The 122,067-nt window shown below is 44.7% G+C and overlaps 1 protein-coding gene across 22 annotated transcripts; it reads left to right on the top strand.

The window, feature by feature from the left end:
* The first annotated feature begins 1,760 nt into the window (after positions 1–1,760).
* Positions 1,761–120,866, top strand: LOC144168811 (coiled-coil domain-containing protein CG32809). 22 transcript variants are annotated; one of them, XM_077697781.1, is made up of 25 exons: positions 1,761–1,818; positions 6,264–6,365; positions 13,867–14,065; positions 24,882–25,029; positions 28,128–28,266; positions 30,812–30,901; positions 33,938–34,054; positions 38,646–38,994; positions 40,618–40,763; positions 65,170–65,217; positions 67,277–67,351; positions 68,217–68,270; positions 70,309–70,362; positions 70,922–70,954; positions 74,820–74,918; positions 76,517–76,671; positions 81,189–81,304; positions 83,950–84,080; positions 86,496–86,571; positions 87,014–87,097; positions 89,736–89,844; positions 97,073–97,122; positions 104,606–104,639; positions 110,301–110,804; positions 115,281–120,866. In XM_077697781.1, exons 1-25 carry the CDS (start codon positions 1,770–1,772, stop codon positions 115,518–115,520), a joined length of 3,201 nt encoding a protein of 1,066 aa, XP_077553907.1. In that variant the 5' UTR covers positions 1,761–1,769; the 3' UTR covers positions 115,521–120,866. The 22 variants fall into 22 exon arrangements, with proteins under 22 accessions (XP_077553907.1, XP_077553906.1, XP_077553915.1 ...); XM_077697780.1 differs by lacking the exon at positions 104,606–104,639 and adding an exon at positions 98,787–98,826; XM_077697789.1 differs by lacking the exons at positions 30,812–30,901; positions 104,606–104,639 and adding an exon at positions 98,787–98,826.
* The last annotated feature ends 1,201 nt before the right edge of the window (positions 120,867–122,067 follow it).

Raw genomic sequence — 122,067 nt, 5'->3', positions numbered from 1 at the left:
TGCTACTCTTATCATCTTGGCTTTGTACTCTTTGGCTGATTCTTCTGGCCACATGCTTCAGAACATCAAGGCCCCTTTATAGTTTTTCACTCATATCACAGAAAGGGCGCCTCGCTCCTCATTGCAGGAGCCTTTCGTTGTTATCTTCACGTTCAGATAGCGCACCGGTAACGTGCTTGTTTAAGGACTTTGGATGTGCATGTTTAGATCCCGTTTGCCTGCGGTTTCTTGACGTGATGATGACCTGTGTGCGTCGGTTAATTGCATCTTTCTTCCGTCGAATTCTGTACAAGCTACGTTAAAAATGTGCTTTATCCCGGACCTTCGCTGCAATGCAAAATGCATCAGTGTTTCACAAATCAGTTCGCTACTCACTCCCCCGTCTCGGTAGCGCGAATACGCATTGTGCTGGCTTGACTGCTTTGTGATCGAAGCACGCTACAGGCGGCACACTCGCACGCTTTGTTAAAAGCAAGTCAGCTCGACGGCATTGCAGGCTTGCTCACTTTCCTTTGCCTTCTCTTCTGACGCACTCTTATCAGTAGGCACTCTTCCGCTCTGTGACTTAGCCTCGAATGTATGTACATTCTTCAGCTGATTTTGTGCTACTTTCGGTGTTGCTAAAAACACCAAGATGCGCATGACATTTATCTGGTACAGCAAGAAAAATGTCGCAAACTTGAGTGTCTAAGCCGAACGAATGCCAACCCTTTTTGCCACTGTCGTTTTTGAACTCGCCTCGTCGATCAGGGAATGTGCAGTGCGTACTCATGGCTGCCATTAGCTTGTTTTCATATTGATCCCTGTTGTCATTTTACGGCACCACAACCTGGCTAATGTGCGGCGGCAGAGCTAATAGCATCTCGCGATGCATTTGAACCTAGCGCATGCAGTAAACACAGACCCTTATTACACAGTAAACACAGATGCCACGCAGATAAGTCATTTCAGGCAAGCCTGAACGACGAGTCATCGCATAATTATATTTGTGCTCAATGTCGTGGCTTGGACTAATAGCAGTATGGCCATTTATGACCGCCATAGCGAATTTGCACTGCCGTGAGCTGCTCATTGAGCATTAAGTCTGAACGTCCTGCAGCAACGTCGGCAATTTGAGTGACACCTAACGTGAAAGATCATTTATAAAAGTGGTTTATAAAAGTACCTTGGTGGGTTCAATGACCACGAATGCCGCTTGTGGCAGGGCATACATATTTGTGGTGCCGCCAGTGCGCACCGCAGCAACAAAATACTGATGTCGCAGCATTGCAGCTCTCTCGTAATGCCTTGCTGTTCGAGCTGCACACTGTAGTGCTACGAACGAGGGGTTGATGTGGAGACCTATGTGCAAAAATGTTATGACGCTGCCGGTCATTTGAATGAAATGTGAAGTGCGGTGTATGAAATCTCTGGAAAATATGATTTAATGTGGCATTTTGTAAATTTTTGAAGGCATCCTGAATGCAACGTCCTTAAAAGAATGCAAAAAAAGGTAAACATGTTGTTTCACAAGCTTGCGTACACTTCCCTTCTTATACAACACTCGCAGCAAATTGTAATTGTAGAGATAATGGCGAACAGATGACCCAGTGTACTTAAAAATGAATTCAAACCGATTGCCTCAGCTCGCAGCGGACATGACCTTGCACGTAGGCTTTATCAAAGTCAGACCTTTCATAACCGATTGATGTGATTCTTCTCTTTCTCTCTCTCCCTCTTTTCTGTCGCTTTCCCGCCCTCTCTCCTCACCCTTGGCGCACACAGCAAGGATGACACTCGTCAAGCCTGGCGAGCTTGGCGACTGGCAGGATGGCAAAGGCATGGACAACACTCACTCACTCACTCGCTCGCTTGCTTTCTAACCTCGCTGCAGCGGCACGCATCTCTCTCTCTGCACGCCCGCATGAGCACGATTCTGGTCGCACATATCAAATATTTCACTCGCCGCCACTCTGTTTCACTAATACGCGCAGCGCAGCCAGAAGTGCTAACCTTTGTTTTGTGCCTGGTAGTGTCAATGGGCCTTCAGCAACGAATTGAAAAACAAGTGAGAAGTGGGCAAGTTTAAGGGGGCTCGCCTGATCGCATTCCTACGGGACTCACTGATTCGTGACCCACGGGCTTGAAAAGAATCGTGTACCGATGCGAAAGGTTTTCAAGTTCATAGAAATGTTCCGAACGGCAGAGTTTGCTTTTAGAAATATACCACTCCTTTACTGAGATAAAAAAATAAACAAGAAACACATTTTCGTTGATGTAGTTTTTACTGGATAGCGCTAGCTGTCCAGCAAGCATGAGTTTAATTCTTTTATCTTAGTACACAGGTGACAAATGTCTAAAATAAGCAACCTACGCCGTTGTGAACATTGATATGTATTTGTAAAGTTTTTCGCATTGATGCACGATGGTTTTTACGTCCTTGGCTCATGTAGTAGTGACTCCCATAGAAATATTAACAGGTGATTCCCCCTTAACAGGCGTATGGTGTTCTGCTTGCGCTTCAAGCCAGTAGGCTGTGGCAGCTGTGGACAAAATTTGTGACAGACTATTTTAGCACATGCACCCTGCAAGTCTGTGTCTGTTGACTACAGTGAAACGATGCAAGCTCCTTCTTAGTAACACATTATTGGCTTATCACTGTTTTGCAGCCACACTTCAGTTGCACGAAACGCTGCCAGGTAAAAATCTAAAGGTCGCGGCATGGTTGTCTTGTCTCATACAAGACCTCAAAGTGCACACATATACGTTCGCCTGCACAGCACAACCACTTGTTTGATTCGTAAACGAAGGGCTGCCTATTCACCACCAGCAGCCAGCGAAACTTTTCCCAAACTTTGGTTATTGCCTTGCAATGGAAAGAAACAGCGTACACAAAAATAAAGCGTGTAAAAAGTAAAAAAGAGGGAATAAGAATGCCTTCACAATTTTAAAGCAGCAGACCGTACTCGACAAATTTAGTCCTAAACGAGACAACCGCAGTACGTGAGGTAAGCACACAAGCGCGTGCGCGAATGGGCGTGAAATATTGCAGTGTGAATGGAAAAGTGCCATTTGCACAACGCTCTATTTCAAGTGGTTTACAAAATCACCAGCTCGTCCGGCTGTCCATTCTTCTGTTCTTCGGGCAAGTGGCGCATTCCGTGCTGAGGGAAACTAAAGTAGCGTTTATTTGACGTCCAAACGAAGTTCGGAGCTATATCTTTGGAAACCGCTGTATTGGCTCTCTGGCGTTATCAATATTGGCAGTGAGGCGAAGTCAGTGAATGGCAGTACCCAAAGCACGAAACGCGTCCTGGGCTAGCATCGTATTTCAGGTGGCGAGGACGAACTTCTTCAGGCTTTCCAGCCGACGTGACAGCTGGATTTTCCTTTGGCCGGTTCGACGTTATCCCAAATGTCCGCAAGAATACTCTCGATGGGACACAACTCCATTTGGTAAAGGCAAGCTGAAGAAGAGACCTAACTGTAGATTTTACTGTCAGCCGCTGTGAGCCGAAAACGTCGGTGCCGGAAACAAGGCATCGAATCCAAAATGCGTTGGCGTCGTTGTGCGTGGTAGGTGTTGTGTTCGGCGTGTCGTACCCAGTCGTAAATGCCTTTATTCGCGCCGGTTTCCGGGTTTCCCGCAATATATCAGCGGGTGTCGAATCCTGGCCTTGACGGGTGTCCTATCAAGCAGTAGTAAACGCCTACTAGATGTATGTGATGGGTACAAAGTGGAGTTCTAGCTTGACTGCTTGCTAGCGTCGCCTACAGCGCTATGCTGACAGCTGGTGGGAACGCTGTTAGAGATTCTGGAATAAAACACGCGTGATGTGTACTTTATTCAGTTCGGTAGTCCAGCTTTTTGGTTCGCGCGAATCAGGGGCCCACGGGGCTTGGATAATTCACGCGTTTACAAATGGCAGAAACGGTTGACTGCTGGACAATAACGAACACAACAACACGGGAAGAGGAAATTACACTACAGCGGAAAATCAGTCACGAGGCGTTTTTTTTTTGTTGCTTTCGTAAACTTTTGTTAAGTTTAAGCACATTACGAAGGGCGCTTGGCTGAGGACATTTTCTTCAAGACGCTCATTTATTGTTGTAACATCCTGTAACCGTGTCGAAATGTTTTGCGTCTCAAAAGACGCTACTGCTGCTAAACAATCCGTTCTTGCTTTTGAAGGTAAAGATAAAAAAATAGCTTTATCGGTCGCCCTCTCTAAACATGAAAATCTGAACCCTCTGTCAGTCCTCGAATTTTGAAAAAAATAAAAATAAAGAAACGACGGGAAGTGAAGCATTCTCCACATATAGAAAGTGCTCCCGTAAAAGAAAAGGAAACAGGAAACATCTCTCTAGCGTAAAACCTCAATAAAAACCAACAAAATCAATTCCTAACAGCAGGTTACCTCGCGCATGAGAAAGTAAACGGGGGCAGTATGACCCAGTTTTAAAAGCCCGTTCGTGTAGTATCTCGGCCCGGCGTCACCGTGGTGAGGCCGTTACTCTTGAATGTGGGAGGCGAATCGTAACTCACTCCACATGACGAGACGCCGGCATCCCTTGCAGAAATGCCTCGCCCTTTTTCTACCGCTGGCAGAACAAACATTGATCCCTCTGAAGCTGTCCTGCGGCCCCTTGTTTCGCAGGCGCTAATTCAAGCTGATGTTGAGAACGCAAGCCGTGCGTACCTCTGGCGTTCTCGCGAAGGGTTAACGGCTCTCTTTCGTCTCAATAGAACAAGTTTCTAATGGGTGGTCTCAATTGCGACATTGTGTGGCGGAATGCATACGACTAACACGCGCTGAAGTGTGGCGGTAGCCTCCGGTCTTTGGGAAGAAACAGTTCATATGCGTGAGTTACGTACCCTGATTCTTTTTTTTTTTCGGCAGCCAACACTGGCTTCGAATTGCGCATAGCATCAGTTGACGGTAGTAGTGGCGTGCCTCTTCCTGAGCGCATTTCGATAAAAAATTGCAGAAATTGTGATGTGGAAATTGTCGGATAAATGCGTAAGCCAGTAATCTACACCGAGCCCCTCTGTAATCGTTTTCACTACTGCAAATATGCGTGGCTGGGAAGATATAGTTCAGGCGCTATCAGTGTGATACCAAAACAGGAAGGCCCTGTGTCCTCTTATTAAATACCTTCATACAACCTCATCTATCCATATCAAGAGCTTTGTACCGAGCCACTTTAACGTCGGCCTCACTATACTACTCGCAAGCACTTGGCTGGGGCAACATTTTCTCATAGGCAATCACTATGAGATCTCCTGAAAACACGAAGGACACGGTATCTCATATTGGAGACCTCAATAAAATCGCATTTGTCTTATGCAGTGCTACACATCTAGCCTCTTTTGAGGTGGCGTCACTACTAAACACAGGTGCATCGCTGGTAAGACAGTTTTTTCAGGCGAATAATGAGCAGTCTGTATACAAAGTATCAATTCCTTAGTGCCTTTAATAATAGCCTTTTTGAATGCTGCAGAATTGGGGCACGTAGGGCATTACAGGCAGTCGGATGGGTTTCCCCGCTGAGTCCACATGGGAATACCTATAAATTGAATAATGGCTCACATAGATGTAAAAATTGAACTTTCTCCAGCTAGCGTCGTGTTATTTTCATCGTGGCCAAAGTGTTACGGGCCTACAAAAGCAGCCCGGCCTCCTGAGGCCGGTCAAATGATGGTGCATATTTCACCCACGGCCGCTCGATGGGAACTAGTTCCCATCGAGCGGCCGTGTTTTAGCAGACCTTATTTTACACTTGCGTAGTGTTTAAAACTTTTACAGCGCACACATGTTGCCAATTATGAGTGACTTTTGTTGCGGTATTCTTTACGTCGTGGTGAAAATTTGCTCCTCAATGTATGATCCTTTGTCATGCCTGTCATTTTTGTGCTTTCGCTAGTGAAAGAATACCGGTAACGATTCTCTACATTCCTAGTACTGGGAAAAAAATCTAGTTAAGCGAAAACCACCACGCAGTTTAGTCTTCGTGAAATGTACATTTCCAAATAACGCTGTAAGTGGCATACAGTTAGCTCGCGCCAAGAGTTTCTGGATGGAGCTCGCGAGTTTGCATGCCAGTGAAGACGACCAGAAACAGCATGGCTGAGCGCATGTATGCATGCGAATACGTAGACAATGCAGCTGCTTTCCGATTGACACCTGTGCTCATTAAAGATGGCGGCAGTAGCTCTCGTGCCGCCGTAGTGCTGTTACAACAAAGGAGGGTGCTTACACGTACCTCGCCTATTTGTCTGTCAGGCAATCGGTACAAGGAAGACTACAGGGCTTCGATGTCGCCCTCTGGAGGCGTCTACGTCAACAATGAGCTGGCGTCTCGAGCGGCCTTGATGACATCACTAGGTATACACGGCGCCAACGCCTCTTGCTGAAGTGCCTCTCGAAGCTCTCGTGTTGCGCGAAGGGGAACGCTAATCTCGGGACAAGCGTGGGGGCGAAACGGCAGTGAGTCTGCGTAACTTCCTGTGATGCTAAGAACCAACACTACGAAATTGTGGGGGAATTGTAGCCCCCAAGGTTTCACGACAAATGAGTGCTGGTACATAAAACGAGAAATATATTAACCGAGCTGAGTGGATCTCATTTGTGAAAATGTCGGCAACGTGGCATCTATCACTTGGCGTTAAAGGGGTCGTGTAGGTGCGGCACATCTGGTCGCAGAGGGCACCAAGCCCCTCTAAAAGCGAAGTATGGCTATATGGCTGGACTGTCGGTGAAATCCGGGAAAAGTTGGCCCTACGTGAATGTCCGGAAAGACACCCGAGGCCCTGTCGCACGTATGGGCAGTGCTTGCACTATTCAAATGTTGGTGGCGGTTCGCGAAGTTCTTGTATTCTTCTCCTTGCGGCCGCTAGTTGTTGAACCAGTGTCAGCTGAAAGTGATGATTTCTGCGTAGCCAACAGAACAACAAAACCGAATTACTGGTCCTCAAGAATGTAACTTTCGGCAAATCAACTCTGATAAGCAGTCATTTGTCGTCGCAAAATGTTATGTATGAACACAAAATGAGTACTGCTGCCACGGCGTTTAATCTGAACTATGTTGTAGCGTTAACCTCAGGGTTTCTGCTCAAGAAAGAGGGAACATGTGGGGATTGCTTCAACGTTCTTCTCGGACAGAGTACGGAACAATTTTCAACAAAATACCAAGGAAACGCCAGCTTATATCCCATGCGACGAAACGAAGCGTTACAGCCTAATGGAAACTAACCGTGAGGTAAACTGAGAAAATGAAGCAATGCAACCGCGGGACGTTATTATTCGCTTCGCCATGATAATTGGTCCCCGAACACACCTTGGGTAAATGCAAAAAGGCGGCAGATACTAAATAGGACATACCATATATTCGATGCTATAGTCTCCAGGGCTTTGTGGTCAGAAAGGTGCACATTTTCAACTTTCACTGCTGATAGCACGATGCTGATGCTGACGATGCTGATGCTGATAGCACTACTGATAGCACGAGTAGTTGATAAAATTTTACTTATACACGGAAGACAAAAACGTTTAACGTAGTTCGAGAGGTTCCACTAAACGGCACTGATATAATAAGGCAAGAGAAGTTTGACTCGCCAGGGCAACGCCTGTTATAAATGCGTGCATTCTAAAGAAGCCTAACTCGTCGAGACAGAAGTTTAGAAATAGCACTTCCTGACATAAACCTGTTTTCCTTTATCTCGTAACTTTGCCGAATGGTTGCAGTGCCGGGGTGAGATTTGAAACCCGCTCTTACCCGAATGGGCTATTGGTTGTCGGTGCCACAATTCATTTATATGTTCTCGTGACGGTGCCAAACGCGTTAGGATAGATGTTCGGTAATTTTTGTTCCCATTATCTCAGGGAAGAGCTTCAAAACGTTTTGCGTGTGTCTCATTTTTATTTTATTTGTATTTGACTACCATTTCTATTCTGTTTCTGTTCCATTTCCATTATAACAACCGTATGAAAGTGGTAAAGTGAAGTTCCTAAGATAATTAGCTCATTCTGCTAAAACACAGTACGTATCGATCACGCGAGGCAATCTGTCCGAGTGCGCAGGTATGTATGAGCGAGCGTTCCATAATTTCTGGGACATCATTTATTGAACACTAGTTCCTCATTCCACGCACGTCCGGAGAGCAGGTCGATAGCCCCGGGCGAGCCGGCTAATTGGAGCGTGGAATCGTGTGCATTAGGGCTAGCGGTCCTTACTTGCAAGTATGGCGATTGCGCAGCTCTAACACTTGATATCCCCCTCCCACTGGTTTGGTAAACCTTCTTTGGGAAAACGAACCAGTTACGTTTTTAGTGTTGCAAGGTTGTGTTTAATGTCACCATTTCTGCTCAATGCACGAAAAGCTGCACACAATATTGTCAAAAGAGTTGCTAGCCCTGCGAAAAGGCTGCCATTCTTTGGTGTCGAGCGACTGTTTTGACAGTTTTTGCCTGCATTTTTTGAAAACGCTACAGTATATTATGCAAAAAAATAATCGCAGCCAGTTTGCACAACGGTGCAAGCCTGATCTTCCAGCAGAATACTTGTCAATGCATAAATGTGGGCTAGTTGGTTTGGACTGTGAAACATCGCTAAGTAGCGCGGTAAAGACGGGGCTCACTAAGCTAAACTCGACGACCGCCATATGTCACTGGGAACCATTTACAGTAAATCCAGCTGATATCGAACAGCGCGAGGATTGTAAAATAGTTCGATATAGCAAAAATTTGATATCGAAAGTGAAGCGAAAAAAAGTTACATGAGAGCAATCCTGCCGACGTAGTCACGAGTTAAACGCTGAGCTCTTACCACCCTACAGTTCACTATTGATACGACTCTTTCTCGGAGAGAAAACAATCAGTTATTGGGGCGGAAGAACTGCGTAAGCGTAGCCTACTTCTTGGCGCGCAAAAAATGTTGCTGGTGACGTCTTGCTCCACGGTACCTAAGCAGTCGACAAGCACAAGACCGCTGCCCTCAATGGCACTGCAGCATCGCCGTAGCAGGGCCATGGCAGCGACGGCTTCGCTCGTGCTCGGAAGCGGTACGGAGTCCTCGGCGTCTTCGGCAGAGCGGAGACAAGCATGGATACAAGCGAATAACGGTGAACCCAGCAAACCGAGCAAGTGCGGTCAGCGAGTGGCGTGGACTTGAATATCGGCGACACCTCAGCCCGCAGCGCCCAATGTGGGCGCTTTTGGCGCCAACGGCATGCATGCGAGGAGCTGGTCCACTCTTTCACGGCCGGTGTGGGCGCGTTCCAGGCTCCAGCTCGTTCGGGAGTCACAAGCGACACTCGCGCCACCGCTGCGCGCCGATGTATTGCGGGATGTATATATAACGCCTGCGATCTATATACGATGTATATAACGCCTGCCGCGTGTCCAAGGAGAGCGGAAAATCCGGCGCGGGACAGTTCGATATATCCATTGTGAGCAAAATCGCGTTTGATATAAAAGTTTAATACGCATGTAATTTTTATCGGAATTGTACAAGAGTTTGATATAAGCAATAATTCGATATATCCGTGTTCTATATAAGCGGGCTTTACTGTAACCTGTGTACATGACCAAATCAAAACTGTAAGACCAAATCAAACACAAAGTAATGTATATAACTGTTTTAATTGTACAGTGCCCGCTTCAGTCTTCGTATACTTCATCGTCCGCCGCTGCAAATCTTCGTCGAGTGGTCCCTCGCCTTACAAGACCTGCGCTACTTATTCTTCTTATCCTGCTCAAGAAGCTCATCCTTTTGTTCCAACCTCTACTTCCGAAGTTTTCGCCCAGTCTCGCTTGTGATTATACGCTCCTTCTTCATTCAAATGCATAAGTTTCTAATTTACAGCTCTGTGTAGTGGGTGCATTAGTCCTCCGTACGCCTGATTCCTGTCCAATCTACCACGTGGGTACGTGCGCTCGGGATTTTCTTGATATTTTTTCTGCGTATGGACTGAACAGCGTGTAGCTTAACCAGCGCTGCTGTTAAAATGAAGAAATACAAATTTCGTTGAGGAAGTGAAGTTCTTTCCTGGCAGAATTGGCTGTAATTAATATTTAAAGAGATGATATAATAACAAATAATTTCGTCGTTTTAAATGCTGTGAAAAAATATACGCTAAGGTTTTCTCTGAAATCTGAGTAATTTTTCTGGTGAATTTGTGCGGGAAAATGTGCGACTCGAATCTGCTGAAATAAAGCGAAGGTAAGATACCAGAAACAATTTGCATCGGGTTGGTACTTACGCCAGGCGTCAAGCACACTTGTCCATCAAATCGACGTGCGCTGTTTTGATCTTCTGGGGCATCGCACAACACATCCCTGCCGCGGCGGCCGCTTTTCTAATGGAGGTGAAAAGCAAAAACGCCCGTGTGTACGAGATTTCCGCGCACGTTAAAGATCCCCAGGTGGTCCAAATTAATCCGGAGCCCTCCACTACGGCGCGCTTCATCGCCTGCATTGCGTCGGCGCGTTATACCCTACAATCAATCGTCATACAACACATCGGAATCGCGCACAGATTTCCGCAAATGTTCGGTTGTCTTGGCTTGGCTCAAGCAGTACCAACAACAACTGCAACCGAGTGCAGGGCTAGATCCAGGGGGACAACCAAGCCACTAATTCTGGCTGTCTTTTCCCGCATCACCGTAGTGCCCCATTACAGCAGAGGAGAACTCTCTCGAATTTATTTAAGCTCACACATGTCACTACCGTGCTAACTTTGGAGTAGCAAAAATAGTTTGTTCTGTCCGTATCTGGTGAACGGTTTTCCCGCGGTCGGTCTTTAACTTGACCTTAAAACCAAGGACTCTGGAGGCAGTTGAAGGCTGGTGGAAGATGGGGGATGGGACGATGGGCAGTTCGTGAACACAGCTCTGGTACACAACCTCAGCAATGGTGATAGCGCCACACCGGCCTGCGATATTTATTGTGGTGAAACATCGCACAAAAACCAGGATAGAAAGAAAAGGACAACAACACGAGCGCTCACTATCAACTGAAAAATTTATTACACAGTGAAAAAATATGTAAAATCGTGTGTGACCTTAACAATCTAGTCGTATATCCCACGTGTGCACAGAACAACCACTGATTCAAAATCTGTCCAGATAGGCTACTTGGCAAGCCAGTAGCGGTAAGGACGGGCATGCACTCACACAATCTTCGGAATCATTTTTCATATGAAAGGCTTGAGCTATCTCCCTTTTTCTCCTGTCTTTGTGAGTCATCAAAACTGTGGTACTGTTAAACAACGGAAGCCGCCGCAACTTTTACAATGAGATGATAAATGTGACTTTTTCTTTTTTTTACTGTGTAATAAACTTTTAAGTTGATAGTCAGCGCTCGTGTTGTTGTCCTCTTTTTTCTGTCCTGGTTTTTGCGCGCTGTTTCACCACAATGAATCTGTACCAACTGGCCCAGTTCTCGACACTTTTGGTATTTGTTGCTGCGTTTTGTGCGTAAGTCTCCGCGTTGGTCTAGTGGTAGGCGACAAGTAGCAATTTTGGGCTGGTTTGTACATTTTGTCCCGCTGTGCGTCCCTTCGTGAGTTGTTTGTCCGCAAGTGAGTAATAAGCGATAGCAAGAGAGAGGCCGGTAGCTTTACTGGCTTGAACAGCATGGGGTACGACTAGGGAGCGTAGTCCACAGGGCATGCGCCCATCATTCCTTGGAGTCTGGGAAGCACGGAGTAAACTAGGGTTTGCAAATGGAGGCCCAGATACAAGGAAGACAATGAAACGGCAGAGGTAGCATTGAAGTACCTTTAAAATGAAACCCTGGACACCCACTGGAAAACTAGAAGAGGTAGTAGAAAATTTTAAAAACCTGAAAGTAAAACTTTCAGTGCATGTCAAATGTCAGAGATCGATGAAGGCACCAGGAATATAAAAGATTAATTTTCACAAAATACATTATATTGGTGATTGCCATATATTGTGTAGAAGTCTTTGTTGCCTCGTATTCGTCGCGTGTTTTGCAGACGACCTAACGGAGTGGCTGAATCTAGGCGGTATAAAGTAGACGAACGCAGTTGCTTGCGCCGGGCAAGCAGTATTTATTTGTTTGGTTTTATATTATATTGAATATAGAAGGGCAGTCATGTCGCGCTCGAACGTCACCACTCGCAGCAAAATTTGGACGAAGAATGACTTCCTTAACCCTGGTCATTGAGCAAAAACAATCATGCGACAGGATAAGCACCATAGCCTAACACATCAACAAATATAAGAATTAAAACGTCTTCTTGAGCCTTTTCAAACTCTTGAGAAAAATAAATATTCCTTAGCTGACCCTTCTAAATCGACGTGATATGGCTAAAAAATTCATCTTTCTTCCGCCGGTAGTGGACCGCAAGTAGTTTTTTCGTGTCTACACTGGCCACGGTTGAGCAGTTTCACGTGGCTCCTGGAGAGCCATGCTGCGCATGCGCAAGGAGCAGTGTCACCACACGGTGCACAGAACGTTGCTCGCTGCCCGGCGTCTTCGCCGACCTCCGTTCCGCACGTTGCAGCCCGGTCCATTTGATGATCATGCGAGGGGTGGCCGGGTGTGGAACCGATGGCTCGTGCGCCGCAGCAACAGCGGCGTTCGCCTGTGGAACCAGCTTAGCTCTAGGACGATTGGTGACTATGCGCCGGAGCCGCTTGATAAATGTACATGTGTCACATAATGCGTATACCATGTGTGTGTCATTGAATCAGCAGTAAGCATGATAATCAAGATAATCCTAGAGAAGTAGGAAAGCTAAGAATAACCAGCTGAACCTTAGCTGACGCTACGTATATCCTGGCATAGCCGAGCTAAGCCACTGTTAATTTTTTTATTAATGATAGTTTTGAAAAGGAGCGCTCAACACCAGTTTAATAGTTAGGCATATCCTAAGACCATTGAAGATATTTGGAAGACGCATACAATATTTTTTTTTGCTCTAATGTTTTTAGCAGAGCGCTCGCGCTTCTGTCTTGACAACTGCAACTTTCTAGATAAGGAAAAAAAACGACTGGTTCGGCGAAGGAGCAGAAGGAATAAATGTTTGTGGTTCAGCGGAAAAAATTTAATCGAGATCGCTCTTGTACGTCTCCATTAATCCGCAGTACGCAAGTGCAGAGCGGCCAACTTAAGCCTGCATTTATATGAGAAGGCCGTACAAAAAGTTGTCGTTCTAGGTTTGGCTTTTATTTGTCGAATTAGCTTGAGAACCGTAGCGGTGAGACGAGAAGATTGTGCCAGTGGATACTGGAATAGAAAACTGAGAAACTATAATAGAAAACCGGGACTGAGAAAACCGACAAAATAATTTACGATTGTGTGGTATTGATGCTAAATATGTAGTATGTAATATTGTTGCTAAATATGTATTACAAGTAATACAAGAGAAACACAAGAGAGAGGGTGTTAACATTCACAAGCCTGTAATTATTATCGGCATTACGAATGGCGAAGTCGGTGCTGTATTCACTGTAAGGCGGCGAAAGGGATTAGGATACCACGCGTCCTTGCCAAGGCAACAACGCACTACTTCCCCTCTCCCTGGCACGCGCACTATTCCTAACTCACTGTTCGAACTTCACACTGATTGCACAAAAACAAAACAAAATCTCACTTCACCGCAAACGAGATCACGTGATAGAAACGTTGTTTTTATTGTGGCCACGATGTTATAGAAGCTTAAAAATATGCACACTGCTGCAACATCGCACGTTTCCTTCGTTGCACGCAAGACACTACCGGTGACCGTGTTCTTGTCAGGTTGTTTTCTGAACAGCACGTCTATTCTTAACATCAGTGGTCATTGCAGCTTTAGTAATGTAGGAAGGATGCGTGCGAAGATGCCGATGCCTTCTTCTCGTGCCCACTTCCTTCCCGGCAGGCCTGGTCTTCCTCCAGTACCGGAGCGAGACGAAGCGGGCGCTGCTGCCGAACGAGATCACTTCGATCGACACGGTGAAGGCGCTGTTCGTGCGCTCCTTCCCCAAGCAGCTGAGCATGGAGTACCTCGACTCGCCCCACATCCGCATCTACATCCACGACCCCTCCAAGGACATGTTTTACGAGCTCGAGGACCTCAGGTCAGTGCTCTCTCTCCGGCTGGTCGACTTTTAAGTGGCAGCGTCTGCATGTTCACAGGGTCACCTGCATGTGATTGGCTAAGCACGCCACGTGGAGCATCGGTGGGTCAAATATTCCGCGAAAACCCTTTCTGCCGGCTCCTTCCATTATGCTGTGGTATAGTACCCGCTATGAGGCGGAAAACGTCGGTTCCAATCCAGAACAGGGCAACTTTTATTGCGGTTTTCAGAATTTGACAAGTTTTGGTTCATCGGACTTTTGTTGGCGAATTTTTTGCAGTCTGGTTATTTCTGCAATTACCGCGTCTTTGACACACAGACCGTCTCCTGGTTTTGTTTTGGTATAAGATTCATTGTTGTCGGTGTAGTTTGCTGGGTATGGCTTGATTTCTTTGGGTTGGGTAGGGGTTTGTTTAGGTTGGGTTAGGTTATGTTAGGTTAGGTTTCCACGAAAAGCATGCCCAGCTTTTGTGGAAGCTGCCGTCAGAACTTTCAAACCGTAATTCTCACCGCTACCGTGAAAATAAACACTGCCGGTCAAAATTTCCTGAGTTTGGTTGGCGCTCCCATGTACAGAGGGCAGCACACTTGTCTACAACACAGTTTTCGCACTTTCAGCCTATTCCTGCCTCGCCCGAGATATTTTTGAAGAAAACTACGGCGTCGTTGTGAAGTCATACGCCCACCCATTTTTGTCTCAAACATTTTTGTAAAAGTTTGTTTCTGCAGTGTTCAGATGTAACTCGTCGAAGTTGAACTCGCAGTTATAAACAAGTGTGTTGCGCATTGTACATATCCTTCTCGTCACATAGTGAAAGCAAGATGAAATGTTAATTCGTCAGGAACTTGCAATTCTTAATGAAATAACACGTAGTGCTGTGAGCACATCGGCTAGCTGCGTAGCCACGTCTCACGCACACCCCCACGAATGCAGTAATCGGCAGTTTCGTTTGACAAAAATTATGGCATGTGCGTCTATCTGCCGCCCTGTGTGCTTTCACCCGAGGTATGCTAAAAAAATAAGGCGCGCTGCGGCTTCGTAGCAAGCTCGTTTGTCCACATTATGGCTGTTCGCCGCCCTATACGCACGACACGGACCGACTCTATCGGCGCCTGCGCGAGAGCACACTGACACCCAACTCAGCCCATAGAGAACCCCCCGGCACAGTGGTGTTATGAATCGACTGGTGTGCGTGTGTTGACGCGGCGCTCAGACTCCGACAGCGCACAACGCGTCGAGCCGTCGGACGTTCCCGCAGAGGCTCAGTGATCTTCGGAGAAGCCCCCATAAAACATTCCTCCATTGTCGTTCAGTGGACTTTACGTCCTGCCATTTAATCGGCGCTGCGAACACCAGCTTTCTCCGCTATCCTCGCAATCGGGGCGCACGTCCGTCCTTGCGGGCCGTTGGCGTTTTAGCAGCTGGACAGGTTTGGGTGCGGACCTGTCGACGAGATGGGGCCGCCTGAGCGATTTCAACGATTTGTGAAGAAAAAAATGCGCCCATGTGCTCTGCACAGATGGTCAACCAGCGAAACTGTGTCGTGCGGCCGGTGTATTACGTCTGACGCGCGGCCAACCCATTGCGAAGTTACGTGCGGCCGGTGCTTACTGGTGCCACGTTGACGCTGCTCCGCCTGCGCAACTTGCCATTACCGCTTGAGCTGTGATTCACACAATAGCACGATGCGCGAGCACTCCACTGCGATAAACCGAGCCAGTCTATCTCCCTTCACTTCTGAGTACTCTCCAGCCTTGTTGTTGCATGCATGCTTTATTGCGTAGGAAGAGTTTTGGGCATACACAAGAACGCCGGATTTTCTTTTCGCATAGCCTTATGATGTTAATAAGGCTTGACGTTGGGCTAGTTGGGTACACATTATTCACACTAAAAACAGCGCAGGGACGAGGACGGAAGAAGTGACAAACTATAGAGCGCTCTAGTTTGTCACTTCTTCCGTCCTCGTCCCTGCGCTGTCTTTAGTGTGAGCCTTATAATGCTTCGCTCGAAAACATGCCACAAACATGGAAGCCGCACTCCAGCCCTTTGCGAGCGCATCTCGCTCGTTAGTGCGCGCGCGTGGTGGGGAGGAGTGGACCGTTAAAGGAGTAGTGACACAAAATTTTGAAGGCGAGATAACTTCGGAGATAGATTGGTGTGAACACGCATATATCATCTCCAAAAATGTCATCGGCAAATACAGCCTAGGACATATTTAAGATCAATTTTAAATTGTGCGATACGCAACCGAGCAGATAGTGGAGGACCTCACACCATCGGCATTCCCTGGACGTGAAGTAAATAAAGAACATGCAAACACGTCACGAATTTGTGTTGGCTGCTTCCGCTCTGCCGGCGCTTCTCGCCGGTTCGCCACTCCGATTCTAGGTCAGAACTTTTGCTTTAAAGTTCTACAGCGATTCCAGGCACTCTATTTTTATTGCTTTCTGTTACACTGAACGCGAAAACGCGCCGGGGACACGAAAATCGTACTGAGTGAGCCGCACGGTCGCTCCGCAGGCGGCGGCCACGGCCGCGAAGTGGCGCAGGCGGGCGCAGGTAGCTCGAGCGACAGCTCGTTACCACTGCACGAAATGGGACTCAAGTCCCAAACAACCCAGCACATACGAGAAAGGAGTTAATGATGCGATGGCGAATTGCGTTAAACATCGTCATCAGCACCGCTTACTAGAGTGGCAATCGAGTATCCGCCGCAGTGTCAAGCCTAACACATCTGTAGGCGGAACTCTAAGGCAGACTGGCCGGCCGGCTGCTCCCAGCGCGTCTCCCCAACCACGGTCTCGAGCGTTGCGCGTCGTTCTCTACCTGCGGCAGCAATTTGCACTCGCGGCACCTGCATCACGTCCACGGTCGCTTTTTAATTAAGCGGCTGACGATATCAGTACGTGGGGGTATTAGCAGAAACTGCCGCCGACGCGGAATCGACAATGCTACGGAAGGTCTTCTCTGTGATATCCGTCCGACAGTCACGTGGGAAGCTTTGTTTATACCAAATCCAGCGTTTCGTTGCACCCGCTGAGACTGAAACTGCGACTGGCAGCATTGAAAACTTCTTTAATTAAACATCCGTCGCGCACTGAAGCAAATGAGGTATCTACACGTGATACATAGGTCATTAGCTGCTTATCGCAACAAAAAAGAAAGATACAATATTTTTGTGTCAGTGCCCCTTTAAAGAGTGCTTGAAGGCAAGGAAGATAGACGAGGAGACACGCTACCTTTGAAGTGACTTGTACAAGCTTCCCCTCAGGCCGCGCCACGCTTGCAGACGCGCCTACATTGCTCCGCTGGTTGGGCGGGCCGCTTCTCTCTGGGGTGCAGGTTTGTTGTGCGGAGACTGAACCGCGTTCGTATTTATCGCTTCCTTTTTAAGTTTGTATGTCTAAGTCGGCTATTCTGTTGTACGACGGTTTCTAGCTGATGCAAGCGGCTGCGTCATTTCGAGATCGCAGCCGCTCCATGTGTTATCGGCGGTGGCGCGTTTTCGCGTGCTCAAAACGCATCGTGCGAGGAGATCCAAAATGGCCGAAGACGGGGCATTCTCTTTAAAGGGCTGTACGGTACGAACGCTCCTTGATGCTTATAAAGTGCAGACACGATTAAGCACGGCATTGCTTTCCGATTTCAGGCCTCCAGTACCCACACTAAGCTTCTGCAGTGCCTCCCAGTGAAATTTACAGGCGTAGCACACATGGAGGCACTGCGCAGAAGCCGCTGCGGGCGCAGCTCTGCCGTTGCGAAATGTGCCTGCAGTGCACGCCAGCGCTTCGATTGACGAGCGGCAATTTCTCGGCCGATTATCACGTAATGCCTGACGTTGCCTGCAAACATTTTACGGGGCTGCAACTGAAGCGAAAGGCGCGTAATACACGGCGAAAAAAAAAGTTACAGTGACGGATGCATTGGTATTTTGTTTTCTTTATTTATTCACAGTCTTATTTACCGGCAACCAAATTTCCAACTGGCGCCTCGCGAACTCCTCTACTTTAAACAAAACGTTGTTTTGTCGCGACTTTTCTTTTCACGGATTTACTGTCGTTACCTTGGACATCGGTGACTTGGCTCGCGTAATTGTGGCACTTGAGAACTCAAGCATGGCGCTGACGCTTACGATTGCATTTTACGAACGGAGAAAGCGACAAGCGCGGAAAGCGGTTGTAAAAAAAACTGGCGAAGCCTGCACTAAGTCGCACAAGGCTTGAACAGTAGAGATGATGCAGGATTTCTTGCTACATGAGCACTGAAGAACACATCACCACACATTTGCAGAAGTTTGAAATTGTTTATGTACATGTTCCCTCGCCCTTTCTAGTGGGCGTGTGGTGGTCATTCTTCCGTGGCTACGCTGGATTCCTAAGATGTCGCTCACGCTGCGGCTGCTTGCCGGGGCGCAGTAAAGCCCGATCCGCGGCTGCGGTGCGGCCGTAGAGGGGGCTTCTCTGCGCGGCATCGGATAACCGGGGCGATGTCGTCAAGGCGACGCGGGGAAAACGGTAGCGCAACTCTTGCTCCCTGCGAAAGTTCCTCTCCGTCCCGTCGCTAACGTTTACCTGCCGGTTCCTTTGCGCGAACCGTAGAATTTGCGCGGTGACGGCGCTGCCGTTCTCGGTCGAGCTCCCGTTGACGTTCAAGCAGACACGAGAGAACCACAGCTCCGGTGTTTCTGCAGACTTCACGCTGGCTAGAACTGGGTTTATTTTCTTTCACATTTCAAATATTTGGTGTCTCAATAAAATAGTTGGCAGCGAGCGCTTTTCCCCTGTACTTGCTTTTTTCTTCTATTCATGAACCAACTCACCTAGCAAAGCATATAATTAAAGTGCTATTTTTTTCATCAAGCACTGGGTAGTTTTTAGGGGCATGAGGGTGTAAATGCAGAATTCGGTTAAAAATAAAACAAAAGAGGCGAAGAAAACAGCCCCCCCAGGGCTGCCTGTGATAAGCCCAGACAGAAGGGGGGAAAAAATCGCGCCAATCCACCCCGTGAATGTGGTTGGAAAGCAAAGCTGTAAACGGCACCCATAACGATTACCCATGCGACGTCACTTAAATTCACTCACATCGCTCTACAAATAGCAAAACCCGAATAAAGTGAAATGCACTTAACCACACCATTTATTACTTCAAAGAGATATTCTTGTTAAGGTTAAATCAATGCATCATGCATGGACGGTGTTTGGTTGAGTTGTATTGCTGTAGCACAAGAGCGGAAACTTTTTTTATAAAATTAAAGTAAGCTACAACCCGGTGTTAGACGATCTGACTTCTCCGCCTTTGCGCCTCGGACGGAGGCGACAACATTTGCAGCAGAGAAGGAGAAGGAGGAGGAAAAAATACTTCTGTTCAGATTTCTGAATGGCCCAGACTGCAGCCCTGGGAAGTGATTCCTTCTTCTGTGGGGCCCATATGCAGTCTGCGCGGCCTGTGTTCTATCCACCCGCTGAAGCTGGGTAGGTAGAGAGGGCCTGGTCAGCAGCATCTCCCATTGCTCTTGTTGGGTAGTTGACGGAAAGAGAGGAGGGTGCTCAGGGCTAAAGTCGCACACCCCGATTACGGGGTGGAGTGTTCCTACTTCTGAGCAAAATTTACATTCAGCGTCGTAGCGATTCGGATACATTAAGTGAAGACGCGTAGGCTGTGGGAAGGAGCCCGGATTGTATGACCCGTAGGGTAGTTTGTTGTTCTCTGGAAAGGTCAGGGTAAAGCGAAGGTATGGTCTGTCTCAGATGGCGATAATGCTGGGTTATCTCCCTGAACGTGACAAGCGGGTGACTGTCCTCGTGCAGCTCCTTAGCACGGGAGGTGAAAGCGCGGGCTTGTTGGGTGGGCGTATTTGTTGCCCTCCATTGAAGCGTGTGGGGTGTCCAGATGAGCTGAATGGAACCGTTTGGGTACTGGTTTTTTAGCACGCGCAGTGCAGGTCAGGACACCCAACCCTACTGGTAATTCCAGTAGGCTTGCTGGGAGTCGATGACTACCCTCCGAACCCCTGGTTGAGCGAGGGCCAAGGTGATGGCTGCCTCTTCTACTGCCGTCATTTCTTGGGTCCTAAGTGAGGTACACGCAAGGAGGTTGGTTCTGGAGGTAGCCACGATGATGGCGTATTGCTGCCCTCGATGTTTGGAGGCGTCTGTGTAGATAACTGCATGATCCCCATCGAGGGTGGTATTTAGCGCTTGAGCTTGTGCTTTTCGGTGACCCTCGTCATGTAAGGGGTTCATATTTCTAAGCAAAGGGAGCATCTTTAGTTTTAGTCGCAAAGAGTCTGGGAGTACGTCAAGCGGATTGACATTCTGGGCTGCCCAGCAAATCTGGTGAAGCATGAGGTTACCCACCGCAGTTTGAGTCGGCCCTTCTGGTTAGAAAGATGGCCTTCCATCAGCGGTTCCACCGTGTTGTTGAGCCCCATACTAAGCAGCCTCTGTGTGGACGCATTCATGAGAAGACCAATAGCCTGCTCGACCGCCTTTCTAATCATTATATAAAGCGTCTCGATGTCTTCCTTGTCGTGAAGAAGACAGGGGGTTGACGTAAGTGACTCTCGAGAGGACAAAAGTTTCAATTAATCGAAAGGTACCGGATTCCTTTAGGCCTCGCTTCTTGGTGGCAACTCGCCTGATCATGTGTATGATTTAAATATTGCTGTTTTTGAGGCGCTGCAAGGAGACGTCACTCTTGGTGTTAGCCTCGATATGTAGGCCCAGGATCTTGATGCTGGGGCTTGGAGTGATGGCCTGGCCATCAAGGAGTATTTGAATGTATTCTTTAGTTTGGCGTGAGGGCGGGCGATAAGAGCTGTGATTTTTTTACGTGTACACTGGAGGCCACAGGTTTTAGCACATTGGCGTACTAGAAGTGAGATGCCATGCATTTTTGTGAGTGTTCTTTAATTTTTGTAACTCTTGGCACATGAGCAAGGTGCGCACAGGGCCGCTAGACGGGCATGAGTGGCCGCGTGATGTTTTCACGTTTCATTCAGCGAGAACGCAGGGGGTAAACCCGCAGATGTGCTTGGTGAGTACACCACCTGTCTTCCCCGTCTTCGCGTGGGCTCGTAGCTGAATCGGTAAGACAACGGGCTCTCGCTTTGTTAGTCTATTAGTTCCAGGTTCGATTCCCGGTGGTGCCAGTAAATTCTTTTTTGTTCGCTGGAGTTTTCTGGTGACACCAACGGTCGCAAAGGAACCCATGGGGGTAGAGGTAAAAAGCTTTGCTTTAAAAAGCGGCAAGAGACTGCGGTGGAGGGGACCGGGGTGGCGCGAAAGGGGAAGGGGAACAAACGGCAGGAGTAAAAGGGGAGGGAACTAAACCAACGACTGAGGGAAGAGGCGGCTTAGTGGGCACCGTGATCAGCTTTACAGATATAGAACGGAAATGGGGGGGAGGGGCCTGAAATAAAGTTCTGAAAAGAGATTGCGTCGCGTGAAGAGTATAAGCGTCTACGGTGAGGAGGCGGTTGTATCTGCGCAACGAAAAGCGTTATCGGTGTGGGGCTTTCGCTTTACCCAGGGGTATTGGGACGAGGCGGCAAAGCAGCGGGAAAGATATACAAAAGGCACGCATTTCCGGTTTCGCGTGAGCCGCCGTAGGATGCAAACTGTGGCTACCATTAATCTGTTCCAGCTGGGAGCTGGCCGGGACTGCCTTATTCTATCCCAAGGAGCCGGTCGTTGCATAACCCGGAAGGGGGGGTGAGGAGGGAAGGGGTCCGCTGTAATCGGCTTAGTAATCGGGCGTGGTCGTTGACTACATCCTATAAGCATGTCGGATGTTGAAGAGTTGTCGCAGTGTACGGTTCAGATTTGTCGCATTCGGTGTTTTTTTTCGTGGCCTGCAAGTAAATTGAGCATTGAGCAAGTAAATTGAGCAAGTAAATTGAGCATTGAGAAAGTCCCACACACGTGGGGAATGCTTACGCGGGCACACGCGCACGAGTGACTGGACAAGCAAATGCACTCAGACGTCCACGTGCACAGATTTACAATTGTACAAATGTTGAATGTATACGTCTCAATATTTTATGCAGAGAGTTATAATATATATATAAATCTAGAGAAAGATAAACTCACAAAGCGCGCAGAAATAGTATAAGTAAAGAGTCGGATGCAGAGCAAGAACAATAACAAACAAGGTTTACTTACGTAGCGGCAACGGGACTTGCCTTCATCAGAGTAAAGTTACATGATTTTGCTGTCGCAAACATTTCGAACACATTTCTTATATAGGTTTGCAGAAAACTGTGAGAAGGAGCGGAAAATGTTTCGGAAATGGAGAGTGTGCATACAGTCGGGCTACGCCTATGTTACAACAACAACAAACCGAAAAAAAAGGGGGGGGGAGCGAGAGAGAGAAAAAGGGGTCGTGTTAACAATGCAGCGTTCAAGGTTGCACCATGACGGCTCAACGTATGCCGCGCGGGCTGCAAGTTCAGACAATGCGGGAAACTGGACAACCGCGGTTTGAAAAGAAAGGGAAGAGTATACAGTAAGGTATTCAGTGGCTGGGGAGACTGGTTGGGGGGGAAGCGAAGATGGGTGTGCCCCCGGCGGATGAAGAGAATAGATAGGGGGCACAAAAGAGCATTTCACAGAAGCTAGCAACTGAACAGGAAATAGGTAGGGTCACAAAAGGTTAAACATGAATAGATCACAAAGAGTTAAACATTCTTAAGTGGTGGTGGGAACGAGGCCTCCTTTCCCAGGACAAATGGCATTGTTGAGCAGCATTAGGCTAATAAAGCTGCGGTATTAGGAGAGTTTCTGCGAATTCTGATGGGAAACTCGAGGGTAGGAATAATGAACATAGTTATAAAAATTATGAAGCCGCTAATTTTAATCGAGGGATAAGCACGTTAGTTTTCCGTAACTTTCATTAATTCCAAGTGCGGCTGACCCAAACTTATAAATGAGATAAGATTCCCGAACCTCGCGGTCGTGGTGCGTTTTGAAGGCGGATTCTAAAATCGTTGCTTTAAGATGTTCAAATGCATGCCCGGGACTGTTCACATGTCTTGACAGGGGGAAATGAGGGCAGCTTTTTGCATGAGAGCGGTGATTATTGAACCGTATTCGGAAGGGCGTTTCAGTTTGGCCGATATATTGTTGCCTACAAACAGTGCACTCTAGAAGATATACGACATTAGCGGAGTCACAGTTAAAGTTACCTTTTATATTTACGTAGTAGTCTGAAGCCGTGCTGGTGGCGCGCTGTGTAGTGGTCATGTGTGGGCATACTTTACATCGGGGTTTATTGCAGGGCATGCAGCCAGTAGTTGCCGGTCGGTTGATACGAGAGTTAGTAAGAAAGTCACCTAAATTCTTATTACGCCGGTAGACAACGCGTGGTGGTTCGGGGAATATGCTTTTTAAGCGGTCACTTTGCATTAGGATATTGTGATGTTTTTTAAAACGGTTGACACTCTTGGAGCGGAGGATGAGTGGGCTAAAACTAAGTTAGTTTGCGGGTTCCCGTTCGGGGCTTTTTTCTTACAGATTTCGTTACGGTCTAATTGGTTGGCTCGCACAATAGCGTCGTCGATAACTTTTTCCGGGTATTTTTTATTCAGGAGTGCGGTCTTGAGTTCTCGACAGTTTGAGTCAAAGTCGGCTTGGTTTGAGCAAATTCTCCTAAATCGGTGGGCTTGGCTGTAAGGTATTGCTGTCTTGCAGTGTCTGACATGGCTTTCGGAAGTGCAAATACTGCCGCGTGTCTGTCGGTTTTCTATACAGTTTAGTTTGAAGCCGACCTTGGAAGGTAGTAACGGTGACGTCCAGAAAGTTTACACTGTTCCGAACAGGAATGAGCAAGGGAAATAATAGGATGGGCTAGGTTAAATGCCTCAATGAAGGTGAGGAGCTCCGCCTCACCGGGTTGCCAGATCATGAATATGTCATCAATATACCTTTTATAGTACATTGGCTTTAAATTTTGGGTGTCAAGAAAGTTTGATTCGAGGTAGCCCGACTGTATGCACACTCTCCATTTCGGAAACATTTTCCACTCCTTCTCACAGTTTTCTGCAAACCTATATAAGAAATGTGTTCGAAATGTTTGCGACAGCAAAATCATGTAACTTTGCTCTGATGAAGGCAAGTCCCGTTGCCGCTACGTAAGTAAACCTTGTTTGTTATTGTTCTTGCTGTGTATCCGACTCTTTACTTATACTATACACACACACACACACACACACACACATATATATATATATATATATATATATATATATATATATATATATATATATATATATATATATATATATATATATATATATATATATATATATATATATATATATATATATATCAAGGTTGCAGTCGTCATTGCCAGTGCTATTCGGCTTTTTTCGAAATATTTAATAGGGCCGAATGACGTGTGCTTGTCACGTTTCTTTGATTCATTGATAAATAAGCGAAAATATAAGTCGAGAAAAAATCCGCCGTTTTCCGGGAGCGGGACTCGAACCCACATCTCCGCATAACCGGTGCGGTGCGTTCACCATTACGCTATCCCCACAGCGGCTTCTCTCTCGACTTTACCGAGTCCCTCGTCCCGTATCTCTCTTTCTCTATATTTATATATATTACTTCATTGTATGTGTCGGTGCTTCCTTTCACGGCATGTTCAATGTTTGTGCGGAATAAGAGAATTTATTTTCGGCAATATAATTAACTAGCTAGTCCCGGTCTTGATGTTTCTGAAGGCGACACTATTTGACAAGTACTTATTAGCTAAATGCGGATATTTCTTGTCGGTCAAGTTTTCTCCGTCGTCTCTTGCTTCTCCCCCCCACAGGGACATCCGAGATCGATCTGTTATACGTATCTACGAGCAAGATGTCAACGACGGAGGCGTCTACAGCACGTACGACCAGGACATGAGCTACTTTTCGGAGCCGGAGTTCGATTCGGAGTATCAGAACCAGCACATTCACAGGGCCAAGGTCAGTTTTACGCATTCTTGCCCTCCACTGTTTGCTGTGCACTCCTTCAGCACACTAAAGGGAATTTGCAATGTAAGGGCGGCGTAAGGGTGCATTGCACACAGGCACTGAAAAACAACCAAAAAGTGCACTGAACTGTTTTAATATGGCAGATTGGTTCAGTATTTGAGCAATGACGAGCTTTGAAAAGTGGGGTAAATGTGTACACCCGAGTGGTGTGTAGTTTGCTTGGTTACTATCGTCGTGTTCCTTAGCTGTAATGCTTGGACCAAGTTATGTGAAACAGCGTGTGCAGATGTAAAGCAAGAAGTGTAATCTTTGAATACATACGGGCACAGATTTGTTTTTGCCTAAAAGGTATTGTCACTGCAGGGTGGAACGTTATTACACTGCATATTCGCTTAGGCATCGTGAAGCTGAACGTGGCGCTCTCAGCAGTTGAAAACATAGTCTTATGTACGTATAGACGAGTTGGTCACCCAGGAGATACACACACCCTCTAGTGCTAGTGTAGGAGTGAGACGGTTGCACATATTGCGCGTGTTATGATACAAATCCGTTTCCCCGCACCAAGCTGCTCCACAGGAATGAAAGTGCGGAAAATTGCGCCAAATGCTGCGAAACAGCCGGAAAAGCTAGGATTTTGACGCTCACCTCAGTTTCATTGGGGAAAAATTCCGACCTCACAACATGATTTTCCGAGCAGCCCCAAGGCGACGATGTTTTTAGCGGTTTGATCGATATATCAATCAAAAAACGCGACGATTACACAGCACAAAGTATTCCAACCTTCTTTCTTTCAAGTGATCTACAACAGATTTTTGTCGAGTATATTATCTTTATTTCAAATAAATGGGCTTCACTTAAAACACCTTAATCCGAAACGATTTTGCTGATAGCGCCCTATACAACGTTACAAATACGTGCCCCGCAAGAAGGGATGATGGCAACCATTAATTACAGTGAGCAGTGAGGCAACACTATTTTCACTGCGTGTGACAATAAAAACGGTAATAAAAACTTGTCACGTGTTAAAACAGAAATAATGTGCTACCTTTCCTATTCGTTCATGCGGTTTTTTTCGACCAGAATTAAAATTATTTCCTCCTGTTTATTTAGAAATTTCTTGGGGTTGTCGCAGTATTTATTATGAAACGCTGCCTTTCGTATGAGCTACACGACATGCACCCCACAGAAATCGGTGGTCTGTCCCTTTAAAAGTCGCATTTTCGGACTGCACGCTTTATATTCGGCACGTTTCTATAGTTTGCCCATCGAAAACCATTGTTACGGGAATTGAAAAATGCTTATGTCAACTGAGGTGACAAACTATTCGCGTAAGTTGACAAGACAACGACAATTTTTGGGGCGCTGTATCTCCGGAAAGACGCCACCGGGCGCCGCCATCTTGGTGGGGTTAGTTTGGCTGAGCCCTCATCTTATGCTTTCTGTTGCACATTTTATTCTCTCTCAAAACCACACTAACGGCACCAAAATACAGACGCTGAAATGAAGGAAATCATAGCTCCTAAAGCGCGATTGGCTTTTTGGCCGGGTCCGCTAAAACGGCGTTCCCGATCGCTGGGCGAAGCGCGTGCTGCCGTGCTCAGGGAATTGTGCGTTTCGCCGATTTTTTCATTGGTTAGCTTGCGCGGGTGGCTGAGTCCCGCTTAGCCGTTTTATCTGTTGCGGTACTGCACACTGACGTTTCCGCTGCAATCATGCTGTAGAACGTGGTCCAGATTACGGTAAGTTGAGCTGCTCGAAAGACGGAGTTCGTCGAAAACGGCGTGCGTCCAATGAGCTTTTAGTAAAAAAATTAGCAGTGGCTTAGCTCGGATATGCCAGGATATACATAGCGTGAGCTAAGGTTCAGCAATCCAATCCAATCCAATCCATTCCAATCCAGTCCAGTCCAGTCACTGCACCTCGCGCGTGCGCAGCACGGCTCTCCAGGTGCCACATGAAACGGCTATCAAGCGGCTCCGGCGCAGCGTCAGACTTGGCTACTGCGCAACGGAGGCGCAAAGCTGCGCACGCGCCGGCGCCAGTGCGCCTGCCGTGGCTATGACGTCACTTCTCTGGAATGGGCAGACCGGCAAACGTGCAGACCCAATTCTCTACACATCCGTACTCCAATTGGATTGGATATCCAATCCAATCCAATTCAATCCCATCCAATTCAATCCCATATTCCTCGCGCTTGCGCAGCACGGCCCTTCAGGGTCCACGCGAACTGCTCAACCTCGGCCAGTGTAGCCTGCGCTACAAAGCGGTGCTTGCATCTGAGGATTCGTGGAGCGAATGTTTAGACTTGTCGCGATGTTATAAAGCGTTGAGTTATTGTTTGACAGTGAGCTTGCGATCCGCGGAATGGGACGATCGACACGCAAAAAGTTGCGGTGGAGACTGCATCTTCGCGAAGTGTTCGGGCAGCGCCCGAACTATTGTTACTACATGTCAAACTGGAAACCCAACTAGTAATTATTAATTCATTTAAAGTGAAATTTCATGCCAAAGGCTAGGTATTTCGATAGGGTTGAACGTACGCCTCGCGGATTTAAATGGGACAGGGTGCAACGACCATTGCCTCGCCTCGCGCAACTTTTGTCGTGGCTCTACACTCGTTCGTACAACGCAGCCTCGAATTATAAAAACAATAATTTCAGCATTCAAATGATTATTAGAACACATTACGATAGCAGCGTTTCTTAATTTGGCATTTATAAGGGTATATCCACGCATACAACCTCAATAAAGTATGAGTTGGTAAGAAGGTTTGTCCGCAGTCGGTGCCTTGTAATACTTTGTTAAAAATCTTTCTCCAAAGGCTGCTTTTGTGTGGTCTGTGTTCCAAAATGACTAAAGAATGCACTTTCTTCCCTAGTTGGTACAAATTTGATTTTTTAGGCTCCTAAGACGACGTAATAAATATCGTTAAGTGCTTCAAATCGAGGTTCTCTTGCTCCAAAACCTATATTTTGCAGCTTCAGAAAGTGCTCCCTAATCTGTTTCAGCTGTCTAACCCCTGCTAGTGCTACAGATTCTTTGTGTAAATACCAATTTCTCGTTTTCTCTTGTGGCGCCTCCCCCACCAGGCGGCCAAGTCGCAAGGCGCGGGCTACTATGGCGTGCCTGCCTACCCGCCGAGCCGGACACAGACGCTTCCGCACGGTGCCACTGTCCGGCCCTTTTCGCCCGCGCCGCAGGAGAGGCCCAAGCCAAGCCCCGGAGTTGGTCAGTATGCCGTTTTTATGGTAACGCATACTTGTAACGTTTACGTTAACAGTATTAATAATAACAAATACTTATTACAAATGTTACATACCACGCATGCGGGGGGAACCGCTGAGTTTATTGCGGCGAATCGTGCGGCCCTGGGTTCCGCACAAAGTACGTTTATTGACATCTTGAGCCTATCCATGGATTTGAAAAACAGCATTCAGAAGAAGGTATTCTACTCATGCTCCCACAAGCTTATGAAAAGAATCCGCTGTTAGTAACAGTCAGTGCAGCAATTAAGGACAGTAGGGCTTACTTTTTTGAACTGACACAAACAAGCCTAAAAATAACATTATTTTCAGGCTGTTAATCGCAGTATCAGAAGAAAAGGCAAAGCAGGGATGGGAAAATAGATTATACACAAAGAACATGAAACACCAAACAACCCAAAGCCGTGCATATTAAATTGTACAGTAACATGTAAGCCTGGGCAAGATGTTTCCCATAGAAAATCTAAGCATATTCATTTGTGACAGCTGGTGCTTGATGAGCTAATCAGAAGGCGTGTTCTAGCCCTTTGGAAGCATGCAAATAATAATTAATTGATGATTCTTCTCCTGCCACGTGTTAGGTCTGTTATTCATGCAATTTTCTCCGAATAGAAAGAATGCATGCATTGTGGCACTCAGGTTCTATTTTGAGGAGTACGTACATGGTTTAATGCAGCATGCCTTGTTTGCATTTTGGATGTGCGCCGGCAGTGTCTGGCAAAGCTACCGGTTCAGTTTTCGATGTACAAGGTCTGTGGTTTTGATGGCTGAACTTTCTGATTGTCAGATGCTAGTGGAACAGCATCAGCAGCAGGATAGGAGGCATAGGGTCTCACTAGCACTTTTTTCAAAGGATTCAGCAGAGGTGAAATTTGAACTCAATGTGGGAGCACTAGAATTCATTGAGCCTCCTAGAATTTTTTACATTTGGTGACATATTTTATAAGCTGGTGCAAATATTCTCATTCATTAGACTCATGCTGGTGCTTTATATATATATATATATATATATATATATATATATATATATATATACATTTAAAGTATTGAAATACTTTCAGAATGAGCTCAACTACGAAGCAAAAAGGGTTGCTGTCGTGTTTTTGACGCGAACTGTGCCGCGACTTCGCAGTCTTAATAGGCATCAATGGAAACATGTACAGTAAACCTTCGTTATGATGAAGCGATCAGGACAGGAAACTGGCTTCATTACGAACGATGCTCTGTTAAAAGCAGAGGTGATTTACTTTCAATGCACTCCCGAGGGTACCTTCAGTACCATGAACCACTTGGTACTAACACTTTGAATAAAGTGATTTCGTTATAACGAGTGTTTACGGTATATTGAATCTTAAACAACAGAAAACCGATTTTTATGGAGCGTAGGTCCCTTAGCTCATATTAAATCCAGCATGTTACCTAATGGGGTACAGCAAGGAATTTGTGAATAAATTGGGGAAATTATGTTAATGTGGTGCTTAAATTTCTGAATTCCAAAAGGGTGGTGCGACGTAGTGTTTAAATGTAACACCACCTTACATATACAAATAGCTATGTCAGTTTCAGTATGGATTCGAAATTGCAATAATGAATATGAAAGACGACTGTCACGTGGGGTTAAAATCTCACTGCCACGTGGCTTACTGCCATGGTTCCCAGCATTCCTTTTGGTCGCATACATAAGGTTGGTTGCTCCAAGGATTCAGCTTTCACACATTGTAGGGAAGCTCTTTCCATTCGAGGTGTTTTAACTGAAGTCCTTTCATTTGCGATGAAGAGCATACTCTTCACAAAGATTGGTTGTTTGTCCGATTTAATGGTCTTCCTATACAGTACGAAATAGGCGGTAAACCAACGTTATAATGGCCAAATTTTATTAGATGTCCAGAAGGTTTACTGAAATTCCCTTTTTCTATTTTAATTACGGCTTGAAATAACTAAAACCAGGTTCAGTAGAGTTGACTTTTTTTTAACAGGCTAAGCATTTGTTGTATACATAGCATGCACTATCACAAATATGCAGATTATGAGGCATAAAATATACTTAAAAAGATTTTTAAATTGCCACAGCACAATATTGGCGACTTGTGTATTTTTAATGAACTGTGCAGATAGATACTACTTGGACTGCCTTGGCTAAGTGCAGTAACTTTTTCCCATATTTTGACAGCCACAGCTGTTGAAGTAGCAGTCGTTTTGTGGCATTAGGAACTATCTTGTAATTTATGTCCTGCTCTTTAGATATCTGTTAAAGTATTCAATATTGGGTCTTCTCTTTGATTTGATACTGCATATGCTTAGGCAGGCTGCAGATAGCCTTTTGCACTCAACATAATGCGCGTAATCTGTCTGCTCATTAAAAAAAACACTGCAATCAAGAATGCTAAGGTCGCCAAACACTTTGTACCAATTCCCACCTTATTGAACAGCCAGTCACATACAATCACGCACTTTTTTCTGCACGTGCTGACCTTGTTGCTGCCCCTCTTGCTGGCTCTCCTGGCACACAGGCTACTCGCAAACCCTTCCCCGAGGAATGACCTACTCTTCAGTGGCGCTGAGCCCCGAAAAAAGGCAGCCCGGCCTGCTTGTTCCCGCCGGTCAGTGATCACCTGCTCTTGCTATCTCTTTGATTCCCTTCTTTCCACAAAACCAGCCCACTAGCTGCTGCTTCACTGCAACACAAGCTTCGCCACAGTGTAAAGATTGTGCCCTACTTCTAGCTGCATTTGCTTGCCCCACGCTAATGATCACAGCACTGCTACGCATCACTGCTATGCACCTTTTAACTAATTGTGTGTTGCCCTTCTGTTTACCAAAGGGATTCAGTGGGCGCCCCACTTATTTTTCTGCGGCTCCGTTTCTTGGAAATTTTGTTCAGGTGACAAGAAGCTGACAAGGCAAAAGGGTTATACTACGACGGCTTTGTTATACTACAATTGTCACTGCAGTGAAAATTGCTTTTGCCACAAAACCTGTATGTATATGTAGAATTTTAGAGCTATAGGAATAAAAAACTGCATTAGCCACATTAACCACATTCTAGCTGGGTGGCCAGGAGAAGGTAGGTTGTCTAGGACTGAACTTTCACTGCCTGAAAGGCGTGCATAAGTGTTTGCATATTGGCCCCAACTATGCGCACAAATTGTCGCATGAGTGGCCAAAAAACGTGTGAAAAGGGAAAAGCTGCATTTCATAATCTTTGTAACTCGGTCAAAGTTGTTATAGTGCAAGAAAGAACACTTGAAAGAAGTCTGGACTAAAAAAGAGATGCATGGGCGCTTTCTTCATTTCTTGACATTTTAAATGCTACACAAAGCTATGTTGTCACCAGCAGGAACAACCCTCTGGTTATGGTTGCATGAATTGAATACGAATGCCTATCCTGGCCAGTGTGCTTTTGTCACCCAAAAAAATGTGGATTTCAAAAATGTTGGAACTGGAGTGAAACTGTCTAGGACACGTGCTGAACGTATTGTTTATGCTAGAAAATTTCAGTGAAATTGCGGAGACTTGAAATGGACACAAGAAAGTACAACACCGTCTTGAGTAAGCGTTTCAGGGAACTCTAAAAGGTGTCTAAAGGTGTCTAAATGGTGTCTGAAAGGTGTCTAAAAGTTATTTGTGGTCATTGATGGGCAGAAATGAAGTTTCCTCCTGAAGGTATCAAACAACTTCTATTTTTGTCTTTCTCTTTCTAAATCTAGTTTTAATAAAAACATTTTCAACAAAAGCACCCCAAGGCTGCTGCTCTAATTTACTGATTGTATTGTCACTGGCCATTCATAGATGCTTCATAGTGCAGTTCACTTTGAACTGGTTGTATAGTGCCGTGATGTGTGTTTTCCTTTTTGCTTTCTTGTGCGTCTGCACATTGTATTCATTAATTGAATTCGTTTGGTGGGCTGCAGTTTCTCACTAAATCCGTGACGTCGCATAAATGCCAGACCTGCATTGTCACCGATAATCTGGTGACACTTTGCAGTGAGCAATCTCACAACTTGTCACATCATAACTAACCTGGTGAAGTCCTGAAGCTGCTCTTTTCCCCTATATGAAGATAACCAAGTTCATGCTTTGGGTTCTCTGACAGGCATTACTAAAGGCTTTAATTGGAAGTAATCTAAGAGAATTTAACAAAGAATTAACCTACGTAGGACATCTTTGAAAACACTCATGGTTCACTTGCTCATAAAATTTTCCTTCCAGCTTTAAGAAGTAAAAGATATTCGAACTGAGAATATCAAAATATACTATTAAGAAACCCTCTGCCGGTTAAAGAAGTACAAAAGGTATGCCTTCATTTTAGTGGAAGAGTCCAATATGCACTAAATGTGGGATTTTGTTATCGTCATATGCAAGCAACACGTTAGTAGGCCCTTGCTTCTGTAATTTTTGTGTTGCAAATATTACTATCTTCTTCTGCACATTTCGATGTCTGCGGTTTAGGAGTTATAAGCATTTAGTTTTTCCTTTATTATTGTGGTAGCGAAAATTTTGTATGTATGCCGTAGTGCCCAGGAAAAGTTGTAATCAGGAGATGGTTGTCTGAAAAAAAAAAGATTTTGTTTTGCACTTTCACTAATACAGGCAAGCTAAGTGGGCGGAAAGTGCTGTGTAATGTTGGCTTTGCAAATATTACTATCTTCTTCTGCACATTTCAATCTCTGCAGTTTTGGTTTTTTCTTTATCAATGTGGTAGCGAAAATTTTGTATGTATGCCATAGTGGCCAGGAAGAGTTGTAATCAGGAGATGGTTGTCAGGAAAAAAGAATTTGTTTTGCACTTTCACTTATACAGGCAAGCTAAGTGGACCGAAAGCGCTCTTGAGCCTTCGAATAGCAAAAGCATTGCATGAGGAATGGACATGCTGCATGACGTGCATTGTCATGGGCGTTGATAGTTAGTATTTTGTGTTTGTTGTGACTTGAGATGTAGACTTGTCACCTGTAGGTGTCATGAGTTTGTGCGAAAAAATATTTTATTTGGAGCTCAAGCTGCGAGTCTTGCCTGCCTTTGACATCTCCTCTGTTTGACTGTATACATGTGAAGGTTTCAGGTAGGGGCATTTGTGTCTTCCCATTGTGTGCTTCCAGAATGCGTTATGCCTGCCTAGTTTTTCCTGCTACAAGTACACTTCAAAGCTTTTACCTAATTTTAATCATTGCTCCTGGTGATTGTAAGATCAAGAAAATTGACACCATATGAGCTAATGTAGTGGCTATGGCATTGCGCCATGAGATGCAAGTTTGCAGGTGCCAGTTATTGGCACACAAGCTGTATTTTTAATGTCGGAGAGATATGAGAAATGTCCATGCGTGCAATATTTCAATGGAGGTCAAAAACGCTAGCGAGTTAAAAAATTCTATAAACCTGCACAGTGCACTCGAAATTCGAGGCGAGTTTCATCACAGTAATCCCAGTTTGGAATCCCGTGAAATAATGGGGCACAATACTCACAAGTCACTTCAAGTATCTTCTGTATTATTGTGCCCTTAGTTTGATAAGGAAGTTGCGGAACCTTGCAGCAGGGAACTTTTCATGATACCTTGTGTGGTGGTGGTGGTGGTGTTGTGTGGTGCTCCTGCTAGTGGTGTTGTGGTGAACTGGCGTGTGCATGGGCACGTGCGGCGCAGGCCCGCCCGGAGGGGCACCGGCCAAGCCGCAGCGGTTCTACGGGCAGCCACCACCACCCCTACAGGTCGCCTCCCCTCTTACGTCCCCGAGGTCTCCGCTGCCAAGACCACCCCCAGGTGCGCTAGCCCCTGTCCATGTGTGCATGTGCCCCCACACCCGCACTTAATGTTGTATGCAGTAGCCTGCATGGTCTCATCAATTGATTCCTTGATGCTAAAAGGTGTGATATGGAGTTTAGGAGGTGGTGCCCTATTATTTTACATTCTGTAAGAGCATTTAAGCAGGTGCGTAGGCCTACGTACGCGCTTAAGTACATGCTTGTATATGTACGGGTTTTACATTGACATGATACCATTGCATCTTGCTATATAGCTTGTTGTAGGCGATCAACCCTTAATTACAATAGACATCTTTCAGCTGATCTTGGAGGCATTGTATTCCCTTAATTACAATAGACATCTTTCAGCTAATCTTGGAGGCATTGTATTTTCAGAGTGCATTTCATACAGCCCCTCAGAGGGGAGGCAAGCTTTGAGCGTACGTTCATTCTTCACACGCTACCATCCCCATCACCTGTCCAACCAATCCCCACCATCATTTGGTCATATGCCATGTTGGTGTTTTAAATGAAGTGCTCTACAACCCTCACCTAACACTTTTAAACCCATGCAGCTGTAACACTATTTTACTGGGAACTCTACTCATAAAAAGACTAAACCATTGTGTTGGCGTTCATTGGCCTTCGTTTCACTTGTGCCAAAAAACAAACATGAGATAGAGAGAAGGCTCTTTATTGAAAAAAGCAGGGAGTTTGGCCGGCGTTTGCAATCGCCGACATGCTTCTCTGCTAGGGGTCGGGGATGTAGGGAAAACAGGCCCTAGAAAGAGGTGCGCAGAAACAAACAAAAACAAACAAACAAAAACTGGCGTCGCTTAACGGGCTTGACGGACTCTTCGGTAGATTGTGTTACAATTCACAATTTTGAATTGTGGCCAACGTCCTCTAAATAACAAAACAAACTTTTTTAGAGCCTGACGCTGCTTTGAGGGGCAAGTCCATGGTCCTAGGATGGTCTTTAAAGTTACTGGCCCTTGATCTAGGCGTTCAATATCTTAAAAACGGGATCTTGGTGCCAAGTAGGCCACATATTATAATAAAATAAGTTCAACGGTTTCTATGGAAGAAAAGTTATTGCAGTACGGGTTCAAAATACATTAATACATAAAGGTACGTATATATTAAGCAGATCTGTATACGTATGCCAGGTAAGAATGACATGAACCATCTCCTGCTTCCTAATGTACCAGCCTCTCATTTTTTCTGGTTTCCCTGCCAGTTTTGTGGCTCACACCTTTGTAAGTGAGTTATTTCACAGCGTCAGGTTTAGTAGAACATTGCAAACTTCGTGTCAGCTGTAATAACTTAAATGCCGTCGCCATCCTTGTAAGAGACAAGTTGGCCCAATAGCGAAGTAGGATGTTTTGTCCTTTTTTTATGTAGGATTGGTGAGTAGGTTAGTCAATGTTGTTTTCTATTACTATTATTATTGTTATTAACCCCATCGCACAGACTGTTTCAGGATTTATGAAGGCACTTTTAGATAAGTAGAACGAATAAATTATCGCAAATAGCACCGACTAAGGATCAAATCAAACCCAAGCAAATATTCATTCAAAATCACAGACTGCGAGAGCACAGTGAAAAATTCAGTTGGTTTCATGACGATGACTGTGCCTTCTCCGCAAGACATGGTTAGCCTGCACAATTGGCTAGGTCTGTACTTAGCAATGCTAAAAAGGAGTGCACACAAAACGGTAACGAAATTTGCACACTTCCAGCACAGACATTTCTCTTAACTGCGAACCGATACCAGGCCTCAAATTTGTGTTACCAGACGATGGCATACACAACAAACACCCACAAAGTAAAGTAGTCAAAGACAATGGCAAGTTAAAGTTATGCTCTGTGTTCAAATCTCTGAAATGGGGGGTCAATGCATGGATTCGTACTGTTGTAGTTCATCATTTTGGGAAATCGATGTTGGGGCAGAGCATGATTTCCTTCCTGCAGAGCCACCACATTTGTTCAGACTTTTCAGTGGATAATCTGTCTAGAGGTGTGATGCTGTAAACAAATTTCCAAAAGGTCGTCTTCAGCAAGGAATATTTTAAGTTCAGAGAATTTCTCGCTACTCTAGTGAACTGTGCAGGAAAACAAGCATGCAGAAAAGGGGTAGAGAAGCACTGCATCCAAAATTTCAATCAGAAGTTTTAGTGTGCGAGCACGACGAGGGTTGCCCAAAGAAATCTGTGCACATGTTGAACCCCCAATGGTTCAAGCAATGGTGCATTCTTTGAAGCAAGATCGAAGGAACGGAGGAGAATTAACTAGAGTACAGCCCTAGTGCGAAAGGGCAGATAAATGACAGTACAGTTGAGAACAAAAACAGTTGAGACAGCTGTGCATATTGCGCGGTTTTGATAGAACTTTGTTTTCATGCGCCAGACTGCTCCAAAAGCTAGAAAATTGCGAAAATTGCATCAAACTGCTCCGAAACAGTCTGAGAGCCAAGGATTTTTGCGCTCCCGTCATTTTCAGTGCGGAAAAATGCTCACTGATGGTATAATTTTCCAGCACCCCTAACGTGATGCTGTTTGGAAAGGTAATTGATTCATCATTCAATAAAAAACCCGCATAAAATTGACCCTGAGATAGTTTTTTTCAACGTCGCAATGTCGGGTTGGCATTGTTATATTCTCGAGTTTGTTAAAGTTTTCTCATCGAAAAGCATTCAAAAGTTTTGTAAAAAAATACTTAGGTGTACTGATGCGCAAGGTACTTGCAAGTTGATGAAAAAACGGCGATTTTCGGAGCGCCGTATCTCCGGAACGACATCACTGTGCGCCGCCATCTTGATGTGGTGAAGGTTGGAAAATATGGCCGCCGGGCGAAGCAGTTGTTCGTGGTTCAGGCAGAGGGCCCTTCGCCGATTGCTACCGTGGGTTTGGTTGGGGGGGGTCGTTTGATCTGTCGCGGGAAGTTGCGCGACTCGAAAGACGGGAGTTCATCAAAAAGTTTTGACGAACTCCCGCCACCTGACCGGTTTTGGACCGGCCAGACCGGTTTTATAGACAGCGGGCCGGTTGCCGGTCTGTACCGAAGACCGGCCGACATTGACCGGTTTTTGCCCACTGTGGCGCAGTTTTCTTTTTGGCCTATTGTAAGCGTAAATGTAGCGAGTACGACAATGAATATATGTTGATAAGCGGTGCAAGGACACGCGAGCAGAGGAAATACGCGGCCGAGCACGATTCCTGAGAAGAATGGGGACCAAAGGGAGGAACAGCACAAAGAAATGCCGCCGGCGCAGTCAGCAAGTGCGGTTACTTTTCAGTGCAGCACATTCAGAGCAATAGCCGAAATCTCAATCAACTTTTACTTTCTTCAGTACAATTATGTTGATTTCTCGATGGGAAAACGCTGCAAGAAATGCCATTGTATGTAAATAAAAAAAACGTGCCGTCTTTTGTCAATACAAACTCAACCTTCTACTTTCCCTCCGCCCGCCTCTGCCCCCCCCCCCCCCGCCCCTTAAGGGCCGGTTTTTTCTTCGGGGAAAGGTGGCAACCCTATCAAAAACAAAATGGTGCCGGAGAATACGCCGTGTTTCGGCCTCTAGTGTGAGGCGCTGTGCGTGCTTAAAGTAAAATTTCGGACTCATTGCGCTGTTATAAAACGCTGAGCTATATACGACGGGAATGGGATGATTGACATTGCAGAAGTGGTAGCGCAGGCTACATCGCCGCAAAATGTTGAAGTAATGTCCGAAAGCGGGACGGGCTATTATCGCACGCTAGCAATAATGGTTCATCTATCTGAAGTGACATTTAACGCCAAGAGGAAGGAGGCTAAACGTTACTCAAATTACGTGCGTAGTGAACGTGCGCTTTGGGGATTGAAATGGTAAGGCTGGTGGGGTACGACGACGGTAACCTCGCTTTTCGCAACTTTTGCCGTTGCTCTACATTTGTGCGTAAAGCCCCGCGTGGGAATACAAAAAAATAATTTCAGCATTTACATGACAATAAAAATGGCCGGCAATTGCTTAGTTTTTCAATTCGATATTCTCAACGGCACTACACGCTATCTATACATTGAGCCGAACCATTCAGAGAGGGTTTCTGAAAAGGTAGTGCAGTTCCGGTACTCCCTGGTAGAATAATACTCTGGTAGAATAAATGTTATTGAAAGGCCGTTTCAGTGTTATGTACGTTTAAAACCGATTAAAAAGTGCACTTTTCCCCCATGAGTTGCCAAAAATTAGATTTTTTAGGCTCTTAAGGGGACATAATAAATGTCGTTCTGCTCCAAATCAAGATCCTTCTGCTCTGAAATGGAGATTTCGCTGCTCCAAAAACTGCTCCCAAATCTGATTCAGCTGTTTCACCGCTGAAAGAAGATGTGTGATGTCAGAACATGCCGCATCTGGGCTTTGCAGAACGGGATGGGGCTGTGTTGCGTAGCTCACCATGAAGGTGTTTATGTATGCACAAATGCATCGCTAACACAATGAGTAACTGTGCAAGAGAAGAGGTGCCACAGTGTACTTTCACGAACATAAGTATTTGACGAACCCTCGTACTGATCCGCATCAGAGGGCCTCTCTATACTTGACGAATTCATGGTGCACGGCGACCCTTGCGCAGTGCCCCAGCCACCGCGGGCGCTCTCTCCCGACCGCGGGGGCGGCCTCCTGGCGGAGGCCGGATACCCTCCCTCGGCGGCGGCGTCGCCGTTCCCACCCTCGGTGGGGCCCGGCGGCGGGCCCGGTCCGTATCCGCCGCCCACGTCTCCGCGGCGCTATGAGCTGGGCTACCCGGCGGTACCCGACGACCGACGGGACGTGGCCTACTCGCCTGAGCGTAGGCTGGACCACACCCGCTCCCTGCCGGCCACCTTCAACTCGGCCTACGAAGAGCCTTTCTACGGCGGGGACGCTGGCGGGTACGGCTCACGCTCGGGAAGTGCCACGCCCATTATCGACGAAGAGGCCAGGTACAGAGGCTTTCAGTATTTTTAGGGAGCAAGTGCCCAAGCATTTATGTGGGCGAGTTCGTTGCTCGAGGAGGAAAACATTAAAACAGCACGATAGGTTCGACACGTGCACTTGAGGAAGAGGACAAAGAGAACCAGCACTGGGCCTGTGTGCCCTCTGCTTGAAGTCTCTTTCTTACCGTGTTGTTTTTACGTGTCACCACTCAGGGGATAAGTTTATGAAGAGCATACAAATTATGCGAATATGACTTCGGCTTTTATACGTTTTTTTCTACAATGTCATTTTTTGCATGGACAGGTTGAAGTGCTTGCTTTCACTATGCTTTCAATCATGTTTCCCCCATTTGATATTAGGTCTATGACCATTTTTTATCCAGGTGTAACATAATAAGTGCATAATGTGGCTAGAGTGTTGGTTTTACGCAAAATAAACCTTAAAATGTGAACTTTGTGGAAAATTTCGACGTGAATTTAGGATCCTCACCAAGATATCTGGATTAACACACTAGAAGCTGTTCAGAATTGTGCCACTCGGGTTATGCTCTGAAATTACTCGTACCATTCCACCATGTCAGAACAATGTTTCTACACTTTATTCTCGCCGCAAGATAGCCTGACTCCATTTTTTCAAAGTTCTTTCACACCTTGAACCGAGTACATCTGGCTAGCTCACCGCATTTCCCATATTGGTCACCCCAGTGCAGTCTATCCTGAACATGCCCGTACTAACTTGTTCCAACAGTTATCTTTCATCCGCACCTCAACAGGCTAGAATGACCTACCTGCTGCACTTGCTAGTATCATTTACGAATTAGATTTCAAGCACGCGGTTGAAGAAGCGCCGTCGTAATTACTTTAGTTCATTTGTTGGCGTCAATATTGCTGTAACCATGCTTTCAAGTGCCATGTCATGCCCATCAGTCATGTAATGTTCCGATTGGATCTTTGAGGAATAAATCGCCAAATAAATAAATAAGTAGCTTGCAGAAGATGTTTTTAAGTATCTACACTGATGAGGGAATAACTTCTCAGGTTGTGGTATTGAACTTGCTTATTTTGTAGTTTTTCTGGATTTTACACAAACAAGGTTGTAAATATATCACTAAATGGAACTGCAGGACATATTGCATGCCACTTATGAGAACTAATAGTTGAAAATTAGCCTTGCCCTCAGAGTTCCTGTTAGGTGCCTAGTGTTCATACAAAAAAGCAAACGGATGTTAAACATGATGCAGACGAAGCAATGCAGAGACTTCAACACTGCTTTTGTTGCCGTTTTACTGTTCTAGTAATAGTAGTGTCATTCCACTAAAAACCATCAGCATTGTCTATAAAGTCTCGGGTAAAGCTGGCAGGAGGATAGGGGGTATGTAAGTTTCAGGGTACAGAAAGGGTACACCGCTAGCGCACACCCCATCACATCAGTCAGAGTGATCACCTGTCAATGTTTTTATCTATTTCATGTTAGGCACTGTCAGTTTGTAGTTTTCATAGTCTGCTTAGTGTCTATCGCATTGTCACTTGAATGTGCCTCAAGAACTCACAATAGGCTTTCAGCATTTTCCCCCATCGTCATCATTTCTGTCCTCATTCTCCCGTCTTCCATCCTGCGTGGTGGTGCAGAATGCGTGTCGAGTACATGGAACGCCAGCTTGCAAGTCTGACTGGGCTGGTGCACAAGGCCCTAGCTGCAGGAACATCTCCGCGGCAGCCGAGCCACCTGATCCCCACCAGGGACACAGACGTGGCTCCCGAGAAGGACAGGTCGGGTGAGTGGTAACGGATACTTCCTCCTTTGGTCGCCCCCTCGCCCCCTTTGCCACCCTCCCATTTTGGTATCGTTTTTTTCTGCACAAATCGGCAACAGGATGTGTAATTTTGAGTAATGCTGTGGCTGCAAGTGAGACCCAATCGGTTTAATGTGTGTTTTCATTGGTTAGTTTCAGGATTTTTTTGTGTTGAAACATCATTTTTGCACATGCTACAGATGTCGGACTTTAGGATATTTGTTTGAGTTGGAAATATAATTTGAATATTCGCGACTGCTGTGTCCACCTTTTGGGTTGTTTACTTGCTATATGATAGCAAGGAAACTTGGGGATTTGATGACGTGAATACATGTTGCCAGTGAAAAGGCACAAATCAAGAAAGAAGCAGACTGGACGATCACCATGGAAAATATGTTAGAGGAGCTACATCACTAGTTTGTCTAAAATGGCTTACACATTTCGTTGTTCAGACTGCAGTTACCTTCTTCTGTGCTACAGACAGAGCTCTTGTGATCCAGCCGAAAAAAAAACAATTGGAGGCCGATTTGGGACTGCCTAAAACACAATTGGGTCAAATGGAACTAACTTGAAATGCAAATGGTTCCAGTTGGGCCATTTGGGTTTTCAGCAGGTCCAGTGGGCTCCCACTGCTTTTTTTCGGCTGGCACAAGTTTTTCTTTTACGCTGCACAAAAAGACCAAACATAGAATCTTCATGTAGAATGGTTTTGCATTCACTTACATCCATCTGTATGGGCATATTCCTAATCAGTTGCTCTTTGGATGAACTATTTAAATAGTCCGGACTATTGTAGTGTTGAAAAAGCACATCATTTAAACTGCAGTGGAGTGCAGACCAGGCGATATTTTTGGGTTTTCGGTATAAAATTGCAAAAGTGTAAATGCATAGCCCCTGGCGTGGGTCCAGCTTTTTCTTTGACAAACTTTTGTGAGCTTTGCGCCTCGTTTCAGTCTCGCTTGTGACGGATGCCAGGCATTGTTCATTTTTCTATCGTCTGAGTTCTGAAGCCCAACATTGTCGCCTGGAACAACATAGGCCGCGGGAATTGGGCAGTGTCCTGAAGCTGAGCAGCTTAATTTCCAGAGACAAAGCCCTGCACAATCCAGATGCAATGACTTGCAGAGGTGTTGCTGTGTGGTATAGCCCATACCAGCGATTAGATGTTCTCAAGGTTCCACAAGAAAGGCATCTTGAAAATTGTTTCCGACATGACAAAAAAAAAAATCTCTGGCCATCTCTACTAACGCGAACCCTGGGAAAGGGTGAAGCGCGCCGTGTATAAAGGTATTCTTGTGGCCTTGGCGTTTTTGTCAATGGAGATGAAACCGTTGGGGTAGAGGTGTACAGCTTTGCTGTAGAAGTCTCTTGTCTTTTAAGCACGAAGTTCTGTAGCGCGAGATGTAAACAAGTGTTCCGGTGTTTGTTTAGTAGGTGTTACGTTCTAGCGTGAAGTGTAACGGAGTTCCCCGGTGTTTTAGTACCGTGACTGCATGAGACTACGATTATGATGACGACAACAGGAGATACCAGCAGCTCCAGCACCCTAAAACAACTCTTGCCCCTAAAAGAACTCCTGCGTTTTTTTATAAAGCCTAACTGTCTCCAGTCTTGTAAATTGGAGCCTACTGTAGTATCAGGCACAGGTCACGTGACTTGTGTGATCCCATCTGATGAGTTCCTGAGGGGGTCACGGTTGTCATAAATTCCCTCCCTAACATGAGACCTGAGTATTTAGGAGAATGGGCAGATTACTGCATTTAGAACCTAACGTGAGGAAGCTGTCATTTGGAAGTATTCAGAGTGAAACTGCTCTATCTGGAACTCACCATGGCCTCTAAAGCATCATGGAACTTATTCTATGACATATAGTGGAGTGATGATAAGACGTGTAAAACCCATTTCGTTCTCCCAGTAGTTATTAAGGAAAACTATCCCACTTGGACGCTTTTTTGCGCGTTGTGTTTGCAATTTATTTCTTGTTATATTGCATTCTTGTGAGTCAAATTTCACTAGTTAGTGAAACCAACATGGAAGAGAGGCTGGAAATACGCTTGTAACCACAGCACCTGTAATTTCGAGAACAAACAGCACTCATTTGGTGAATCTAACTCGGAGCTATCTCGAGATGAGCATCACATAGAATTTGGTACATTCCACAGTTGTGCAGTCAACAGTCTGAATTCCACAATAGATGTGGCACATGTGAATAATGTGAATATTTAAGGTACCGTTGAACAGATCGCGTGAATTTATTGTGTTTGCGGCACTAACAAATTTGCTCTCAATCAAAAGCGGTAGTATTTATTGCTACAAGATAAGGCAGCCATCATTGCCCAAGTCAGTGGGCCAAGTGGAAGAAGGGAAGATAGTGCCGACGAGTTTGGAACTGCCTGCAGGTCGCTCTACCATTTTTAAAAGCAAGGACACCACTCTTTCATAATGCCGCACGTGCGCAATACAAAAGAGCGAGGGCTGTGGCCTTTCTGGACGTTAGCAAAGCAGCGCTCACTTAGTTTTGTGGACAGCATTGGAATAACGAGGTGCCACTGTCTGGCAATGTCCAACAGAAGAAACTGGCATTTTTTGCATGCTCGGGCATACTCGGTGCCGAGGAACAGGGGGAAAAAGTGCACGGAAGGCAAACCCGCGGGATGTTACGGATGCATTTCACACAAATCGGTTGTTCTTAAACACGAACGGCTAGCAATGAAGCACTTTTTGTAGTGTGAGAGCTGAGCTGTGAAATTAGTGCAAGGCACGGCTCACAAGTAATATAACCGACTTTCGTAAATAAATTTTTGACTTGCGAAGGATTTTGTCATTTACGTTTTGTTCTCGTGGCAATGCAATTCACACACGAGCAAATTACTTGGCTTCCCCAGAGGATTCGTTATTGTGGGGCTCGACTAATTAATAGCTTAAATGGGTCTTGTAAGTGCCATAGTTAGCTCCATTAACGGCGCTCAAGCAAGGAAGGATAGGTTTAGATTGTGGTAAGATGTGGTAATTTCTTGTTAAGGTAATGCCAATCTGATGCAGATTGTATAATGCCGATACTGAAACAGAGCTAGTGCCTTGCAGCTTTGCTATTTTAAGGGCAACAGGCCACTTAGCCACTTTTACAAGGGCTGAAATGGGGGCAATTTTTATTTGAGGTCAGAAGTGCACCTTTTTACAATTGTTAATTCATTCCCATAAGTGGGATGGCCACTCAACGGTGACACAGTCATGTGCGGTGTGATCTCATTGGGGCTTCAGGTGACGCAGCTGCAGTCTAGACAAAGTGGGGACACTTTGTAAGGTTCAACACAACAGAAAGTTGGGCGAGTTGGTGATACATTCTGAGAAGAAGCGCGAAAACGATGACACGTAGAAGGGCACGTACATGGGCAAAAAAACTGGCTCCAATCCACGCTGGGAAGGTGGTTGGAAGCCAAAGCTTTAAACGACACCCACAACAATTTCCCATGCAACGTCATTTCAATTTACACACGTGGCTCTAGACGGAGTGAAACCAGAGATTCTGCCAGCCGTTACCTAGAATTCGTGGAAGCGGCGTCCCGAACGCAGCAGCAGTGTTGGACACGGCCGGGCTAGAGCTGCGGACGCCGCCGTTGTAGCGCGGCCGTAAGTCGGGAGAAATAAAATGGAGAGGAGCGTCTTTCGAAGGGTGAGACAGCTGAACCTACCCACCCTGACGGGCTAATTTGGGGCTACACCACCACGCGACACAAGCGCAGACACCGAAGCAATTCTGCATGTGAGCTTAGTGATTCCTATTTATACCAATTTAAACTAGTTAGTTTAGTAAGTTTGAGAATTGCACGAAAGCTGAGGGAACTTTTATAATTGCTATTTATCAGAATCAGTTGCTACTTTCGCCTTTTGTAATACCGCTTAAAACACAACGGAATGGGTAATCACCAATTTAGAAAAGGAAGTCCCATTTGGGGCAAGCAGTGCGCAAGAGGTAGCGTTTCTCTAGCAGCCAGATGTCTGTATGTGGTCTCTACATTTTGTTTTCCCACCCAGCAAACCGATGATTAACGTATGTTTTCCGTACGACCACTTAATTCCGTCGCGTGCGGGTTGCCCTAGAGGTGCTGTCGAACAAGTTAATCAAGCCGTGCGAAGGCACCGCGCAATGGATGCGAAGTTGCACCAAAACAGGCCCAAAACAACCGTCGGTAAAGAAGACGACAACGCCGTACTGCTGACGTCGCCGCCGGCGAGCAGAGACGTTCTCAAGGGGATCGCTGTGTAAATTCACCGCGCCGTCTCTCGCGTGCTCCGTGAGTGAAACCCTGTGCCGCCCTCCCGCCTTCCGCCGCCGCCTCTGACGCGTTGGGAGTTTCTTGTCCCGCACGCCACGAAAGAAGCGTTGGCTGGTAGAGATAGAAAGCTTTGCTTTAAAAGAAAAACTGTTGCGTCCGTGGCGTGATTCATGTTGGGTGGGTTTAATTGTTGGGGCTGGGTTTTGGGTACCATCACTGTTACGATCAAATGGTGGTAGCATTGATCCTATATCGGCCCGAAATTCCAGAAGTTTGAACCTTGCAAACGCTTAAAATGTTCAATCACGTATTGGGAAATTCGGTTTCAGAGGGTAATGTATAAAATTACAGAGTTACAGAGAGTTCTGTAAAAATATAGTAGGCCACTGGTAGGTTCATTCTCTCCACTTTCTCTGCATCTACTGCTGACCATCACCCAACACTTTCTCCTTATTTGCGCCTTTTAGTCTGACTTGCTACATCACTCCAGCATCATATCTTCTGACAGCTATTCGTGATTGTTAAATAGGTTAATCAATATTTTTGGAAATGTGTTAATACGCCAGTACAGATATGCAGTAGAAAATACTCATTGTAATTTTTTGGGAAAACGATATTTGCGCGCTTTTAGCAGCCATTTCCCAAGCTCTCACCGCATTTTTTAGCACACTCTTCCGGCACCAGTGCTGTAATATTCAGCTGGGCATATTAATGCAGAGCTAGCTGGGTTGATTCAAGGCTTTAGAGGTATGAAAATTAGTGTGTCACCATCCGCTGCAACTAGGTAAACTAAAATGACATTAGCGAGAGAAGTGGCCATAACCCACCTGGTTGGTTTATTTTCTCGTGAAAGCAACCCCTACAGAATGGCACACATCAAGGAGGAAGTTGATGCAAATGGTTGGGTAAGGCGTTGTTGGCCCCATCACAATTACTGTCCAACTTGTGTGTTTAACTGTAAAAAATAGCCCTGTCAACTAAACTTGCATAACTTTCAAGTTTTTTCCTGCACATTTGTTCTGAATAGAGCAGATGTTATATGGGTAGCTTGCCGGAGAGTTTAACAGATTTGAGTGCAGCAAGTCGGGCGGCTAGCCTGGCTGACCTTGCCTGCCTAATTAAGATGTTTCTATCTCTCTCTCTCTCTCTCTCTCTCTCTCTCTAGTATCTCACGGATAACATTTGATTTAAGTGGCTGTGGTTTAGACAAGCCCCTTTTCATTCTTATAAAAACAGATCGCGTAAAGTTTTATCCTTTGAAACTTTCATGCGTGTTGAATGCAACAAAATGTCTAACTAGGTGGGTGTTTACCAGGTTTTCAATAAAATAAAAATTGCGCCTAAGCATGGCTGCGTGACCTTCCGCAACATCTGGATTTGAAACGTTGCAGGAAGCACGTTAGGTGGGGTAGATTTGAACAACCTAAACAGAGCAGAAAATTTCATCTTGACTTAGAATAGGCCTCGAGGCTAGGATCCGATATTGGTGATGGAAGACAGGAAAAGTGAATCGCACACATAAGAATCAGATACCATCAAGGCCTAGTGAAGCTGACCCTTTTTTATTGCAGTATCATAGTATCCCAATGCTCAGTTTATGAACGGAAGTGGCGATCATCTTCCTTTTCATGAACATCATTTCTGTTCTCCTAAGAGCAGGAATCACAATACTTCTCAGCAGGGGCAAAATAATGTGAGGAAGATATTGAAGAGGAGAATTTTTTGTTTACATAGATTACAATGATTGATTTAAGAAATGTTTAGATGTACCAGTAATGAACAGTTTTGTTGAAAGTAACTTTTGGCTGCTATTGTCGGAAAGAATGCACAGGCTTTTTTGTGTTTAATTGGTTGAATGCCGGGAGGGTCTTATACTAACACCTCTTTTAAGATACATTACCGACTACACCAAGCCGTCATTACCGTTTATGCCGGAGGGTTGCATTTTCTAAAAAAGTGAGTATTGCTACTTCATTTGAAGTGGGTATACATGGAAACAGATGCGCAAATGAATATTTTAAATAACTAATTTTCCTCCCCTACTCATTAGCTACTCTGAACAGTGAAATGGAGGATGCTTCCTTCGGAAGGCATTTAAAAAATGTGCTGACCTAATTGGGTGCTATTTTATAGAAATGGAATGGGGAAGAATGTTCAGGGTCTAATTTCAGCTGCGCACATCATTATCTAGTGTTTATATCCTTGTCATGACCAATCATGATGGCCGTGGCTAGTTTTGCTTTCTCCTGCCCGTGAGGCTGTGGCTCTGCTCGCTATGTTCTCTTGGTTACGTTCATGTGCTGCATACAGATGCTCGCATCCCCCATCATGTGTTGGCAGTCATTGTATGTGGTTTGCTGTTCATGATGCTGTATTAAAAGCCGACCATTTACCTCTCGCGATTAGGCAACGACTTTACACGTGCGTGTAGGTACATTCGAATGTCAACACCATTGTGTCGTATAGGATAACTTTGGAGTTTTTAAGTAGAGGCAGGGTGTCTGGTCGGAACACCTGAACTTCTACTTGGAAGCCAGTGCTATCGAAGAGGGGGCATGAAAGCACATGGCTGTGCTCACATTGTGTAGGCCGTGCACATAAAAGAACATTTGAGTAGTCTGGTGTTGTCTCGTAAGACGAAATCGTCCACCTGCTTCAGAATCTCTTCTACAAGCAGTATCGATCGGCATCTACTTCAAGGCAAGACCATCACTTATTCCATTCCAGCGTAAATAAACTAGGGGCTGACGACAACTTTGGCACCCCAATTCTGACTCTGCCGCAAGGGGGCACATACTTATTAAACAGTAGCCCTTCGGATACTCCTTGCTGAGGAAACAGGCTTGAAAGCTGGGCCTGTTGGTTCATAGTGTTAGGGGGAAACAAACCAGTGGGAGTGGTGCGGCACACAGGGGAGAAACAGAATACACAAAAACAAGACAGCCACTGTACTTTTCAGTTATTTTTTTTTGAGAAACTTACTTCCTGATTTTACTAGAGTTCCACTTGAAGCAGCACAGGTGCAGATGGGACACTCCTTTCCCCTTTCTCCGAAAGAACGTCAGAGTTCCCTCAGCCCACTAAAAAGTGGGCCATGCTCCGCACAAAAAAAGCAATATATTTGCCAATTAAAAATATTGACGGCTTACTGGCATATTTTTTCGCTTCTTTACGAGAAAAGGCTCCAAGAACTCCCGCTCATGCTTTGGTGCACCATTACGTAGAATGGTCGCTCAGAGTGGAATTGAACTGATACACATGCGACACCAAATTGCTGGCTGTGCTTTTGTTGAGGAACATGCCTTACTCGCGGATTTGGATGTTAACATACTGCCCTGCCTGGCGGATGTAAACCCTTTCACATGACGAAGGCTTCTGTAAATCTTTAGACACGGCATGACACTTGCTGCGCATTCATCGAATATCCTGGCGCTGCATGTTGCAGAAACCTTTCTCGGACTCTTGCTGGACCATTTTGTCTGTGCCCTGCAGGACACAGACTCTTATTCATGATAAAACTCGTGTTGCTCTCAATTCTCTGTACCCGCTCTCCTGGTAGACGACCATCTTCACCGCCTGAGCCCTCACTCACCTCACAGGATAAATATATTTCAAAGTGACTGTTCTTCGTGTACTTGGACTTCAAATTCAACAAAAAAGGGCTGGTCACGCAAGTCTCACCCGACTGCAAACCATCGTCATGCAACTATTCGACCTCATTCGACCAATCACTCACCTCCATCATGGCCTTAAGGAATGCGGCACTATACATCTTGTACAGGCTCTCCCAATTAGTCGCATACCATAAAGTACGCCGTATCTCACACTTAAACCTCCGGTTTAAAGCAATAAATTAAATACCCTGAAAAGTTACAAAATAGCACTTGGGCTACCTATCACCACATCACCAATCTGTTTCCAACAACTTGAGGTTCACAACTCCCTTAAGGAGCTCATCGACGTGCACTTTACCAGCCAAAAAGAACGCCTCCTCCTACGAACCACCGGTCGCTCGATATTAAGTCGTCTCAGCTATCTGCTCCCCCCACCGGAACATGCTCTTCAACACATCACAATAGCATCCAGCTCTCACATCAGTCTGCCCTATACTTCATCATATGCACCCAATATATAACCAAGGCCACCTCGAGGTGTGAGCTTCCCGCCTTTACGTCAAGTACAGATCTCGGGACGACACTCGATACGTGGACGCCGACCCATACTACTCTCATGCCACCCACACATCTGCTATTGTTGAACCCTTAGGGCGCCTTGTCAACTCAGCTACCACTCCTACCAACATCACAACAGCAGAAGAAATTGTAACTTCTTTCGCCGCCCACACCGATCTATAGTACGTGACAATCCTGGCAGACTCCCAGACCGCTTGCCGCCACTACTAAGCTGGACGAATCTCGGCCATTGGCTTTCGCATTCTGCCTCAAAGATCGACGCCAACTCCCAATATCTTCTAAGCACTGGGTCACACAGCTGTCCCATAAGATTCCCCATGCCTCTGCCCGTAACCTCATACACCAGGCACCCTCAGAAGCAGACGACCGGCGTTATTCTCCACCCATACTCCTACTCTGTGCTGACATCCTAGCCCGTTTACGCCGACAACGCCACCATTTCTCCCCACCCCATCTGAACCTTCTCAAGACTGCACTGCATTTCATCGGGGCTGCAGACCAACACCTTTCCCCAAGGCACACGCCTTCACGCTATTTATCCTAACCAGTACACTCTCAAATGGAAACACTTGCCATCCCCAGGCACCGTAGACCGCATGGTGTGGAAGTCCCACCTAATCCCAACTCTACTGCCCCTTCTCAACCCAATCCCTGAGCAATGGGAGGGCCAGCTGGCTAGCGGCGACGTGAGTGACCAGGTCGAACTGATTTCTTGGGTGCAACTGGCTGTATGTGCCTACAGCAGAGACATCGAACATTGTACATTGTGTGGGAAATGCTAAGCAACATCAGCCAAGTATCCACGGAGGATAGGCTTGGGTGAACAAGGCATGGACTAAATTTTCCATTCGTACACTGCAGCAGTGCAAGCAAAGTTATGCCACCACCGTGATGAGTAGCACAGACTCATGAATTGGTTGCATCCTGTAGGAAGATACTGGTGCTACCGAAAGGTAGCACACATTGACAAAGGATGCTTCAAGAAGATAAAGAAAAAAGAAAGCGCTGGCTGCAATGCCTGGCAATGCAACACTGGGTGCTGTCGTTCTACCTGACCAATTTCAGCAGCATGTGTTGTATGGTGACGTTATAAGGTGTGGGTATTATATTGGAAGTAAATGCTGAAGGTTTGTTTAAGCTCACCAGTGTGCATCCATACACGTGCTTGGCCAAGAACTCAGAGGACTTGCAGCCACTTGCTACAGATGTTTTGAGGTACACTTCAACAGAACACTGTAATATGTACCACTACTGGTCATGAAAACATCACGATGCAATTTTCTTGTTCCTAAATGGTTTAAGTCCCCCTTGGGAAAGAGCGAACCACCTGACGCTTGAAAAGAGCACACAGGCCATTTTGGACAAACACGTGTGGGTCTCCCATGGGAAACTGGATGGCTACAATGGGCTGTACTAGCTGAGAAGCAACAACCTACTGCACTGCCAAGGTTCGTGCAAGCTCGTCTGCTACCTTTGGTTGTGAAATTTTCCTATTCAACGACAAATTGATCAGCTTCTTTTGCAAGACAAGTTAGAGCCATGCTGAGTGGACCACACGTATAGTCACCACTGTACAGCGAGGCAGTTCCATCTGGGTCTGTGATGGTGGCTGCAGTACTGTGAATGCTGCATCTTCCAAGGCATGGTACCTTCTTCTCTACCCATGTTCTGGAGGGTTCCTTAGAAGATTTAAGGGGGAAAATTTGTCTACTGAATGTAATTCAATATTTATTATGGTTTCGTGATGAAGCTTCCAAGAGCTGTCTTTTAGTTAAAAATGGGAAAGAATGCAACTGAAAGTTCAAGCCAATCCGAGAATGTTAGTCTGTCCAGTTTGCTTGTTCTTAGATAGTGAATGGAACCCAGCAAACCACGTTACGTCGTGCAGATATCCCGGAGACGTCAGCAATCGACATTGCAGATGTCCAGGAGACGTACCGTTGGGGTCGGAGTTACATATACTCAACGTTGCTACAACCGCAAAAAACCCATCCAAATAACGCGAAGGATAACGTCCAGTAGACGTCTCCTGGTACTTTTATACGCTGTTTACGGGATGTTACTTTAGTGGTACGTCTTATGGATGTTGTCGTGGTACGCATGCAAGACGTACATAGATGTCTGTTCTACATTGGTTTTCTGTCTTTGGCACAAGCATTAGTTTTTTATATTCATGACTTGTGTACGTTAGTATGATATTGTTGAGATGAACCTGTATGTCTAAAATTTACATTCTTTATACATTATTTCGAAGTTTGGCCAGCCCCCTTTCCAAGGTTGCCTGCGTGTTGTGGGCATTTATAACTCAAATACATGTCTTACTAGCTATTCAGCACTGTTTGCTGTTACTTGTCACCTGGTTACTAGATTAATGTGTTTCCACTTTTGAAGTGCTGCATACTGCATCAAGTCTCGTATGTGAAGTGCCAAGCTGACCACACACTCTCGCAGAAGCACACGAAGCACAGCTCTAAACAAGAAATGTCGCATCGAAAACAAGAGGCAGTAAGTAACAGCAAACCAGTCCTGATCAGCACAAGCGCCCTGGACACTAAGGCAACCATAGTGGCGTGCGTCATCGAATTGTACCATACAGCACGGCTGTACAGACCTTCTGCAAATAAACTATCACAGAAACAATTCAAAAATTAATCTAATTAAAATGACAGTCTCCCATCCTATCTGTAAGTACCTGCAGCTGGGTAGTAAGAACGCTTTCAAAGCACACATAAAACACAAAAGAGTTCGGGTAAAACAGTTTATATTGACTTCCAAATTATATAACATGCTTTCGCAACACAACCACTTTAATTTTCATTCCTATCTGCCCTGGACCACAGGGTACACATTGTACAATTACAAGAATAGAACAGATATTCATGACAATAAACAAGTCACACACAAAAAGGTTGACAAAAAATAGGGAAAAAAGCAAACATGTAAACCCAGGGTACAAGAACAAGATAGCTATCCAACTTGAAATATCGCACATTAAAATAATTGGGTGAAAAACAACGCAAGAAAAGTGTGAAAACAAAGAAATTATTGAATGGTGGTTATAAAAACACAGCAAATTTACGGAACTAAATAGTTCACATCTAGTGAAAAGTTTGTGGAACAATAAAACAAAAGCACCTAGGAAACACAGAAGTGGTGTTGTTGAGTGGTGGTTGTGAGTGCCATACAAATTTAAGCTACTTTAAACAAACCAACATCTAGGGAAATGGTTATGATCTATAGAAAAGGTGTGTATAAAGAAATGACTGTACGGCGGTTACAAGAGCAGTAGAAATTTACGTGATGAAATGATTCACACTTAGCGAAATGGCAGGACAACAATAAAACAACAAAAAACTTTAAAACAACTTATTCAACCAGAAGGTTAGGAAAACAAAACGTTACACTATTTCAATATTTCACACAAAGTGAAATGATTTGGGAACAAACAAAAAAACCGGGAACACGGAAATGATTGATTATTAGTTACAAGAAGCCAGATTTACTTGACTACGTGATTCACACCAAGTGATACGCTCAAAGAACAATCACACAAAATAAAAACGCACGGAAGCACGGAAATGATACAATAGTGGTTCAATGGTGCATGCCTCCATCATCAGTTATGGTAGGGAGTCTTGAACAGTTTGCGTTCTTCGTTGTGGTGCGCCAGAAACTGCCAAAATAGTTTCAGCAGACCAGATTGCTCGCAAAGTGAGTAAAAATTTAATGTTCCAAAGGCTAAAAGAAATATAATACCGCTTCTAGCAATGAAAACTAAGAAGCCGCAGGTTGTCGACAAAGCTGACATTTGCGCAGGATGGACTGAAAATAAAAATCTGGGCCGTATACATTGTCTGGTGAAAGAATTTGATGTCTGTAACAACACGAAGATATCTAGTTACACACAATACAGGATGCCACTCGCAGGTGGAAAAAAGCGTGTTCCCTGTTTTCCAAACCAGGAGAAGTCCTGCGCCAAGTTGACCGTCAACAGAGCTGGAGCAGGCGCATTGTGCAGACTGTTGCAGTAGCACCTCGCTTGCAAGCCAGTTCATCAATCTAGGCATGGGTACAGGAAAATCTGTGTTGTAATACAGATTTTTAAGACTCGTATTCGTATAATACGGAATGGCCGCTTACATTGTCCCTGAAAAAGAGAGTGCATGACAGCTGCATGCTACCGGTACTCGCCTACGGGGCAGAAACTTCCAGGCTAACTAAAAGGGTCTAACATAAATTAAGGACGACTTAGCAGGCAATGGAACGCTAGAGGATGGGTGTAACATTAAGGGACAGGAAGAAAGTGGAGTGGATATACTTTAATGCCAGCATTGGCACTACTAAGGCAACCTTAACACTATAACAGCTAATGTGAGGTACCATTAAATATAAGAACTACATTTCGTGAATGGGGATTTTGAGGACATTTTAGCCCAGCTACAGGTCCCATCTGAACTTGCAAAATATTTTTCTGTGTCTATCCAAACCGCTTGGTGGATTGAAGTGACAATATATACACGGATGAAGCCATGTCCACAAAATGTGGCAAAAGGAAACATGAACAAAACCGGACAAGTCACTGCCATGGACGTATACTTCGTGCAGCAGAATGGCGAGGTGGGCTAGTTGGTATATATGCATAACTAAACCTTCAAAAACCACATCACTGAAACACTCGTCATGTTGTCCTGTTCGCCTGTCCTGCTAGGCGTACATTTTTAGTTGAAATGCGTTGTACAGCGGGAAGCATCAAAGTAGTGCAAGAAATGTTTACAGCACAATCACATTCACACATAGTCTAAGTTGCACCAGACAGCAGCCTGCAACATCTAAGGTATTAGCAAACGACAGGCCAGACACCAGAATCATACTGTGCCTTAAACCTGCGAAATCTCAAATGCTGTGTAACTCTGATCACCAAGGTGTGTTACACACTAAATTCATTAAGCTGAAAATTCCATAATTGACAAAAATTTAACAGCCATTTTTGAATATTTTTACTAGGTTCTGAAAGGTTAATTTACGTTTGCGATGCTGCAGTAAGAGTACGAAGCACAACCAGCGCTGCTCATACTACTGTACCAGTTACGACATGCGTGTAGTTCTGACGTTACAAATAGATTCGGGTTGCATACACGTTGTTCATTCCGACATTTCACGGCCAAACTGAGCGTTCGAAAACATTGAACACTCAATGGAAACGCGAAAACAGCATCCAGATTGCATTTTAATATTTAATTTAATCTCTCGGAATTCCCTGGATTAATATTTTATTTTAATGCTACACGAACGGCAATCATTCAATGTATTGTGCACGTTTTTTAACCGAAAACTATTATGACGAATAAAACGGCATCTGCAGAAACGAAACAAAAACCTACATCACACTAAAAGTACACGATGTGCGTGTAACGCATTCGCACACGCACTTATATTCGCACTCTCCGGCTTCCCTTATTTCATTTCATATCAAAACGTTCGCCTAGCAAAACAGGACAGAACACAAACACTTCACCAAACGCAGGGCTAGAAACTGCGCGAGAACTGATTCTGTTTACAAACGCAGCAGCCAGGTACAAAGGTGTACCGACAAATCTCCGCAACGCACAAAGCGAGTCCCTCAAATCGTTAGGGCTAACCGCTTACGCGTACCGAAGTTCGAGAGCAACTCTGCTACGTTAAATACATACGACAAGAAAACAAGGTTCACTAGTACTCGCTTACCTCCACTACTTGGCAGTATTTCTTCGTCCGGTAGATAAATCCATAGTAGTCAAGTCACCGAAATAACGAAAGTTGAAGGCGTGCACGCCCGTGCCGTCACCGGCCTGTAGCACGCGTATCGATACGGAGTGCAGTTAATACACTGTCGGACGATCGGAATTTGCGCGCAGCGACTTCCTGTCTGTGTTCGTATGAGGAAAAAACTAGTTCCTGAAAGACACCCACCTTGATAAAAACGCGTTGCGAAATACATGGCCAAGTTATTGGTAAATAAAGATATTAGTTGCCATTTATGTACAAGAAAAGCTTGGGCGTGAGTATTTTTTAAAGAAAATAGTAATTGTACCTACAATCTAGATTACGGCATTTAAGGCAATTTTAGGGTATGCGGTGGAAATGCAGCTGCCGTGTGGTTGTGGGCGCCGTAATTTTACGGTTTGTTCTGAGGCTGCAACCACTTGCAGAGTATTTTCTGCGCTTTCGCGCGTCGACATCGCCCCGCGTTGACGGCGTCAGCAAAATGCACGGCGCCGTGAGCTGACGCGGGAGGAGGAGGAGGGGAAGAAAACTTTGAACGAACAGGTAGATCCAGCTTATAAGTGGGCGGGGTCCTCAGTCCAGCACTCCGTTGGTGCGGCCTGCCGTCTTCGCCCTTTCAGCGAGTTTAAACTGCTTACTTAGGTCCGAGCTGGCAAGTTCACTCTCCGACTGCTCCTATGTAGCTACGCCGATGTCTATGCTGCTCGCCAGATATCAGCGTCGACGCAGCGCCAGAAAGCATCCGAAAGCACGCGACATCGTCCGGATTCCATGTTCATCTCCTGGTTTGGGGTCATTACGTTCGCAGAAAACAACCATTTTTTTTAATGTGCGGTAATTTGGTGCCTTCAGGTAACTTACAAGCTATTTCTGGTCGAAACTGCGCAATCCTCCGTGGCTAGCTTGGCTTTAATCGGGGAGATCGGGGGATTGAGACAGCTTTTTGCCAGTTAAATACGGGAGCTCTCGCTACATCGCTTGTAGTGTTAGCATGGAGGGCTTGTCTGCGAGATCGGTGCGTAACGAACAAAGTTTATCAACGCCAGAAATCTAGCGGTGCATTCAATTTCATTCGCGGCTACCGTAGCCTGCATAGGGGGAACGATGAAGCGCGATAGCTTTTCTTGGCTTAAATAAGGGAGCTTTGGTTACATCACTTGCAGTATTAGCATAATTGACCTCGCCTCCAAGATCGGTGCGGAAGAAACAAGCGTTAGCACTGCCGAAATTTGTCAAATACGACCAAAACGAATCACCCGACAATATTCGTTGGCAGCCTCTGTTTAGGTACCAAATTCTTGGGTACACGCATTGTTTCCTGGCGTGGTCGAGTGGATTGGAGCTTAGGTGCTTGTGTTGTTTTGAAAGTCTATGGTTCGAATCTTAGCGAAGTCTCACGGATTTCTTTAGTTTTTTTTTTTGCAATGAGGGTGCCATCGACTTTTTTTTAAGGCAAAAAAAACGCAGAGTGCCTTGCCGTTTTACCTACAAGTGACGTTTGACGGTAAGCTCAGTATCAAGGCAGCCCCGAAATCTGCTTTGCTCACACTTTGAATGCATGAAGCTCTAGTCGGTATGTAACATCAAGGTTAAATCAAGTAGCAAGTAAAGTTGTGCTAATTGAGTCTTCGTTCATCATCCTATCTTATTTTGTTCATATTTGACGGCAATGACCCCCGCCCCTCCCCCCACCCCCCTTCCACCCATCGAAAAAAACCTTACAAGGCTCGTTGGCAACGTCGCTTCTAAACGAATTCTGCACTAAGTCCCTGCCTCTCTCCGTGAGGTTCGGTATTTGGCAAATGTTTTGAAGGTCAAAGGTTAAAAGCAATTGTGGTGGATTACAATACTTGCACAAAACCCCTCGGTACAAAACCCTTACAAAACACATTCAAAACCCCTCGGTAACTTCAGTACAGTACGGCTGCGGAAAGTTTGAAAATAAAGTGTAGCAGATGTAGCTAAAATAATTTAACCGCGATGGATATGTTCGAAGTAAAAAACGGACATACCAGAAACATCTGAACAACGTCAGCAAAATATGTCTAAATACCGTCCCCAAATGAAGCAGCAGCAACATCGAGAGTACGTCTTTAGCAAAGTTGAAAGAACGTCCGACATTAAGGTACCAACAACGTTATGTCAACATCCAAAAATTTTCATTAAAATATTGCACGTTGTACGGATGTTTAATAGAGATACTGCTGGGACATAGACGTTCGGATCTTTTTGGGACGTCGCAGAGATGTTAGTGGTTTGCTGGGAACTGAAGGAGTTTCTGATCCACAGAATGAAATTGAACTAGGGAAAGCTTGTGTTTCACAACACTAGTTGTTGCACACTCCCTCACTAAGGCAGCATTTCTGTACGTCCTTTCTTGGTGCAGCAGGTGGGGAATGAAATAGGATGAAATCTTGCAGAGTTGCACCTAGCAAAAAATGCACTTGCATGTTGTGGAAATAAAGGGATAAGATAAGCGAGGCATGGGAACAAATGTGACACGAACGATGGCTGAGTAATTTTTTCAAAACATGTTACACGCACTCATGCAGCTGAGTTTATTTCGTAAAGATTTCCACGAATATAAATTGTAAGTGGCAGCAACGCCATCTACACATATGAGGTTAACAGACACTCTGGAGGAGATCCTCAAAGGAAGACCGTTTGGAATTACCTGTGCGTTTATGCACAATAGTGGATGACTGCAAAATTGCCCTTTTGATCTTTGCATTTGTAATGGGCATGACCCTCCCTGTGAGTTTTAGAGAAATGTGCGTGTTTGTGCGTCAAGAACCTTATTTTCGTGTACTTGTACGTAGCTTACATTTTTTGTCATGCCTTCCTGCCACGATGGACCAACACCCCCCTGCCTGAGTGTCCATTGACTATATGTCCCTAACCGTGCATTTGAAATGGAAATACACTTTGTCATACGTCTGTAACTCAGATATCTTTGTGCATCTCTACTTTGCACGTCTTTGTGGCCGTACAGTCGTAATGCAATCTGTATTCGTAGTGGATACCCCTGTCTGAATATAAAGCACATGCTCCTGTCTATGTGCCTCTGACTGGCATGGTCCTTTTATTGGACGGTACCCTAGTGTTGTTTGGGTACATCCATAATCCGCATAGCCCTTCCCATGAACACATAGTCCATACACCCGCCTGTGTCTAAGTAGCTTACGTGTTCACAGCCATGCATTTGTAACTGGCATCACCCTGTCTGTGTACCATAAACCAGCATTCCGGTGTCTGTGCTGTGTGGAGGACAGATATGCTCCTGTTCAAGTTCTGCATACATAATTTGCACACCTGATTCATGGTTTCATAACTTTTTGATCATTCATAACAACATGCGCTCATCCGTGCACTTGTAGCAGACGTGTCCAGCTCTGTGCATCTGGTTACTTAAACAGTCTCGTGCACCTGTATGTAAGTCTAGTGTGAACATGGACCAGTGTATGTGTCTAGAATATATGTCTCTGTGTATGTGTCTGTCATTTACATAACACTGTCCCTGTGTCCACATCTACATAGCCATTTTTGTGCCCATATCCTGTATGGGAATTAGGCCCTGCATGTCTGCGTTTGTGAATTCGTAACTGACATGTGCCTATCCATGTCTGAAGCCTACAGGTTCTGGGCTATGGATATGTGATTAACATTCTGGTCTGTGTGTTTGCAATCAAGATATCCCAGCTAAGACATATTCATATCAGACATATTCAGCTAAGACATATTCAGACATGGAACATGGAACTGCATTTAACTGCTGACATTCATTCTTGCATGTGTGTGCAGTGCACATTCCTGTCCGTGCATGTTTAACCAAAATGTCTGTTTGCATACACCGGAAAATGAGAAGCTTTTCCTTGTACGTCTGTAATGGACAACTGCCTTGTCAAACAGCTGGAACCTAGACGTCCACATCCCCACGCCTATAATTTACTCAGCCTTGTTTATGCATGTGTAACTCGCAAGCTGCATTCATAGTTAACATGTTCGAGTCTACACATTGATCACCGGCATGTACCCCTTCTTTTTACATAACTCAGATGCCCCATTTCACGTGCCACATACTGATTGCATGTCCCTGTTCATGGAAGTGTAATTCACATGTTGCTATCCATTCATCCACAACCAGCCCACTGTGTCAATGCATACATAATGTCATGCCCCTGTCTGTGTGTCAGTAGCCTACTAGGCCTGGCTTGTCCACGTATAGACATCTGTAATGGATCTGGCCGTGTAGCCTACATATTTCTGTCTATGCATCTGTAATGAATGTGCCCTCTCCATGAGTCAGACGCACTTTTTCAAGTGTGTATAGAACCTATAATTTACTATCCATAAATCCATATCTTGAATCTCGCAGTCTGTAAGTTGGTACGTCATATTGCCCTGCATGGGCATCCATAACTGATATTCCACTGTCTATACATCCGTAGCTTCCATGGCCTTGTTCATTAACCTATATGGACTGGTTCTCTACACCATGCCAAGGAGCTGTACAGTCATTCTGAAAGAATAAAACTTGTGGGGTTATAGAGGGGTTACGTAGATTGGTTTACTTTTCCCTGCAATAGCAAAACCGGCGACGAGAGAGACTAATCCGTCTTCGTCTTCTCGTTTCGCCCAGTTAGCAAGCTATCTCCCACCCCGCGGCTGCGCGCTGTGCCGCGCCTGCCGCGGCGGGCCGTGGCTCACCGGAACAAAGGAAGCGACAAGTGTTTTCGCTCATTGACATTTATTACCGAATAATAAACATCCAAAGAGCATGCAGGCTAGCTGGTTGACGGCGAGGATCTAGTTCCTCGCCCGGGCACTTTAAGGGAATCGAGAGGTTCGACTCACCGCGACAACAGTCATCTCCGGGGGCGCCTCAGCGCGCTCGCGTTTGCCTCGCTGGGACGCCGATGGCAGCCATTGTCGCCCTCCTTTTTGCCCGATCCTCGAAGGAAGGATTTCGCTAGGCACGTCCTCTCGCCTCGCTTCCCGAGCTCCAACTCTCCCCTCGCAGCTCGCATCCCGCGCGCGCTCGCCGGCTTGAAGACACTCCTACGGCGAGGAGGTAGATCCCCTTCGTCGACGTCTTGCCGAGCAGGTTCCCGCGAGGAGCAAGCGGTGTGGCGAAGCCGAACCAAAGGGAACGAGCTAAGGTCGCGTTCCCACATCCCTCCAACCTTAAACGTTTCCGTACGGTGGAAAGGATAGTACACGGGGACATGTAAACGCAGTGGTTATCACATTAAACAAAGCATGAAGCGCCCCGCGCAGTACCTGTCCTTGCACTCGCCGTCGTCGAACAGGCATCGTCAGCCGCATGCACAATCTTACGCCCATGCACAATCTAACGCTCAGTTGTCGCAGGTAACACCTCTGAGGTGACGGTGCACACGTTGGCCCGAATAGGCATGCCAAGCACAGATGCAGTTTCGTCGTAGACAGCTGTGCCCAGGGCTGCTTTCGTCAAGACCCGCTGAGAAGGCATCAGCTGGCCCAATGCAACGGGGGCCGCAGAGTTCTCAGCCATAGGTTCGACGTAGCGCAGCACAACTCAGGCCAACACGAATTCACCCCGGACTCCAGAGTTCTCAGCCCAGGGTTCGACGTAGCGCAGCGTAGGCCAGATCGAGCAATTGTCACTCGCACTGGCGCCCTTCTCAGTCGGTGGTAGTGATCAGCAGGTCCCGTCCGGCCCTGGCCGAAGACAGCAGGCCAGGGTTTCGAAGCGTAGGGCTGAAGCCAACTTGAGCAAGTGTAGCGACTGCGCTGACAGATGACCGCCGTACAGCCGCTGCTCTCAGCCAGGAGACGCCGAGGACGTATCAGCAGGCCCAGGAGCCTCCCGACCGCAAAGTATGGCCCAGCACCGAAGTGACGCCAAGTCATGAAGCACATGACGGCGCCGCCCGCACCAACACGCCCTCCCTCATGGAGGTAAACAGCAGCCGCAGGGAGCTCCCACGGAGCCGCTGCCAGGCCGCCTCCGAGTAGCCGCCACGCCAGGACAGCCGGGAATGCTCCCCAGCTCTCGAACGCTCGTAGACCCGGAGCAGCAGGTGGCAGCAAAGACATCGCGTATCAAGCAAGCCTGGGTGACTCAACTCGCATTGCGTATCACATCAAGCATTCCCGCAAGCCCTGAACTCAGGCAAGGAAGAAATGCTATTCCTCAGCATCGGCCGCGTGGCACGACGCTAAACAATTGCGGCTGCCAAAAGACGGTTTCCGACAGCGCACAAAAAACTCTCTTGAGGCGAAGGAGATTTGTTTCCCCGCTACGCGCAGAACCACTCAAAACTAGCATTCCGACGACACGCACCCCGCCATTCAGTGGAGAAGAGGGGCCGTTTCCTGTCCGTCTGCTACCGAGCCACGTCCTCCTCGGTCGTGCCCTCTCCCACGCGGTGCCGGCTCCGAAAAGCCTTCGGGCAACACGCATCTTTGACAACGAACGACAACTCAGAGGCTTGCTCTACTGCCCCATTCGCACAGCCGTGAAGGAGACATCGGCTTTGTCGTCGGCCCTACCCGCTCGCTGCAATACAAACAGCTTAATGAGCGGCGGCGCCCATCGCGTCTTGCGATATCGGAACGCCCGGTGCCGAGCCGCAATACCAGACAGCCCTTACGGCACCCGCGGCCCCTGGCCACACGGCTCCCAGAGCCCGACTCCTGGAGTCGATAAAAGAGACAGCAGAGAAAAGAAAATCGGGCCAAACAACTCAGCTTCCGTGCTCGCTCACTTCGGCCTTGCAATTACAGCGCGGGCCTTATGCCCTAGCGCGTCATGGGTGCTGGACTTCAGAATTTCAGTGCCTCAATTTGCCGCGGCAGAAACGTCCCGCCTAAACGGCGCACTGAGAAAACTCGGCGATCACATGTTCTAGCACAATGTAGCAACGTTCACTCCGCTCTCAAGAAAGTACGCCTGCCTCCGCTAGCGATCTGATTCACGCTAGCAGTAGCACTTGTCAGGTTCGGACAAAGAACTTTTCTCACACCGAACAAAGACATGTTCCATGTTCCGAGAGCCAGCCCCACGTTGATGCGCCAGATGTGGGGTTATTGAGGGGTTAAAGTAGATTGGTTTACTTTTCCCTGCAATAGCAAAACCGGCGACGAGGGATACTTATCAGTCTTTGTCTTCTCGTTTCGCCCCGCTAGCAAGCTATCTCCCACCCCGCGGCTGCGCGCTGTGCCGCGCCAGCCGCGGCGGGCCGTGGCTCACCGGAACAAAGGAAGCGACAAGTGTTTTCGCTCATTGACATTGATTACCGAATAATAAACATCCAAAGAGCATGCAGGCTAGCTGGTTGACGGCGAGGATCTAGTTCCTCACCCGGGCAATTTAAGGGAATCGAGAGGTTCGATTCACCGCGACAACAGTCATCTCCGGGGGCGCCTCAGCGCGCTCGCGTTTGCCTCGCTGGGACGCCGATGGCAGCCATTGTCGCCCTCCTTTTTGCCCGATCCTCGAAGGAAGGAGGTCGCTAGGCGCGTCCTCTCGCCTCGCTTCCCGAACTCAAACTCTCCCCCCGCAGCTCGCATCCCGCGCGCGCTCGCCGGCTTAAAGACACTCCTACGGCGAGGAGGTAGATCCCCCTCGTCGACGTCATGCCGAGCAGGTTCCCGCGAGGAGCAAGTGGTGTGGCGAAGCCGAACCAAAGGGAACGCGCTAAGGTCGCGTTCCCACAAACTTTACTGACAAAATTGATCTCTTGATGCTCTAGGCACATACTATTGCCAACAGTTCATAGTGATGTCCTCACGCAAGAAAAATTCGTTCTGGTCCGGGATTCAATCCTGCCTATTCCTTGTGTGCCTCTGACCAGCTCCTGAAAGAAGTCAATGGTTTGCAATGAGGATGGCCCTTTCAGGACAGATTCAGAAGAAGGGGTCACTGTGCGGAGTTCAAGGGAAAGAACTTTGAACTATTGTAATATTTGGCATAAAGATTACTTCCACAATTAGGGAGTCTTGAAAGTTTTATGGCCGTTGCACAAAGGCTGTTATCTAGAGATCGCTCACTGACATCTGTTCACATGTCTGAACTTGTCCAGGTATACGTGATGTTGGTGCATTCATGGGCTACATATTACTGGTAGTGTCATCGTTACTAATTTTCTCAATTTGGTGCGTGTGCTGCCAACATGTTCTTGTCGATGCATCTCCACCCAATATGTATCTGCCATATGTACTGCATCTACTTGCTTCAGCGTTCATTGTTAATCAGCTTGAGTTATTATACATGGCAAAAAAGCTTTGTGGCTTTTCGCTAGGTTGTTACATCTCTAGAGTCGTGTTTCGATTCGTAAGCCAACCACATTCGAAATAAAGTTTGTTACGAAGTATCCATGCAATAAATTTGCTAATATTTTAGACTTCTTTCAGAGTTTTTAAAAATGTATCCAGATTGATAGCTTCAGCATATGATTTCATGTGCTAGAATTATTGCAATTTATAACAGGTAGGTTATTATGAAGTGTTGGACTGCCCTACACATGAAAGGAAATTGCATTGATCAATATCACTGTCACAAATATATTGTTCAAGATGTTAGAGGCAATGTCAGTGCATAGCTTGACATTACTATGAACTCTTGATTGCTAGTTAGCTATCTATAATGTAAAAAAACCCGATGCTTAAAATATGATACCAGACATTGGATGATGTATGACTTGCAAGAATATTTTTAGCAATTTTATACCTACGTATGGGCAGAGTCAGTGGCAGTTAGGGGTTCAAAACACCTTCATACATCAAACACTTATATTTGGAAATGGGTATTTTATGCTTTGCCCCTTCAAGGAGTCTTGGTAAGCTATTCCTCTGGACATTATATGTTATGAGCTTTCTTGAGGAACAAAAGTTTTTGCCTGTGTACTTTAACTCTGAATGTCAAAAATGCTGTATCTACGGTGCTAATGCCAGGAATGCATGATTTAATAAAATACAGATTCAGTCAACTTGATGGCTCCTGGCAAACAGAGTGGCGATAGTACTAAAAACAACTGTGCAGGCCTAATGGGGATTAGGGATCAATCGTTACGTGCTCTCCTTTGTGTGCTAAGATGTGGCGGATTATTCCGAAATAGCCGTTTCTGCATCAGTAGCGCATATTTTTCAGGAAATGATTTTTGATGGGCCTTCAGTGCCACGAATTAGCACAAGGGCTGTTATCTGCACCGAAAACACCCAGGCATGATTAATTTATCTCGTCTTTTAGGGCACCAAATGACAGCCTTCAAGCAAGTATTGGTTGGAAGTCAAATATGCTTCAGGGGAAATGGAATTGGTGTTGTGTAGGTTGTGAAATTACATGTATTTTGTGAACTTTCTTTTTTTATAAGTGTGCACGTGCTAAAAATTCTGCTTGTACAACTGGCAAGCAAACTGAAGTGGATATATATGAATTTTCCCATGAACTGGACATGAAATACTTTATTTGCCCTTGTAAACTAGTGTACTCATTTGCCGATAGTTTTTGTGCCGCAGTTTTTTCCTCTGTCGTCATTCCCACTGAATGCAGACGTGTATGATGGTGGGGATATCCTTTTGATGGTAGGAATACCCGACTGTATGTATTTGCATTTGCAGCAGTGCTGATCCCTGCAGCCCATAAAGGACTACAGTAATTTATAGCTCATATTAGCTTTGCAAGCAGTGGTGTGGCATTTCCATCGGTTTTTTCAGTCATGTGCCCCCCCCCCGCTGTGGCTAGGTGATCTTATGAGCATTCACAATAATTTTTGTTTTAATATGAAAAAGGCTGGTTGAGTGTCTGTGTCATTATCTGTTTTATGAAAAAGGAGAAACTTGTGTAGAAGAAGTAGTTGGTACATTTGTTTAAGGTTAGTCGTACTTGTGACTAGTACAAAGCAGTCATCAAAGATTGCGTGCTCACTTAACACATTCATGCCAGAAACAAGCATCAACATCCCTTTAACTGGCGTATTGAGTGACTCAGTGTTTTTGTTGACGTGCGATGGGCTAAAGCAGCATTCTAGTATAACCAGAAATTCAATTTTGAGAGGGTTTGAGAGAACTAGTTCTGGTAGCAAACAGCCGTTTCCGTGTTTGCAAGTCGCAAAGCGCAATAATCGGTGAAACAGAAAACAAAAAGGTTCCCGGTTGTGTTCGCTTTTTCAGATGACGTTCGGCTGCCAGAATACGATGTGCAGAAGCACCCCTTCAAAGGTACAGGCTTGCAAAAGCAGCCGCCTTTGTGAGGCCTTTTTTGCCCCCCTTGTCCATGCAAGCCTTTTTGGAATTTTTGAAATGCATGACATGAATGGTTTTTTGTCCCTTGACAAACTTTTTGCATTTGTTGTCCGCAAGACTACTGTTCTTTTTCCCCCCGGAAATAATTCTTTTCTCATTGGCTTACACGACCTGCGCTGATGGTAGAGTAAGCATTTCTAACCCCTGACACGACGCAGCGCAATTCACTTGCGCCTCTCTATCTCCCTCCACTTCTACATGTGAACAGGTCGCATGACAGATGACCCGCATGTCTTGGCTTGAAGCGAGCATCTTGTCTTTTCCAATAGTGCCCAAACATGCTTAGGTGAAAAGTTAGCCACCGTAATGAGCATAAGATAGTGTATTTTTTGTCCTGTACCGCACTCTTCTAGGCAGATCCTGTAGCAAGCATTACCATTACGTTTGGAGCTTTGGTGCAAATGCGTGAAACCTAAATTTTAGGGTGGCCGACGTGCCTTCAGTCTTAAAAATTAGGTGTTAATATATCTGCGAAAATTTTACTGCATGCATAAAAGTCGATTTCCCACATAAGATCACCTGTACCGTCTGACGTGCTACCGCTTTCTTTAAAACACACCCAGAAATTTCCGAAAATATAGCTATTACAGCTATGGGAACAATGACACACGGCCTGCTTGTTGAAGAATTGGGTACTGTGTTCCCAACACAGTTACGTCAGTCTGCAGATCTAGTGATTTTACATTTTTGTAAATGCTGCAAGGCCCCATTTGCACTTAACTTGGTATAGTACCACCATGGCAATAAAAATGTTTTAGAGGTCTATCTTGCTTTTAAACGTTTTGCTCCCTAGCATTTTCTGGGCCCAATAAAATCAATTTTGTATGACTCTTACCAGAAATGTAGCGTCAGGTCATTTTTGTGAAGTATCGCAATGAGATGAAAATTATATTTATATGGTTTTCTCACATTTTGCACCATGCTTGCAACTTTTCGCGCTTTAAAAACAGCAACCTTGCTCACTATGAAGTTACTTAGCAGCAATGGGTTTTAGAAGTATCTGTGGCTAGTTTATTGTTCCACAGTGTTGGAGGCACTTGTTGGTCATATTGGTAGCTTCTATTAGCCTGATAGGTGCTCTTAAGCATTTTGCAAAATGTCATGCACAGAAATGCGATATTTTATGTTGTGTTGAAAGGCCTGCAGAACCTTGAAGAAAGGGACTGGATGCCCAATGCAAGGCTACAAGGTTTATGTAATGCCTGAAATCGTCTGCCTGCTGTACGTAGAGCTGAAGTGAATTATTTTGATTAATTAAGTTTAGTATGCATTTCAGTACCTGGATATATTTAAAAAAATAAGGGGCAATAAATGGACTTTGGCTGAACAAGGCAGGAGTGATTGGAGTACAATTGGGGTAACCTATGTCTTTTTGTCAACTTTATTACGATGATTATGATGTTGGAAATTGCACCTAAAAATTATGATAGCCGCCTTGAGTTTTGGTCAAGAGGCCTTTCTTGTACATGAAATGACAATTTCTGGTGTCTGCTTGCTGGGACGTTGAGTAAAAAAATTGTAGCACTGCTACCTTTGAAAATACGTGTCGGAAATTTGAAGCTGCAATCGTGCCGTGGTATAATGTATACATAGCTTCCCAACCGTAATTGTGGCCAGGCAAGCAAACGAAGGTTGGTGCTGTTTCCACTCCTGTGGCACACTTCGCCATTGCAAAGCGTCTTCCTAAATCCCTAGAAATGTGACTATCAGTAGAAGTGTGCACTTTGGGAGTATCGCTAAGTAAAGGAAATGGACCGGTTGCCCCCTATTTTAGGCTGTGAACAGCAAGTGCGTCTACGTGCGAAAAAACAATTTCTTTTCCTTCTAACTCTGGGTAGAGGTATACAGCTACTGTTAGCGCAAACTCAGATCTCCCACGTGTGCGCGTCTCAGGCCAGGTAGAGCAAGCGACCCGAAGGGAAGCTCACCGTACTGTCTTCTTCCCCCCTTTGCCTCCTGCACTCTCTCTTTCTAGAGGAGAAGTCAGTGTCGTTCTCAGACGAGACCCTGGATTGCCACAAACAAAAGCAGCACTCACCGCAGCCAGCAGGTGATTCCTCTCTGCCCTCTTCGCTCTCCCTCTTCCCACCTTTTACTGGCATTACAAACGGCGCGGAAGGACGTACAGGGCGATGCGTCTCACTTCAGCTGCCCGAGCCCCATAGCTCTTTGCCTTTGGAATCCCCTCCTGAGCAATTCCTTCTTGTGGTCACCCTGCTGTGCTGATGGCAGGTCCTCTTTCCTAGCGTCTTCATATAGCGCATCTTCGCCGCATCAGCCTGCGCCTGTGTTCTGCTTTTTATTCTTCCGAGCCTGTGTTTACCTTTGGTATATATACTGCTGTCAATGACAAGAAACAAGAATACACTGAACGTTGATAACATCTTGTGGATATATGTGCAGTCCAGTGTGCAAGAAACACAAAGCTGGTTCGCTGACATGGCACATGACTTCGACCCAAAACTATCAGACCTTTTTGAAGGCTGTTATTTCTTTGGAATGAATTGAAATGAGCGCTCATTTCAGCTTAGTTCCCAAAAGTGCAATAAGTACTTTATCCTCTTAGGTGATAAGCTTTCACCTATATGCCTCTAGTGCGCTTACTAATTGGTAAAACTAAGCTTGAGCACTCCGTTTTTTTGCATCAGGGTTTTGAAATATGAACTCTTGGCCAAAAGTTGAAAAGATGCAGATATTTTTGTAATTAAATAGCTTATCTAAGATTTGGCTGCAGTTTAAACGTTTTGTTGATAAGAGGGAACATTTAAAATTTTGCGTTAACAAGCTACATGGCAGCATATGCAGTGATATGTTGGTTGTAGTACAGTTGCCTAAAGTGCTAGCGTGTCACTGTTATGTTGCATTACTTAGTCTTTACTCACTCAACATAAACATTTGTGTGATTTTTATTAAAGGGCAACTATTTACCTTTGGTGAAGCAGCTGAGGGGTGTAGCCACTATGCATCAGGTTTGGAATATTTTGACTTGTGTGCCAAACATAATTATTGCTTCACATGTAAAACTCTGCAGGTCCAACTAAAGGACCTGCCTTGATTTACCATTACTCACAAGCATGACAGGAACTTTTTCACTAAACTCTGCTCTTCCTAAAGAAGAGTGCATGTGTCTGCCATAAAATTCACTCACCACTCAACCTAAATAAGAACCAAATGTGGGTGCACCACAGCCTTCACAATATTTTTAAAGACCATGGTATTGCAGTTTATGTTAATTGCGGGATTAATTTCAGTTTCTGGTTCTTTTCTGGACAAAGTATTTAATTGTACTAGAATAAAGGTTCTTCACGAAACAACTAAATGAATTTACTAAGGACATTTTATTTCTCCCTGATACACATTGTCTAGAAATGTTTGAACGGGTAGTTTGGCACAGGCTGTGTACACCTTAGTTGCCATCTGTACAGGTGTGGGCCCTACACAAGCTTTAGCTGTTTTTGTATTCTTATAATATTGTTGTAATATTACATGTGGTAAAAAGTACGGTACATTTTTACGTCGCAGTTTAGTTAAAGGAATTTTTGTGAGCTTAACCATACTTGTTTTTGCATATAGCCTGTATGTTGCATCTCTGAGGTGTTGAGAAATGTTATGCTTTGATTACTCATCGAGTAGCTCCTGCTTCCTTCTATTGAGGTGAGCTTGCTTGTGTGGAGCGAGGCTTGTGCTTGTAATCGAGCAAAGATTTAAGGACCTCTGTGCAGAGTAATTCTTTGATGTCTGAGGATTAGACTTCACGACATATGAAACAGGACCTGTGGTTAGCATGTAAAGAAAAACCAGTGGTGGTTGTGATTTCACACACGTTCCTTGCTTAGTTTTAGTTCAAATATTCGAGCCCTTCAATATCGTGTGTTGAGTAGTAGTTTAGTTGTCATTGGCATAAAAATGTGGTAAAATTCGACCAAGCAAAAACGCCTAGAATTAGTTAATTAATGACATAATTTCATTCTTCTTTCTACAGATTATCATTCTTTAATTTTCAGTGGTGTTCAGTACAGATTGATTTCTGTAATTGTCCACAAACCTTACTTATTTAAATTTGGTCCACTAAAGAATGCAAAAAATTCAGTAATCTGTCAGTGAACATTTGTTTTCATCTATTGTTGGTGGGGGGTTCTTTAAAAAAAGGACAAAAACAGCCGGTATTGATGGCGCAGAAAAAATTTCTAGTAAAAAATTGGCATAGATGAGGCCCAGATGAGCTGTAGGATGCGATTCCTATAAGCAATTCTACTTTAGAATCAAAGGTCTAACTTTTCCAATTATTGGTATTATGATTTCGTAACTTTATTGCCTCTGGTAAGCAAACTGCTGAAACTGATGGTGAGAAGGCTTAAAGTTAAAATTAGCTCAAACGTATGAATGATTTGAATTACAAGTGCTATTTGCATTGCAGAACTCTTGATTAATAAATGTGTAATCAATTGAATGGTTATGTGTCAAGGTCAAACAGGAGGCTTTGCACTTCTGAAAAAATGTTTTCGAGCATCTGTTGATTTGCCTGACATTTTACCCAAGAAACTTGCACTTCTAGGTCAATTCCCAAAGTCCAAGAAAGCTAAGTTGATTCACTAGAATATTTGTCATGGGAAAACCAAGAAGTGATGCCATACACTTTGAGATTTTATGTACATCTTTCCCCATCTTGGGCTTTCTGCTGCGCCCTACAGTAAATTTGGTCCCACAATAAGAATTCGCCCTTGTGTCCACCATATGGTGTTGCACAAACATCCATGCCTTTTGTTTAGAATGGTAATGGATGGCCACATGCATTCTCCAAAATAGAAAAACAGAATCCTAAAAATGTGCACATTCCAACACTTTATTATTTTTCGAGTTTGACATGTTTTGCTTGATGCCTGAAATTTTCCCTTGTTTGCTGTCTGTGTTTGCATGATGGCAACTGAATGCGCAGATCACATAATCAAGTCTCTCAGTTCTGCTGCAGAGATGCACAGGTTAAGTAACTCGTCGTTTTTCTCGCAGCAGAGAAACCGGTGAAGCCTGCAATCAAGGGCCTAAGGTCGCACTCTATATCAGGTAAATCTGACTATGTTTGTACAGTAACTTACAAAGCACACGACTAGGCGCCCACAAAATGGGAGCTAGCTTCTTTAACATTCCTTCTGCTCTTTTTTTAATTCAAACCATCAGGCACACCTGTATTATTGCAAATGCATCAGACAAAATCCAAGCACATCGAGCAGTTTACATCAGTGATAGATTTTAAACAAATATAGGTGTAATTTCTGTTTTCAATTCGCACTTATACAGTTCATTGTATGGTGCTCTGAATACAAAAGACAGGGTTGTGCCATCCAGCTGCTTTCTGTTTCTGCAAGGCACCAAACCCAATATGTTTGCTAAAAAAGGCACTCATAACAAATAGTTCTTTTTTTCACTACAGCACCAACATAACACACGTGTGTCATTCTATTTGACTTTGTAAATTCACTTGTAGGCAACTTTTATGGTTTTGTCACTGTGCTGACAAGCAATTTGCTACACACAGCAGCAAAATAAAGACCAGGTGCTTTTTTCAGGCTTATTGGGCATTGTTATGCTAAGTTTGTGCTTCTGCCTTTCTTTTTCCCCGTAGATGATTACTCTGGAGTGACATCTGCTATACCAGGTACTAAGCTATGCATTGATTTGTTTTCCGGATGTCTTGTTTGCGACTTTTTACTTATGCAAGCCTCTGCTATCATGAGCCGCAACATTTCTTCGTTTGAGAATAATCGCATGTTTTTTTTGTCAGATTCAGGATTAGGCAGAATAACCAGAAGCAGGTAAATAGCTGCTGATACAGTTGGTAAATGTTGCAGGTATTTCTTTCAATGATGTCTGTTCTGGCATTTGAAAGGGCTTTGTCTCTGCAGCATGACGTATTCAAAGCCCATGTATTTTTCTGAACACCAACAGTCGGAGGGGTAATATAAAAGTAGTACAGTGGGTCTGCACTGTTAGGCTCCGTGCTGTTACATTGCCCCTGCAGTTACATAATAAGAACTTAAGTCGCTGTGATTTCTGCCATAGAAAAATTTTCTGGTAATACTTGTCCCTGAATTGGTATTTTCCTGTGCTGCTATGTAAACTTAAGACTGTAATTATTGAGCTTGCTGTACAGTCACAAACAATGAAATGCGAGCACAGGAATATGAACCCGTACATGCAAAATTAAAAATATATTGTTCATGGAGGTCCAATAATGGCCCGCTATTGGTCTATTTGACGATTTATGTTTTCTACATTTGTTACTGGTGTCAAGCTACGCAGCATTTTTTCTTGCATGAAAAGAAACTCTGCTGGTTGTGCAGTCTGGTTAATATATTTGTGATTGCCTTTCATTTGTCTATTACTGTTTATCTATCCTTATCTGTTTATTTATCCTGTTTCTCTATCCTGTTACCTATTTTTCTATCCTTAGTTATTTAGCTTCTTTTTCCAAGTAAAGTTCCCCAAAATAGTGAATATTAAATAATACTGAATAATTTGAGCTGCTAAACACTGGTTACCAGGCAAAACACATAGAGACAGACAATTCCCCAACATAGATTGTTTGTACACTTGAAACAATTTAACAGCATAGTTGTAATGTCACTTTAACAAAGTTCAGAGTTAGCAGAGTTCAGAAGTCACTCACTGACTGAAACTACGAAGACACCAGCTTCTTTTTCATGCGTGACCTTGGGATTCCCAAAGGTTTTGCTGCTGGTCTTTGCCCTTGTGTTACCAATAATACCTGACAAGTATCTTGCCTTACTTGTAATTGAATCAGATGTTGTGTGTGTGCGGATGGGCCATGGATAGTTTCTCCAGTGGGGCGATGAGCTATATTTGCAAACGGGCCTTTAAAATCTTTAAAAGGTACCGAAGCTAGCGGAATTTTTAGGTGTGGGTACTATTTGGGTGTTTCCATAAACGATACACCTAATTCTGCAAGAAGGTCACTAGAAAACATTTGAGGTGGGGGTGTCGTTTCAGTACTTCAAGGTCAGTAGGACTGGTGACGTACATTATTATATGCCCAGTTAACATTTTTGCTGAAATGATCGTGCCAGTTAGCTGTCTTGTGACTTCATAAGAATGAAATGGCAGACCTTGTAAACTATTTCAGATGAGCTGTACATTCATGTTACGTACCAAAAACTGTTGTGAATACCTAAATAAGTGAGGCAATTCCTACACATTTAAAATCTCCATGGCTGTTTGATTGTGGCGTAAGGAATCTGGATGGGACATATCTGCATATAAGTGAGCCATATCAGTTTTGATCTGTTTTGAGCATAGAAACACTGGTATAGTGCACCAAGTGTTGTCTATTATTTAAGAAAAGAGGTAGGTTCTTTCTATATTCTATTCCCAGACATAAAAATCCTTCAATAATGGTCATGAAGCAAGCAGCAACCTTGTTAATGCCTGCAACCTGTCATTGCATGTTAAGCTTGTCACAGACGTCGAAGGGATTACAAAGAGAATAAGCTAGGTTTATAGAATTAATGTTCATAAGTTGGTTACTGTGCGACTGTTGATGGTAAATTATATACGTGACAAGGAACATATATACTTAGACATACTTATTTATACTTATACAGTAATACCTCATTAACTCGAAGTAGTAAAAACCGGGAAATATTTCGAGACAAGCAGATTTTCGAGATAAGCAAAGTAGCGCGAATTGCCATAAAATATCGAGTTCTTTGCGAAAAAGGCGCTACTATTTACTTACCTGTTGCGCTGGCTGCAACAGGAGTTCCCCAGGGAAAGACTTCGCTCTATTCAATTTTTTTATCCCAAAAGCGACCCGCGCTCCCCATTGGGTTTTTCCCCGCACGTCACACCTCTATCTTCTAGTAAACTGTACCTCTGCTGCAGTGCGCATGTCTCTACCATTACATGATGTGCCACAGGGTTGCCTAACCAAGTTGATAAGCCTGTAGGCTCAGATTTCACGTTCGGGGAAAACATCGGCTTTGTGGTACGCATGGCTAAACGAGAAAAAAATTGAGGGTCTTGGGCGCGGCAGCATCGCACGAACCTTGTGAAACGGTCCTCGGTGGCAGAATTTTCGTTCGATTCTCAGTCGAGATTTCGAGATAGCCGCAGTTTGGCCCGAAACTACTTGGAAATAAAGGGCAACAAATACATGGGACTTGTAGGAAATGGTTCAGTGCCGAGGAAAATTTCGACTTAGCCGATTTTTCGAGATATGCGAGTTCGCCTTAAGGAGGTTTTACTGTACATACTTATAATTACTTATACAGTCGAACCTTTTTATGACAAAGTAGTATCGGGGCAGTAAATTAGTTCGCTATATTCGATATTCATTGTAACCAAAGGGGTGAAAATCGGCTCTAATTAATTGGCAATCTGGGTCGTGCAACAATTTTATACAAAAACGCATTGTTCTAGGCTTCACACTCACTATAAACGAGGTAATCCTTATCTGATTTCTTGTGGCATTTCAAGCTAACCAGACCGGAACGTGACATCGTGAAATTACAACAGAAGAAAGTTCGCTCTGCAAAACAGGCCTTCGTTGTTATTTACTTGAAGGAGGATGTGGCCTTCGCCTGGTAACTTTTCACGGTCTGAGCGGAATGAAGTTTTCCACAGTGTCCATGCAATTAAGGGCCTTTTCTACTTGTGCAGTCTTTCAAGCTACTAAAAACTAGCTATTTTGTCCCGCTCCTTAAAACATTTTCCTTTAATATGCTAGCTGTCGAGTTTTGTTTAATGCGGAAACCAAATATTTCTTTGTTATACCTGATTTCCCACAGCTCTCTAGGTTTCGCTTTCGTTATAAAAAGAATAGGTGTCATTGAACAATAGAAGTATGGCCAAACTAACCGCGTATTTGTTCGCTATAGCTGATACTTCGCTGTAGCAATTTTCGCTATTACGAGGTTCGACTGTATATGTAAAAGTCTTATTTGGCATTGTTAAGACCAAAACTTGGGGCTTTTATGAGACCGTCAGAGTTTATTGGTTTGCTTCATCATTGTTCGATGAGCTCAGTTCCTTACACTGTGCTTCTCTCTAGCTTCCTGCTAGGTTTGAATGCTGTGAAATCTACACAGATAAATGGAATTCACCCATATACCTTCTACACCTGCAAAATAATCTGCTTAACTTAGGACTTTGCAGTTCTGTACCTTTCTACTTTTTTTAAAGCAAACTTTGCAGATCGTCTTCAACCCTGTGTGGAGGTATATCGCTTTGTAGGCATCAAAGTTTTTTTACTCTCACTAGACTTCGGGGCCATATCCTATACATTCTACAAAACTACCATCGCACGCCTCAACTATAAGTGTGCATTTCAGCAGAAAGTCATGCAATGACCGTAAAGTTTGCTTGTCTTTTGCATGAGCAAATGTGTGTTTTTCATCTGTCTTGCAGCTTCAAGAGCTTTCAGGTGATGCATCATGTGCAAAGTGCTATTTTCATACAGAAAAACCAAGCTGTGTCGTATCTTCGTCTTATTTTTCTCGTTGCAGACAAGGATGGTCGGCCTTCAAAGCCAGCTCCGCCACCCAAGCCGGCCTCCCTCAGCTGCGCTCTTGAGTCGCGCCAGCATTCCTCGTCTCCGGGAAAAGGTAAGGCCTCTTTCGTCACTCACACGCCGCGGGGGGAAGCGTTCCGAGCACACGGGATGGCTTTTATCCTGTACTACATACAGTAAAGAATGTGTTACGGTACAGGGAAAGTGCTGGCTGAATAGTAAGTGAAAACGGCGGGTCGTTTGCAAGTGATCAGCTGCAACAAACTTTTCTGTATTTCGGCTACTAAGCTTGCCTGAAGAATGGAATGAAATGCACCATATTTTTCAATCAAACTCGCCTGTAATGAATCAATCCTATTGGGATGAACGCTTGCTTGGTCTGGATGGGTAAAAGGTGGGCAACTTTCGTAGTATGAGCTTCATGTTCTAGCAAAAAAGTAAATGCTATGTTTTCACTAATTATGCGTGGGCCAAATTATGTTACTTAGTTTAAAATAATTTTTCTCAACTATCAAATTGCAGTTGCAGTGTGGGTACAGAAAACACCATTAGAACTGTAACCTCACTCACAAAGCAAATAAAAGGTCTCGTGCATCATTCTATGTACATACCACGAATGCTTGCACATGATTGTGCCTACATACATACCATGTGTGTCAATACAACGAATATTCAAGGTTTGAATTAGTGTAATAATGAATGTTCAGGTAATATCGTTAATACTTTGGTTCCCAATGTCCAAATTTATGAGTTGTTTTAAACCTTGTATGTCTCACATTCAATATTTTTACTCTCTCCACCACTGCGGTAGGTATCAATCTGCTAGAATTATTCAAATTCATTAACAAGAAATCCTGCTGTACTAGCTTCCCATTGCACAAGTGTTAACTTCTAAATCTATTTTCAACCCTAGCAGGTGTGGGGCATCCTTGCAAAAGTTCCTGTTACAGATGCTGCCTGTGTACGAATACATAGGCATTACCATTTCATAACTTGATACAACCCTGTAGTGGGCATGTACAAGCAGCCAAAGACGTTGCCATTCCTTCGAACAGTTTAAAAAAAGTGACACATACCCAATTTAATAGGCAAGTTTTTCGTAATTTAGTTTTAAAATACCACTTACAAAATTGGGAACTTAGTATCGTGATACATTGAAATACGAACAATGGAGTGCGTGGCTTTCAATATACATGCCGCGCATTCTGGCAACGTATGTGCAGTAAGAACATTTTAGAAGAGTTCGTGTCCAACCTTGGTATGGAAAGACTCATTTTGTGCGTACACATTTTGGTTTCTCTCGCCGCCGCGTTCGTCGCCCACTCACGTGAGCGTGATCTATCTTTGTCGCTGTGAAAAGTGATAAAGGGCTCATGCAGCCATCTTCCTTTATTTTTTTTTCATTTTGCGCTGAGCGCACAACAGACGATAGAAAGACCATGGTCGTTCTATATCAACGTTGTTCACAAACTCTCTCAACTTGTACCTACTGCACATATGCTGCCCGTCACCAGGATGCACAGCCTGTACCGAAATCCACGAACTGCATTGTTCGTATTTCAATGCATCACAACAGTACATCACGATTTACTTGGGAGGCACTTTTAAACTCGCTTTGAGCTGTGCTGTTTTTTGTGGTAGTACATGTTTTTCTTTGTTATACTTATAATCTGCTCTTTCCCTGCTCTGCAGAGATCCATTTCACCGCGGAAGCGTGCTCCCAGCTGCAGCTGCTGCGCAAGCAGACCAAGGACCTGCGGTTGGAAGTACGCAACCTACGGCGGATGACGCAGACACAGGCCGTCACCGCCCGGGAAATGATCCGAGAGACTTGCCTCAAGATCAAGGTAACGCAGAGAGTTGGCTGAAATGGAGGCTTCCCTCCCGTCTTGTTTCTGGCCATAGAGCATGGATAGACACTGAGTGAACCCCTTTAAAGGGGCCATGCAGACAAAAAACACGTTTAGATCATTCGAAAGATTCCCTCGTTAGAACCACACTGACCCCACTTTTAACATGCATTTCGATCAAATGAGCTATACAATTAGGAAAAAAGGAAATGGCCATGCGACCCACTAGGTCATTTCCCACAAGAGAACCTATGGTGTCATATGCCCAGCTGTGTGATTTGCTGAAGCCGGCAAAGGCAAACGCAAATCGGGCAGGGCTTATAAGCTTTCCGAACAAGTTACTTGCTTTAAATGTGACGCATACACTACAATCTCGTTATAACAAAGTATCGGGACAGCAATTTAGTTCGTTATATCCAATATGCGTTGTAATAGTAGAGCTAAAAATTGGTTCAAACCATTCGGTAATCTGGCTCCCACATTATCCTTGATATAAAAACGCCGTATTTTATTCCTCGAACCTACTACAGTCTAGTCCAGTTATAACAATATCCAAGTGCCAAGGAAATCCCATCGTTAAAACCGATAATTGTTATAAGCGGGTTGCGAAATAAAAAGACGCAACAGAGCTCAAAACATTTTATTCGCATGCCAGCAAGGTCGCACTACTACTAATTTGCGGAAAAGAAGCCTCAGTCGGTCACCTTTGTTTGCCGCGTGTGAAGCTAGCGGAAATCTTTTCCAAGAGCATCTATAGAAGCTTCACCTAACTAAGGTAAGTGCCCTTGGCGGAAGTGGAGCCAAAGTCCCCGAGGGACTGTGTCACGCATTGGCCCTCCTACGAAGACACTATACCTGAGTAGGCTGCGGAACCACGTCATTAGAGTCGCTACTGTTGCACTTTCGGTGCACAATATAATCGAATTCAATCGTTGTAACCAATATCGTGGCACTGGAGCATTGTAATAAGCGGTTTATTTCACCATAGAAGGAATACAAATGTTAACGGTGCCGTAGCTGTTCATTCTTATATCCGATATATTGCTATAAACGGTATTGTTATAAGTGGGCTCGACTGTATAAACAACGTAACCTTTACGTTTCTCCTTGTGACATTTCAAGCTCAATGAACCAGAACGTGAAACGGTAAATTACAAGAGAACAAAGTTCATTTTGCAACACAGACCTTTGTTCCTATTTTTTCGAGGCAGGATGCGATCTTTGTCCACTGGCTATTCACAGCACTGAGCAGGATGCAGTTTTCCAGTGTCCGCCAACAAAGAAGCCTTTTCTACTTCTGCAGTTTCTTGGGCCGGGAGTTTTTCCAAGTAGCTTTTCAGCCTACTGACTAAATATTTCTTCATTATATCCGACAGCGCGTGCAGCATTCACAGTTTCACTTTTGTTATAAAAGAATAATTGAAATGAAGCGGGACCAACCAAAGTTCGTATGTAGTTCGCTATAGCCAATAATTCGCTAGATCAGTATTCCTTGCAACGAGGCTCAACTGTATTCATTTTATAGCCGTAACCATGACCGCTGCTGTTGATACCAGGCGCACTATGCTTGTTTTAGCTGCACAGCTGCCGGTCGCTATGGAGTTGTCTCACATGACATCAACCAATTGGCTCAAGCGACGCTGTCTTACGTGACCCTGTTTGCCGAGCATACGACATGTTTTATGAAAAGATTACTTTCTACCGTAACAAAAACAAGCAAGGTGAAAATATGGTCAAAAACAAAGCAACTGCGGAAAATGGTCCGCGGCTCCGTATGGTAGCGCCATCTGGGGGGTCTCACGGTAAGCAAGGCTGTAGGGCCTAATGATGCAGTGGAAGTTTGTTTGAATACCCGCCGCTGTGTCTTCATGTCAGACGTCATGACAACACACAATTTGCGGAAGATCAAAATTTAACCTGAATCGATTAATTTCTGAGTGAATACGGCATCTTTTGCTGCCGCGCAAGCACTGGGGGCACTATACAATGCGAAATCTCTTGAATCAAACAAACTTGTATTTTGTCTGCGTGTCCCCTTTTAGATTATTTTTATCTCGTTCAAACCGTTGTAGCCTTTAACTGCTCTGAGAAAGAACCGTGTGCATGCCAAAGTAGGCTCGTTTATGTTGGCAGACCTACAAAAATTGTTTGTTCTCCATTGACACCACCAACACCTAACTGTTGTGGTAAAACATGCGTTTATTGCTTTCACTGCAAGCAACGTGCAACTGTTCCTCTCCGTGGCGGAATGCGCTGTTTCTGCGATGGCGTGCGCTTACAGCGTCCCGCCACGCATGTTGAGTTACGAAGCCAGTGGGTATCGGGTAACCTTGTTTTCGCGCCACGCGCTCTCTTTGGGAAACGGCGATAGACATGCCGGCACTCACCCCACACCACCCCCTTATGCAGAAAGAAGCCCTCAAGGGTCAAACAGATGAGCAGAAAAGCACACGTACCCGCGCGCGTCACCGCCCTGAGAACCAGTAAGGCTGCCGGATGATTCGTCGCGTCAGCTACTCCCGCATGCATCCAACCTGCTAGATATTTTGCGGAGCCGCTTCAGAAACCAGATCTCTCGGACGTACATGTGTCTCCGGTTTCAGGATTGAGGAAAATTGGTGAACCGAACCGGGTGTCCAAAGTGGGTGGTGTAGGGCGCAGACGGGCGCATCGAAGGTTGTTGTGGACGCATTACGTGATGCGCGCAGAGGTTTGGTGTCTCCTGGTAGAGGGCGTGTGATGGCTTCAGTCGGTTGATGGAGACGCGGACGTCCTTGCTACTGATTTGTAGGGTGAAGGTTTTTTTTGTTGCGATGAATGACATGGTATAATCCAGTGTAAGGTGGTTGTAAGGCAAAAGGTGAGGCCTCTTCTCAGCACTCGCATCCCGCGGAGTTTCATCGCGACACTGTCGTGGACACGCTGGCACCGACACCACACTGCTACACAGACCTACAGCAATACAGCTGCTTGCACTTCTGACGTGGCAGTAAAAGGGTGTATTTAAGATTGTATTGATCATTAGAGTACTTCAGTTAGCGGACTTTAAGGTGTGAGTAAATCACCAACTATTTCCACCCACAGGGTAATAGTAAGCTCACTTGCAGAATCGCTAGTATGATGAACTGCAGAGTGTTTATGTGGTTTATGTAATATCTGAAAACTGAAAGATTTTGTCATATCACTACAGCAACCTAGGTTGCACTTTTCTAGAAAATTGAAAAAAAAAAGTCAGAAGACAGTATACAACAAAAAAGACAAATATAATCACCCATTCAGCCTTTTTGCTGTAGTCATAGCACGTACAGGGCATGTAACAAGGTTACGTCCCTATTGAAAATTCATATCAAAGTAGATGAATATGAACATCTTTGACAGCACTCTGTGTGGTTGGGTTAAACTTGAGGAAGAGGCACATACAACAACGAAGGGTGTTTCTTTCAATAAATGCCCTTGGTTGGTGTATTTGCCCCTTCTCCATATCAAAGTATTTTTGCACTCACCGTTTAGGATGTTATACATCTGTACAGCGGGCTGCTAAGCCAAAGGAAGTGCAATACTGGTTCACTGTTATGTAGAATTCGACGGTCGTTATGTTTGCGTAACATGTCATAGCAGCCCTAATAATGTAGTACTGTTTCTTCTGCCATTGAAGCAAAATCTTTACCTGAACAAAGATGCATGTTTCTCCTCCTTATTTTTTTATTAGAAGAAAACTGCAGACTGTACAGAGTCAAACATTGGTATAACCAAGTCATAAAAAAGAGCCCTTTACTTCGTTGTAAGTATTGGAAATTTGTTGTGTCCAAATTCTGTATTTGGCATGCAGAAATGTTACCAGTGCACTTTTCAGTAATAAGGGCGCATTTGGAACGGCACTTTATTTTATCTGAGAGTGATATGTTACTGTACTTTGCATGTATTTGGTAGTCAGAGCTGGCCTTACACCACAATCATAATTTCATAGGAATTGTATGCATCGCGTGCCCCAGTCGATTTTGTGCAGCGAGCACTTCGAGGTTGCTTCGGACTTCAATCTTGGCTTCAGTATCACTGCGTGGGTGCCCCTGCTAGGTTAAAAAGGTGTCTGGCACAGCGAGTCAGCATAACGAAAGTCTTTCAAAGTTACACTGTTAGGATTGACCCTTTGAGAGATTACACTGGGCATTACGTTACTTATCATTTGTAACTTCATTATAATGTAGATTGTTATATCATTGCTTTTCTGTATTCAGTATCAATATTCTTCAGGAGAACAACCACAGTTTGTCTAGGTGTCATATTTGAGAAGTGACGTGTTAGTAGGGGCTACGTAACTGAACCAAATTGTATCAGACATATTTACAACGTGGGCTGCATCCACAACATAAAAGTATCTCTTCTGATAGAAAGCCCTTCTTGCCACAAAGATTACTTTGTTCCCAATAATAAATGATAACTGCTTGTGTATTACTGAATACCGCATGTTCAGTCACAGAGCCTCAAAAGCTGGCTGTTCGTGTTGTTGGGCCCAGGTGATGCTTGCTGCTGTTCAAGTGGGTGAAGACCAGGTTTGTGCAGAACGACTCCGGGTGTCTAGGGAAGAAGACCTCTACAGACAAGATGTCACACGTCTCGAGAAAGACCTGTCGTAAGCATAGCGATGCTTTTTATGCCTGGCTGGAGCTTGGATTGAAGCATGAAGTTGTCACCAATCGTTAAATGGCGAGCAACGTGGTCAGTGCTACGGCCACTGCTTTTATTGCCCTAGGCTATAAGGCATGGCGGGGGCCAAAGTATTCGTAGTGGTTGCTGCAGAATTCTTGCAGAAACGCGCTTGGTACACACATCCAACGTGTGCATGAAATAGTAAGGTGGAACCCGGATAACACGACTTTCAAGGGACCTTGCGAAAGCATCGTAGGACCATGGTGCGAAGTAAAGGTAAATGCCGGGCTAGTAGACGGTCTCATGGAATAGGTGCAATAAGAAGTTATGTAAACTACTATATTTAGTGAATTTAATAATCTGTGAACCGCTAGCTAAAATCCCAAGTTTCTTAAAAAATATAAATGCCTATTTTGTGCCTTCTTCCCCTCCACGAAATCTGCGGTAGCCTACCCGCCATGCGCCGTCACCACAAAACCCCCATGTGTGGCGCTAGCCCACCAGCCGTGAATCTTGCATGTGCAATGTAAGCTTGGAAGGCTAACATGGCTAAGCAAATTGAGAGGGGAAAAGGGGGGAGTGTGCAACTGCCAAAGCCAAGCGAAATGAACGGCACTATGAAGTGGCGATAGGAAGAGAGGAACGGGAAAGGTGGGAAAAAGAGGAAGAAAGCGACAATGCAGCTTTGAAAGCCACGTCATCAGCAGGGATCAAGTTGTGAAACTGTAAAAACTGGGAAGAACGTACCGTGGGGCGATGCGGAAGTTGAAACAATGGACAACGAGAAAGAGACTCATGAAAGGGAAACATTGGATCGAAAGGGTAAGGAAAACGGGTGTTCTGTCATCACCGTGGGGTTGCGGTGTATGTGTTTTCACGTTTGTCAGCTAGATGGGAGCTTCAAATTCGCGGTTTGCCGGCCACAGAGATTTTGACTTCTTACAGATGGCGCATTCGCATACCACTTGGGGCCATCGAAGATTAACTCCCACCCACCAGTATTTGCCTGCTGCCTCAAGTGTGTTCAGCAAGTGATTTGACTCACCGCGGACGGTTTACCTGTGCACATGAAGCAGAATCAAACGAAGGTTAAGAAATAAAGATCGTGACAAGGTGGCGAAACGGCGTAAAGGGCAGGAGAAATGCTGGTTTATCCGTGCCAGCATCTGTTGTATGAAGCGACCGCGTGTTCCCAACCGTTCTATTAACGGAGTTTTAAATGCGGAGCATTTCTTAGGCTCGCGATGTCACTCGTCGATGTTGTCGGCGCCGTCCACACGCTCACTGCGCATGCGCGTCGCGTCGAGGCGCAGGTGCGCGTCTCTCTCCCGTACCCTCCTCGCTCTCAACAACAGGTGCGGCGGTGCGGGAGGAGCGCGTGTACCCCGTGCGTTCCGTCGTTCTCAACAACAGCTGCGGCGGTGCGGGGGGAGCGCGTCTGTGCGCGCATGCGTCGTAGCTACCCGTGCGCTGCGTCGCGCTCAACAGTAACGGCGGCAGGGCGTGTACACGTGATAACGGCGTGGTGCGTGCGTGGAAAGTTCGCGCGCTTGTGTACGGAAGTGTGCGCATGCGCGTCTCTCCCCCGTACTCCTCTCCCTGGAACGCAGGCGGTGTGTATATAAGCGGCGGAGCGCGCGTTCGGAATTCAGTCAAGGGCGTCTTTGCTTGGCTTTCGCTTGACTTGACGCTTTGCTTGACGGCACCAAGCAATAAAGACAGACTTTAACTTTACACTCCTTGCCTTCGCTTCTCCTTCATTCAATAAATAAGAATAATAAAGACGAAATAACAATTAAGCTTTCCCAAACCATACCCAATTACGCAACATTCACAGGATACCCCCACCACTCTGCGACGCATTTACTCGAGTTCCCCCCGTGGGAAGATGCGGGCGGGTTTTTTTTAGTGCATAATTTTTATGGTAGTTTGCTGGGACACTGCTGATCCGTCCTAAGAAGCGGTCATCATAAAACTGAGAGACGTATAATCGCGGTTCTACTGTATTAGTGTGAGACTTTAAGGATGCTTTATAGGGATGTCTATCCAGTGAAGTTGAGATAATGATTTCGTAGCATGCTTCTTTTTTGTTTTGCTTTGCTGATAGTTTGATTCTTGATTTAGTGGCCAAAGATTTACATTTAACTTGGCAAATATTTGCAGTATTACTTACTGCTTTTAATTTATACAACGGAGTTTTCAATAGATGTGTGTTGTCCTGGTGTCTTTTAGTGGTGCTTTTATTACGTGCTACACTATGTAATGGGACTGGAAGGTAATTGGGTCAAGTCATATTTTCTTGTATTCCTGTGCACAATGTATTGTTTCTTTTAAACATTATATTTAGGTTGATTTTCTTGAACTTAAAAGTGGCTGTCGCAAAGCACTTTGGAAGTTTGCGGCATTGAATTATTTCTTGTTATATTTATCTCCTACCTCCTTGTCCGCGCTTTTACGCCGGTAGGTATTTATGGTTGCAAAAAAATTCAGTGTTGTATCACCTCACCAGTGAATCTCTTGAAAAACGTAAAATTCCTGATGATAAAAAACTAAAAATGTTAGTAAGCATCTAAAGGGCAGTGTTTGTGCGGATTATCGGATGCTTATACTTTCGTTTTTTCGTTGCAGCGACCTCGAGAGTCAAGTTGAAGAGCTGAGGGGCAACGTGATCAATCGTCGCTGCCGAGTGAACATGAGCAACGTTGAGAGCATGGCTCTGGTCCTCAGCAGGGCCAGCAAGACAGTAGCAGACCTGAAAGGCAAGTCTTCCTTGGCGTGTGCTCACAGTGGCATTTTGTCGCCCTCATTTCATGTTCTTAGTGATGTGGCACGAAGTGGGCAACCAGTTGAAAACTGCTGGAATAAACAGCAGCCTTCTTGCTGCTTCAACTTGCATGGGCTAAATATGGTGCAGGCAGACATTATTTGCTATGAAACCACCAGAATATTTTTGGAGTCTGCAAAGGAGAAATGTGATATTTGATTCAGGTCGCAAAAAACGGTTTAACAAACTGACAGCAAATACGGCAGTCATACATGCTCCGCTGACCATCGGGGCCTTGGGGCAGAGCTGGCCTCATTCCAGACGTAATCAAAAATCTTACAGTTTGTCATTGAGTGAGAACTCTCACGCTGAGGGGGGCCAAGAGCCATTGTGGGAATGTAGTGCCATGTCGCCAGAATGTATGTCGAAGCATGCCTATTGCCCTCCAGCAGTACAAGTCTGCACAAGTACTAAGTAACACAAGCCACGAGTAGCCATTGGCAGACTCGGAAAAGCTTCCTGCATATTTTGCTTGTGCATCGATATCAAGCCTCAAGTTCTAGAATTACGGATTGTTAGTTATTTGGTTTTCAGTCGAACTGGAAGACACAAAGGCACCAACACTTAAACATAGGCATTAAATTGTCCCATAAAGCTTCTGGACTAACGATGATCCATTGGCTTAATTCAGCAACCCACTGCGGTGGCTCAGTGGGTACGACGTTGTGCTGCTGAGCCCAAGGACGTGGGTTCAAGGCCTTGCCGTGGCGGCCGCTTTTCTGACGGAGGCGAAAAGTGAAAACGCCCGTGTGTTCGACATTTATCCCCAGGTGGTCAAATTAATACGGAGCCCTCCACTACGACGCGCATAATAACCTGAGTAGTTTGAGCATGTTAAACCTTATCATCATCATCAGCTTAAGTCGACAAACTCACTGCTCACAATCATGTTCAATGGCCACTGCCGCTTCTATGCATGGAAAAGAATACATGAAAACTGGGAATATTCACTAAAAAAGCGCTGCTACTGGCTGGGTCGAATCATGTAAACCCAATTTTTTCCCTGGCAGTGAACGCCAAGGAAGAAAAGTGAATCACGACGGAAATTAAAGCCGAGTGTACATAACATTTGTCCTTATTTTGTTCTTCGCTCTAGTTTCCCCTGACAATTGTCCGCAGTTTTGCCGTTTCGCGTTCGCCAACTGCTTGCGCCATGTCAGTGCGTATGCTGGCCAGCGTGTCCCATTTCACTGCTGGCTAGCGGTTGTTTTCCGGTAGTTGGTGGAACTAGAAGGCTAGGTTGAACTTTAGAGAAATCATAACCGTCAGGGATGCTCGGTAACATGACTGACGATCTCACTCTGCACTCGAAACCAAACTTCAGGCTAATAATTAGCAATCCTATGGGTGCCGATTTTGAAAATAGGCATTTGCTGGCTCTTGAGCAAAATGCTTAAATAGGCATTTGTAAGCACTATAAAAATACTACAAAAGCCCTTCTTAACCTCAAATTTGATCTCATATATTAAAGTAATGCGATAGGAGTACGTGCACGGAACAAGATAGGAAGTTGCCTGAAATCCCGTGGTCTGTAATGATGTTGAGAGAAAGTGAAGTGGTGCACACGTCTGAGGTGTGAAAACTAGTGTTTTCAACAGCAGAGCTCTTTAGTTGCGTCCGCTTAGTGGAATCAGTCGGATTAAATGGGCGAACCTAAGAAAAGCCAAGTTAAAGCTTGTGAAGACGACAAGCTCCGCTGTTTCCTCACTTCTCATCTCAATTGTGAAGGTGGCAAATTTTTTTTGCTTTTCTTCCCTTATCGATATTTTGTGTCGTGTTTTTTTGGTTAATACCTTGGTTCATCATTATATTCCTACTAAGCTTTCAGTCTTTAGTTTTTTAGTTTGAGTGGATACAAGGCAACTTTTCAATAAATACATGAACCCTTGCATAAGGAAAAAAACGTAATCGTCTTTGAAGTGCAGACTCCTTCAAGAACGAATTTTTTTACTTTAGTGTTGAGAATTGGGAATATGATTATTTGTACGTTTGCCCGATGTAGAATTTGAGATTATGTAGCGACAAACAAACTCTGCGTGCATCCTTGTGCTAAAAAAATCTAACCCGCGCTCGACCTCTAGCACTTCTCTTTGAGTGAATTTTGTGCTGTGGGACCTTCCTGTCTTTTTTTCTACCTTCTGCATTACAAGTATACAATACAAAAAAGTGTAAATAACAAAGTGGCGGTATTCACTCCATGTTGGAAATAGATTTCAATATAATTTTACATCTGTCAATTTTTCTAAAAATCTGTGCGAGAATAACAAAGCTCCTGTCAAAAGTTGCTTCACACTTTGTTGTAAAACATTGTGTGCATTGTAATTTGTATTCTCTTCTTGACACTTTTCAGCGCGGTTTCCAAATCTACAAGACAGCCTGAAATCAGTTATGGGAGCAGAAATGGAAGTTGTTGTTAGGGAGGAAAAGTGAGTAAACGTTTTGCTTTCTTTTTTGGTTCTCTAGTTGCGATAAGCTTTCTCATGGAAACATTAACAAAATTTTTTTGAACGCCACAAAGGGCACATCAGTGTTTAAACAAAACCTTCAGTTTCACTCTTTTAAAATTTGGCTTGTTGTTAGTGCAGAGTTGGTTAAATGGTAATGAATATTTACAAATGATATTCAAATAGACATTATTTTTCCCGCTACTGTTTGCCCCTTTCTGGAGAAACATGAAATAACTGTGCCTGCAGCAGCATGCTAGTTCCAAAAACTACGTTGCGTAAACGAAAGTTACCGCTAGACCAATGACAGCAAGTCATGCAAACTTGAATTACTTGTTTTACAGATGTGGTATCTGCTCTTAACTACATTGGGACAGCTGCATCAACAAGCGTCCTAATCATGCTTTGTTGCATTTCATTTCAGATTTCTCAAGGAAGAACCAGAAAGGCTAGAAAACGCACTTAGGAGGTGCAAGAAACTCACAGGAACTCTAGTCACATTGAAAAGGTTAGCAGCAGATTTTATGGGCCTTTTATGACTTGCCATTTAAAGCAGCTTGCATCTAGCAAATTGCAAGAAATTTCAAAAACAAAAATGTGAAAAAGTTGGTGAATGTGGTAACAACTTTAATGTTGAATGTGTGCGAGATGCGGGAAATTCGAGCAAAATCATGTCACACCCCTTTCAAGAGCATTAGGGTGTGTGGACATTTTTAAATCGCCCATTAGAGCAGAGTAATTTTTGTTTACCAGGTGCTTATGCCTGAGCCATTTGAGGATGACACCTGCAACAGTTTTAAACAGTGATACTAAGAAACCTTCTTGAACTTATGTGCATTCACTATAATGTTCTGAGACAGCAGCCACCAGAGCTATGGAGATAACGAGTACAAATAAGAGATGGGTGAACTTTAGGGTCTGGTGGTAGAACGACTAAAAAGTGGCTGCGCTTAAATCATTAGTGGCACACCTGTGCTTATTCCCTCAATCTTCATCACTGAACCCATTGAAACACTCATTGCTATCGCTCACTGAGATAAGTTGGAGCGTTTTGACCGCTATTTTTTTCTAAGCTTTAAGTCGCGTCACCGGTTCCCTGGTTAGAAGGTCAGGTGGTGGTTTATTTCCTCATGTTCAGATCCATCTTGGCATGTGTAGATTCCGTGATGCTTAAAGCATACTGGGATAATATCATTCAAATGAGTCACTGAAGACTCAGACACAAAACTTAGTACGTACTGGCACGACCGCTTGAGAAATTTTCCTTTGGTGGTGAGATCCCATTCAGAGAACAAAGGTGCTTGGCAAACAAATCCTGAAGGCATTCTTGAAAGCTTCAGCCAAGACTTGTTTAGAGGCTTATTGTTTGCATGCATGCAGAACTTTAAAACCCTAAATGTCTTATCGGCAGTTTCTTGGCAGAATGTCCTGACTGCTTCTCAATAGTTTCACAATGGCTTCACTTTATCTTTCAAATAGAACCGTACTGGTATCTTCATCGTGTAAGCGTGAAAGGAACAAGGTCGAACGAAGTGTACGGGACACGGGACTCATTTGTCCTTCCTTTCGCGCTCAGTTACACCACGAATGACCAACTCGCCCAACGAACTACTCTTATGTCGTATCTCCAGTTTTGATTCAAATCGGAACACCAGAGGTGTCCGGATGAGATTTGTCGACGATTTCTTTCGATATAGGGCTGTGATGTTGTGGGCATATTCTTGGGACTGTCATGGTGTGAATAGATTTTTAAATGCTGATGCACAATAGGCCATTTATCTTCTCACACTAAAGAAAATGAAAACACCATAACTTGTTTCTCGTATCACACTGAAGTAAATAAGGGTTGAATGAACCTACTTAAAATGAGTAACTCTAAATGAAGTTAAACGTAAGCATTTGAGCAGAAATTCCTTGGCACCGAGAGGAGGAAAGTGGGGGGTAACAACCATCTCACAGTATCTGGTATGGATGCTTGCAGTCGGTTGGCAATGGGGGCTGTGGCTAGCAGTGAGCGGTGCAGCAGTAGCAGACCAGCAGGAATCGGCGTCGATGTATGTGCTTCACCAGTGCCTGACCTTAAGGGGCTGGCAAGTGCAAAGGTGATTTGCTTGGGCCGAAACTACTTTGGAGAACATGCAGTGGATTCGGTCTTGTACCCTGGCATTGTGGTTGACTGCTGGCTGCATGCTGCTGCCGCAAACCGGGTTTTCTATGGTGAGGCTGCTTCTAACGTCTACATCTTTACCTCCTTCTCGAGACATAATGAATAGTCATCATCTGAAGCCTGGTTTATGTTTCCCTTCTTTCATGCCTTGGCCAGCCTTGCCTCTGCACCTTGTGGCTTTTTCTTCGCCTTGATGCCACCAGGTTTTGTTTTGGTATTGCCACATGTATCTTCGTCTCGGTACTCTCACTACTCATTTGAATACAGGAACATTTTTTTAGAAGGAACATCCCGGCTTCTGAAGCCCTTCTAAAAAATGTAATTTTAATAGGACATGTGATGGTTTTGTAAGGGTCTTAGCATGGTAAAATATTTATACAAGACAAAAGCAGCACGTTGTGTGATGGGCAACAACACAGTGGAGGTATTCTTTTTGAACTTTATGGTATATATAACTTAGTGCATGAGTTTAACGAACCTCATTAACCTATTGCTGCTGATCCTGAACATCTTGTGAACCACTTTACAGAAAAAATGACCTGTTGACTGTTTTTTAACCTGGTCTTATATGAAAGCTACGATTCAGGGCAGAAATTTGGGCTTGTTGGTGATGGGACTTCGACATGGTAAAAAAGCGCACTAAAACGAGGACACAAGAAAAAGGGCCTAGCGCTCGTCCCGTGTCACCGCATTTTTCTTGTGTCCTCGTTTTAGTGCGCTTTTTTACCATGTCGAAGAAAGCTACGAGTACTGCAGCTGAGGTTCAATCTGCTGTGAGTTATGTATAAATTATTAATTTCATACCAGAAATGATACTAATATTCTATTAATATACACTGCATTAAAGTACATGAAGTCTTTAAATTATTTATGACTTTTTTATTCTACGACTAAGCAGAACAGAGATGGCAGTTTGTGTCTGTCATATTTGCGTAAATGTATCTTAGCATCCCTTGAGACTGCCGCTATCACATCGCAGGTTGGCGTCAGTGCAAGAACAGAGGCACACGGGGGGAGCCCATTCGCTTCCCGAAAAGGCAGCATCAGCCGATGGACCCTACTCCGACGGAGAGGCACACACTGCCCGGGTGAGCTCTCATCTTAGTTGCACTTGATTTGGCTTTTAAGTTACTTATGACTGACAATGACTCTATAAAGTAGTAACCAGAATAAGTAACTCAGATTGTTGCACTTCAGTCGAAGCTGTTTTGACGTCTAGTTTGATATTGCACTGTACAGCTTTGCATAGGTGGGCACTGTTGTCTTGCTTAAGGGGTGTGTTGCAAATCTTGGTTTTTCAAGCCTGTTCGTTTCTGAATACTTTGCAATAATGAATGAAAAGGGCCAAAGTTTGATGAATTTTTGCCAACAAATGCATGTTTTTACAAAGGTGATGACAAATTGTTAATGACAGTGCAATTTTAGTGGACACGATGTTGCTGCTTCTGAACTGAAAAACATGGTGTACCTTGTCGAAAAATACTGGTCATCGTCGATCAGTAAGAGCCGGCTTAGAGTGCTAACACATAATGCCTCCTCTCTTTAAATTTAGCTGCAATTTCTGCCTTGTTTTCTTTCTTAGCAGCTCATTAATAGCATTTATTGTTAGCTACCATGAAAACCTGCATATAATATGAGGATTTTTCTGGCACACTGTAGCATATCAAACTGGCGCCTCGTTTTTGAAAAGATTTCGTCACGTTCTTGCTTATTTGTCACACTTGCGCAGAACCATTGAGCGGTTTGTGAGGCTCATTTGCACGGTATTTGCCGATATCTTAACTATTTTCCTGTGCTTATCTGCAAGATAAAATGTATTCTGCATGAGGCTAGTGGCCTTCAAAGGGACCATGAAGACCAAATACAACTTCAAATTCAAAGAACTAACGTTTGGTATTAACTCAGTGAGCTCCATTGCAACCACGAAAGACAATTTTTTATAGTAAAAGAAACTTGAAATATTTAAACACTTCCAAATTTCGCACAACGGGGGGGTAATATTGGTCAGTGCCAAAATTTAGTTATCAGTATTTTAACTGCACACAAATGTGAGCATTCAGATGATATTGTCAAATAGAACTCAGGACCACACTACAATCTGCCAGGGATATTTCTTGGCGGCTGGTTTGGTCAGCAGCCGTACAGAGAAGATTCTGTGACTTCATAGAAAAGCGGCGAAAATTGGCTAAGGAGTCACCTGCTTCATACTAACATTGTATTAATATACACTGCTCTAAAGTACATGCAGCCATTCAAAGGAGGCATGAAGAGAGCACACGTTTGGCTCATTCAAAAGATTGCTTAGTTAGAATCATACTGACAGCACTTTTATAGTAAACTTTGCTCAAATAAGCTTTACAATTAAGAAAAAAGGGAATGGCCATGCGACCCACTAGCTCATTTCCCGCAACAGAACCTATGATGTCATATCAGACAGCTCTGCGATTGGCGGAGGGTGGCAAAAGCAAACGCAAATTAGGCAGAGCTTATAATCTTGCCGATGAGCTATGTGCGCCTAAATTTAGGGCACATTCTTTTTAAAGCCGTAAGAATGACGGGACAAACTGTGGAAGTTATGAAAGCACACGTAAATATAGAAGTACCGATGCATACTGCTGTTGGTACTGCGTGCGTGCTTGGCTTAGCTGCACAGGACTGTGGCGCTTTTAGGTTGTCTCAAATGACACTGGCCGATTGACGCAAGCAACGGTGTCTTACACGGCCATATCTGTCGAGCGAGCACTATGTTTCACGAGACGATTATTTTCTCCCTGAACAAAAACAAGCCCGGTGCAAATACGTTGAAAAACAAACCAAAGGCAGAAAATGGCTTGCCACGGTATGGTGTTTCCATCTAGGTTCCCTAACGGTAAACAAGGCTTCCCGATCCGCTGCAAAGCTAGGGTCCACCCTAGCAGAGTGGTCGGTTCCTGTGATGTCATTGCAGACCACGAAAACGCGCTATTTAGCGGCAAAATCAGAATTTTTACTTAAAAAATGGATTTCTCAATAATTAAAGCTTCGTTTTTATTTGGACAAGCGCTGGGGGCACTATAAAACACGAAATCTTTTGAATAACGCAAACTTGTATTTTGTCTTCATGACTCCTTAAAATTCTTTGCCTCTTTTTATTCTCAAACTGAGCAGGACACAGATGACAGTTTCTTTCTTTCGTATTTCTGTCCCCAATAAAATGGGAATGCTTGTTACAGGGACAAAGCAGATTTTTGACCAACTAAACTTTCATTTTGTCTTCATGGCCACTTCAAAGCTTATGAGTGGGCAATCATTATAAAAATTCTTACAGGAATGAACATATTTGCCCTTCCATTAATCCCGGAGGAGTGAAGGGAGCAACTAACATTTCGTTAGTTATGTGCCAGAATGCACAGCCTGTGATTACTGTCATTGTGACACACAACTCTTTTTGGCTGTGCTTCGAGCTCTCATAAATTACCTTTTCTCGAGGCAGACATGTGGCCTTTAGATCAGTTACATCCATGGAGGTAGTTCTTCCGCTGTTGGTCAAAATTTTTTCCTGTATGACATGCGAGTGTGAGTTATGCACACCTTTTTACTTCATAGGGATATTGCATAGCATACATCTGAACATCTGTAAATTTAAATCTAAACTGCACTCAATATGTTCTCAGGTATGGCCGTCAGGTTCATCACAAAATGCCAGAAAAGCTAGATACATCTGAAAAACTAGCTCCACATTTTGCGAGCTGTTAATAATATTGCTCAATTAAAACAAATATTTGAGCTTAATAACGTTTTGGTACCCAAAATGGAATACATGCATTTGGGCACATGTGTTAGACACTAAAGGATTCAATCACTATATTTTTCTTGCATTTTAGACTATATAGCAAGGTTATATGCTCGCTGTGATAGACAGTAGGTTTTGCTCTAGCAATGTTTGTCACTTGCCTATTCTGTCAATTTACATGCATGTGTAGACTCAATAATAGTTCAGTGCTGAATCAGATCAGCATTTTTCGAAGTTGTGCAGGAATAGACAAGGAGATTTATTATAACTATTTTAGCGAGAAAGAAGGGATAAGCTAGTGATCTGTCAAAATATGTAATCTGCACATGAAAAACTGGTGCAGTAACAGCGGATTCAAACCTACACCTTGTGACTGCTGTAAAAATTTGACACTACGAAATTCATCGGAGGATTGCACAAGTGCAAGGTGCAGAGGCACAAAGTTTTGTGCGAAACACTGGCATCCACAGTAACTCTGCAATTCTATTACTTTTCAAGGATCAGTTTTCAGATTAGTTGGCAGTTTAAACTGCAAACTTACAGGAGTGCCTCTTCACATGCCAAGAAGCTTTGCTGTGCAAGTTATGGAGTTTATCAAGATGGGTTTTCCTGTGAAAAAAACAAACATTTCAGTATTTTTTCAGTGGCAGGTATTTATCACAGCGTCTTGGTTAAATCATTAGAACGAAAAAGGGAGAAACATTTTCCTATGGATTTTTGTTTGTGCTTCTGCAATTTATCATTTCCTCCATTTTCTTAGTTGTAGTTTTTTTTTCCAATTTTCAATCAACATAAAGCCACTGTATGGCTCAGATGCCCAAATTCACGATAACTTTCTACTTGCTAGTTAAAAATCTATCACCAATTGTGTGTCAGTATCTATTTTTTAATATGCACCGAACATATGGTCGGTAAGAAGGCAGCTCTACCCTTCATGCTGATAGGATGGCTGGCCTTTGTGTGTTTAGTTTATAGCCTTCTTTGAAAAATTTACCTCGTAGTGCCTGCAAAAAGGCTTGTTACACCAAAAATTACCATTGCAGTTCAAGCGATGTCATTGAAAATGTTGATTGGTAGTCTTGCTTGAGATCTTAAACTTTGAGCACGCGAAAAAAGTGATCAATGTTCGCAAAATTTTTGGTTGTAATCTGATAGTAACATCGCAAGCATAAATAAGTTTAGCATGTTTGGAGCTACCGATTCGTGTGTGAATAATAAATTTTGCGTGAGTGGCATTGCTACCCTGCTAGACGTTTTAGATGGCGCGTGCACTCGTAGAGATGTGTGAAAAGAAAAACAGGGCACCGATTGGGCAACTTACGTGAACACAGAGACCAGCAGTTTGCTAGTTAAAAGACGGTGCTGGAATACCTGCCATTATGTCAGTGCGCCAAACGATAAGTTTGCCCAAAAGGCCGATGCAGTCATGTTGAAGGCTCTGTTTAGGAGCAGCTCGGAGGAATAGGAGCCTCGAAGCTGACTTAATGGGGGAACCATTTGCAGCTGCAAGTCTTTGCTTCACCATAACAGCAAATCATCCTTACAGCAAGCAGTAAGCCACGCATTGCGCTAGGTGCTGGTACTGTTCCTAGGGATTGCTCATTATACATGGGCTGCTGTCTAGAACAGCTTTAAAACCCCTCCTTAACTGAGGCGAAAAGTGTCTCAGATTTACATCTTATATTTTCACAATTAACAACAGCTGGTTATTTTTAATTTTTGCAGTTGTTCCATTTCCATATTGTCTATTTCTTCAGTTTTTCAACTTTTGATTTTGCTTCAAAATATCAGGTGGTGCTGAAATAGCAGTTAAAAGTGCAAATGACCAAATTTATCATGAAAACAATATACGCCATTGAGACGGTCCCCAAGAAATTGCAGAAAATAGAGAAAACAGTATTTTTTGTAGTGTTTATGTGTAGTTGTGAAAATTTTTGACAATGGATTCCAAAAAGTGGGTTTGCTCAAGTGAAGAATTTTATTCGTTTTGAGCTAAATATAAAGATAGCTGTTAGAATTATGCACAAAGTAGTGTCATGAAAATTGTCTGTCTTAGCACCTTTACATTTTTGCTGACGTACTCAAAGTTCCAAGACAAACAATCAAAATTCAGTTCAGGTCCTGATTAGGTGTTTGTGAAGTTTTTAAGAAATACTTTTGTTAGAATTTTTAAACCAAATAGTTTCGGTTTAGGTTAGGCACAACACCCTTTCGAAAAGCGTTGGTGCATTTATCACTCTGACATCGCAGAATCCACCTAATATCTCTTGGATCACGACTCCTGCGTGTACGATTGTATCAAAATGCACAGGGCATCTGTCTAAGGTCTTGTAGATGTCCCACTTGTGCCCCTATGACATCCTGTTCTAAAATTTTTATGCCCTATTCCACGTCCAAAAATTGCACACTTGTCACATGTGTTTCACAACGTTACACATAATGCATATATGCACTATGGCTCTCCACAGTTATATCTACGCAGAAATAATTTGAAGTCATGTTAGCGCATATGATAGCCACTGCTATGCTATCCAAAGCCAGCTTATGGATGACAGTGTATGCAGATATATTTAGGAGCATATTTCACTTCAACCTACATGAACATTCATTCTGTTTGCTGCTTTCCATTGGTTTTAGAGTTGCAGTATTATATGATTTTTGTTGACAATATATAAGTAGCCGCTCATCTATGTAGCAAGCCGATTAAGATGTATCATGGGAAATGGGAATGAGGTAAAAAGTTTTATGGCTTTATCTTGTATAGCACCAGTTTTTTGTGTTAAAAAAGATTATTGGCTAGGGTAGGGGGCTAGTAGCAAAATGTATATGTCCCAGCGAACACATTTAGGAAAGATAGAGCAGTTATATCACGTACATTAAGAGTGTGTTGGCTTGCAAATACTTGAGTTAATTTCGTGTGAGCTTAAACAGAAGTTTGTGCAAAGTGTTGGTGTAAGTTTCGTATCTAATTTGCACGGTCACTACAAAGATAAATAAGTCTACGAGTGGATGTCTTCTGAACATCTGCAGCGGTGTAATTTTTGAACATCCGATGTTGAATGTCATTTTTGCTTCCACAGATGTAGACCCAGAAATAGATATGAAGTCCCATCTTGATATTAAGCTGCTATTTGAAAGCCCCTCAGATGTCCCTTGCTTCTAAGGCAAAAATACCGGGATTGCCATCTCGCTCAGATGATGTGTTGATTGGGAATAAGTGAATTGTGTAATATGGGCTCTACAATTCCCACTCTAAACAAGCCAAGGTCACATTGTATGTATTAACACTACAGAATATTTTATGCAAACGAGACGGAGCATTAAAATTAGAAATTTGGAATTGAGTGGCAAAGCTACTATAGTTATTCAGGGAGATGTCAACTTTTTCATGCTATTTTTAAGCATAATCTAAAAAATCGTTTGAAAGTAATAACGTTTTCATTGAACTACTAACAAAAACCACAAATGAAGCATTTTCCATAAAAATATTGTTGCAGAATAATTTTAGCAGCTTTACTGATAACTCACTAAGTAGAGTGATCTGGTGGGGCTTGCATAAATTCATGCACAGCTGAGCATGGTCTCAGCTGTCAAATTACACAGTACAGTACAATGTCAAGTGTGCATAGCTGCCGTTATAATCAGCAGGCTAGCTTGGCCTAAGTTTTGTCCTGTTTTCATGTTTTCAGATAGTTCACTTGAGTGTCAAATTTTTTCTTAAAGGAGTTATTTTGGAAATTTCAGTAATTTTAAATGTTTTCGGTTACACCGCAGCGTCCCTAATTATGACTGCTCAGCTAGATCTACCCCGCAAATTTTTTTAATGATATAGTCAAAAAACCATATATAACAATGGTGGAAGGGGTATATATCACCCTGAATGACTGTATAATTGCCTTAATGCTGAGGAAATTAACCTTTGTTATCCAGTACGTGTTCCAATTTGTGTGAAACACCCTGTGAAGTTATTGTACAATAATACTAGCACGCATGAGTACTTGGGATTGTATGTTTTCATATCATTTATTACCGAGTAAGCCATTTGATCTCAAAATTGTCATTAAGAGCACACATACATGAGACATCGACGATTCGGATTTTTCTGGTTTATATGGCCGTTAGTGCATTGTACTGGGCATCTGACGCACATCATTACTGACACGTTGAAATAGTGTAGTTTTTATTGCTGCTGATGTTTTGTATGGTCAAGCATGCATTAAAAGCACTGGCTTATGAACAAGTTTTGTGCCCTCTACTGGCTGATAGAAAGCAAATTTCAGTATTTTCGCGAGTGGTCGTCCTCCTACATGGAGCGTGAAACATGACTGCATCGGGTTAGATCTACAGCCCAGTCTGGCTGTGCAGCTGTTTTCCTCCTTTTCTCTTTTGCGGGCGCTGTGTGCGCAATTTCGGCGTCGCCCAGTAGTTTTTGGCGTCGCCCCCCCGTGCGGCCAGCAGCAGCGGGGACTCATGCCCCTCTTGGTGGGGCCAGTGTGTGCAGAGCGCCTGTTGACACCTGTCGCCCTTCTCTCCTCCCCCGTTAGTCAAGCAGGCAGGCTTGGAAGTGGAGTTCTAATTTCCGGGAGAAAATAGAGTAACTATGGTTCTCTTGTTCTGCCTCTTGCTTCATCCTCGTCTTGTGCTGCTACAGGCTGCATGTAGCGCCGCTCACCCTTCGGCCCGTTCCTTGGTTTCCCTTCTCCTCTGTTCTGGGATGCGGTTTGTTCGTTTGCCCCCCTTTTGCGGTGCCTGGAGTACGACACCAAAGTCTCCCCGCGCACTGTTGGCGCGCCCCCAGTGGAGACACACCCCTTTCAACTTTGTCGCCATTCGTCGTGCCGTGGAGCTTCAAGCAATTGAAAGCTCCCAGCACAATGTGTAGCTTTGCAGACTTGTTTCTGTATTTCAAGCTTCTTCATTGATCGTGTATATTGTGTAAATGCTCGGAGTTTGCTTTGCGTGAGAACAAAATCTTAACAAAGTCCTGAAAGATTGGCTCTCTTATTAGCGTTTGGTATTAGCCCTTGAGGCAGGTAAGTCGTAAATTTTGCTAGCTCCTTGTATTCTGCATTGGTGAAGTATTGAGCTAGGAGGTCTTGATGGAAATCGCTTTAGCAAAACACTTCTATTAGGTCTGATTCGTGTTGCTGCATCAAGGCCAATTTTTAGGTGAGATTAACTCAGCCGCCATAGCTTTTGTCCTAACTATGCAAGTGGCCAGTGCTGCGAAGCAGCAGCTCAATAGAATGAACTGTAATGTAATATTCTCACTTTGGTTGTTAAGTGCACTTGCAGCGAAATAATTCACTGAGTGTTTGGTATACCAGGCTATGGCCATTTTAGCCATTAGCACTCACCTCTTAGACTGGTTATTTGAGCTGGATTTTCAGCTTGCGCAAATGCATGTCGACAGCACACCATAATGTCTTGCAGTTAGGTACAGTTGATCAATGTTATAATTTATGACAAAGTACTTCTTCGACAAATTTCTCAGTGGAGACACTGTTAGCAAACGTGGGCAATAAAATGACGAATGGCGTCTTACTAGGGAGGGTGATGGTCACACTTGTCACCTTACTGCAAACAAGACCTCTGCAGAACAGCAGTGGGCCCCTCGAATGTTCTCGCATGCTCGTTTTGCCCAACTATGATGCAATCTTTCGCATGAGCCGGAGCTTTCTTGGCATGGTCTTTTTTGAGAAATGACCCTGAGAGCAGCGAGATTCTGCTCCCTGTTTGGACGTCGGTTTCCAAAATTCATAGAACTCGAACGTACTCCCTCAAGCGGCTACCGGTGTTTCTGTTCTGCATATTGGTTCCGTTCTGATTTTGTTTCGTTTTTGTCTCGTGTCAACGTTGCATTGGACTCTTTTCAGAATTATTGGTCTTTCGCCCGTTTTTTGCATTGAAAGGTTTTTCCGGAAAGTGTTTCTATGACAATTTTTGGTATGTCTGAAAACACTTAGGCAGTGTCTTTTGTTCCCCAGAAATGTAAAGTTCGGGTAAGAGTTTTTTTAAGACAATTTTTTTGATTCAGTATGACGAAGTGTAATCAAGACTTTAGCTGTTTTTCAAGCAGCATCGTTTTTTGGTTGTTTGTTGAGCTTTGTATTAATTTATGCTTGAGTGTTTGTTTTTGATGTCAAACTGTTTATTTTTCCTGCTTACCCGTGCTTTGTTGTAATCGGCCGTGGGTTGAGTGGAACGAGTCCTTGAGTTTCTTACTCCTTTATTTTGCTCTCCCCAACAACAATGCAGCCTGTGGAGAGGGTACTCCACTCTGGGATGGTCGGATAAGGTTGGTGTCAGCAGAATGCAGCCAAAACTTAAAATCCAGCTCACTGGTCGGCAGCTGAAGCTCTGGGAACCTCCTTATCTTAGCTTTGCACCTTTGGAGCAAATTAAAAAAATGGTATCGTTATTATGTGCTTAAGTGCGCCAAGAATTTCTTCATCGAGCACATTGCTGTTTGCATTCTCTTTAGCCATGTACATAGTACATGGAGTAATATATATAATGCATTATGTGTTTTTATGCTATATCGTTTACTCCTGCATTGGATTTTTGCTTTTTATTTTTCTAAATGTAATTAAAATAGTGCCAAGGGGTCGTTTTCTGTGCTATAATTCTAGTTTATGTGTTCGCAGCTTTAGATTAACCTATTTTAGGAAGTCAACGAGCATTAAAAACTTTCTTGTGGGCAGGCATTCGATTGCCACTGTAAGCTAGCACTGAAGTCATATTTATTGGGAACGTTTCTATTTTGGTTTACCTGCGTGTGTGGGGTGCAGGTGCTCAGTCGGGGTTTGTTAATTTCTTATTCTGTACTTCAAAGTGTGATAAAATTAGCAATGAGTTTGCAAATGATGTATCCATTTCTATACTTTCAATAACATATCTAAGATATCCACTGGACGTCCTTTTAGGACGTGGAGATGTCGATGTAACATCCATGCTCATGGCTTTTGCCGGATGTTCAGTACAAAGCAGCCAACTTGGGTGTGGTCTCGTCTTTTGAAGCAAATCTTAGCACTCTCATTTTAGTGTAACGATCATGAGCGTCAGCTCCTGTTCGTTGAAGTTTCTGCAGTTGGTTTCCTTGAGCTCGATCCGCAGAGTGCCGAATAATCTCCGGACTGAAGGGGAGGCTACTGGGCCAGATGTCTGCTCTTGATTGGTGCTTTTGCTTATATATATATATATATATATATATATATATATATATATATATATATATATACAGCAGCGGAATACAGTAAAAAACTATATACATCTATATACACACAATATCCGCGATGCGACTCCGATAGTTTCGCCAATATACATAACACCCTTGTGTGTTTCCACACCCATTCAGAGGAATTTGCAGGCATTTAAGAGTGTTCGCACATCTTCGGCATTTCAAATATATCTAAGTAACCGGCAGCGCCCGCGTTCATTTAGTTAGGAACGCTCGTTGGTTTGGTTTTTACGATAGTAAGCGAAAAAAGGCATTTTTTTCCTCGTGAAAATCGATTTTGTAGAATTCAAATTTGGCGCCCTTAGAAGACCGCCTCATAGTCTCTACAATGGCAGAAAGAGGGCGCCAGGAGTCCGCTAGAAGTAGGAGTTCCTGTATAAACATCCCCCTCGCGAGGGGCACGATCAAATGCAGAGCATTTCCGGGGGCGCACGACGTTAAGTAGTTTGCGTTACGTTAATGTTGTTGCACTTGTGGCAACTGCTGACGAGAGAGCTCTCGTCAGCAGTAATTTGAATGAGTCAACGATATAAGGCGCGTTAGTAGCGTCCCATTCTGTGTCGGCTTTGTGGCGCAGTGGGTAGAGCACCATGTACATTGCGTTCCGCCCGCAGGGTCGAGGGATCGAAACCTGGCGCCGGATAGTATTTTCTTTTTTATATAGTAGGGACAACGACGGTGCGGACTACGGACGTCAACGCGGGTGACATCGTGAGTTACTGAGATGCTCTGCATTTAAAAAAGTCCCTTAATGCAAGGAAGGCCTTCGTTTGGTTGCGTACATTGTCCTATGGACCCAACAGTTTCGGCAAAGATAGGGGTTTTCGAGATAGCAGGCTAAGCTTGTCACTTAATTTTTCCCGCTAGGTCGCATAGAGAGGGCTCTCAAGGAGGACATGATGCACATTTTCAGTTTGGTGTCCACAAGCCCAGCAGGTGTCATCAGCGAATCGAATACGCTAAAGGAATTTCTTGGTGTAGGCCACGTCAAGACGAAGGCGATTTAATAACGTGTCGAGCGAACGACCGAGATGACACGCACAAGGGTATGCAAGGTACGGGTCCTCTTGGTATAACAGCGATGAACGATATTTATCGGTCAACCAGGTTTCCAAAGTAATGTGTGTCCTTAGTTTTTTCAAATAATTTTTCACATCACCTCTGGTAAAAGGCACGGCGCTACACGTGGAATTTGAATGAGCGGTTGCTGCTGCTGCGTCAGCTCGTGAATTTTCACGCATTCCAATGTGCCCGGGAATCCACTCAAATGTTATTTTCTGAGTTTTTCCTATTTCAGTTGCCATCGCATCACAGATGTGTCTCGCCAAAAGTTTGTGATGACTGTAAGCCGCAATTGTATTTAGGGCTTGAAGAGGCGCTTTTGAATCTGTGAGAAGTGCCCATTTAGTCGGTGAAGTCATGGTAGCGATAAATTTGACTGCAAGGTATACTGCGTAAAGCTCTGCAGCCGTCGACGATGTGGTGTGCGAGAGCTTGACCACTTTCTCGATGTGAAGGCTCGGTATTGTGAAAGCTGATGACTACGAGGAGGTTGTTGACGATTCATCGGTGTATATATGCACATAATAAGCATAACGTTCATGCATGTAATTGAGCGTCATCTGCCGTGCTGCCACTGTAGATATAGATTGTTTTTGGGCATCCCGGGGGTATCAGCATTTCTGTCAATGCTGGGAACAGTCTATGGAGGCAACCCAGTGCTGTGTTGCCATTGAGACACAGGGGGCAGGGGCATGACATCACCAAAGATGGCCTCATGAACCTTTGACGCTGAACGCTGCTGAAGGCGGGAACCTAAAGTGTGGTAGTCATGCTGCGTAGTCAGGCGCCGGTAATGGCGGCGCAGGTCCTGCACGCGCAAAGCATTTACAGGTGGCTACAATGAACAGTGCGTTTATTTGAGCCAGTCTATGCAATGTAAGCAAAAACTAAAGTTTGACAAATTCACTTCGATGCTTCTTTAAGTTTTGAGGTGCCAAGCTTTGAGTTTTGAGGTGCCAAGTGTCAGCGTGTTCTCGTGTGTCTCTACTGCTATCTGTGGTGTGGGTTCGTTGATCATAAGTTCTATTTCCAGAAAATGAAAAATTTACTCTTTTCAAGAGAAGCTCGCAGTTGTAAATGCTGTCACTGCGCAGTACAGCATTCCAGTTAGCACCATATCAACAATTTTGATTGCGGAAAAGAACATCAAGTTAACGAAACGGCACCCTTTCAGCGTTAGCTTGGTTCTGGAAATGTGCTTGGAACCAAAAAGTGTTGAAAGGCAAAAGCGATACTTAAATTATGTCTGTGAATACGGGAGTAAGTGACCTTGCTTCTTTGAAGCGCGTTGAGTGCCTAAGCTTGTGGGAAGGCAGCAGGCGCGAGTCGCTGTTTTTTTTACGATTGGACGAAGAAAAGATGGAATTGAAGGAGTGTCGTTGTTTGGTTGGAAGAACAAGTACACAGAGAAGCACTGGCAACTCGAAAACCTACCATATTTGCAGCTTCGCTAGTTTCCATCTTCACAGAGTGGAAGGGCCTTGAATTTTTTTTCTTTTTATGCTCTTGTAAGGAGAATTATCATGGCTTGTATATGTCGCCACAGATGAAAAACGCAAGCAAACATGCCATTTATACCACGAACCAATGCCTACCGTCACAATTTATTTTCACCCAGGGGACACACGAAAAATCCCGGGCCATCTCCACTAACCTGAAATTGGGAAGAAGGGCGAAGCATGCAGTGTCCACTGCTGTGTCCCACAGCCGAATCGTCGCTAATGGGAAGTGAAAGACAAAAGAGTTGCTAATGGGAAATCAGAGACAGAAGACCAGTTTGTTTGAATATATATAGAGGTACACTTATATAAATCAGCAATCGCGTAGCTAATCCCAGTCAATATGCATGATGTATTTCTTGGCCTCTTTTTCCTCGTCCTAATGCTCCCGGTGTTGATGAGGCTCCTCTGCCTCCAAGTCATAGATCGTGCCGAGTTCAGGAAGAGGTATAAAGCTTTGTTAGAAAAGTCTTGTGCCTTTGAAGCACGAAGCGTTCTAGCACGAGTCGTTGGAAAACGAGTGTCCCGGTGTGTTCTTTTAGTACGTGTTACGTTTTACCGTGAGGCGTTGGAAAACGAGTGTCCCGGTGTTTTTGTACCGTGACTACACTAGACGACGACAGGAGATACCGACAGCTTGAGACCCTAAGGTGTTTTGCCCCTAAAAATATCCACGTAGCGAATTATCACTACCTATACCTTGTTAGATTTTCAGTAGAAGTATTTGCTCTGGTCCCATACCAACAGATATCACATGCCCAGGATTGTGATGTCTTTTTTTTTATTTTGAAGTAACAACCTTACGATGTACGGAATGAGACGTTGTGCTTAGAGAATCGTCACACGTGGGAAAACCACAGGCACGGTAGGGCCACTTGGAGGCATCATCGCGATACCAGTTACTGACACAGATAACGTTAAAATTAGCACATCAGTTGCAGACACCCAAGGAAGCAAGCAAGCAGTTACTGTGCTCGTAATTACAATATAGAACACAGGATTCTACTAACAAACCCCCAACAAAATAAGCAACTTTGTTGCGTTATAAGAAGTGAGGTTTCCCACTTGTCTTATTTGTTACTACGTGGTCGAGGCAGAAAAGAGTACGCGCTACTTGTAAACAATCGGACAAAGAGCAAGCGATTACACTTCTAAGAATGGAAATGTGTGCTCAAGCCCAAAAAAACTTTATACAATAATCCTTGAAGACTATGAGCCTCGATGCGCACACTGGCATAGGCCTATATCATACGATTTGTGCTAGTCAAGGCAATATAGAAATACGTAGGATGAAAGACAATATGATTGTGCTGTGGGAGAAAATGCTGCCCGGTATAAGCCTAAAGGCTCAGCACAAGCTCACTGAAAAGAAAAGAACGGCAGCAAGATCAAAGGGACTTCTGCATTAGGGATTCAATTACGAAGTTTATCTGGAAGACGGAATTTTTTCACCATCATCTCTTGGTGTACGTCGGGTCAGTTGAAAATGTTCCACACAACTTTTTGTGGTGTGGAATGTTCACGGTTGTGCGACAGACTGGAAATGAACCGACACAATTCATATGACCACAAAACAGTAACCACCAGAAAAAGTACGGTATAACACTGATTTGCGCTACTTAGTGCATTGTGAAATGTTCCACGAACGCAGCAAACTGGCAAAAAGCAGGACAGTTACACGGACTGCGAAATGGGTAGCGTCTAATGAACTGCTCTACAGTGGTTGCTTTTTTATTGTTCCATAACATTTCTGGTTTATTGTAGTTTCGTCGCCCTAGTGTGAACGCTTTGATGGATCAACTGGGTCATATCGTAGCATAATTGTAGCCATGCGTACAGCCGACTTTGAATTCTTAGGTATTGCACAGCACTAACGCAACAAGGAAATGAAGCATTTACACGCATGTGGTTGGGCTTTTTTCCAGAGATTTAGTTTTTTTCGTCTTTTGTACACATACCACTCCGGGAAGATGTGAAGGAGAATGTTCTTGGTGGTTATTCAGAGCTCCTCCAATGGCTGCAATAATGATGCTGACATTTTCAAAGTAAAACCACAAGCGATTAATTAAAATTATTCTTCAGCTGATCAGAAAACCAAAGGGTTGTAATGGATGGCCTGATTTTAAGCCTTCTTTGTATCGACTAATCCCAGTTAATGAAGTGCCTTCTTTACGACACCCGTGTGTTCTTAGACTGTGTGGCGTGCCGGGTCTGACCATGTGCACTTCTTTTGCCCTCCCCGCCTTCTATCTAACCGTCACCGGTGTGATCGGCAGTGAGGAAGGCGAGACGGCACGGAAAAAGGCCACGGTAATCACGTTTCCTGTTCCGTATCAGCTGACCCCTATTGAATGGCAAAATGAGCTCAGCTTGCACTGTGTGTCTCTCAACTGTCGCAGTGTTTGACGAGACATGTCCACGCGGTGTGCGTCACAGGCCTGACTGTATACGTTTGTAAAATGATGGTGTGCAGTTTTCAGCATAATTTTACATACTGAAAGGCTTGTTTTTATTTAATTACCGAGAAATTGTGTTATACGGTGTAACGGCACCATTATTGCCACCACCAGGTTCATTGTCACTACTTTTAAACCAGCCCATGCTCGGTAATTGGACTGAGCAGAACACTGTTTATTGCTACCCGTTCTACCATGATGGCACGGCCAATGCTACTCGGCGAAATGGTAGCTGGGCCAACGACGGAGAAGCGAATTCAGTGCATTGGTGAACTTTCAACCATGACACCGATGACGGCATGGGACAAAGCGACCCAGCCGTCCAGATCTACCCGGGATGATCCCTTTTGACTCGATCCAGATACCTGCCACATGGCTCATCGTACTCGACAGCCATTTTTACATCACCAGGATCCACGCTCCAGAACTGAGGTACCATGTTACCAGAAAAAAGATACCCTATGCCTTCACTGGGCAGATCGAGCTTGCAACTCTAGTGCATAGATGACCTCGAGGCCATCGTCCTGAACCACTGAGGTACACAAAGCAGACGACAATAAGTCGTACTGCTGTTACCACCGCCCGTCCGCCTTTGTTACCAGCTTCGTCTTTTCTACCACAACTCTCAAGACGATTGTGGCGTGAAGCTCATGGGGCATTCAAAACTTCGAGATGTACAGCTTTCTAAAGTTCTGTGCCCATAGTTGCGACCTCTGTTTTCTCCAGCTAGACGGCCACTCCTTCATGAAGGGAATATGAAACGAACCGCTTCTTCACCACCTCACTGTGGTGCGGCTTCTTTGTGGGCTCTCCAAACAGCTTTGGATTTCACCAGCTGGTGCACAGCTCTACATGAACTTGAAAAATGCTGTTATCCAGTAATATGTCGTCCCTGGCGGCCTGTTTCGCCTCCCTGTGTCCATTCCCGAACAGGCCCATTGCTTCTGTGCCGACACCATCATCTTCAGTGCCACACCTTCCTACTGAACTTAACGATTGCACTTTACTTGAGTGTCCAGCCTCACCTCACGCGAAAACGAGCGCCCGCTGCGACGTGCACTGCAAGTGACGCTACCTTTCGCTTCGTTTTCTTAACACGTTTTGACACAGCTCCACAGGACGTCGCGCTTGCTGCGCAGTTATATTTATTATTAATGATCAGCACTACAAAACGGCACACGAAAAGCAATAAATGGACAGGACGGCGCTGCACAAAGTCCGTTTTTCGCTTTTCATGCGTCGTTTTTGGGCTGATCACTCATGAGGAACATTCACCAACTGGTACAAACTAACAGTCTTTTTGAACCTTTATGTCGACTTCCACTAGCAGCTGTGAAGTTCTACCAACCTCACTGCGCTACATAGGTGAGAGGGATGTTCTAGCACACTTCCCTTACCCATGTGCTCCGTGCCTCCAGTGGTACAGCTTCCAGCGGCCAGCGACTGCTGGAAGATTTGAGGGCTACAGCGTATCCTGGAATCAGCTCGGTCTTTTATGCTCATACTGCGGTTGAGTAGGCTGTACCAATGCACAGTGTCGTATGCCAGGCGCGTCAGCCATCTTTACCAGACTTTCGTGTCTTGCAGCCTGCTCGCCTAGATGCTCTACTGAAAAATTAGAACTCGGTCAATCACCGTCGTGGAAAGCGACGTTCCATGTTTTTATGCCATCCCGACGCGCATCCCAAACTCACCGCTACGCCTCGACTTACGTATACCGTTCTCCACGCTGTCATAGGAGTTCAGTTGGGGGACCACCAATGAGATCGGCAAAACTGGCATAAATGAGTTGTATCCAATGCCGCTGCAGTTAGACCACAGCTCTTCTTTTGCATGCTCTGTGATTCTTCGTCTCACTGTAGCTGCGCAGGCCGCAGCTAGGGACAGCATTGCAGCCACAGCTCATGACAAGAAAAGCACAAGCAGGCAGTTCAACTCTCATCATGCTGCACCGTGGTTTATCCTGTCGGAACCTGCTGCACATCTCACAGTTCATTAGTTCACTTACTCCATGTCCCACAATGCTTCGGTGATCGCACTCTTAGCGTCGACCACCAGACGTTTGCCTCGATCTTGGCGAATAGTGAGAAAAAGGTCGAGCAAAGCAAACACTGACGGGACGCCTCAGCGTTATACAATTTTTGCCCTAATTCTGGAGAGAAATGGTGGAGAACAAGCCCTTCGGTTAATGCGTCGAGAGTAGCCACTGCCGCATAGGATTCCTACAGCATTGTTTTAAGAAGGTGGACAAAGAGGTGAGGGAGCAGGAACTCGGCCGATCGGTCCAAGAGCTTACTCCTCCTTTGCTCATCCACTTTTACAGCTATCATGTGTTGACCCGGGCAGTCGATCAAGTGATATACACTTAATACACACTTAGTTATCCCGTTGCGTTTGAAACTTCAAACCGGGTGCTCAATTTATGGCTATAACCCATTTTAGGTGGCAACAGTGAGCTCAGTCACACAGCAAGATTTTTGCTGAAACTGCAGCTGGGTGGTAACAAGAAAAGGTGTGCAAGAGAGCGTCCTATACACATGACTGTGTATAAATGCATATATTGGTTCACACACTTGCCTTTTCTTCACATCCACCCATTCCTGCCCATTAAACTGTGCGCTTTTTGCTGCTGGAACTGCTCTTCTGCAAAAATTAGTCTTTATGGTTTCCAGTGCGGTGTCCAAACACGCACACCGGTTTCTTTATTGCGCGCTGGGCGCTAGGGGGATACATATATTTACATAATCATCTTCGTCATCATCAGTTTTGTAATCATCATTGTGAACCAGCGCGCCCTTAGATCAAGCTCCATGCTCAGTCTAGATCAGCATGTGGGTCTCCACGGCTCATGTAACCACCATGACACAGTTCCTGCTTCTGGAATATATGAGGACCCGGGCATACTACCACATTGATCACCTGTAACAGAGAATAAGAGGAAATTAGTTTTGCGTTCAAGTTTTTGCAGACTTTTTTTTTACTTGTGCCTAAAGACAAAGCTCGGTCTGGGACCACATATTAAGCTGAAACGTCTGACAGGCCCCGGCACTGTCACACATATGCGCCTGTATTTCGGCGACCAGACATGTATGCTGTTAACCAGTACAAAGATTGGTCTCTCCCTTACTCTCCTAACGGATGACATCAATACATAATTATTCTTCAATTCTGTTATGTAATTGCGTGGCCGTTGCTCTAATCCAATTCTAGACTCATTTTATACATTATGAGGTGGGCATATTACTCTAAAAAGCTACGCCGCTTCTTGGCCAGTCCCCCACGTGGGTATATATGCGTCATGAGTGAAGTAACAAGACATTTCATACCTCTCATCCTGTTAATACTCAAGTGGCAGTGACTGAAATTTGAAGCATACCATGTCAGAACCTACCTTACAAATGAAAGATTTTGATACGAGGGGCGAGCACTTTTCACAGAGCACGTAACTAAGGAAGTAGAATTTCTGCCTTACGTACAACAGCTGCACTTTGGCTATGAGCCACGTTGCTAATCAGACATATGGATAAAATTTGATCACCTTGGGTCCTTTGACGTCAACAATAATCCTGAACGCAAAACTTTCATTGAATTCTACTTCCATCGAAAGCAGCCGCCACGTTCGCCATGAAGCTCGCAGCCTTTTCTAGCAGAACATTGAGGAAGCACCATGACGATAACCAAATTGGTCTAAGCTATATGAACCTTATGATTTCCAAGAATAGGGCATTGTAAGTTTATGCAGCATCTCCCGTGCAACAAGCACAAAATAACCAATGTCGAGTTTAGGCGGGTATTCATGGTATGGCGCATGCGCCCACTCCAATGCACAACATCTAATGCACTCTGTGCAAGAGAGAGCTTATGGCAGGAACTTGCATTGTTTTTGCAGACGTTCATGCAGTTAGTTATATAGATGTCGAAGGGGAAAAAGGCAGCATGTCAGACGGACATGAAATGACCCATGGTTGAAAAGTAACAATGATTTAACCACAGGATTGAACGAAATGAACATAGTCAGCTGTTGTTTTTAACGAGTATATTTTGCGTGCCTGAACGGCAATTGATCCAAGTCATTTAGTTCATTGTATTGTGCATACCTCGAGAATTTTTTTGTAGAAAATGGCGGGGTGGTATCAGAAGCATACTACTTCGCCGCTTCAAACATGCTACCGTTGGCAGGTTGCGTTTTGTTTGGCAAAAAAGAAAACATGGCAAATCTTATGAAAAGGCGCGCGTGGACCTACAGTTATGCTCTGAGTCTTCAAAGTGTTACCTTGAGACTATAAAACATTTTATTTTATACTGATATGAGTAATAGCATCGTCCACTAGAACATTTTTTACTAACTATTCAGTCATGCGCAGCCGCAGGTACATTGACAGATGCCATCGTACCAGATTGCTCGGAGCAATGCTGTCTAAAAACAAAATTTCTTTAGTGTTATTGACAAGAAAACATTTTAAGGCGTTTTGTATGTATTTCCCTTTGGAAATACTAACCATAGGTACTGAACAGCCTTATAGTGTAAAGTATAACATACCAGAAGGGTAACAGCCACTCGTCTTTGTGATGGGGATTACTGCTGCGAAACACCCTGATTATATGATTTTTATGTAAATATAAGCTGAAATTTTTGCAACCGATATATACGTGGATTAGTGCATGAAACACACTTGTTATTAGATTTTTAAATGTATTGGCTTTTACTGCAATTTAAGTTTGAAATGCCCCTTGGGACAAAATAATTTGCTATATATGTCATTTTGTTTTTATAGGTTATATGTTAATGGTACCTGAGGCAAATTACTACGTAGAAGGAGTTTTTTCTCTGTTTACAGCAATGGAACGGTAAATAATTCCACAGACAATGGTCGTTTGCTGATTCCTCTGACTTGGTTTTCTAATAAAAACAGCAACGAAGACGACAGCGCACACACTGCGCTTTGCGAAGGAGGCATCTTCTTTGTACCCAATGAGCTTCAGTTACCGACCGAGGAAAATGTGCTACTGGTCTTATCTATGTCCCACCGTACGTTGTCTTCAACCCACTTGGCAGCTACTGCACGAACATGCAGTAGACATGAAAGAAAAAGCCAGAGGTTCCGGGGATGGTTTTTCTTATCGGCCCCAGCCTTTTTTGTGCCGTAGCTATTAGGGACCACGTAAAGCGGCCGGAGGTACAGTAAATATGGAGCGGCGACTGAATGGTGTCCGTCTGCAGCACGCTCAATCCTAGCCGTGGCTGAAGTTTCATTAACCTCTAGGAATTTCCGGGAACGCTTCCCTTTCGTGTGCATGGTTCTACGATGAGAAACGGGTAAATGGGCGAAACTCGGTTCATATAAAGCCGTGTGCACCTATGCTCCATCTCGTTATCAGAGGGCGTTCGTAAGCTCAGACAGCATTGCGGGTACTTTTTCCGTACCACTCCGCTGTTTTAGCTTGCGTTGTGCGCGGGCGGTAGCCACTCCGTGTGACGTGTGGTTTCGCTCCGCGGCGCCTGTCGACTGCGCAGACGTGCGACGTGGCAGAGCCTGTCGGTGGCGGCGTCGACAGCAGCAAGGGCAGCCCCGCAGCGCGCTCGGAGAACGCCCTGGACGCGCTGCTGGACGAGCTGCAGACCTTCTCCAAGCCGGCAGACAAGCGCGGCCGGCCGCTGTCCGCCGACTCGCCGGTCAGGGCCTCGTCTGCGGGAAGCAGGCTGCCCCCGTCCTCCTCGACGGTCATTGTGGTCGACGGCGCGACGACGGGCGGCGGCACCAAGAAGACCCCTCCGCCGCCACCCCCGCGGACCACGAGCAAGTCCCCCGTCACGTCGCCCACGGGCCCACAGCGGAGCCGCTCGGAGCCGGTGCGCACCAATGCGCTGGCTGGAGAAGACGCGAGCATCAGCAGCAGCGGCAGCGGAGGCGGCCGCCGAGACCAGCTCTCCTCCAACAGCAGCAGCAGCGAGAGCGTCAACTCGCAGGAGGGGCTGCAGGGGCGCAGCCGCCAGGAGCTGCTCGATTCGCGGCACCAGGTAATACTATGGCCGTCACTGCCGGCTCGCGGAGCCTGGGAGAGGCGTCTTCGAATCGGTGCAAGGCGACCACGAAAGCGTGTACTGGGTCGCTATTCCCGAAGGCCGGAGATTGAGCGAAACTCGGGAAACACGAGCTCTAGCGACGCCCACGTAACGTAATGATTACATTTCGAGGCGGTGTTCAAGCGCTTTAAGAATGCAATTCATGGTATTCGCTGATTATAGGGGTGACATAAGCGGTCCAGGACAGCCCGTTACACGGAGGCGCGACTAGGGCGTGGCGCGTTTTTCACTGCTGTCTCTCGTTCCACTGCTGCACTGGAGGCTACGGGGGGCAAGCAAATCCAACTACATTACTTTATCGGGCTTGTATTTAAGTAATCTGTATTTCACTACAGAGTTCATTTTATTTTTTATTCCAGGCGGTTATATGAGCTTTTTGTTTGAAATTTGCCGTCCTACGAAGCAGTTTCTGCCCATTTCTGCCGTCAGGGGCACACAATGGAATCACGTGACTAAGGCCGACTGGCAAAAAAAGAAAGCGGGTGATGGAAACGCGCCACATTCAAAGTAATTGCTGCTCGGTGTTATAGAAACCCTCTGTCCGCTTTCAGATACGCAATTTCCTGGAAGCACTTCAGTCAGCTTACATTATTTGATGGCGGAAGCTTGGCGATTCTTAACAACAACTGATACATTGTACTTGCGATACTCATTAACAACTGATGATTGTATACTTGCGGTAATTCTTAACTGATATATTGCACGTGCGTATTTTTCCTCGCTTTTATTTCTTTGTCTTTCGGCATGAATTTTGGCATTTGACCGGCTTCTTTTCTGTTATAGCGTGTTTGCGTCAGTTCCTTCTTTTTCATTTCATAGTGAACTCGCCAGCAAGAAGACTGGCACAGAGCACAGCCTCCCTATAATCGTGGTTCTGCGCGGCTGGTGCGCGCCTGTCCTTCTCATGTGCCATCACGTTCACGTGTCACGCATTCTTCTAGAAGTTTTACGTTTCCAATTAACGGTTTTGTGAATTTTCAAAACCGAGCCCATTCGCTCCCCAAAGCTTCCAATTGCTGTCAAGACACCCAATTGGCCATGGGCTACGAAGAAAGGAAGAGCAACAACCACAGCTTTTCATATTTGTTTCGTTTATTTCACTTTGCTCTTCACAGCTCTTGTTCGATGAAGATCTCCACAGTCGTTTTTTTTAATGAACTCTATACCTTCACCCTCCCTTTGGCGTCACGCTGTTTCTTTCGGTCTGAATATTCCCTTGACAAGGTTTGCATGATCTGCTTCCTGCCAGACGACAACGACACTGGACAACACCCGCTGAAATGCGTAAACATTGCCTTCGATATAGACACACGCCGTTGATTATATACTATGCGGCGAGTAAAATGTTTGCAAGAATTCTGTGGCACGAAACGCCTCAAGAGAAACCGTCTGCCGCGCGGACGATAAATGAAGCGCACGGTCATGCAACGCCACATTGGAACGTTTTGCTAGCAGACGATAAATGAAGCACGCCCACTCGATGGAAACCTTTTTTTTATCGAGTGGTCTCAACTGAAGCGTACGCTCTGGCTGCAGACGGATAAACGCATGGTAGAACCTTCGGAAGCCATGTCCGGCTAACCACTTAAAAAAAGGCGAAAAACTTGTCTACAGTATTCCTATTGCGCACACACCTGCTGACTGTCTCCTGAGGGCGGTCGCTGGTGCGGTCGCTACCAACGCTTCGGTGGAAGGTGTCCGTTACGTAAAACCGCAGCTCACGCAACACTTGCTCCTTGGCAGTCATGGAGCGAAATCCGCCTCAAAGTCGTCGCAAAGGGGGTCCGGCGCCAGATGGCTGCACAGCCAATGCATAGTACTTTCGAGACACGAAAAAGGGCTTGAAATTCCTCCTCCGATAATAAAAAAAACTCTGTAGGGATAGATATATGCTTGCTACAGCGACCGTGAACAATAAACCACGCCGCAGCAGCCGCCAACACGAGCGTCACGAGTTCAACTCGGCCGTGCAATATATCTCCCGAGTTTCCTCCGAGTTCTCCTGTCAACCACACACACCCAGCCCATTCGTGGGTGCGGCGTAGCGCCCGAAGCCCCACCCAACTTGGCTGCTATGGAGCCCACATCGCCGGTGGAGTAGTGTCGCAACCCAGAAAACAATGAACGAACGAAGTCCCCAAGCCACCGTCAATCAAATGCTGCCACAGTCGCAGGGGGGGGGAGGTTGTCGGTCGGAAAGAAGTGCTTGTTGTAGTCCGGACGATAGGAGCGGCCACGACGGCAAGATTTTCCCACGGCAGCCGTATTCATACACAGAAAAAACACAATCGATGACAGATGACACACCTTCCACGTCTAAAACGCGCTGGTTCCACGCTCATGACACGCTAAATTGGGGCGATGTCTGATGCTACGCCCGCCGCCCGCACGTAAACAAAGCCGGTCACATTTGACAGTCAGGAGAAGGGCGCGTTCCCCTCGCTACAGTGAACTGCTTCGCTTACTAGGTTTGGGCATGCGCTGAGCTGCACTGGAGCTAGCCTCAAACCACGTAGCAAACACATTTAAGAGTAAGAACACAACACCGAGAAAATCGAACCGCCCCATGCGGCTTTTAGAGGGCGGAGCTTTAAAAGAAGGCTGGGGACAGGCCGGAGTATTAAACGAAATAGCTGGGTTATCTACTTTACATAACGGAGTGCAAGTTGCAACTCGATTCTAGATGGCGCTACACGCGGATGTTCGTACAAGCCGTGCTTTTTCAACGTGAGCGGCGTCGACTGGGCGCGCTGATAATGCCAAGCGTGCTTCGCGCGATTGCGTCGGTTCCGCTTGATGTTTATCAGATGCTGCACTTTCACTACTTTGTTAACTCGAGCAGCTGGAAACTTGGGACCGAGCTATCTTGACTTGGAAAAGAAAGAATGTGAATTTCTTGTATGGATCTGATTGATTTGATTGTAGGGTTTAACGCGCCGACGCAACGCAGGCGATGAGGCGCGCCGTAGTGGAGGGCTCCGGATTAATTTTGACCCCCTGGGGATCTTTAACGTGCGCCGAAATCTCGTACACACGGGCGTTTTTGCTTTTCGCCTCCATCAGAAAAGCGGCCGCCGCGGCCGGGAAACGAACCAGCGACCTCGTGCTCAGCAGCGCAACGCCTTAGCCACTCTTGTATGGATCCAAAACTACCCTTGGGGCTATGGATCCAGATGCTAATCACAGCACTTGTATGTATGAAAATTTCTGAAAAATAAAAACCTACTGCTTTTTCTTCATCTCGGGCCTTCTGGAATAGCATCTTGAAGTGCAGAGGTGCGCTGCCTGACACGAAACGTAGGACAGGGTTAATACCAAAAAAACAGACAAGGTGAGGCGCAAACTATCAACTGTTTATTATCTTGTGAAGGGGGGCGGTTATATATGACGGAAATGAAGAACATGCACGAAAAAATAACAATAAAACGCTGCACGTGACATGATATCTATTCCTCATTTAGGAAACTTATTTCACGCGCCGAAAGCCGGATTGAAGGGGCGCTAACGCAATCTCCCTCCACTCCTGACAACATTGCATATGCTTCGTATATCTCGCGGGTAATCTTGTCTCTGGAGCGGAACAAATGGCGAGATATACGAAGCATATGCAATGTTGTCAGGAGTGGACGGAGATTGCGTTAGCGCCCCTTCAATCCGGCTTTCGGCGCGTGAAATAAGTTTCCTAAATGAGGAATAGATATCATGTCACGTGCAGCGTTTTATTGTTATTTTTTCGCGCATGTTCTTCATTTCCGTCATATATAACCGCCCCCCTTCACAAGATAATAAACAGTTGATAGTTTGCGCCTCACCTTGTCTGTTTTTGTGGTATTAACCCTGTCCTACGTTTCGTGTCAGGCAGCGCACCTCTGCACTTCAAGATGCTGAAACACCAACTAGCCCACTCCCAAGCCTTCTGGAATAGCGCTCATAAAAGGAGCAGAAGGCGTCATGGCCACCTGCCGGTGGGAAGTGGCTCCTTACCTTGCTAGTCCTTGTTCATCCCGTGGCGGCCAGGCTCCTCTGCTTTTGATACTCCAGCGGGTCACTTGGCTCTCCGCGAAACATCTCTAGGTTGGAAACGCGGAGGGAAGGGGGCGCTCCAAGAATTAGTGAACAAGCTTGTGATGGGAACACTAGCAGAAAGAAGGAACGTGGTGCCAGAAGTGTAATGAAGAGCAGGCAGCAAATATACCTCTACAGAAAGAACAAAAGGATATCAATGAACTAGTTGAGATGTTAGGAAAGGAGGGGGGCTGTACTAATAATGAAATGAGATAAATGGAAACTATATATTGACCTTCGCCAGTAGAGGATGGAAGAATTAGCCACTGTAACAGCTGTTAACTGCGCGGCGTAATTCAGGTTCCGGGTTCGGTCTTGTGATATGTTCTGGCATTGTGGGCGCAGGAGCTGCTCCGCAAGCAGCGCCAGCTGCAGGAGCAGTACGCCCGGCTGCAACTTCTCCAGCGCCTGTCGCCGCCCAAGCCGGACCTCAAGAAGACCGGCAGCGAGAGCAACATCCTGCACAAGGCCTCACTCTCCCTGGGCGGCGCCGCCTCGGCGTCTTCCGGTTCGCTCACCCACCTGGCGGTACCGTCGTCGGCCCTTCGCACAGGCGCCAAGATCTACGAGACGGACATACTCTGAACCAAGACCACACGGCACTCACTTCCTGCTTGCAAGACCCTCGAGTGGTGTGCCACCATCCTCCTCTACTCTGCACCAGTGACAGTGTACCAGTGATGGCTTTGGGGTGCATGGCGCGTAGAGGGAAGCGAATTGTCGGAATCGAGCACGCACCCGAGCTTCCAGGTACCGTCGAGAGAGGCATCTTGATTTCATTTTGGTTCTTTCGGGGCTTGATACCCAAACATGGGATGAAGTTTGCCCAGAATGCCTGGCAAGCGAGTAGTAGCAAACAACATCATCGCCTTAAAGTGTTTCCTGAGACATTTCATTCAACTAGAATTAAGTGTAACCACACATAAGTGAATGCTTTTTGTTTCAACTGATTCACGTAGATGCATGCTTGTTTACGATAGTAAAAATTCGGAAGTGACAAAGCGTCATTGATAAATGTTGTAGTAATTTCTGTTTTACAGAGTGTATGAGTGCCACATTCTGGTTAAGTGTGTCCAAGGTGCACTAATTATCAGGTGCGTGGTTCATGTGTTGCTTGTTGAGCGCGGGACTGGGGCAATATAAAATAGACGCGAAAGGAAGGTGCATGACATGACTGCAGACTTGGCTTCTATCCGGGAGCGTTCGCCGTGCCCCTTCGTAGGCAGCGCGGGGCTAAATAACGCGCAATGGCCGCTATGAGTATGAACGGCCACGCGACCAGAACTGCCCTCGACGAGGCGGCCAAGTGCGCATAATGTGTGCTGCCTTCTCACTTTTTCTCATAATAGACCACCTTCCTTACAACCCTACTCGTTCTGGAAAATTGTGCATGCAATGTGATGTCATGACTTGACCTAATCTCTTTTCCTAGCGTTGTGGAAGATGCTTTACAGCATGGTAGATGATACCAAGGCTTCCAGGGTGGCGATATACATAATACATATACACACGCCCATAAAAGAGCCCTCAACGCTGTTTGACGCTTACGCTCTCGACATCAGGTTGTCCGTTGGCCAGTGTCCAGGGAACGCCGTGCGTGGATTATTGTGAGCAGGTTTTGAACCGGGCTTTATTTATCACGTGTAAATCACTGTTAATCACCCTAGCGCCCTCATCCCCTTTAAAAGGTATAGAGATTCCATTCCCACAGTTTTGTATGGGCACACTGGTTACAGAGTCTAGACATCGGCTTGTCAAGCTTGACAACTGTGCTTCTCGTCTGTAGACAACATAGTTCTTGTAGGCAATGAGACTATATATTTCTGGTTTCCTTGGTATATGTGCGCGACGAAATCTGTGTTCTGCGCTGCTACTCTGTACAGCACTACACATAACTTAAGTTTTACAGTGGGCTAAGTTTCATCAGTCTCTTCTGTTGTGCTAGTTCTACTATATTGCAGCCTAAAGGCTCGAATGATCGGTTCTACTGCTTTATTGCCACTTAGAATATCTCGACTGAATTCGTTAAAAAGCACCGGCTTTTACAGGTTTGCAGAGCTTGGCCACATTGTGGTAACAGTTCTTACTACTTAATTCATATTACACAAAAGTAACCCGGCAAGCATTTAACATAAACTGACGGTTCCTACTTTTTACGATTTGACTACTTCACATATCTCTCGAAATGGCCCTTGTGCTCTAGACACTGATCGAGAATTTTTGAGGGCAAAAAAAGCCTGCTTTAACTTTAGCTTATGCAAAACGGACATTCCAATTGAAAACGCATCCGCCTTTTGAATAATGCCGAATTTTCCAAAAGCTTAAATTTTTTTGTCTTACTTCAATATTTAGCATGGCTTATTTTGTGTATGGTTTCGAGCATAAAAAGTGCTATGCAAGATATTTGTGCTGAATTTTAGGCTTGCCTTCAGCGGCTCTGTTAAGCCCCTGCATATTGTAGTTTTGTTCATAAAGGCTTACCGCACACATTTCTAGACACGTTCGATTCACAGGAACTACTAATTGTTTGTTCCTAATTATAAAGCAAACCTGTGTTTGTGAATTCTTAGCGGTTGTGCTACAATTTGAAGTTGAGACCCAGGTTGAGCACACAATCAAACTTGTAGCTAAAATGAACAATGTTCAGACTTAATATTTGTGGCATATGTAACTGTATCACATCTTAAAATGCCTATAATAATGTGTTTACAAAATATATCTTGTCATTGTTTGTTATCAAGCTGTTGAAACTGTGGACATAGCATTGTGACAACGTATGAAAAGATATTCAATGCTAAATAAAAAATGTTGCTTGCCGAACCAGATTATAAACAGCTTGATAAAGAGGGCATAATTAAAATAAGAGAAAAAGAATACATTGAAATACATTTTTCTAATCTTAGTAAGGCAGATAAGAGATTCAGTCAGACATAGATGCTACACAGCCAAACTAGAGAAGATATTATGACTTTTTTCTACAGGCACACTATTCCTGGCTGATAGCCTGTGCCGGAAAATAGTTTTTTTTGCATTTTACAGGCGAAATAATTTGGCATGAAAGCAGCCTGCTTTTGGTTTTACTAAGTGGTGGACTGAACTGTATGACAAAATTTTGCAGCATTAGGTCCAGCCTTTGTTGATCGATTGTCTGTAGCTGTGGTTTTTTTTCTTTATTGCCTTTTTGCATGGTGCTGTAGTTTTGATGCATTCTTCTTCAATGCGATCACAATATCATTAAAAGCTAGCCAACTGACTTCACAAAATCTAATCAGAACAGTTTTGGTATGTTTAAATACAAGATGGCTTGCCTTCACAGTTCACCGAAAATAAGTTAAGTCCAAATACAACCCTAGTTACTAACTCTTTCAGTTAGTGCAGCTTAACGAAATTGGCTGTTCGGAAGCTGTAATATTCACATCAAGCACATGTACTCATGTATCATTCGTTGTGCTCTGCTGAATCAAAGCAGGATGCACAACTGGTCGTGCATTCAGTGCCGTTTGTCCCATCGTGTTTCACAAATGCCCTCCGGTCACTTCTAGTTACCTGAAAGTACATAGACTCCTCTAATACTGTTCATCACAAATGTAGTTGTTCTGAGAATTTCCACCTAATCGTAGGCCATGTTACTGTTACATGTTATAATTGAATATGCGGATGGTGCAGCAGCATGCAGCACAAAACTGGTTCCACATGCACGGCTGAATTTCTAAGTGTTCATCAATGCAGCCACCTGCATATAATGATAGGTTCTTAACTAAAAATTTTTTTGCCACGCACTCTTTTCTTTTGCCTGTGAGCACATTTTTATGCACATTGTAAGTTACATTGTTATGCACAATGCTTTAACTATTTGTTCTCGTATTTTAAGGTGCATGGCACCAGATTTCCACCCGGTAGTAAACACCAAAACCTTTTGATCCAGAATGTTCTTGTTTGTATGCATCAGTTTGGCATATCCTGATTTGACTGAAGTGTAAATCAGTTCAAGGCACTATGTTGCATAGGTGGACTTTCTACCTACTCGTTTGGGCAATTGCATTGATTGATAATTTCATATAATGTGTTTGATGTAAATTTTTTTTCAAGTTGGCATGGTATATGCATGGCACATTCACTTGATAAGGCTGCCTAAGAAGCAACAATGTAGTGGCCTATGAACGGCCACTTTGCATGGAAATTTTTTCCTGTCAACACCTCACGAAATCAATGCAGAATTACTTATACAAGACAACGTTTTGCATTTTACGACCTTTTATGCACTGCTGTAATTCTATCAGTAAAATGTCATGTTGATTCCAGGTTCCTGCTACTTAATGAAGATGTCCTGGGTGCAGATCAAAGCTGTATGGTTTTCATTACGTACTGCGACTTTACATTCATAACCTCACAAGCATCTACGTAGAAAGTGTAAAAGCACCAAGTAATATACTTTTCTGGCCGATTCTTTCTAAACATAAAATATCTGAAGCCAGTAATGAGCTATTCTGGCGAATTCTTTCTGAATATAAATGTATCAGAAGCCTTCAATAAATCTATTGTTACTTCGCTATAATTCGCTATAATTGTTAATTCGCTATAAAACACCATATTGTTTGTTAGATGAGCTGTAATCCTCCGCTTCAGTGAGACTTTGCCACATGCACACATTGTTTGAACTGTCTTCGACATATTTCTAGCATGCCAGAAACAATATTGTTGCCAATATGTGTAACTGCAAGACTGCTGACGCGACTAACTGCATCCTCCCACGATTCCATGTCACAGTTTGAAGCGTTTTAATTTTCAAAGTATATGCGTGTGTGACGTGATAAAAAACATTGCACCACTTTTGCTACCAGATGCATTCAATTCCTTTTGTCTCAAAAATGATCGTGGATATGAAGTTTGGACCCAGAAAACCTAATGAACTGCCTCGTCAGTTGTAAAATAACTGTACGAAGTCCACATTTTGATGTGTCAGCACGAGTAATGAAATCAAGTCATCAGTGTGCCAGTTTATTATCACAAAGACACTTTGGCATTCAGGGTTTTATGACAATCTTGAGCAATAAGTTTGAAACCATTGGAATATTTACTGAGAGCTGCTGTGGTTAAAACTACTTCCCTCATTGTTTAGTTGAGGTCATGTTGGCAGAATATTTTGTGTCTAATGTCATGCAAGTTTCAGTGGCAGCTTACTCCCTATTTGGATCACTTACTTACTGTGTTGATAAAGCAGTGACAGCGATTTAATCGAGTCACTGGAGCTATGCGCTTTTATAGTGCTATTAAACAGCCCTAAAAGGTATAAAGTAGCATACAAACTAAATGACAGTTCAGAACAGATAGATGCATGGTATAATTTTTTTCCTGTTTGGAGTGGCAAGTTTGCATCCGGCATCCGTATGTGCACACCTATTGAAATTGCTTTCTTTGGTCACAGGCCTCCTTTCTTGCACCAAGCATTCGTGTTTCGGTACAATACATGCCATGCTTTCCTAACCAAAACATGAAATTGATTAGTTATGAAGTTTGTGTACGTTTGATTGCATGTGCAACCATGTGCAAGTGAAGAAGACCTGTTTAGGGTATCCGATTATGTGTGCTTACACCCATCTGTAAATACCTGAGCAGTAGCAATTTCTTTTCTCGTACGACTAGTTAGTGTGATTTGCGGTTGCCTGACCTCGCAAGGAATATGCCGCGGTGAAGTGTTATTTTTAGACCGTGAAATGAAATGAGCAGAGTGTCATTCGTATTTGTAAGGAAGTGGCGTTTCTATTGTACTACTCGTCTCAGGTGCTCTTTGACTCGTTATAGTCGCTGCTGTATTCAGCGCTGCGAGAACTTGTGGTTTCTTTGATATTGACGAATAATTGAACATGGGTTAGCATTGTAAGATATGCCCGTTGTGAGTTTTGTCAAAATAAAAAGTCATGTCTTGCTCAATTGTTCTGTCTTGTCTGAGAAACTCCGTGTTCGCTACGACTAGCGATGTTGTTGCCCTGGCCTGGTTGCTGACTGCACACTTATTGCAGTGTCTTGGTATAAGAATCACTGCAAGGTAGAAGGCGGGGACTTTTTCAGTTTTCGGAAAGTGCGAGTTTATCTTTCATGTGATGCGCGTGCAGCGGAGTGTAGGAAAAAAAGATACAGGCTTTCCAGCTCTTCACTCATCGCTTGGCTAGTGCATGTTTTCAGGGATGTTTCTTCGCTGGACGAAGCAACGCAACCTTTATAAATTGGTTACGAGAAGCTGATGTTATGGCAAGCTGGCATTGCTTGGCGAGTAAAAAAATAAGGCAACTTCGAGCAGCTAGTGGCGCGAAGGCTGGACAAACAGCGAAGCTGGCGTAACGACTTCACGGGAACGGAGGTCATCGTCAAAATGGCGCGCAAAACGAACCGCGCAGCCGACTTCTCGCACTCTGCGCTATATGGCGGCACATGTCTGTGCAATTCTTTGTACAAGCGGTCTTTACTTCTACGGCTGCTGGAATACCGCTTCAGCGATGAGAACGAGTGTGCAATATATTGTACACTGGTTCTCACCAGGATATAGCTTATTTGAGCGAAGACTACGTTAGAAGTGGTGTCACTATGATTCTAACGAGGCAACCTTTCGAATGAACCGAACTTGTGTTTTGTCTCCATGGCTCATTTAAAGGGACGCTGAAGTGAATTTTTCAAGCTCCCGTTTTTGCTTGCACTGCGTAGACTGGCTCAAATTAGCAGACTTTTCATCGTTTATCTGGTTGACAAGTCGGTAATTATTTTACAAAGCGCAAAAGAAGTAAAACTACCATGCGCGGTTTGCGGCGGCCCCACCAAATAAAGGCTGTGACGACGGGAGGAGACGCACCGTGATTGGTCAGCGTTAAAACAAGTTTTGGCTTCGGTTCTGTAAAACAACATGCTTGACATCCGACGGCATCGCTGGATGGGCATTCTCGATATCTTAGTAATAGTCGTACCACACTTCTGCCATGTCGGCTGTAAAATGCACGAGATAAGCCTCCCAGGACGGCTTGGAATCGTAGCAATCACTAGCCGAGGCCTACGCAGTGGATGAACGCCCTCCGCGTCCCCGCAGACGCTCAAATGCCTTGCGCTTTTCCCCCATATTTGGCGCTTGCCCCACTCATGCCTG

This window comes from Haemaphysalis longicornis, unplaced genomic scaffold (genome assembly GCF_048455015.1).
Source record: "Haemaphysalis longicornis isolate Haplotype H1 unplaced genomic scaffold, Haemaphysalis longicornis Haplotype H1 scaffold_2, whole genome shotgun sequence".
Taxonomy (NCBI): domain Eukaryota; kingdom Metazoa; phylum Arthropoda; class Arachnida; order Ixodida; family Ixodidae; genus Haemaphysalis; species Haemaphysalis longicornis.
This window is presented reverse-complemented; position numbering and strand designations above follow the sequence as displayed.

Excerpts from the sequence above, each read along its gene's own strand:
- LOC144168811 (XM_077697780.1), top strand. The coding sequence starts at position 1,770 with ATGACACTCGTCAAGCCTGGCGAGCTTGGCGACTGGCAGGATGGCAAA. Across the intron at positions 6,366-13,866 it reads GGCCTTGATGACATCACTAG|GCCTGGTCTTCCTCCAGTAC; the intron begins GTATACACGGCG and ends CCTTCCCGGCAG. Across the intron at positions 98,827-110,300 it reads CTCTGGGATGGTCGGATAAG|ACGTGCGACGTGGCAGAGCC; the intron begins GTTGGTGTCAGC and ends TCGACTGCGCAG.